General features: G+C 40.5%; 11 protein-coding genes across 16 annotated transcripts in view; 4 read left to right on the top strand and 7 right to left on the bottom strand.

Annotated features, from left to right (window-relative positions):
* Positions 1–5,161, top strand: part of RB195_015013 (uncharacterized protein) — a gene marked incomplete at both ends in the record, with an annotated part of 12,311 nt that extends 7,150 nt beyond the window's left edge. For 2 of the 3 annotated variants that reach the window (XM_064205525.1, XM_064205526.1), the window contains 12 exons: positions 138–216; positions 463–551; positions 662–801; positions 904–1,015; positions 1,088–1,233; positions 1,288–1,386; positions 2,181–2,295; positions 3,893–3,998; positions 4,086–4,223; positions 4,730–4,795; positions 4,969–5,050; positions 5,119–5,161. In XM_064205525.1, coding sequence (XP_064061406.1) covers positions 138–216; positions 463–551; positions 662–801; positions 904–1,015; positions 1,088–1,233; positions 1,288–1,386; positions 2,181–2,295; positions 3,893–3,998; positions 4,086–4,223; positions 4,730–4,795; positions 4,969–5,050; positions 5,119–5,161 — 1,215 coding nt within the window. Of the gene's footprint in view, positions 1–137; positions 217–462; positions 552–661; positions 802–903; positions 1,016–1,087; positions 1,234–1,287; positions 1,387–2,180; positions 2,296–3,892; positions 3,999–4,085; positions 4,224–4,729; positions 4,804–4,968; positions 5,051–5,118 lie in introns of those variants that run through there. The other variant, XM_064205524.1, reaches the window with a different exon arrangement.
* A 6,186-nt stretch (positions 5,162–11,347) lies between these two features.
* RB195_015014 (uncharacterized protein) lies at positions 11,348–12,064 on the bottom strand (the record flags this gene model as incomplete). The annotated part of the gene is made up of 1 exon (XM_064205527.1): positions 11,348–12,064. One exon carries the CDS (start codon positions 12,062–12,064, stop codon positions 11,348–11,350), a length of 717 nt encoding a protein of 238 aa, XP_064061408.1.
* A 6,574-nt stretch (positions 12,065–18,638) lies between these two features.
* On the bottom strand, positions 18,639–19,093 carry RB195_015015 (uncharacterized protein; the record flags this gene model as incomplete). Its single annotated transcript, XM_064205528.1, has 2 exons — positions 18,639–18,931; positions 19,030–19,093. The coding sequence occupies 2 exons, from the start codon at positions 19,091–19,093 to the stop codon at positions 18,639–18,641; spliced, it is 357 nt and encodes a 118-aa protein (XP_064061409.1).
* A 3,699-nt stretch (positions 19,094–22,792) lies between these two features.
* On the top strand, positions 22,793–34,395 carry RB195_015016 (uncharacterized protein; the record flags this gene model as incomplete). Of its 2 annotated transcripts, XM_064205530.1 has the most annotated exons (10): positions 22,793–22,825; positions 24,372–24,527; positions 24,580–24,691; positions 27,199–27,272; positions 30,345–30,485; positions 30,559–30,692; positions 33,269–33,372; positions 33,643–33,686; positions 33,744–33,755; positions 34,252–34,395. In XM_064205530.1, the coding sequence occupies 10 exons, from the start codon at positions 22,793–22,795 to the stop codon at positions 34,393–34,395; spliced, it is 954 nt and encodes a 317-aa protein (XP_064061411.1). The 2 variants fall into 2 exon arrangements, with proteins under 2 accessions (XP_064061411.1, XP_064061410.1); XM_064205529.1 differs by having other exon boundaries at positions 33,643–33,755.
* Positions 34,396–35,614: 1,219 nt separating this feature from the next.
* On the bottom strand, positions 35,615–35,979 carry RB195_015017 (uncharacterized protein; the record flags this gene model as incomplete). Its single annotated transcript, XM_013446990.2, has 2 exons — positions 35,615–35,767; positions 35,824–35,979. 2 exons carry the CDS (start codon positions 35,977–35,979, stop codon positions 35,615–35,617), a joined length of 309 nt encoding a protein of 102 aa, XP_013302444.2.
* Positions 35,980–37,985: 2,006 nt separating this feature from the next.
* On the bottom strand, positions 37,986–38,447 carry RB195_015018 (uncharacterized protein; the record flags this gene model as incomplete). Its single annotated transcript, XM_064205531.1, has 2 exons — positions 37,986–38,141; positions 38,292–38,447. 2 exons carry the CDS (start codon positions 38,445–38,447, stop codon positions 37,986–37,988), a joined length of 312 nt encoding a protein of 103 aa, XP_064061412.1.
* A 1,704-nt stretch (positions 38,448–40,151) lies between these two features.
* On the bottom strand, positions 40,152–52,869 carry RB195_015019 (uncharacterized protein; the record flags this gene model as incomplete). Of its 2 annotated transcripts, XM_013446991.2 has the most annotated exons (15): positions 42,390–42,459; positions 42,524–42,646; positions 43,973–44,131; positions 44,190–44,392; positions 44,448–44,614; positions 46,067–46,139; positions 46,471–46,557; positions 47,004–47,110; positions 47,471–47,517; positions 47,580–47,694; positions 48,379–48,523; positions 48,576–48,677; positions 48,830–48,892; positions 48,986–49,123; positions 52,810–52,869. In XM_013446991.2, 15 exons carry the CDS (start codon positions 52,867–52,869, stop codon positions 42,390–42,392), a joined length of 1,659 nt encoding a protein of 552 aa, XP_013302445.2. The 2 variants fall into 2 exon arrangements, with proteins under 2 accessions (XP_064061413.1, XP_013302445.2); XM_064205532.1 differs by lacking the exons at positions 42,390–42,459; positions 42,524–42,646; positions 43,973–44,131; ... (7 more) ...; positions 48,830–48,892; positions 52,810–52,869 and adding an exon at positions 40,152–40,265 and having other exon boundaries at positions 49,007–49,114.
* Positions 52,870–55,267: 2,398 nt separating this feature from the next.
* Positions 55,268–55,855, top strand: RB195_015020 (uncharacterized protein; the record flags this gene model as incomplete). Its single annotated transcript, XM_064205533.1, has 1 exon — positions 55,268–55,855. The coding sequence occupies one exon, from the start codon at positions 55,268–55,270 to the stop codon at positions 55,853–55,855; it is 588 nt and encodes a 195-aa protein (XP_064061414.1).
* A 159-nt stretch (positions 55,856–56,014) lies between these two features.
* On the top strand, positions 56,015–58,057 carry RB195_015021 (uncharacterized protein; the record flags this gene model as incomplete). Of its 2 annotated transcripts, XM_064205535.1 has the most annotated exons (6): positions 56,015–56,151; positions 56,678–56,810; positions 56,898–57,072; positions 57,132–57,343; positions 57,476–57,631; positions 57,692–57,787. In XM_064205535.1, the coding sequence occupies 6 exons, from the start codon at positions 56,015–56,017 to the stop codon at positions 57,785–57,787; spliced, it is 909 nt and encodes a 302-aa protein (XP_064061415.1). The 2 variants fall into 2 exon arrangements, with proteins under 2 accessions (XP_064061415.1, XP_064061416.1); XM_064205534.1 differs by lacking the exons at positions 56,015–56,151; positions 56,678–56,810; positions 56,898–57,072 and adding an exon at positions 57,964–58,057 and having other exon boundaries at positions 57,236–57,343; positions 57,692–57,780.
* Positions 58,058–63,421: 5,364 nt separating this feature from the next.
* RB195_015022 (uncharacterized protein) lies at positions 63,422–85,513 on the bottom strand (the record flags this gene model as incomplete). The annotated part of the gene is made up of 5 exons (XM_064205536.1): positions 63,422–63,496; positions 66,270–66,422; positions 72,681–72,786; positions 72,843–72,927; positions 76,894–76,912. The coding sequence occupies 5 exons, from the start codon at positions 76,910–76,912 to the stop codon at positions 63,422–63,424; spliced, it is 438 nt and encodes a 145-aa protein (XP_064061417.1).
* Positions 85,514–90,594: 5,081 nt separating this feature from the next.
* On the bottom strand, positions 90,595–95,666 carry RB195_015023 (uncharacterized protein; the record flags this gene model as incomplete). The annotated part of the gene is made up of 9 exons (XM_064205537.1): positions 90,595–90,741; positions 90,800–90,877; positions 90,940–91,011; positions 91,192–91,251; positions 91,327–91,496; positions 92,460–92,533; positions 93,349–93,425; positions 94,262–94,405; positions 95,586–95,666. 9 exons carry the CDS (start codon positions 95,664–95,666, stop codon positions 90,595–90,597), a joined length of 903 nt encoding a protein of 300 aa, XP_064061418.1.
* Between the last annotated feature and the right edge of the window lie 32,239 nt (positions 95,667–127,905).

Here is a 127,905-nt window from a genome sequence, read left to right on the forward strand (position 1 = left end):
CGGCTTTCAGTGCTCATCTGTGAGAATAACTGCTTTCACGTGAATACGGCGAACAGAGCATCTCAAAGGCTTTACCACATATATTTGCAAAATTTATGTGTGAAAAGTTTCCTGATCGAAGCTGGATAAAATTTCAGGCACGCCTTATGTCTATAGCATGTCAGGAGAAGGTGAAGATTTCGAAGGAAGAACTTGACCAAATGATTGAATTGTCAGGTGCGCACTTCTGCTATCACATTAAGTACCAATAAATTCCTCAGAAGTTATGGAAGTGAGCTGCCACCTATTCATTTCGTCTTCTGCACATTTCGATGTCAATTCAGTTTGTGTCTTAATATTACTATATGTGGAGCATGTAGGGATCTAAAACCTTGTTAATCTACTGCTGCACCTTTCTGATTCTGATAGTTATTACTTTTATGTCGGTGATGTGATAGTTCCTGTCTTGGAGTTCAATTTTAGGGCATGACGTGAGACAGTCAATCTACAATCTGCAAATGTACGCTTCCGCAGGTGGACAAACTAAGGTGCAGAAGAAGGACATAGCAGTTGTAAGCAATTGTGTATGAAGAAGTGGATGTAGTGACATTGCGAATGCACAAAAAACGAGAAAAATACATAAATTTTGCGCATTTGTTCGCATAACCTGTGGAATTTATAGGGTCCGTTTGAAGCCGCCCGGAAGCTTCTCGACTCAAGGTCCACTTTGCAAGAGAAACAGGACATGTTCTTTGTGGATTATGGAATAATGCCTTTATTCGTTCAAGAGAACTATCCGAACATGCGAAACGACAAACATACGTAAGTTTAAAAATCGGTACCTTTACTAATATGGAAGATTCTTGGTGTGAACGTGGAGGTTTTACTTTTAGTTCTAAAATAGTAAATATAATATTGCTACAGACCTAAACAAGCCATAGCCGGTCTTCGAAAAGCTGCTGATTTGATCTCTCTTGGAGATACAATTGAACGATGTATAAGGTCGACCGGAACATGGAAGTTGTTAAATGAGCAGGTCAGCAGAAGAAGCTTAGCCTCGTGTGCCTGGTTTAGTGGAAGTCGAGAAAGTGATCTTTCCCTGTTCCAGGCAATGATTGGATGTGCATTACCGTCTATTGCCGTTGATGGTCATCTTAGAGCAATGATTCAATTCCCTGCTTGGCTGGGCAAGAATTCAACAGCGAACAAAAGGCAACGGCTAATGCGTCAACTAGCGATTCACGCCCACCTTAAGTACGAATTCATTTGTGTTTCTTCTCGGATTAGTACTTATTCTTCAGTTTTCAGAATATCTGCTGACATGCACTCGTTAGTTGCCGACTACGTGCCAGTTTTAAGGGACTGTCTCACAAAGCCGCTCCTCGAGCGAGAAACCGACGGAGTTTAGTAAGTTCTTTTTAGATGAACTATGCAATGCTAGATTCCCCATTAACTGCAAATGTACAAAAATATTTTCGCTATCAGTTTTTAGAAGGATCTTCCGAACATAAAAATATCCATCCTCCGTTTATTTTAACCATGACTATTTGGGGCATTTGCATAATGGTTGAGAAGACATTTTTGAAGTATCTGCCTTGTTTGTTTTACTGAGAATTACTCGGTCATAGTGTATCACTCCTCCCTTGGATTTTTCTTACCAGCACGACATTTTAGGTCTGAACGATGCTCTGAACCATATAAAGTATTGTGCTAGTGTATTGAAATCTATCTAATTGTACTAAACCTCGTTCTCTCAAGTCTCCTAAGGAAGTAGTGAGCAGCAGCTATCAGCCGTAATGATTTTATTGCCTTCAGAATCATTCTTCATGTTCTCGAATTGAGCATGATAAAGGTTTGGTGACATGGGTTTCGCATAAGCTGATTACGAATACAATAACCGTTTTTAGGGAAGTGTAGAGTTTCGCTCACTTACCGGTTTTCACTTGGCATATGCATAGTCCAGCGGAACCCTCTCAGTGTTGGAATTCGCATAGGCTGTTTGTTAGAAGGAGAACAACAAGAAGAAAAATTCTGACTAAGGTTATGACAAAGCAAGATGATTTGTCAGGAGATTTTGTGGCACAATTTCCAACATTGCCCAACACAGTTGAAGGCCACTAAGAGGAGGGATTGTCCACTAAATGTTGTAGTTTTTTTCCAGATGACGTGAAACTTCCTCTATAGTTACTGTGCTGGTTTAGTGAAGTTGTATGCACCATGAATGACTACGACTTAATACGAGAGGATAGTGAAGCTGTGTCAGAGCTAGCTGTATGGCCTGGAAAGGTTGATCCTGCCAGCAAGATTTTGCCCAAGGTTTGAGCATTTTTCTTTTTCCACTAGCTCCATGTTCTTATTTGATGTCACAATGTTGTTTCGGAGTCCATTGTCTGCAACAGTAGGTCATATGCCCATATATCGTCAAAGGCAGCGTATCACGAAAGTGATGTTGGGATGACTACATTGGAGATAGGGGTGTAGTTCACGAGTATGACCATGATAATCCCCTGTAATTTAAAAAGGTATGTGAAACAGTCTTGTGTGATTTGGGCAGCTTCTGCAGCTTGTTTGAGTTGCATGTATTATATTAGTCAGATTGTGGTATTGGACGACGTCGTAGTTGAGCGCTTTTCACCACGTGAAAAGGTATGCTGTTTCGCACCCTTTTTATCTCGACCACTAAGGAATTACGTTGCGTACGTGATTACGCTGATACTGAACCACACCCCAATCTAGTCGTGGAGAGGCCTGAACATAATCGCTTTCGTGGTTTGATGCGTTTAACAGCGAGTCATCCTTGCACGGGTGTCACCTTCGAATTTTTCCGCTCCCATCTCAGTCACTGCGCAAGGAATCTTCGGTCTGTGGCGGTTACGGTTCTATGGCAACTTGTGCCCTCTAATGGGCGTTAGGTTTGACCATGATAACATAAGCAGTGCCTGGTGCAAGTAGTTGCCACGGTTGTTATTGCTGAGCAACTAAGTGTTGGGAAGTGAAAGATATACGTACGATATTTGTTGATGCGTCATTTTATAAAACGTTTTGACAATGGTCTTAAACATAGGTGCGATAGGGAGGAGCCGGACCCTCCTCAGATGAAAGGGTCTAGCTTATGGGGCACAGCTCAAGTGATGAGGATCCCTCCGCCAACCGTCCAAAAGTGAAGGGGTCCTCTCGCCAACCCTTTAAAAGTGAATGGGGTCGGAGCACGGGCTTCGTCTATCGCATCTGTGGCCTTAAACAAGTTCTCCAGCCTTGGAATTTGACTCTTGTGTTAGGTATTGAGAACGTTTGGAGCTGATAACATAAAATTCGCTCATTTTGGAACGAAAGGTGCTGGCGACTATGTTTTTGCGCTCACCAGCAGTATGCACTAGTGCTCGTGTTTTCAACTGCTGGCTATTTAAAGAAAAGCTTTCAGAAAAGTTCGATGCTTGCAGATTAAAGGCATCACCCCACGAATCTGGCGTGGTATGGATTTTTGCAGGAGTATATCTATATCGGGTCGTAGATAATCTATACAGAGGTGGTTCCGCTCATCCCTCCCTGCATCACTGTAAACAGACGGCTCCGGAACGCTGTTTCTTACCACGTCCTCTATTGCAACCTGCCACCCTTGCGCCCCGCCTCCGCCTACGATTGGTCGAAAATCCATTCGGACGCCCTGAATGGCAATGGCGCAAGGGTGGCACGTTGCAGTAGAGGACGTCATAAGAAACAGCGTTCTGGAGCCGTCTATTTACAGTGATGCAGGGAGAGATGAGCGGAACCACCTCAGTAAACATAAACTACGACTCGATACCGATATAGGTATACTTCAACGAAAATCCATACCACGCCAGATTCCTGGGGTGATGTCTTTAATTATAAATAGGTTTTTTTTCGAGCTGTTTGCACTTGTCGGCTGTTGCAGGTAAAAGCTGCGCTAACACGTGCCCTGAACAAAGAACACCGTATGCTTCCATACGCAACAGATGAAATGTCGAAAAGTCGCAGAAGAACCGCACAGTTGGATTATGGTCAGCTCTCAGTCATGAAATTTTACCGTCAATTTGATTTTCATCGTATTCCTGCGTTGCAGTTAATTTTTATATTTACAACTTCAGAAGTGGAAGTTGATGAAGACGGAAATCTCATTGAAAGGTTGGAGGAGGATGAAAGTGGTTATGAAGACGACAGCGGTGATGAGGATTACAAACCAAGTGGAAAGTCTAAAGCGAAAGCAAAACCAGCTGCGAGTGCTCGTAAGTAGATTATAGTCGTAAAGAAGGACATCAGAGTATGTTAAACGGATATGTACGTTTCACGAGCGCAAGCTGAGTAGGAGAAATCTGCATGCCTACTTCCACTTTTTCACGTGGAGTTTCGTAGAAGTGGTTGATTGCCTATTAGGCAAAGCAAATTTGGTGACGTATCGTTTCGCGACAGTTCCGTCACTGTAACTGTGTATAGCTTGCGCAGAAGTCACTCTGCTCAGAAATAAAGAGAAGACCCATCTTCAATGGCATATATCATTTCTCGCGCTTTCATTTCCGTTCTAGAGTATATATATATATATATATATATATATATATATATATATATATATATACATATGTATATATATATATATATATATATATATATATATATATATATATATATATATATAACGGCAAATTTTGCCTTTCTCTTATATGTCTATATCTGATCTTATCCCACTGATTTTAAAATTTATCGTAGTTGTTGTATTTGAGCACTTTCACTTCAGCAAGAGGCCGTGGTCGAGGTGCTAGCACTGGCGCTACGTCTCGAGGAGGTGCTAAAAGAGGTCGAGGCAAGTGACTCCGGTCAATGATTGCTTTTTATATAAATATTTGTTAAACAAATATTAATTGTAGTTCTCATATCCTTTCTACCTCATTATGCAGATTTGCTGTCTCGATTTTTAACAGATACTTACAGCATTAGGTTGTCTCGCTTAAACAGTTTGAATGTTTTCTTTCTAAGCATTTGAAAAGTTCCCACTGGACCCAATACGAGGAGTTTCTTTGGCACGCGAGGTCTTATATAAGAAGGAAAACAGCAAGAGGTTAGCGAAGATAGGGTTGTTGAGTGTAGCTTTCAATGATGATGATAGGGAAAATTACTTTTTTGAAGAACCTTAGAGACCATCCTTGAGAGGAAGGATGAGACAGACTGACTACAACGATGTACAGGATATATTGCAAGTGTTTCTTTAAGAACATTTTCGCGATTCTGTGGTGACTAGGCGCTTAGAGTCTATGAGGAAAAAGCGATATTCAGATCCCAACGTATGTTGTAAGAAAACCTCGAACTTCACGTGGAGTCCGTCCTCTTTTGTTGCTCCGCCTCCTTCATTACTCAATTTCTTCGGGAACGATGTTTTCAAAGTTTCTTTTGAAGGAAGCTCTTCTTTCCTGCTTTTTACCTTTCTTCTTTTTTCTTGCTGTGGCTAGTGATGAAGTTGAAGTGAAACACTTCAAATGCTTAAAAGAATCACCGCACAAATCTGGGGTGGTATGGATTTCAGGTGGAGTATTCGTATACGGGATGGGAGACTACGGAGAGGGAGGTGATTCCGTCCATTTCTTTCCAATTGCCGTAAAAAATGGTCTGGAAGATACAGCTTCAGGCGTCCTGGCGGAACTTCCTACAGGGAGTTCGACTGGAGCGCGCCGGCCTTGTGCGGTGCCGCATCTTCCGGGCCGTTTTTTTTACGGCAATTGGGAAGAAATGGACGGAATTACTCTCCTCTCCATAATCTACTATCCCTTATAAGAATACTCCACCTGAAATCTGCACCACCTCAGATTCGTGGGGTGATGCCTTTAATAAGATCTCCGCAAAGTTTTACTTCCTCACAAGTGACCTCAGCGTGATTCAGAGCAAAGAAAAACCTCGTACTTATGCATATTCCCCACTTTCTGGAATCTATTTACACATTCAGTTTGTTCACCTGATGGTCTGCTGTTCTTTTGATTTGATCTTGATCGTTATTTTCGGGTGTTGCTTTGAAAAATAAAGTTTTATTTGGTCTGTGGTCTATCATCTCTATCAGGGAGGAAAGCATTATCGAAAATCGCTTGATCTGTATAAGATATGGAGACTATAAAATCAGCTAGTTTTAGTGGTAGTTATTTGTCTATTTATAGGTATCTCTAATCTTTCATGGGAGAATTATCTGTTTGCCGAGATCCTTCCAAAAAAAAGTTTAGTCCATTCTTCATTCAGTACTTATGTTAAGATTACAAGAAGATTTGAAAAAACAGTAGTAAGATGGAATATACTGCTTACACTGCTCTTTCTGTTCCCCTCAACTGTTCTAAGAAGGTAAATAATGCAGATATCTCTATTTTTACCCTTGCAGTCCTTTGTCTTCTTTTTTGGATAGAGTGAATCCGATTATATACCCCGTTCCCTTATGATGATGTTAAAAATTTTACCAATTTTTGACGAAAATCAATCCTATGAGTATCCAAAGTATTTTTTTTTTTCAAATCAGAGTGCACGAAAGGAACGCGTCGGCTGTGACATAAAAAATTCGTACGGAATACCGAAGGGTTGTGTTCTCAAAAGTGATGTTTGACTACTGCGCAGTGCTAGACTTCCGTGCACAATTTTTTGATTTATGTAGATGGTTCACGTTTAAGTTTGTTAAAGAGATTAGGTTTAGAAACTGGGTTTCAGAGTTTTAGAGGAAGAAGCGAGGAATACGACGAAATGGCAGACGGGGTCCAATCCGGCAGAAGAAAAAAAGAGGTGAGTGCATTACATAAAAACACAGTAGTATAGGAACACGCTAGAATGTTTTCACTTTGTCTGCAAAAAAAGTGGCTGTGGGCATTCATTTGTATGTTTATTTTTTTAAAATGTATTATCTATTAATATATACGACGTTGCTGCAGCTCATATTAACGAGTTCATTTCTGAACGTTTTCTTTGCGGTGAAAAAAGTGGTAAATTTAGTTGAATGTGTTGGTGAATTGAGCATTCTTTAGAATCGAAATTTGAATTCTAGATATTGAGAATTCCCGTAACATATTACCAGTCGTTCTAAATATAGTGCTTTTGAAACCTTTTAACTTTGATCTAGCTTTTTTTTTGCTTTCGTTCTTAAACAATGCATTGCCATTGCTGTTTCTGTTCCAAGCCCTTGAACATGCTCGCGTTAACCATTACTTTAAATTTCACACTTTTAGTGCATGTACATTTATCTCATTTTTTTTGCTCTGCAAATTCTTATGGCCGCTCAAACTATGAAGACAGAATGACGAGAGTTGCTGAGCTTTGTTGGAGATCCCAGAACGCTTCATTCATCAGATACTAGGGGCAAAGCTTTTTATTACTAACGGGCGTTTATGCACAGTGTAAACTCGGTCTCTAGCTGTGCATCTTGCACACCAGGAAAGTTATAAGATTCACGAAGTTTTTCTTCGTAGTGAGTCTGCATCGCAGTTCTTCGTTTCGTTCACTGCGTCATTTCTTCTGCAACGTCTGCAATAAACGAATGCAAAGGACGTGGTCATTACTTCAGCTGGAAACAGCTGTTCATTCAAAATGCAGAAGCAAGTTTGCATCTGGTTTGAATAGAATTGATAGGGAATTACTTCGAGTTACACTGAGCCTTAAGTAAATCCAACCGCACAATCCATCCATCCATTTGGTTTGCAACAGATCTTTTACTTATGTCAAATGTTTATTTGATTAATTTTGATTGGACAGTATAACATTCTTAGAGGATAAATTCTCGAATTGTCCTTTTTATGTTTTTTACTCTTCCACCAATGGCACAAAAGTGTGGCATTGATATAAAATAAGTAATAGTAAATTCTACAAAGTCGCGTAGGCACATTTTAAAGGGGTTTACGAATATCGTGCACTTCTTCTGCTTTAATTGCAGTAGATGTGAAGTTCATTCGAATCATTATAGCGAATTTCGATCAATCGGATGCAAATGAATGACTTCTGTAATTGGTGAAATGCGTACGATAACCCAACGATGTTCTTTGTTTCATATTCTATGCAGTTCGTGTTCGAAGGTACAATATAATTATCTAAATAGAAGATTCAGATTAATAGCGTGAACGTATCGCAGTAGGCTCAAATGAAACCCTTCTTTTTTTTGGGAGGGGGATTTAAGTGGTCACTGAAGCCTTGCCGCATCGCGATCAAGGATAGCAACATAAGTTCACTCCCCATGTAGTCTCTCTTTTTTCGGGATATTGAGCACAAAATAATAAGACTAGAATAGGAATTGAGCAAACTTTCAAGCAAATCAGCGAGGAACGCATGCTGTTTTCGTTGTCCCTATCACTCTCAAAAAAAATTTTAACACTACCTTAATGCTGTGTGGATAGCGTTGTAGTCAGCCCTGAATGTGTTCAACCGGGTGACTGCGAAGTGCCTTCTGCCTGGAAGTAGATTCATAATAATTGCCCGATTGCGCGGTATCGACGTCGTCTGTAATATTTCAGTGGAGTGCTATTCAGCGTCTGGAACACTATAAAGGAGTTGCTGTTTATTGCTGTTTTCCTTGGAATAACGAGGAATTGTAAGCTTATCAAATGTAACAACATATCTAGGGAAGTCACTTTTTAAATAATTTTTTCCTTCGAAAATGACTCCATTTCCTTAGCTCTTGCTCATTTCTCGTAGCTGCCCTTTCACTTTATTGTCAATCCGTCTAGTCCCGTTTGTCTTACGACTGCAAGCATTGCTGCAGTGGATCTTTGTGAGTGCAGAGAATGACAACTAACGTCAACAAATAAAGCACAATAGAGAAGAAACCGACGTGCATAGTACTTTTTAGGTGATTTTTTTTCTCTTGAAAACGAGGAACATTTCGGAGGCTTTTTTAGTTCCAAAATACGAAAGAGATCAATTTTGTGGAGTTTTCACTCATTATTGATTATTGGTATTTATTATGGTCCGCAATTCGGTTTGCAAATGGAAATAGATAGTGCCGCTGTCAGAGTCAAAGAACATAGCAGGTTTTTATGCTCACGTCAAAACGCCGCTCTACCGGTGATCTCCATCGGCCGTCTCTTTCTATTTATCTTCCACTGTTTAACCTATTCCTCAGCCAGATATTGGATTCGAGCTAATTCCACATTATCATTAGATCTCTTGTTCCAGCTTTTCTCATGAATTTGATTTCTAGAAGTATCATTGTTGAACGTACTTTGTTGGTGTGGATTGTAGGAGAAGTGTGATGGTATATGTGACTTTAAAAGCTATCTTTTTTAAGGATTAGAAATTGCCTAAACATGCGGTGGTAAAGACCATGCCTTTTCGCCGTTTTTCACAGCTCATATCTAGCCAGGTATGCATTAATAAGTAGCAAGTCTAATTACCCGACTTGCTGCGCTTTTCCTTCTCCTTTGACTTCGACTCTATGGCAGAACAATGATGACTTCGTTCATAACGTACTGATTGCTTTATTTCTACTATACTGCATTAACGTCTTGTTTTAAGCGAACAGGTTGCCTCAAGTACTGTAAAAGTTCTCACAGTGAGCCCATCAAGTATCGTTGATCTGAAAAATAACGAAAACTTAAAGCCGAAACAGCGTGGTGGTAAATACTTTGGATCTGAGGCAAGGATAAGAACTTTTTTTCGTGACTGCGCCAAACTTCTCTTTCAGAGACAATGAACATAGTTGAATAATTATTAGCTAGCTATGCGAGAATGCGCGACCAAAATCACTCTGCACAAATATTACAGTATTACTGAGCTAAGATCCCATCTCCATCTTCTCGTCCATACAGATAAACTTAACGTAGAATGATATGATCATTATCGGGTTGAGGAAAAGATTTACAATCACATTGTGCTCCCTGCTAATTACCATTTAAACAGCTGTATGGATGTATATCTCGTTTCTGAAAGCGGGTTCCAAAGCGAGGTATAAAGGTATAGCGAGGTGAGGTGTGGATACAACACTACGGTTCCACGGTTGCATCGAACCCATAGGAGGAGTTTCCACCACTTCTTATCTTTGACACTTCGCACTACCAGTGCATCACTAACCCAACTGGTCTCACTTTCTAGCACAGGCCATACTCTGACGACGTTGGACCTCATTTGTTTCACTGCATCAGGATAGTGTGCTGATTAAACGTCTCAATTTTCTGGAACCGGCACACTTATCCGATATCGCGAGTCTCTTCTTACTGTTTTCTGAAGCCAAAGGTGATTATTGTATTCATTGCATTGGTGTCATATGTGAAAACCCCCAAGTGGCAAGGTTTTACTGTACCTAGAGTAAAAACACGCTCAAAAAAAAAAAAAACTCGGTGATGGTAGCAATATTTCGAAGTAAAAAGTGCATATGACCATAGTCAGGTTAAAACGACATGAAGCACGGTGCAGTTGCGTAAGCGGTTGCGGTCGAAGCGATGCGGTGGAGATAGCAGTTGGAATCGAGGTGGGATCACTGCGAACTGCAGCAGCGAACGGTGGTAGCGAGGGTCCTCACTCGATTCTAACCGCTACTCCCCACCGCACCGCTTCGAGCGTAACCGGTTACGCAGCTGCACCTCCCTTCATGCTGTTTTGACTGTACTATACATGTAACATGCAAACTACCCTAAAATCCCATAGATAAGAGCGGTTTAATTTACCGGTGAAAAATGAATTGGAATGAAATTGAAATTGAATGCAGTCACCTCTCTGACTTGATGGATGGATAAATAAAAATCGGTGAAGAAGTTTAGAAGAAGCTCCGCCCCTCAACTCTAAACCCCGCCCACTTAATAAACGATTCATATAGAAAAATAGCGATTTTAACGGAATTTCTGCCGGAATCTCTCTAGAAATGCCGGAATTTGATCTCTGGATAGAACTTGAAGAGCCCATTCGATCAGTAAAATTCCATAGATAAGAGCGGCTTAATTTACCGGTAAAAAATGATTTTGAAAAAATATTTTTAAAATTTTATTTGTATATTAAACAACAAGGACTCCAACATACCTAAACATAACACTAAACTTTTCCAATTTCTACTTCGTCATCATCGTTTATATTCATCATGGCAAAATCGTTTTTGAGATTTTCCAAATCACACAATGCTTTTTCAAAGCTATGTTGAATAACATCAGATGAAATGGATTGGAAACTTTCGCTAACTAAAAATGCAGCTTCTTCGTAGCTCATCCTTCTCCTTATTCCACTTTTTGTGTAAGTTGCTTTAGCTTCATCTCTCATCCATTTTTCCCAGCCAGCTTTCAAGTGGTCTTTAAACGGTTTGTTGATGCCGACGTCTAAGGGTTGCAATATTTTAGTCAATCCTCCTGGTATTACGGCAATTTTGCTATATTGTTGACAAAATAGTTTCACTTCATCAGTTACGTGGCAACGAGCAGAATCAAATATCAGCAAAGATCAGGGTCGGAATTGTGATTTTCTCTTTTGTCCCATACTTCACAATCCATTCTTTCATCAATTCCTGATTCATCCAACCTTTTCCATTTGTTTTCACAATAAAATTAGATTTCTCATGGCCGGTAGAATCAATTTTAATGTTCTCTCGTCCCTTCACATTAACTGTCCGTTCATAGATGATATCAAAGGGAACTGGTACTTCATCAATATTTCCCAAATTGAAAGGGGATACGTTTAAGGCTTCAGCTGCAATGAACTTTTGAAAATCCGAGCATTTTTGTAGATGGTCAGAGGGTAATGGTTGACCGACACTTGTTCTTCTTCGTACAGAGAGCTTTTTTCGTGTCATAAACAGGATGCACCAATGCGCAGATGCTTTAAAATTTTGGTGACCATGCTCTTCTGCTAATTCCTTTGCTTTGGTCCTTATTTCTTTCACCGTGACAGCTCTATTTTCTTCTCGTTTTTTGACAACCCAGTTGTAGATGGCATCTTCAACTTCTTCAACGCTTTGTTTTTTGTATCGTCGGGCTCTCTTCGTTGCTGGCATCTCTTGAAGATTTTGTCGATCAACAACCCACTTTCTTATCATTGCTTCAGTGACTTCAAAATGACTAGCCGCTGCCAAGGTTAAATGCAAATCACGATAATTGACGGCGTCTAGCTTGAAAGCTGCTGTATACGATTTACGACGTTTCATAGCAGGTGATACAGGATAGAAAGAGTATAGAAAACAGTAAGAATAAAGGTAGAGTTGTAGGCTATTATTGCGATAATCATGAGCACACAACGCCAAAAAAAACGTATACAAACGTCAATTTTCATTTTCTAGCACAAACCGCTCTTATCTATGGACCGCTCTTATCTATGGGATTTTAGGGTATCTGTAAGTGGCTGTTTGCAAAGTTTTATCGAAACTTGTGCGCCCTCTGAGATTCGTGTGCGGAACATTTGTATGCATGTTTACATAAACATATACATATACATATACATATACGTACATAATTCTACACATACAAACATACATATATATTCTGTTTTATTATGCTAACTATTGGTATAATGCGAGGAAAAACAGTTGCTGCAATTTTAAATATGCGACTATTAAAATGGTTTTCTTTGTTCCATTAGAATCCAGAGAAACTTTCGAAACGCTTTGAATTCAGAAGTAAAACAGAAATTTGATATGTTTTTAAGAGCTTCTGAGTCTAGAATCCAGTAAGACATGTGCACTAATCTCGAACTAAGCACTCTGTGTTGCGCATATGTTCGTCCGCAGATCCTTGCCGAATTCCAAGATCGTTAATCGACAATTAGGCTCGCGATAGGTAAATGCTTGCAGTCTACTGGGTGAAGTGTTTTTAAAGCGTCCGTTATTTACATTCTCTACAATCTGTCAGGTGGCACGTCAAGTTTTATGTCATCACATCTCATTCTCGCTTTTCATTGAGAATTCTCGTTCAGCATCAGAACATTTTCAGCAAAATTTGGCATCTTGTAATTGCAAATGCCCATTTGACTCTCAAAATGCTGCTTTCAAAAAGGTGGAAATTGTAGCACTTTTGTATGCCTAAAAGATCCAATCATATCATGCAAGGGGTTTCCGGTAAGATTCTCAATTTCTTGGCTTCACGGTCCGTATCAAACAAGAGCTATCTCTCAGTCATTGCTCCGTCAAAAAGGTAAGTAAACATGATCCGGGTAGATCATTTTTGTTCTTTGCTTTTCATTATCGGATGATATCTCGAGGCTCTTCAAATGCGTGGCTTAAATGACTACTCTATGCTCAAATTTTTATTATTTATGCTCTTCTCGGGAAATTTCGGAAGTTCCGAAAGAGAGATGTCTTCTGCATATTTCTTGCTTCCTTGCTTTTTTTTTGTTCGTTAGGATGTTTTTGTAAAAAAACAATACTGCGAGCTTCAACGTTTATTTCTCATGGGAGGACCACGAGATATAAACATAGAAGCATTTCGTACGCATAGTGTGCACTAAAGCCCATTGATATATTGACTGAAGAAATAACAAAGGTAGAATTAGAATAGTAGGATAATATCCTTAAAGGTTGCATACCACAAATCTGACGTGGTGAGAGAATCCGCGGGAGAACCTAGAGATGGGGTTGTAGACTGCGATACCCGGGGTGGTTCATCTCTTCCTAATCGTAGTAAAAAAACGGCGTGGGAAACGCTTCAGTTCCTACGACGTACGTTAGAACGCGCCACCGCCACATGTACATGTTCCAGTCCCCCCAGCAACTTATTTGTTGGTTTTACTTGAATGGTCTACTGAGAAGACATAACCGATCTCCGGCTGCTCGATCATGGACGCCTGCACAACCGTGGCGCGTTACAACTGTAATCGTCGTAAAAAGGCGTCTTCCACGCCGTTTTTTTTTTTTTGAACGAAGATTAGGGAGAGATGAGCGGTACCACACCGGACCTCGCGATCTTCTCTTCTTCGATAACTTAAAACTGAGGGTTTGCGACTCAAATAGTTTGGGCATAGTTATGAGTTTTAACGTTCTTTGCACAGTTTCTTAGCGAAATTGAGAATTTCTTGGTGCCAGTACTGGGCAAGATGGCACTTATTATCCTCAAGAATGTAAATATTCTATGTAAGATTTCTGACGTAACGATTTTTTTTGGAAACTTAAAGGTATCTGGTTTCTTGCAGAAAATTGTTGAACAGAAAAAAATGTTGCCCATACTAGTGTCTTTTTTGAACCAAATAGAGCTGAATTGCGAGTAGTCTCAGGTTTACCCAAAGGAAACTGTTCTTATAGGTTCTTTCCCTCCAGGAAAGAACCTATAAGAACTTATCTGCTACTAATGACTTCCGTTCGTAACGTTCTTTGATGTATAAAATTGTCCCACAGGTAGTTCCTTAGCGCTATCCGGACACCATTACCTAAGGATACTGCATAATGTGTAGACCTTAGTCGCCTGTGGCAATGCGGTGGTTCATCAGCTCCACTAGTCGATAAGACTGATCAGTTTGTGCTCCTGTTTAGAATTCTTGCGTGGTTTCTTCAAGGATTTTGAGGCTTGGCGAGGATTTAGGAGGAATTTTAATGGGATACTTACTGAATACTGATACTTACTTTACTGAACATACGAAGCCTTGAACCATTTTCGGATCATTGGTGAAGATCAGGTTGTTGAAACGTCAGGCCGCTAACAAAGCTTCACCAGAAGAAGAAAACTTAAGAGACACAACATAATAAGAAGTTGTTTCTGTGAACAATAAGGACATGCCCTCACATTATTCCACGCTCTTTCTCTGCAGTCGAAAGATTCTTTTTCGGAAAATTTTCGGAATTAATGAAGTCAAAAGCAAGCTACGGTGGTGATGCCTATGTGCCGATAGTTTGTAGATATTTTTTCCTGCTTCATGCAAAATCGATAGAATGGGGCATTGCTAACTATCGCGACGTAGTATTTGCACAGACAATGTACTATTCATGTAGAAATCAACGGGTTTTCTTAGCTCAATGAAAAAGAAAAACAGGCCGCTTTCGCTTTCAAGAATTTCTTGAACTACCAAGCAACGAGGGTACCACTGACCTACAGTTTTCACATTCTCAGGAATTGGGACTCGTCTTCCAGGATTTGCGTCGGTTTTACGCCGCTACGGCGGATTTGTTGCAAAACACCAACTGTCTTATTTGCGTGTGACACGAGGGAAAAGATGAAGAGGATCAGAGAAGTAATGAGAGTTTGACAATCCGCACTATCATTTCTCTAGGATCTGCGCCTAGTCGACCCTTACTCAACTGATCACATTCAGCACCTTTGCGAAATTCGAAAGTTGAATGGACCTTTGATGAGTGCAAACTCTTTTGGAGCCAGTTGTGCGAGGTGCAAGCGCAAGGCTCCCGAAAAAGACGGTTTTTTCCATAAAGTGCATTTCATCTGATAGATGATCCGGAGCATTTGAGTTTTCTCTCATCGCAGATGAATGACATCGTTGTTTTCGTGGTTCTCCTCTCGCTCCCACTCACAATGTGAACTCCACCAGTTGTTCGCTGCAAGATAGTCTGAACTCATCCAGCTTCTATCCAACTCTTGTGTTCTTCAAGTCTCATGTTCTAACGACTTCGTCATGTTGGTCGTAGCAGAAAAGGTTGAATTCATTAGCCTCCTTTTTTTGATGATAGGTTCTATGTTCTCAACCTCGTTCAATATGTGTGCGTTTTCCTTCGCTTATGCTTAAAAGTTCATAACAGTCTTTTATTTGGAAATTACATTCCCGATAATCAAGCTCCCTAACTTCTGTGATGTACCTGTCTACAAAGTAAAGTTGGATTTTTGTGTCAAGGGACTTTTTCTGCACCTCTAGTGCTTCTGATCTATCGTCACTTTGAGGCGATTAAAAATATCAGTGATTCAAGCTCTACTTTCTCTAAATCAACAGTTGCATGTAATCTAGCACTGAAATCATCCAGAGAAAAGCGACTTTTGTCTCAATATGCACCAGGTGTTTTATATCCTGTATTTAAAAACAGTTTTTTGAGCTGATATTTGTTGGAAAGCATCCGTTGAGAACACTACCCTCAATGACTCACATGCAAAAACCCCGTGAAATCCAGTTTATCCGATTCAAGATCCCCACAGGATCAGCTGGAAAGTGCTGCTGTTCGCGGTCTCGTCACTCATGTTTCAACAATGATGCAACGTTTCCGCAAAAAAAAAACATCCAAAAACGTTGATCTGTAAGAAAAAAAAAATCAAGAGGCAGCTAAAGGAACATCAGGAGTAGTAGCAGATATGTGCACTAAAAAGAGGAAAACATGCGAAGTATGAAAAAAGGCTTTGGTAGAATAAAGTTTAGAAGAAGAATTGGAAGCAGTATGCATTATGCATTATGCAAAATAGCTTTTCTAGTTTAAAATTTAGACTTTTATCGTGTGCACCTTCTTAGAAGAACTTCAACGCTAAATGGTGCTTTTTTTCTGTTTTAGCCCTGTGTACATATATTTTTTTTAAAACGACACGGCTCGGCTTGGAATTAAATAATAAATAATTGATAAATAGTAATTAAATAAATAATCATATCGATAGATGGGTAAGTGAATAAATAATAAAGCTGACTATTCACCAGTTGGTTGCAGTAGTAGCTACCTCACTCCGGCCCCGAAAGTGCTTGTTTATGCAGAATACTCCGTCGTAGCATCTTCTCTGTCATATTGCCTGAGTGACTGCGAATAATTCGCCATTCCTTTGTGGTTTTCAATTTTTTTCATGGTGTATTCAACTCTGCTTAGGAGCCTGCTTTTTCTCGTGGTACGTACTGTCACGAACTGCCTTTCGCTCCTTTACATCTTGACCGCATGTTTTTTTTTTCTTGGAAGCGGCGAAAATGCTTACAATATATTTCACTTCTCCCCAGATTGTCAAGGGTTTAAAATCCGTGGAAGTTGCTTCCTGCAACGGGCCCTTCGACTTCTGCTTGATAGATTGGCAGTCATTGCTTCGCTTGTGGACTATATAACGAATTAGTGGAGGTCAGATATTTACGAGTCTGATTACTTCCTGCCCGTGGAGGCCCTGCTTCTTAAACGAAATTAAACGATTTGGCCACATACGTGCTATACGTAATATTGCAGAAGGCGCTGTCGTTCAGCACACTGCCAAAGATCATAAACGGATATACCTAAAGGGAGCATGGGATCTCTAGCAACTACTTTCCACTTCCTCACTTTTAAGTACTGAGCATTATAGCATGAGAGATCTGAGAACGAGAGGCCAGGTTTCTCAGGATGTGGATGAACGGATGAACTCTGTGCGAGCTGCTGCTTTAGATCGAGAGGTAGGGCAGAGTTACGTTCAATGAGGGCACACCTCTCGCGAAAGATGCGAGTAGTGGAGACAAACAATAACATCAGTCCCCTGATTAAGAGCGCCTGACAAGAAGACGACGTAAAGGCGTAACACCGGAGAAGGCATAAGTTTGGGTTGCGGATTGGAGAAGAGCGCGGTCACGCCCAATTACCTTTCACATGTTCCGGTTTCCTCAGCATCCTAATAATTGGTTTTATTTGAGTAGGTTACTTAAGTATGCACGAGGGTGATTTCGTTGGAATAAGCACCTCTTCCCTTTTTTTAACTTTCAAGGGGGGTAAGAAGTTTCCCCAAAAAAAACCCCAAAACCCCTTTTTTTTTTTTTTTCCCCCCCCCCCCCCTTTCCCTCCCCCCCCCCCCCAAAAAAAAAAAAAAAAAAAATTTTTAAAATAGAAAAAAAAAACGGGGGGAAAAGAAGAAAAAAATAAAAAAAAGGGGAGGGGGGGTTCCCCCCCCCAAAAATTAAAATAAAAAGGGCAACCGCCCCACTACCACCACCTAGACCCCCCCCCCCCCCTTCACCCCCCCCCCCAAAATTTTTTAAAAAAAAAAAAAAAAAAAAAAAAAAATTTTTTAAAAAAAAAAAAAAAAAAAAAAAAAAAAAAAAAAAAAAAATTTTTTAAAAAAAAATAAAATTAAAAAAAAAAAACCCCCAAAAAACAAAAAAAAAAAACCCCCCCACCTTCTTCTTTTTTTTCTATATTTTTTATTAAAAAAAAAAAAAAAAAAAAAAAAAAATTTTTAAAAAAAATTATTTTAAAAATATAAAAAAATTAAAAAATTTAAAAATTAAAAAAAAAAAAAAAAAAAAAAAAAAAAAAAAAAAAAAAAATCACCTATACAAAAAACAGAGTCTGCGGCTATGCGGCTTTTTGCTTACGGGTTTATCACCAGAAAAAGTTATTTACTGATTGAAATTTCTAGTAGTTTGTAACTTTATTGTTACCACCTGTACACCAGAACTGGTGATTCGTTCCGCTTAGTCTTTGGGGAATTTTATAGTCTATTAATCTCAATTTTTTCCTTTAAAGGACTTTGTTAAGAAGTCTGACCATCCGGTCGGCGATCTTCCTTTAGTGGGTTTAATATCAAGTGAAACCCAGTCGCTCACGGCTTTGGTCCGGCGGTTGTGCTTGAAACTCATCACGTGTCCGGCCTGCCTAATTTTACTTCCTTTCACATGAGTAGCAGCGTCTCTGATCCGAAGCGTAAGTCAAAGCAGCAAGAAAGGTTGTGTTAAGAGGTGATCACGGAGCCGAACGTTTTTGGTCTCCTTCACTACATCCTCGATTCCCCTATATGCTTCCGCTCGCTTTTTCCTGTCTAGATCGAAGGTAAGGTCGCTTATCATATTAATATGTTATCATGTTAATTTCCCGACTCATAGCAGGCACATTTGGATATTCCGTTCCGTTGAGCGTGAATGAGGCATCAAAAATCCATGTTTCTCATAAACATAGTCTTTCGTAGATTCAGCTGAACACCTATGGTTTCATATGTTTCTTCGAACTCGGCCAGCAATTGTTCCGCTTGGCTGCCGTTAAACATTACCTGGACGATATCATCAGCAAAGCGCATAGGGCGTAGCTGCAGGCCATCAACCTTCACTCCCATCTTGTTCCATTCAAGCTTTTGCATTGCATTCTCGAGAGTAACCGTTAATAATTTTGTGAGCTTGTACCATCCTGACGTAATAATCCCTTGATGTCGATGATAACATTCTCCTAGAATAGTGAAATTTCAGTCGCAAAGTTGCTTTTGTCAACTGAGTCAAAGGCATATATAACTGGAAGGACATCTTCCACTTTCGTGACATCTCTACGGGCTTCGAAACTGTGATTGTGATCAAAGGTGGTGACCCTTTTCGAAACGTTGCTTCCTCGCATGACTGTCTTTCGTCTAGCACTTTTTCAACCCCATTAAGAATCACTCTTGTGAAGAGCTTGTAGGTGACTGATAGTAACTAGACTGAGCGTTAGTTATCGATGTCATGTGGACCTCCATTCTAATACAACAACACGGTCTCGTTTGTCTTCCACTGTCTAGGGACCTCGCATTTCGGCAGGTGACGTGTAAAAAGTCTCGCCAGAGCGTTGATGAGATGTGGCGGAAAATTTCTTCAGATGATCTCAGATCTTTTCTTGTCGGAACAGAGTGCCCTACAATTTGTTACCGACGTGACAGCATGTGGTACATAGGACTAGAAAACATTTGGAATGACATTTTCGTCAACCCTCAGACGCTGTAGAGACAATGAATGAAGTTGTCTAAGAGATCAGAGTAGGAGTCATAGATGATTTTCTTCATTCTCTTTCTTGGCGCAAAGGTTCCATCTGAGCCTGGTAGACCATTTTTGTTTTACGATTGGTAAAGTTCCAACGGACGTAGCGAGTGCTCTTTCTTTCTCTGCTGCTTTTCTCTCTTTAAGGGCTTTTTTTTTATCACTCCTCTATCAAGTCTTGTGAGCTGAAAGGTCTTAGAAACGTTTGGCTTTGGAGTCATCAACAATAGCTTTGTAGAAGGTGCAGTCTTCTCTGTAGAACTTTTCTAGATCCATACAGAAAGCTTCGACTTTTTCTTCGTAGCTTCGTGTTGAAGCGTAAACGTACCCACCACCTGGAGATCTGCCACGTAACCTCTGTTGGAAGAGATCAGTTGACCTTTCTAGTACCACAGAAATAAATAAATAAATAAATAAATAGAATAATTAACTATATTCACATCTACATTCTACCATCTGTAGGGCGTGAAGTGTTGCTTCGTTTGGAAAACTGATCAGTCTGGTGTCTCCTATACATATTACTTATGGGTTCATAATGGACGTTTCGTGTTTTCAGTTCGATGGTTCCGAATTGCTCGTCCCGAATACCATTGTCACTGGTGATGGAATTAAGATTTGCCTGTGACTGTAAGATAGACTGTTCCGTAACCGCTGTGTTGTCAACCAAACCCTTCCTTCCACAGCGGTCGATATATTGGTACTGGAGAAAAAAAAACAGCATTGACACAACGGCTGGCCCCAGAATGTGATTCTATACACAGCATAATCTTCATAAACCTCAAGTGAATCTGAAAATTGAAATGGAACGCGTGGACGCATCCGATGGGGATAGATCAATGCTGTGCAATTTGTGCGTCATCCTTGATGTTGTGTATGAGAGTTGCAACAAGCGTGGAACGGCTGCAGCTTCTTTATTGTTGTTTTTCTTGTTTATCTATAATTTAATGAGATTATGTAGATTTACTATCGGTATGAGCTAGAGTTTCCAGAGTATCATTTTCAGTGTCTCTAAAAAATAATTTATGCCCTCATATCGTTATCGTTATAGTATTTATCGTTGTAGTCTAATTACTTGAACAGGTTGGTATTACTTGAAGTTCTGCGCATGAGAAAGGCAAAGCGTTCGATTAGTTCCTTTCAAAAAATTAGTTTAAAAACCCCTGTTTTCACAAGCCAAATACAAATATCTACATTGATAACATAAATATTTCCTAGTATTTTAAATTGGAGAAAAGTACTCGTTCTCGAACGTGATTTTCTGGAACATCTGTACTCTTAGGAACCTTTCAATTTCAAGGTGATAATTCGATGGTAAAACCGAGAAAACATATGAATTTTAACAATTTTGTAGCAGATAGTTTCTTGGATGAAATAAAAAAAGCGAAGGCTACTCGTTCGACTCACATTATGCGTCATTGTACAACACCGGTACACACCGGTACTAACTTGTGTCCCAAAATCCGTCGCCGACGGATTAATCCGTCGCAAACCGTCGGAATTCTTGGAAGTGGTCAAAATTAAATTTTGAAAGTACCATTCGAAAGTAAATGAGCTGCTGATTTCAAATATACTTCGAGAATTTACTTTTGACAAATGTGTGGTCTGAAAACGAGCAAAGTTTCCTCAAGCCCCGTTAATTACTTTCACACCTCCGCAATCCTTCCATTGGCATATCCCGCGGATACATAAGGAAGGGGTGTTCATAGGATTTCCGCTTATTTCTCGAAATTGGACAAAATGTTCATTGCATCCGTAATCAGGAGGTTATTTAGAGCATTTTGGTACCCCACATCATACGTTGGTCCGAAATTTCCATTCTCTTCAGAAATTCTCTCATCCGATGTTAGCGCCTAATTCAATTCTCGTAAAGGAAGGAAAGTTCTAGGCAAGTACCGAATCGCGAGACTTAAGCGTTCATTGTAAGCTGTTGACAGCTGTTCAAAAATTGGACCAAATAACGAAATAGAGTAATGTTGTAAGTTTGACACTGGAAAAACTAGACATTTTCAAAGCTAGAAGCTTACAGTATGAACTATTTTCAAGTACAGGTATGTTTGCTGAAGAGTTTCCGAGAGGATTTTTTCAGTCTTTGAAAGTGTAACTTTTATGCCTCAATCTATCGATGGAGCACTTTCGTTGTGTTAATTACTTGAACAGGTTGGTATTACTTGAAGTTTGGCTGGGGCCAAGCGTATCGATTAGTTCCTTTCAAAAAATTGGTCTAAATAACCTCCTGTTTTCGGATGCCAATGAACATTTTGTCCAATTTGGATAACACAAATATTTCCTAGTCTTCCTTCAATTGGAGAAGTACGCGTTCATCGAACGTGATTTTCTGGAACATCTGTAACGGTCTTGAGGAACCTTTCAATTTCAAGGTGATAATTCGATGGTAAAACCGAGAAAACATATGAATTTTAACAATTTTGTAGTAGATAGTTTCTTGGATGGAATAAAAAAAGCGATGGCTACTCGTTTGACTCACATTATGCGTCATTGTATGTGAAGATGAGAAATTATTTACATTGGAAACATATATACTTTAGAATATACCATGTACCCAATGTTCTTTGAGTTTTTTTTGCGGGAATTTTCCAAATTTTTTTCAGCCTTTTTTTTTAGAAAAAATTCCCCCATTATTCGAAATTGGGACTCACTCATGTTGTTCCATTCCGAGATGCACATAATTTGCTTCATTGTGCGATCCTTACTTTTTCTCTTTTAAAAGAGAGCTGTTTTGGTGTAGTGTTCATGAGGCCAACTGGGAGTTTGAACTTTTCCTTCGGAAGTGAGGAAGAAGCTTCTGCTGGGCATCGTGAAAAGGTCGGACGTGACAACAGAGAAGTGCATGAGACGTTGTTTTTGCTGCTCGTTGCAGAGGAAAACAAAGCGGACAGATTTTCCGCCTAGCATACATCGGAGATGGGCAGCAGAGCGATAGTGTTGGGAAAACGATGAAATACATACGGAAGAATCAGAACATATTGTGACAGCTTTAATGCTGCTGTTAATTTTGCTCACTACTCCTTCGAGCCACTCCTTCTGCTTCCGGCTGTCACTGAACGAAAAATGTCTCACAGTGCCAATATTCTGGGACAAATTGTGACCCAGCAAAGCAACGCAATTGAAGATGAATCGAAAGCCTGGCTCAAAAGCTGCTATACGTGGTTTCTGTCTGCAGAGTTTACTGCGGATCAGAGGACGCGCCTCTTTTTGCGTTTCTTTTCGATACTTGCGCCTCAGTTCAGTTCGCTCTGAGGAAATCTTCGCCCTATCTCTGCTTCAAAAGCTCATTTCTAAACAAATGACTTCGCATGGAGCAAATTTGACTGTCCCGGTATGTTGAATTCTTATACTAGATAGAAATTCTCATATAGAACAAAGAACGTTCTTATTTCAAAGAAAAAAGAGAGGAGGTGAGCACTAACTTCCAACTTCCACTTTGTACACCACAAAATTGCTTAGAACATTCTTTGTCTTTCGGAACGCAGGCTTTAAACCTTCTAACTTGCAAACAACTTATTTGTTTTTCATAAGTTGTCATTAAGGCAACTGATTTCAAACTTGAACGTTTTGTTCTTCGAAATTTGAAAGTGTTGTCTTTGCCGTTGTTACGCCGAATAGCATTACATAATTGTGACGCTTTATAATTTAGTGATACATTCGAAAAATTTGATAGAACAGAGCAAAAATAAGATAAGGTGCATTAAACACGTCTATTTTATTTCCTAGGAGGCTACCTTGAGCTGACAAATTCCTCAAAATGACACCATCCGGTCAGAAATGTCTATTCATTAATCAGTGCAGGGTGGTTGTAATGTGAAAGGTTGAGATAATTTCCTTTACGTTCCGTCGTTTGTTTTCTGCTGATGTCACAAGCTGTTGCTAGAACAACTGTAAATCTTTCTGCAAAACAATTTCTTAGCGACTTTGATAACTCTACAACTTTTGATACCTAACTTTCCTTCCTCATTCTGGGTGGTTTTGAGTACTAACTATAGGTTGGCCGAAATCGTTCACGGAACTGATCCTTACTTGTTCTCTTTTCTGTTTTTCCACTATGTATTCACTGTATTTGTTTTATATTTATCCCTAAGTAAGTAAAACGAGTCCAGAGTGGTTTGGGTTCCAAGAAACGAGGAGGACATTCAAACCGCAGAATCCTCCGATCTGTGTAATATCACATGACTTATTCACTATCACTTATGGCCGAACAAACATTCAACCTTTAAAATCACCTTTGGTACCGAATCGTTGTAAACAGTCATAAAGTATGTGGAAATAAATTCTTTATGGGATACTAGTCCTGAATTTTGGCACTGGAGAAGAAAAAAAATCCCTAGAAGTACACCAAATGATGATCATTGTGTTGTTCTTCTGGATTCTTCTGGAGAAACTGGCTGAACTCTGGAATCTTTTACTCAAATATGCTATTTCGCCTTCGAAATTCGAACATAGAACTTTTTTCTTGCTAATGAGGTCAGCTGTTGTTGTTGTGAGCTTTCACGTCCTTTTTGCTTTTTCTTAAGGTATTTCGCATATTTCACATCGAAAACAGAGCAGTCGAAAAATTCCAGATGCTTCTTATGTTTTGATATTGTTCCAACAATGATCTTTCCGCTTTCCAAAATGTGTCTGATGAAAGTGGAAAATGAAGAAACAGCGAGTGTTTCTGTTTTTTTTTTTTTCGGAATTGCTCGTCTAACTTCACGTCTCAAATAAAATTTCTTGAAACATCAGAATGGGTTAGACTGCTTTCCTCCTACTGTATCAAAGAATTCCAAATTGATATCGATGTTTTGTCAAATCCGTTTATTGTTGTCTTTACTGTAGGTATAAATATTGTTCAAGTGTTACACGCAGTGTAAAATGGAAAATTATAGAAAATGTCCTTCGATCTGGAAAGTTGTGAGCGATCCTCTTCGTCGTGTTCTATCGACGATAAATTACCATCAACTAACAACTTAATTCGTGGTAAAGACGGACAGTATGCAGTTGGCCATAAACTCGCACAAGGGAGATATGGAGCTGTATTTGAGGTTTGATTCATGGGTTCTTTAGGTTTCATTTCGTTAAACGAGTTTCGTTAAGGTTTTGCGAAAGTCCGACGGGAAGGCATTTGCTTGTAAGCTCGAGATTTGTAGCGCAAACTCTCACGGTCTCGACATGGACTACATCGTAATGAATCAGGCAGTCAAAAAAGGTGCATCGTTTTTTCTTTTGTAGTAGGTTTCGGTGTACTCAAGTAATATTACTGGGAATTTTCTGTGTTCATAGAAATGTAGAGAAATCCAAGTGGTAACGTCCCACAAATGGCTCGAGCTTCCTCTCATAATTAAAGGTCGCATGCCACGAATCTTATGTGTCGATGGATTCCCGGAAAAAACTAAAGATGGGGTTGTAGATTGCAGGATCCGTGGTGGCTGCGCGCATCTCTCCATAGTCCTCCTTAAAAAGCGAGAGCCGCTTTAGTTCCTACGAGGTACGTAGAGTGCTCCTCTATCTACAAATTCCTGTCACTTCAGTAGCCTTTCCGTTAGTTTCACTTGAGTAGGCTGCTGAGTAGACATCGCTGATCTTCGACCGCTCGCTCGTGGATGCGATGCGTGCACGAGAGTGGCGGATTTTAGCTGAAATCGTCTCAAAAATAGGCATCTTTCACGCATTTTTTAAACGACGATTAGGAAAAAATGAGCGGAGCTGTGCTGGGTTTCGTCATTTATTATGCGGACTCTACGCTTTCGCTGTGTGTTCCGCTCCGCTTCAGCTTCGTGGTATGCTGCCTTTAAGCCGATGCATTTTCTGATCCTATGCGGAACATTCGGCTTCTTATAGTCGCGCGGCTACAACGACAATACAGAGAACAGTCTAAGTTATGCTTCAATTACGCAACGACCGATACAAATATGATCACGTTTTTTTATTTATTTGTTTGAGCTGTGAACAAAAGTGGTATCGAACTTTCTTTTTTTAACAGCTAACGTTTCTGCATCATCGCCTTCGTCAGTACCTGAAAAATCGAAGGCATCAGTGAATCAATAAAAAAAGCTGCATATCCGTCATGCCGAGATTTGAGGACAGTCTAACGTAGACACTGTGATTAGACTGTTGTTAAAACGATAATGGTCCTTAAAAGCCACGTTCAGAGAGATTTTTCTCATTTTTTGAAGGCGCGTAAATCATGGTGTCAGAAGTGTTCGACAATATGGCTTTTAATATCTTATTCGGACTGACAGCTTTCGGTGCTCCTGCTGTCTCTGATTTCTGGATTCATGAAGAAAGCTGCTTGTTTTCACCGCGATACTCTGAATTACAACTGGAATCCTTCAAACTGTGTGGAAGATAAAAGTTCCGAAAATTTCCTCGATCTTTACTTTCAAGCGCAAAAGCGTCAGAGAAATTTCTTTTATTGTTTACCTCATCCATTGTTTTCTTCGATTTCATTTTTCATTTCAACATTTTTTACAAGAAGCACAGAATATACGTCAAAATGCTCTGGAGCAGCTGATACGAGGTGATAGACACATTTATGATGCCTCGAGGAACGAAAAAAAAAAACCCATCTTCATGCAACGGCTGTCTTCCGCAGATCTTTTTTTTCCTAAATCAAATGACCGCGATTTGTTCCTTTAGCAGCAAATCTACTTTATTTTCATAGACAGTCACCCTTTACAGTCTTGTACCTTACGGTCTTATTGAGTTTTACATCGTGTGTATTACTTTCACATCTATAATGGAATCATCATAGATTCGGGAGTCTTTCGATTTCTTTTTTCGGTGAAACAGTCCAGTGACACAGATCACATTGAATTTTCCGCAAGAAACTTCTTAAAAATTTGTAGTTTAAGAATTCAACGTGACCAGTCGTCTAATTCCTGCACGGAAGTCTGTCTGGTCAGTGTGGGGTTCAGAAACGAGACAATGACCATGTCAAAGCTTATGTTCGATGTATACGCAGAGCGTAGTAAGTAGGTGCCAAAATAAGCTTTCAATAAGGGAAAAGCCGTTCGGAGTGAGTGAAACGAAATAAGCTTCGGGAATGTCGTTTGCGATCAGAAAGTTTGTTTAACGTTCTTCGGCGCGGTCCCTCCGTTACGTCTGTTTTTTACACTTCTTCAATATAAGATAGTTATACGATGGAGTCAATATGATCGTACGTTTTGCTGATCCTTTCCATCGTAGAAGGTGATAAATCGAAAAGATTTGCATGGAATTTACGTATCGCTGTGAAAAAAGAGGTGTGCTCTCTTTTACACCTTTTGTGGAGAAGCTCTAAGGATATTGTTCGTCTACCGCATGCTAAGTCACGCGAATTGACCACAATCAAAAAGTTGTTGGTGTGCTTCGATATTTTCTTTTATTTTCTTCTCGTTTCCTTCCAAAACGTTTTCTCCAAAGTGTAACTTTTATAGTTGAGCGCACCTCATCCTGCATTACACTGCGATTTGCTCTGGTTTTTACTTGTCATTTACTTACATTTCTTTGAAGAACCATAATTTTTTATTTTATTTAATTTACTCTATCTTTTACCACAATGTGTGCCCGAGAGAAAATACCATACAGTGTGCCCAAGAAAAAATTAGTTGGTCTTAAATTCTGGGACGAAGACTCGATACAGTATGTTTGCTATGCAACGCTTGGTGTACAGTTTGGAGGTTCAGTCATAGGAAAACGGGAAGAACATATTGTTACAACATCATTTCTTTTCAGGCTGCAACCATCTGGTGCGAATGATTGATCGTGGCAAAATAGAAGACCATTTCAAATTCCTCATAATGCCACTGGTAAAGAATTATTTGTTTCTTTTTCTAGTCATGGGACAAGCCGTGGTCATCTCAGTTTCTCTCTAAAAAAAAGAAAAAAATAACTTACGCAAATAAACTTTGGGAACCAAATGTGGCTGAGATAAAAATTGAGTTTATGTTTACATTTACTGGTCTGAGATTGCCTACGCAGCATTTGTTGTGTACTGCTGATCAAAATATCGTCACTGCGTGAGTTTAAGTACCACATTTCTTTACACTTCACCTCGTCGCATTTTCAGTCTCGTTGTAGTGAAGTCGTATCTCTTTATAGCTGAAAAAAAAATCCCCTAGAATGTCCCATGAATTCCTCAAACATCTTTTTTTTCCCACCTGGACAGGGAAAATTATGTATACATTAATATTGGTGCTATGAGTCATCCGAACAGCTTAACATACGGATACATATGCTATGCTGAGGACATTTAATACCTTGTTGATAGTCGAATTTAAGCAACAGCCAAGATTGTTAACAAAATTTATTACGGCTAACGTTTCGGCGTTGTCGCCTTCGTCAGAGCCTGGAAAGTAAGAACATTTGCAATATATCCTCTCAAATGCCTCATCCAAAACAAGTCATCATCCCCTAGGATATTACACCCGGAAACTAAAACCAAAAAAGCCCAAATCGTTGTGCCTACCTTAGTAGCCGCGTTGCCGTGATGTTAGCAGATATCCGCGTGGTGCTATCGCTCCGCTGATACTAATTAGGATGCGACCCGCATATGACCCCGTAGATCAAACCCGCAAAGGTCTTGATACAGGGCCAGCTCGTTGGTCACGGCTAAGCACTCTTCCTTTCTATTCATTTTTGGACCTTTTGCATTTATCCAAAACGCTTCTAAAGTTCTGCGAGCTATAATTTCGGGTTCGTACGATAGAATTGTGACAGCTACGCAGAAAGGAACGTTTTCATGACATTGTCTGCGGTGAACTCCGAGGGGAGTTGCTGCATTCGATTGTTTCATCCCCCTTAGATGTTCTTTAATGCGAATACAAAGGGGGCGCCCTGTTTCGCCAATGTATTGGTCCCCACATGTTTTGTACGAAATTAGATAGACTACACCAGAGACCATGCAGTCCCCTTCCTTCCCGAATGGGCATATTACACAGTCTGGAGTGAGGCGGAAGCGGTCGTACATTCTGTTTCGAACTAGTTGTTTTTTGAGATTTGTTGGAGGTATTTCCACAACTCTCACTTGGTCCTCGAGACCGCATTTCACCAGACTAGCCCGTATAGCTTTACTCAGGTCGTCGGTTATGAAGGGCAGGCAGAAATTGATCTTATTCGACTCAACCAGTGTGGCATATTCTTGCTGCGCACCAAGATCTGGCCTACGTGCTATATTACCAATGTAACCGTTAGAATTCGCGATGCGTTGCGCTAGGTTGATCGCATCGATCCGCTCCTGGACATCTGATGTGACATTTTTATGATTCTTCGACTATCAACAAGTTGCAATCTCTATGCCAAGATTCAAGGAAAGTCGAACTTTCGCACATTTAATACCTGTTTATGATTCTTTCTCTGACTCACAATCTTCCCAACATTGTAATTTACTTAATGAAGTTTTCCGCGAAAGTTATACTTCTTGTTGATGAGTGAAAAATACATTGGAATATGCATCAAATTTGTAAGTTGTTCCTGGACAGCGTGGTCCCTATTAATGATTCCCTGAGCTGTTGGCGTTATGGCAATAGAAAACAGCTATATTGGGTTGAAGAATAACCTTGTGCGATTTTTGTTAATTCATTCATTAATTATTTCGTTTTTTTTTTGTATATGTTGGGTGTTAAGTATTACTGAACGTCATTCATCATTCCGTAGCATGAATCTTGCTCTCCAGCATTTAGTTTTGAGATCTTTATTCTCATGTATTTTGTAGCAAAAGACCCTAGCAAAAGACGAACCTTTGTTTTCTGCTTTAAGTTGACCACTGAACCAAGACGGCTAACTCCACTTTATTTCGGCTGACACTCCGGCGCGGTCAGCCCTCTTCAGAACCTGGAAAGTCAAAGACTATATGCAATGTATCCTCTGAAACGCCACATCACAGCACATCACAGCCACTCAATAATAGAGTAAAGTGTCGGGTTAGAGAACTACAGAACCGTTTTTACCTCAATAGCGGACTGTGTTGCAGTAGAATCTGACTCCCTAGGTCAGACTTCACGAAGTTCGTGGTACAAGAGCAGCTTGTTGGGCACGGAGATGCCCTCAAGGCGAAGCCTCAGGTTGACAGAAATGAGCATCTTTCAAACATCTTCTTCTTTTCGACTTCAGTAGTGGCACGCGTGTCGCTGAGGCTGCTACCTAGAAGGCTTTGCTGGCGAAAGAACAACTCCAAAATGGTATGTCCCTCTTAGGGAAGGCAACTTCGACCTCAGTGACTCCTCTCGCTCTGGACGTCCGTTTGAGTTCAAACAAGAACTGACAAGGACTCTTCAAAAAGACATCTACTAGATGTCACGATGTTCGTTGCTGATGTCAATTTCAAACAACTTCGGTGTTTGACAGAAGCTGTTCGTGATAAAGGTCCAAGCGCTTGATATTCGGTGATTTTCGCAGTGACAACGCCCAACCGTATACCGCAAATCTTACTAATATGGTCATACTAATATCCAGATGCTCGGTTGGGATAATGGGAAATCCTTCCACAATTACAGTGTTCTCTAGACCTGGCTTCGTTGGATCATCACCTTTTCCGCTCACCTTCACATACGCTTAGTGGTATTTTATCCCCGTCGAATTCTGAAACTCACCGATCGCTGTCAAAAAGTAATCAGTAAGGAATGAAAATATATAAACGATTGATCGCAATTGATTTTGGCTGTAAATTAAGTGATTTCGAATCTATGGATAACCTTTAAAAAGCCAAAAAAAACCTCTACATAACTTATTCTTTAACCCTATAGTTTAAAGTTTCAGATTTCTAGAATCATAAGAGATGGGAAGCGTTATATGGTAAGAAAAACATATGCTTTCAGAATGAGTACTCCTCTTGTTTATGAAAGAAGCTATTTAACACCGAGTAACGCAAACAAGAAATTTAGCTTGGAGATAATCTAACAAAAATTCGACATCAGTTCGTGGACGGCCGTCTATCGCTCTCTTCCGGTTTACGTCTCTCTTTTCTGGCTCTCTCACCGATCCAGGAACTACACAACATTGGTTTCGTTCACAGGGATATAAAGGCAAACTATTTTCAGCATTATTTCCTTTACAGTATATTTATTGCGATGCGTATAATTGACTTAATTTACTCAGTGCTCCAATTTCTGCCTCGCTCCTCATACAAGCCGAGGGAACCTGCAGCTGGTGCTTATCGATTACGGAGTTTGTCGCTCTTACAAAGACAAAAGCGGAAATCTGAAGGCCCCCAGAGAGCAGGTTCGGTTCCGGTGAGGTCTTCTGCATGGTTAATAGCAATTTTTAAAAAGACGTAATGGTGAGACGTTCGGAGAATGATCATGTTTTTGGTTCAATTCGCTACGGTTTGAAAATTAGTGGAATCTCAGTGTGAAATGTTATTTCCACGTGTACTAGAGAAATAGTCTTTGTCACTGATTATGAGTCGCAGTAGCATAAAATAATGAACAATAGAAAATAGCAGATATGGTCCAGTGTTTTTCAGTGAAGTCTTGTATTTCAACAAAATTCGCTTGCTTAGACATAAAAAAATCAAAAAAATTCAACTGACTATATTTTACACTTACGTTTACTTTTTTTTTAGTTTATACTTAACGTTATTTTATATTTTACGTGGGATGAAACGAGTTTCATGCTTAAAAAAAGTAGGTGTAGCGCAGCCGGTAAGATGTTTCATTGTGACTGCAGCATGATCGCTCAGAGGTTCGATCCCGCACTAGTGACTACCAAGCGTTTCATTCCTCGGGGTCGAGAAATTGGTATCAGATTTCTCTGGGAGGATGAAAACACTGAATTGATACGTCGGGTACGTCCTACGCAAGTCATTGTATAGGCTACTGGTCCGTAAACCCCAAGCAATTCTGACTTGAAGTGAAGGCGCTGGTGCATTGCAAGCAGATTCACTAATGGCAGACACTTTATCCTTCACCAGCGAAGCAAACAGCACAGAAAGTCTTCACTCGCCTTCACTGACCAGCGAAAATTAATATTAGTGCCGTTTTCTATGAAATTGGACTTGTGTATCTCCAACAATCTTTCTTCCTTTTTTATATTATAACTAAAAGCGAAAGATTTCACAGTTTTCTTGCTAAACTCGTCAGTTATACATTTGGAGAACATTCGAACTTCAGCTTGAAACACTCCTTACCAATACATTATAGACAAAATTTAAAAATATCACTTGAAATATGGGTTTTCCTACTCTTTTCCAGACTGTTATCAAAAAATGATGTTTTGGCATAAAATGACGTGAAAGACATCATCCTACTGATAAAGATAACGTTCCACGTTAGATCACATAAACATCCTGCTAATATTTAAGCACCCGTTTGCATGCGTGTTTCCACTTTCTGAGAACGGCATGCAACAAACTTGAGGCGAACGAAGAAGGAAATAGGCACGCGGAGGAGTCATAAAGATGAAAAGCAAAGCATCCAGTGACCACTGCTATCAAACGGCTTTGACCATTTATCTTTTGCATCCTGCACACGAAGTTATTGCGCACCAATCTGACGCTGGTGGACCCGTCGCACCCCCTTTTTCGAATTTCGTGACACACACACACACACACACACACACACACACACACACACACACACACACACACACACACACACACACACACACACACACACACACACACACACACACACACACACACACACACACACACACACACACACACACACACACACACACACACACACACACACACACACACACACACACACACACACACACACACACACACACACACACACACACACGGACTGAGCTCGTTATTATATATCATGATGATTCCTTAATGCTAAATAAACATGGTTAATGGAAGGATCCAGGCCGTGCGTGCAATCCGTGCGAACCCCTAATATTGATCTGAAATAAAAGAAGATAAAAGAAGTTGGTAGTTGCTAGGCAGGTTGTTAAAGTATTGCAAGGCTTTGCAGTATTGTAAAGCAGCTGTTGTAAAAGTAAACAGCTGGAAATCTTTGAATTAAAAAAGCATGGAGTTTCTGAAAAAAAAAAGATGATGGACGCATTTTTGTACACTTCCCTAGGAAGTACATAGTTAATGCTATGAAAAACGGGATATTCTTGGTTATTAAAAAAACCTGGATCAAAATTCAAGTTAGAAAAATGAGGACAGGTCCAGAAATGATCCAGAATGGTCAAAAAGGATGACAGAAAGCCTTGGAGTCAGTTCTTTCAAATTCTCGCATAAGTTATGAAGTTTTTTTTTTCAAATCTTGATTTGTGACAATCAATCTTTCCTCTGTTCACATCGGATACGATAAGGCAGCATACCATGAATCTGAGGTGGTGCGGATTTCAGGTGGAGTATTTGTATACGGGATAGTAGATTATGGAGAGGGATGTGGTTCCGTCCACTTCTTCCTAATTGCCGTATAAAACGGCCCGGAAGATGCGGCGCCGCACAGGGCTGGCGCGCTGGAATCGAACTTGTAGAAAATAGTGCGCCAAAACGCTCGAAGCTATATCTTCTGGATCCCTATCTTGAGCTGGATTTTATTTACCTCACGTTGCTGCAGCAGCAATCAGAGGTTATCCGTGATGCGCGCTTTCAGAAAACATCCAGAAAATATGCGAGCTACTGATTGGAAACATTTACATTTCAAAACGATTAAACACCAGCGAAGGATCTATCCAGAGGAAAGAAAGTCGGTTAAGTTAAGATAAAGAGTCAACGAAATCAAATTAATACTTGGACCGAGCTTATAGTCTCATCGTTCCACGAGTCAAACGTGGAGTTTTGTTGAATGAAGTGAGAGTTGTGATCTCTGTGCACCCTGAGCGATTTTTTTTTCAGAGGGACAGTTCGATATGCATCGCTAAGTGCTCACAATGGGGAGGAACAATCACCTCGTGATGACCTCGAATCTTGGTTTTACATGATGGTAGAACTGTTATCTGGTAGGAGATCCGAATTTTTGTTTAATTTATTTAAATTGAACCTCTCCTGCTATTAAATAATTAATGAAATCTTCCAAGAATAAGTTCAAGCTTTGTACACAAGTTTGAGATTTTGTAGCTCACCCAACTTTCCGTATATCCAAACACAGTAAGGGTAGATGTGACTAACGCAGTAAGGTAATTTTTTCCTTAGATAGGACATTCAGTGAATAAAATCAGATTTCCGCTTTGTGGACGCTTGATTACTCAGAAAATATTTATTTGATTCAGGATTTCTTCCGTGGTCCGACTTTCATCACGATTCCATCAATGAGGTAAGAGCAATGAAAGAACACAGCAGAACGCTCGAGGGTTCTAATCTTTTGTTCCAGTTCTGTCCGAGGGCAAGTTCTATTATTTTATTTTATTTTTGTTTTCAGTCTCGTCTGCTGGAGATAGGCGTTTTTATATTACCTAAGACATTTCTTCCCTGAATAAAAGGGGTATTACTCTCAAGATTTAAAAATTATCTTTCATACTACCGTTGACTCATCCAACACCTTTTGTCTTTTTCATATTCTGATGAAGTTGTTTGTTGATTCGGTGCTGCCCCATTCATTACTTCATTACTTTAGTTTTGTGCCCCACCTAATTTAAATGTAAATGTTAATTTCAATGTAAAGCTGATGTGGAAGTAGATTCCCAATGCTTTACGGTGATCACGAACTGTCTCTTTGAATGAGCTGAAACAATGGCAACCAGAGCATTATTAGTTTCATTATGCGACTTCGTGGCGGTTCTCCTCGTTGTCGAATAAACGACGCAGTATTTCCAGCTCTAATTACCGATCCTAAACAAGAAAATAGAAGGGATTGCAGAAAATTATAGGCGAATTTTAAGGTCGAGTTCCGCCGTCTCCAGAAATACCTGGATGGATTGAAATTTAACAGCCAGCCGGACTACACCTTCATCGCGGAAATGGTTCAATTGGCAATGAAGAATAACGGAGTGAAAAAGGACGAGCCCTTTGACTGGGAAGAGTGAAAATGTTGAACAGTACACATACTCATAAGCTATTTAATTGCGGTGTACACAATTGGCGACTTTTACTTATTGTGAGATCTTGAGGTCAACTTTATCTACTGTATAAAATCAACGGCCTCAAGGTGGTGCTTCGTTTATAACCAGAAACAGTAATACGATTGTGATGATGAGATTACCGTAATGTTTGTAGCTATACTTTAATAGCTGAGATAACTATTTGGGTTGAAATGTATCTGCTTATAAAATATTGTGAACATCTCATCAGTGTTCGTCACCACTTTTAATTTATCTTTTTTTCTATGCTTTTTCACCAGAGTACTATTGCGAAAATCCTGCGAACATGTTACAGGTGGAACAACTTCCACAGATACAACTCTGAGTAATCTATTTTAACCGACCGACTAATTCTCCACGAATTAGAAAATTTTGGCTGAAAACTTTGATTGCAAGTTGGTGATTCATCTTGAATGTTTAGCTATTGGAATGTCCACCTCTCTTTCTTTGTAAACCTAGTTTCTGAGGCGCAACGATAAACGTTCGAAGAATCTGGCACGGATTACTTAAAGGCACCACCCCGTGGTGTAAAAACTTGGTGAGAAACATGGATTTCGGGAATTCCGGATTACTGATATGAGAGTTCCCCTGATTGATCTAAAAAAAACAGCATTTGCTCCTACAAGGAAGGTTGAACCGCCCCACCTTTGTGCACCCCTCGTCTAGGAGCCGTCGGTCAAAGATCAGGTGTGTCTTCTCACCACCCTTTCCAAGTAGAATCAGGGAATAGGGCGCTGAAAAGACGAAGTGTGTACAAGGGAACGTGTCTTAACGTTCCTCGTGGGGAAAAACGTTCTCAGGACGATTAGAGGGAATTATTGACCGGAGCCTTGTTCGTATTATTCGTAATCTATAGCCCGAACTGTATGTTTTCCATCAGATTTCTATTCTACGTTAATTTCATAGAACATTCCCTTTGAATACTTCTTTGTGTGTAGTTCGCTTTTTTTTAGTATTTTTAAAATTTTGTTTTGTTCATCTGAAAACGTGTGCCCAATAAGATCCTATCTCCTCTATCAAAACTGCAAGTGATACGAAAAAAAAAATCGACAGATTCACAAAATTTCATTGGATTACATCCACGACTTTTCAGATAGACTTATTAGAAAGATATTGAGGCGCAAACAAGCTTTACTCCAAGCTTTCAGCGGTCATCCTGATCTTCTCAGCATTTGTGCAATACAGTGCAGACATCTTTTGGTGCAGTACCCGATTCTAGCTCCTGAATGATTTTGTCGAGATGTTCGTCCACGTATTTTTCGCACTGTTTGTCTGCGAATGGAATTTTCAACTCCTTCTTGCACTCTTTGTCAAATTCCTGAAAAAAAGAAACACATATACAGCTTCTTCCCGCATCATCATTGTATATCCTACCTTTTCAATGATTTCCGTGTCTTTTTCCAGTTTTGGAGCAGCCGTACGTACAGCCATCTCACACATCAGGCATTCGGCAATATTGTCTTGAGATCGTGGAATTATGACAGCCACGCATGCCGTGACAGCGAGAGCAACCAACAATAGTGACCGCATACTGAAATATTGGAAGAAATTAGTTTTTTTTTCGCAGAAATACAAGACCAGTCTCGAACGGACGATTCTTAACGGCAAACTTTCTAGGGTGGAGACTTGTGGGGTGAACAATGAGCAGTTGCAAGGAGATAACACAAATCAGGCAAATGCTGGAAAAATTCCTTCGATGTTTTATTGCGTGGCTGATAAGAGGAAGGTATGCTCCGAGCATCCGGGAAGTACATGCACAGTAGAAGTTCTTAAAATCAACGGAATTGATGGTTACCGTACCTGCTCCAATGACATTGATTCTATCTTTACATTTCTATAACATATTATTTTACGTTTTACATTACCTTTGAACAGCTGTTATTACATGTGACAGTGAGCCGAGTTGGCAGTCCTTTCGATTTTGACAGAAAAGTATCTAATTCTCGGAATAGTTTAATTCTTGACTAGTTTCAAGGACAGTTTTTTTTTAATCTAGTTTAGGAAACTAAAAATTTTCTAATTCGCAGAGAATTAGTCGGTCGGTTAAAATAGATTACTCAGAGTTGTATCTGTGGAAGTTGTTCCACCTGTAACATGTTCGCAGGATTTTCGCAATAGTACTCTGGTGAAAAAGCATAGAAAAAAAGATAAATTAAAAGTGGTGACGAACACTGTTCACATGTTCACAATAGAGATGTTCACAATATTTTATAAGGAACAAGCAGTTAAGTGATATGGCTATTCATCACATTGAACTTTTAAAGTATTTCCTTGTTATTCTCTTCCTGCAAATATGTACAGTAGCCCCTACCAAAAATCTTATAAATTTTTTTGACATCCTTTTTACTCGATGAGGTTTGTTTTTGTGAGAACGTTTTGTTGTGAAAACCACGAAAGTTTTCGTGTTGTGTTTGTTTTACATTAACTTCCAAGTTAACTTCTGGAAAATGGTAATCGTTAAATATTAAGAGATTTTACTGTATAGTGTATACAACGTGTTGTAGTAATTTAAAGTGTTAAAGATGTGAAAATAAAGAGCTAAGGGTAGAAACTGATTGCGAGTTCCTCAAATGCTGCTGTCTATATCTGTCAAAGTTTGGACTATAGAAATCTTCTATGGAAAAGAAGAAAACCGTGTTGGCGGAGAAGAATTCCAGAAAGGTTATCATCGAAGTGCACTTCTCTCTTCTAAAAATCAAGTCAATCATAACAGCACCGTTTTCCCGTAATCGAAAGTAAGGCTAGCTATACAGCTATCACAGGCAGCGTATCACGAATCTGACGTGGTGAGGGAATCCACGGGAAAAAATAGAGGTTACAGTATGCGGGGTGACTACAGTATTCGCTCATCTCTCCCTGATCGTCGTAAGAAACAGAATGGAAGACGATGTTTTTTCAACACGAGTTCAGTTGCAACGCGCTGCATCCAAATGAGTAGCGATCGAAAGCAGTAAGTTTTCCCCGTTTGCTTATTCAAGTGAAATCTAGGCTGCAGATAGGACCGGAACTTAAGTCACTTAATCAAACTCTCCTCTTTACCGAAATTGATGAACTCTGTCAGTTGCTCACCTCCTTCTGAATACCTTTGAAAAAATAAATTGTTTAGCTTGAACCAATCCACTTTCGATGCGGCAACGCACTCCATTTTGGAATCATTTGAGGTTTGTGCATGCGCGCGCAGCCAGAAAATGACTTGCGAGGGCTAACCGAAGTTTCAGGTCTGTTCTTATTCTCCCATACAATTAAGGTCCCCATTTATCGAATCAGGAGGGATGAAAGCTTTGATTAGCACTAGGACGATCTGGAACCACCGATCGATCGTGCAGTTACAGAAGCTCGTGCCATACTGCGCCACATCCGCCCTCGAAACACCTTTACCGTTTATTTTTCATAGTGCTCTGAATTTCTGGATATCGGTCATTGCTCCGTGTTCCGTCTTAACAAAATTCAACATAAGCGAGTAATGCAAGTTGGTCAATCTCATTGGGATAATACGTCCAATAAAGCGAAAACATTCAGAAATATTCATTTAAAAATTATTTACAACCATGTAGCTTAGTACAAACATCTTTTGGAGCTGTTCCTGATTCGAGCTCATGGATGATAGGATCGAGGTGCTTGTCAATGTACTTCTCGCATTCCTTGTACTCGATGGGAAGCTTTAGCTCTTTTTTACATTCGTTGTTGAATACCTATAACGAACTCCTTAAGTTGTTCTAGCAGATCCCTTGAATGAAAAACAAAAAAGCAAACTGCAAGAATTAAAAATAATATTATTTATAATATGAAATCAAATGAGATATAGTTCAAATATATGTAAATATCTGGATTCCATAATTCACCTCTTCAATTTCAACCGTATCCTTTCCAAGTCTTGGAGCAGTGATACGTACAGCAAGTTCGCACATCACACATTCCGCTACGTTATTTCGTGCAGGAGGAACGACAACAGCCATGCAGGACACGCCAACTAACGCGACTAGGATCAGACAACGCATTCTAAAATATATATCTATATTTATAATAGAAAATAATGTAATGGAAGGATATACAGGTATTACACATAGTATAAAATGATATAATAGCATGGTGGCTACGGTATATTCTGCGGTGTGCGATGAAAGCCGGGAGCTCTGCTACTGATGCACGCGACTCTAAAATATGGAGCGATAACATTATCACAGGTTGAAGAACAGAGCTTACGAAAAAGGCGTGCGATATGTTATCACAAAAAGAAGCGCCCTCAAACAAGGGGTAGTTTGGTGAACGAGAAAACCATACCAGTTTAGTGAAGGTCTAGATAACACATTTTCTTCATTACCAAAAACATTTAAACGTCCACCTTTGATTCGTTTGGGCTACTAACACAAATATTTGCTGACCTAAACATAAATATGCTACTAGCTTAAGCCAAGCTCGAGCCCTCAGACAAGCCCACAATGAAAAAAAAAGAAAATGAGCTAGCATAAAATGTGAGTTCTTTCATGGTAACTGCACTACTGTGTTAAACAATAACTCACGAGAATTATTTTCTCAAATTTGTTTCAGACAAAAAAATGCATAAAATTGGTCGATAGTTTACTTTCTATGCCCATTTTCGATTTCTTTCAATCGTTCAGTATAATATTACATATTTTTCGATGCCGCATGCTGAGCTTTTTCCTGCTTTCTGAAGGTTTTTTTTAGTTTTTGAAAGTTCTTCGTACGTCATTCGATGCTGTCTATAAGCCGAAGAGATCACGAAGTGATCAACACTCCGATTAAATGCAGGAAGCAAATAGTGTCGAAAATTTGTCGCTCCGTTTCGTTCCTTTAAAGGCAGTATCGCACGAATATGACGAGGTGAAGTAATCCCCGGAAAAAGCTAGAGAGGGGTTGTGTGTTGCGGGATCTTTGGATGGTTCTGCGGGTGCGTGTAAAGAGGGTCCCGGCGGAATTTCCAGCATGCCCCGGTCATGCCGCTTCAGAGCAATTAGCGATGGTGTTTATAGTGAAGAGATTCACTTTCATTGGCACCTGAATAGCTGACTCTGCTTACCTACCGCTAACCATACGCTGCATCACCGGCTAGGATATAATTCACTATCTACTAAATTGTTTCGGAGAATCAGACACATCCACTGCAATTTTGCGATGTGAGGTGAATTTGTAATCATACCAGAAGCAAGAGAAATGCTCACGTGAGATATGAGATAAGGATGTATCTAATAGCTTCAAATTACGTACAAAAAAAATTTCGTTAAAACGGAACATTCCAGCTTCCAAAAGTAACGATAATGAGAAATGTCGTTATCCTGCAACCCTGTATGCTTCTTTAGCCTAATATATTTCCGGATGCAGGGACCTTCTGTATCTCCGACTTCTTGGTACTTACAGAAAGAAAAGGAGTTCAAATTTGATAAGATTTCTAGACTTTCTGAAGGTGATATAAAGACAAACTCACTCCCTTTCTTTATTAGAAAATCATACAAAATCTCATGTACTCGTATCTAACACTATTATTTATCGACTTATTCGGTAATTTCGACAGCTCACACCACTCTTCTTTCATATTTCCTTCATATTTCCTTGTAAGTGCGCAGTTTTCTGCGTCTCTGTGGCTAGAAGAAGGCCTAAGACGGTTGTTTGCGTCTTCATGAACGCTTGGAGCGTGACCTCGTCGAGGTATGTTCGCGTTTCCTCCGACATATCCACTGGGCACGTTATGTCTCGGAGGCATTGGCGGAGAATCCATCGGGACTCTCTTTACCGTTCCCCTGGTTCTGCTGACCTGTTCCTAATCGTTTTAAAAAAAGGAGTGGGAACAGCTCTAGTTCCTACGAGGTACGCTAGAAAGCTCCTCTATGTCTACGTTCTGGACCCAGCAGCGCACTCACTATTGGTTTCACTTGAGTAAGCTGGTGAGAAGGGATCATTGATTTCTTGCCTCTTGCCCTTCGATGCGTACTAAACGTGGCTCGTTGCAGCCGAAATCATCATGAAGAAAAGCGTGTCCTACACGCTGTATATTTACGACGATTCGGAGGAGATGATAGGAACCACACAGCATCCGCAATCTACTACCCCAGCTCTAGCTTTTCCTTATATTCCCTCACCACGTCAGATTCGTGGTGTGCTGGCTTTAACGCCTACTTTTAATACAGAAATACAATTCAAAGAATCGATACAAGTTATCCTAGGAAAGGAGAGGGTGTAAGAAAAGTCTCATTTCTCGTAGAACATTTTCGCAGTGTTTTTTTTTTAATTTCCGTCTGCACTCCTTTATTGGAAAGAGGGTCATGATTTGGTTCTGAACGCAATATTTGGAAGATTTTAAATCAGAAGGCAGGACGTACTTTGCTTTGCCTTTTCGACTGCCCTTTAATAACTGATCATTCACATCCATCTATGATTTCGAAGACTTCTTGAAATATAGTGTTCAAGACGATATATCCATTCCTTAGAGAATTCCGACTCCAGATCTCTTTGTTAGCCAGAAAACGAGTAGGTAATCAACTGTTTTCAACGTACTTCCGTGAAAATATCTATGTACCATATAATAACTCGCTTATTCTTCACTTGTACTCTATGTATGTGGAAGAAAGTTCGAAGAAGGCGTCCGCGTCGTTACCGGTTTAGATCGAACTTTGTCTACAAACATCCGGGGCGATGCAGACCATAGACTATTTTTCCCAGAGTTGCTTCGATTATTTCGAGTTTATTGGAACTAATTTGGTTGCAAACACCGATAAACGATAGAGGATAGCGTGCACGGAGTTGAGGAATCCCTTTGAAGATCCCTACGCGTTCGACTTCAATGCGAAATTTTTTGGGGTTTATCCGCGTGCGACCTTAGAATGACGAGCAGGAGCTGGACGATGTATCAGATCAGTGTTTTCATCATCCCAAACAAGTTTGGAGGCACTTAGTCTCCGAAAGGATCAAGGGCTTGGTTGCCACGAGGGCGGTTTAAAACCATCGTTGGATCGTGGAGTCACATCAGAGCTGTTTACCGACTGTGCTACACTCGAACCTATCTATTTGAAAACATTCATTGATCAATCGACGCAGAGCCGACAAGGGGGGCGACTTCAAATTTACAGCAGTGACGCTGAGCCATCAAGAAGCCCTCAGATGATATCTTGAGAATATCGATGAACAGGAATATTTCTGTGTACATCCGACGTTTCCATAGAAAAAAAACTATGGTTGTGCCACCTGCGCAAGCACATTGGAAATTTTGAGAATCTGGTGCCGGCCGAATGAAAAGACTGATTCTAGTTATTATACTGCGCTTCTACGGCAGCATTTCCTGTGATTCCTGGAGTGAAACAACCATTAATTACACATGCTCAAGTTCTATTTTTAGCTGTGAGCGAAGCAAGTGTTATGGTGATTCCGTGAGGATTTTCCACTAAGATTTATTTGCCACTTTGTTTTCTTTTCTAAGACAACTGGTCTTGGACTTCGGAAATGGTGATTTCCGTGTGTTCACAAGCAAGCTATGTGGATTTATTTGGCATATAATTGAAGTATATCAAATAGAATATGAGTAACTCAACTTTTCCATTTAGTTGAAACATCAGAAAATACATACATGTGTACAGTCGGATCGGATGGATCTGACATGTGGTGCATTTGCGTAAGCGGTTACGTTTACCATCTAAGCCCTCTTAATCCGGCAGCAGTACTTAACAAACTTTCCGTGCTTCTTTTTAAACGCTTACATATCTGCACTACAAATCAGTCCGTTCTGGTTCGACTGCGATGCAGACATTAGGAAATCTGAAAAAAGAAAACCCGGATATGAAAATACGAGAGGATAACCAAAAATCGATACAAGGCACCGAAGAATTTGGAGAACCGGCATATAGAGCGCTTCAACCATTTTCTAACGAATTTAGAACGGTTTCTCGGGACAAGAAGACAAGTATATACATAATACTTTTGTGGAATACCAACTAATTGAATAATAATTGGTTGTAAAACCGAGAGCAATGTAAAAGACCAGTACGACACATCTCGGTGGTCCTGAAAATAATAAAAAATTGTGTTCAATCGAGTCAAACAAAAAAAAAAAACAACAGTTACTGACCTGACAACACTCATGCGATCAGCTCTTTCAAAATTTGATCGGACGAGTTCATAGTACTGTCCATCACTGAGCACTATCGAATGAAGCATAAGACATTTCATTCGTAGAACATCGATGAACTTGCTGCAAGGTGAACTCATTCATTGTGAATTATCATTTTTTTAGCGTTTTTTTTTGCTATTTCTTAATGTAAGACTCTAGATGGTGACTGACCTCCTCAGACTAAAACAACCAACTAAATCTCACGAAAGTCTTTGAATGTGGTCATAAGCGCCAGCAGCGTGAATCTGTATCTCACCCTTTCACACACTTTCTTACTTTGCATAAAAAAATCTAATTATGTTGGTTAGCAGATAGAGTGCTTTTTGCACGTGTGACGCCAATTGACTTTTATGCTATATTGTAACAAGGAAATAACAATAACAAACAATAGTATTACCAATTAAGTGCAAACTTTAAAAAAAATCAGGAAATTGTGAAAAATAACCGTTGAAAAGTGTTCAGTATACCGAAAAGTCTTCCGCGACCAAAAAAGCGCGCAACCATTGAGCTCCGCTGTCGCCAAAAAGTTAATAGAACAGGTCACCATTGTGTGTCACAATATCTTTATTTTTTTAACGGAGAATTAAGATAGCTGTTCTCAAAAATATGGGAGAGTTCAGTTTTCAAGGATGTAACCTCGACTGCTAAGGATGACAAATTCTACGAAGCTATACAAAACTATTTATCAGAGAGGCAGTTGTTGTCTCCAAATCAAGGTTTTCCGTGGCATTTCTTTTCAAACTGCATTTATCCAAAACATAACTTCTGAATGGAGAAGAAATAGGGTTATTAACACAAAGATGGATTCAAGAAAATTTGTATTGAAAACAACAAGTCACGTCATCCATTTGCTGTTAAAGGTCTAAGACGCTAATTAGAACGAATTCTGGTGAAGAAATCTTTCAATGAGTTGTACGATAACCTCATGTGAATTTTTGGTGAAAATTTCTCAAAAGCGGTGTCCCGTCACCCGATTCGATCATCAGAGACACTACGCTTTTGTGTTGCTTTTCTATTGAAGTTCGCGTAAATTTGCTTGAATGAGCGAATTTGCAGCGAGCTTAGATTTTGTTCAGTTCGTTATGAAGTGGATAAGTTGCACGGCGTTGGTCATTTATCCGACGCGGATGCGGCTAAGCGCTCGACTTCAATTCGGAACCGTTTGAGATTTATGAACGCGCGAGCATTACAAGAACTTGCAGGGGTAAAGCGATGAGTCAATTCAGTGTCTTCATCCTTGCAGACAAGTCTGACACTAATTTATTGACCTGGCGAAAGGCCTGGTCGGTACAACGATCCGAACTAACAATCGATCGCGAAGTCACAACGGGACCTCCTACAGACTGCGCCACACGAACCCCCTCAATTTTTATTACTCTCTCTAATTCATTACGATCAAACACCAACCTCGATTTGTCAGAAAATCTAAGCGTATCGTCATCCCAACGGATTTCTAGCCGAGTTAGTCGAGGACAATTTTGAGCAAGGCAATCAATAAATTGATCGACGTGTATTTTTGCAGCCACCTTCGCACAACAGTCTTCAGCAATGCCCATTACTATCACTCTGAAATTCATCATTGACCACTGTGAAGGGTGTAAAAAAGCGTCAAGCAACAAGTCACCTTATATTTTTAAGTTGCGGTATCATATTCATCCAGAAGTACTCGAGTAATTTGTGTTGACCGCCTAAGCACAGGCCATGCAATTGTGGTCCGTGACGAACGATCATCTCCGTCAGTGATCCTTCATTCAAAGAGTCGCAAGTATCCAAGTTGATATACTGGAGGTTTGCTAGTGCTCCTGACTGCAGCCACGCCTCCAGAACCTGAGCAAAATACTTCCTTGATTAAGTAATGAGAGAAGAGCAGGACGGTGCTCACCTGATCCGTCATGTTCTCCAACCAACTCGCATCCAACCAGCGTAGGTAGGGAAGTCGTGTAAGCAGCGAAATAAGAGTGTCCGATAAGAGTTCTGTCCCCTTCACATCAAGCTCTTCAATTCTTGTTTTCTCCCATTCGATGGCTTTAATCGTCGTGTTGTCGAGAGCTGAAAAAATTCCCTGTGGATTTATTTTCTTGAAAAAAGCATCTTTCTTTAAATTAAAGAATTGCGAAATTTTAGAAATACTCCGCTGCAAAATCACACCAGAACCCCCCTTCCCGAGAAAGAAGAATTAACATTTCAAATAATTCTTGATTGCAATCGATTTACAATTAGCTAACCTCTGTTTTTGGGGTCACGTTGCTCAAGTAGTAACAGATAGACAGTTCAGCAACGCATAGAATGCGCAGTCATACTATCGCACATTCTGCTGATAATAGCACTATTCTTGCAGGTAATGCTCAGGCAAAAATTTGCCATCGTATCCATGACGAGTGTTCCTTCCGTTCTATATTCCATATTTTTGGCACGGAGCATCTTACTCCATCCTTTGCCTCAAACTTGCCAGCCATCGGTATACCCCATAAGGATAATATTTCTAACTTGGTGAAGCCACGAAAAAAATGAAAGTGGCGAAAACATGCCGGTTCGAACCAGTTTACTACTAAACTCATACATTTGGGAGAACTATGGCAGAATGAGCTAGAGTTCGGTGCGTAGATTGTGAATATGGAACGCGCCACACTTCTTCGTTCAGCAGTCCATTCAATGCTTTCATGGATAGGCTGGGTGATTTGTTGATTAAAGACCGCTTGCACGTTGATGCAGCGTGTGCACGACGATAGTGGCAAGTTGCAACTTACCTCGTAGGAACAAACGTCGTTCCCACGCCGTTTTTTAGGACGAGTAGTGGAAATTGACAGGGTTACTTCCACATACTTCACCCTGAACTCTACATTTTCCACATGTTTCCTAACTACGTCGGTTTTGTGATACGCTGCTTTTAGTTTCTTCGCAGCTTTTCACTTCATATCATATAATGAATCAGAACTTCCTGACTGAACTGCGCTCGCTGCCAACAAATAAATGTCTTAAAGGCAGCTTACCACGAATCTGAGGTGGTCCGGATTTCAGGTGGAGTATCCGTGTACGAGGTCGTAGATTATGGAGACAGGGTAGTTCCGCTTATCTCTCCCTGCATCACTGCAAACAGCCGCCTCCAGAATGCTGTTTTGTACGACGCCATCTATTGCAGCGTTGCACTCCTTGCGCCACCTCCGCCCTGCGATTCGTCGAAGATCAATTCGGACTGCCCCGATTCGGTCAAATCAATTTGGACTGGCAGAAAGGGACGTTACGCGTGCAAGGGTGGTGTGCTGCAGTAGAAGGCATCGTACAAAACCCCATTCAGGGGTCGGCTGCTTGCAGTGATTCAGGGAGAGATGGGCGTAACCTCGGTCTCAATAATCTACGACCCCGTATACGGATACTCCACCTGGAATCTGTACCATCCCAGATTCGTAGTATGCTGCCTTTAATCTGAGGAAGCGACTCGGGTATAAAGTAGAAGACATTGCAACATCCGAGGGATTTCGGGAAAAGGGAAGAGAAACCAACTCGTATGAGCCAAAAAAAGGCTTTTCAGTTTGCGACATCGTTGCAGTACAAGCTTCAGGCAGGAGCCGGTCACCTAAAAACTCAAGTGAAGTTTATCGTATCAGATTTAGTAGTAGTTACCATTCATTATAACATGATTGTTTTTATTACTACTACTATCACTGTTATTATTATGGTTTAATAAACATACTTACTTTCCACATACTTCACCCTGACTTAGTTCTTTTTCTAGTATTAGATTTGCTGCTTTCAAAATTTTCAAGAAGAGCTGATTTATTTAATGTAAGGAGCAATTTCCTATCGAGAAAACACGTTGCCTTCTCTTTAACATGCATTCTACGAACGAACGAAGGTCAGATATACTTAATCTTAGTTCTAAACCATTTGTTCATGTAAGTGCTTACCTTTGTACAGTAATTAACGCATAGACACTCTAAGTGGGCACAGTTGGATGATATCGCATCGACATGCTCATCCGTGATGAAAGGCACCTAAAACAAAGCAGTAAACCTACCTATACCCAGAAATCCATAGATAAAAACAAAAATAAGTAAATCAATTGAGCTTTTTATTTCATGTTTCTCCCAATCTAACCAAATTCTGCATCTGAAGCCACCAATCAGGAAATTAACAGCGTACGAGATTTTCGCGGTTTGCTGCAGGGCAAAAATGTCACTTGGTGTTCTGTCTCTCTGACGCTTGACTGCAGCTCTGGACTTCACTGCCAACTGTCAATCGGAGGACGCATCTGAGAAGCAGAACACCCGTTCGCGTCACCCCCGTGATGCGATTGAACGCCTTCGACGGAGGCAACGTATGTCCACCCAACAGTTTCGAACTGGTTACAATCCTGTTATCATTTCTGTTGTATGTGCCGCTTCTGGGGAAATGTCAGCAGAGCATGGTCCTATACTCTTTGAAATATCTATTTACGTACACCCCACAGGTTGACGACGCGGAGATTCGGCAGGAACTGTTTTAGTTTGAAGACGTTGACTGTCTCGTAGACCTCCTCCTCTTCATCTTCGACCTTCTCATAGGTGCCTGAAAAAGAAACAAAAAAACTGCTTGGTATCACGACCTTTTACATTGCTTCAAGCAAGGGGAATTTCATGCTTCGTAAATTTAATTAAGACGAATTAGAAGACTGAGAGAAAGTTTGCTAATTGAAAGAAAAATTCGTAGGTGGGCTGTATGAATTTCTGGAGGTCTGCGTGAGGACCGAACCTTGGTCCACAGAATGAACAAATATGAATGAAAATAAGCGGAAATAATTGTCGTGCATTAACGAATCACGGAACAACGGCACAACTTATCTAGGTAAATTCCTCTGTCCTTCATATAAAAGTTTTCCTGAATTTCGTGCATGTAACTTGAAAATGGTAAGAATGAGATTTTGCTCACCAATTATATGAAGGAGTTCGACTGATGAGATGAATGTGTAAACCTTCCTAAACATAGAACCTGAGTCTCCCACGAAAACACGACAATAAAGGATTTGTAGTGAAAAAACCTCAGAAATCCTTCCAGAAAAATGTTTTCTGAAAGGCATAGGGTCAGGCTGCGTAGACGGGAGGGGAATGACTGTAAGTCGGTGAAGTCGTGCAGTTGCATTGCTGTTGAGAAGTCTAAACGTGATTTTTCTTTATTTTATGGAATTAGGACATGTTTCGCTCCAACGCTTTGTATTCAGTGACCGCTGCATAATGTAGGTAAATCACAGTGGCAAAGGCCTACACCCTCGAAATTTAGGAAAATTTGCCTCGAGAATTTTTTAAGCGAAAGTGATGAGATGCTAAGGATATTGTTGCAAGGAAGGATTAGCCAGCAATGCTGTGCCTATAGCTAAGTGAAAGCAAAATAGAGATTGATATAGTGCCAAATACAAGAGACATAAGAAGGATTTCAAAAAATATTACATAAGTTAACAGGAGAAAATGTGATGTTAAAAATTTCAAAACTATTCTGTGTACCTAGAAAGTTTCTTATTTTTGTAAAAAGAAAGTGATGTATTGAGAGAAAGAGGGTGGTGACAACAAGGACCAGGATTATTTGAGATGAAATACTGATGCAGACAAGCAAGCTTAGATGAGTAGCAGATATTTGTGGTTACAGTAATTTTCCACTCAAATATGTTTTAGAGCTAGTTTCACATCTTTCATTGCAAATGTGAGAAATCCCCACAAACGTTAGATTCTGCTTTATTAGAACACCTGAAACCCGACGAGGCGTGACCCGCTTACATACCCAGCGTGCGGTTCCCACTTCATTATTTTTGCATGAATTTAAACTAAATGTTTTAAAACGCAAACCAAGCGTAAGATGTTGAAGTCGTGGACATTTGTTGGCCATTTCATATAGGACATTCGGGGTTATTAAGTCAGTAGTGAGCTCAACGATTCGAAGTTCGGAGAATTGTGTTCCGATCAGATGTAAAAAATATTCGTGGTTCGTCACCTAAATTAAAGTAAGTTTGGTGTTGTCAGGAAGAAGCCAGTGAGTGTCTCACCTGTATGCCTCCATAGTTAGGTCTGAAGGAGACAAACTTCCACAACATAGGACTACATGCTACTGCTCGCCATCTTTTACAAACCTGGCCTGACTGTAGAATCTGAAAATGTGCATCTGCACCTACTTTTTTTTTAGAAATAATTTAATTGCTGGTTAGTATGGCCCAGCTATCAGATCTTGGAATGATCACTGAGTGCCAACTGTTGTCTCATCAAAAAAGAAATCAAAGAAGTACTAATTGAAATAGATTACCTGGTAAGGCGAAAGGTAGGAGAATATTTGCTGGAGTACTTTGTCTGGCAACTTCTCGATAGTCTAAACAGAAGCGTATTAATTTCCAGAGTGGTTATCACGAAAATTCTCATTCAACAGCCATGAAGGTCAAAAGAGGAGCCGCGATTGGTTTACTTTGCTGCTGGGAGCCTTCACTTCTTCGTCGTCGGCTTCAATTTGGTCCAGTTTTGCCTTTAGATCGCCCCCAGCATCGTGCATAGTCACGCGCCGCGTCATGTCGTACATGTTCGTCACTGCCTCCATTTTAGGCAACTAAGGGATGCTCCGCAATCGCGAACCAAGTAGATCAGCAAACAGAATTGGAATCGAGCAGACCAGCCGTAATATGATGATCAGCGAGGAAATTGTGGAAATCAATGCATGCACGCACTGAGTGCTGCCGTGCTATTACACTAAACCAAGCAAACCGTCGCTGACTTGCCTCGTACTTGAGAGTTTACTTTTTTTTTCTTCTTAAAAACAGCCTATCACCGATTGTCTTCAATTTTCCAAACGGTCCAATAATACTGTCAATTTCGTGTACTAACACACGTGCACAATGTTTTGAAGATCCACATGGATGATTGAGACGGATTCCATTGAGAAATGAAAACATGCTGTTGCCTCAAAACAGATCCACTTTATCGCCTAACAACAATTTATGAGGAGTAGAGTTTTCGTCTCAGAATGAGTTGATTGATGATTTTAGCAGTTGTTCTTGCTTTGCTACACTCGTTTTGCAGGGTGTGCAGGAGAAAATCGGGGTCGCAAGCAAATATTTTAACTATTTTTGAGCAGTCTATAAAATATAATGTATGGAGTTCAGGAACATAACTCAATGCTGACGAATAGTAGACAAGAGAAACGAAAAAAAAAACCGAAAATTTGAAGGCGTTGAGTTATTGTAGGAAAAAGTACGAAAATTTCATTTTAATTTTACGATACAAATATACAACAGAACACAAGTGTAAATAGTGGCATGTAAATGAGAATAAATATAACTAAATAGTAATATTAATAGGAATGAATAACAGTGTTGAAGGCATAGAAAATGCTGTATTAATAGCAAACTGAAGCTGTGAAAGCAGATTAAAATTGTTCCTACGATGACGATCTAACTCTTCTGTCCCTTTCAAATTTTTAAAAAATAACAGTTAATTCACGGAAAAACCGAAAAAAAAAAGAAAGAACTAGTTTCATCTGTGGATCTTTTTTCGTTATATTCTGTACAACTCTGCGCCAACATTTTTTGCATTAAAGAAAATTCTCTATACAGATCCACCACAAAACCAACAAAGACGGATCAGACAGCAATGGACTGGCATCGATTCTTTGACGTGACATGGCAAAGAGATTTGCTTGATTCAAAGTGAAATTTCACAGATGAGAGTTATCATATTTTTACGGAAAGAAACGGTGAAAAGTAATGGACACTTCGAGTCTAAAGCAAAAAGGCTCCCATACTTCATTCTAGCTCTCTTGATTCCGTTGAAGAAAATGATAGATATCTTCAAAAAAATCTTCTTAAAAATCAAAAATAGATATCTTCTTTTTGAAAACTCTTGTCTCGTAAAAGGTTCTGGTAAAAGTCGATCAAGTTCCGGGTTTGAAAAAAATGAGGATGTGAAATCTTGTGATCTAACAAAAAAGAACACTAAACTTGAGTTTAACAGCTTAATTTCTCATTTACTTGGGAGCGATATGGATTTCGTTGGATGGATGTGAAAACAGAAGCTCTACTGGCTTAGTTGACAAAACCGTGAGTGTTGCTGTTTCCTACTAATTCTTCACGTTTCCAACCTAGGTGTGCCCAAATCTGACGACTGGAGTTGGATGAAGAGGGGTTCTAATGTAACAATCCAGAACAGCTGCAACGAAAAACGCTAGCAAGAAGAGAGTTAGTTCCCTTCGGCTTCGTCGCCTTTTACTTACAGTTAGCAGTGCTAAAAGCGTCACAGTTTCATCACTCTCTTATTTTTTAAGATACACTAAAAAGGATGTGAAATCGCTTAGTAGAACTACCAAAATAAGCAGCGCATTTTGCTTAAAATTGAGCGGAAAGAAACACTGCTAACTCATAAAAACGTCTTCGATTGGTGTAACGATCTCGTGGGAGGATCCTCCCTCATCTGCGAAAGCAGAAGAGGCTTTATTGACTGATCACGAAAGAGATCAGTCAGTACCGCTTTTTTCTCTAAAAATTCAAATTGCAAGTCATGCTCTGATTTTCACTTTTTTCTCATTTTTTTCGGAACATTGTCATTTTTTTCTCGTCCTGCATTTGTTGCATGTCTATCAATAGAATTCCTGCTTAAAGGCATCACCCCACGAATCTGAGGTGGTACGGAATTCAGGCGAAGTATTCATATACGGTATAGGAGATTATGGAGAGGGGGGAGGGTGATTCCGTCCATTTCTTCCTATTTGCCGTAAAAAAACGACCTGGAAGGTGCTGCGCGTGTACAAAGCTGGCGCGCTCCAATCGAACTCGTTGTAGAAAATAGCGCACCGGAGCGGTCGAAGCCATATCTTCCAGGCCGTTTTTTACGGCAATTAGTAAGAAATGGGCGGAATCACTCTTCTCTCCGCAATCTACGATCCCGTATACGAATACTCGACCTGAAATCCGTACCACCTCAGATTCTTGGGGTGATGTCTCTAACGAGATTTCTCTAATTGTCGCTCTGACAACTCCTTCACACATAAATATTAATTTTAGACGTTACATCACAGTACGATGAGTCTCCCGCAACCAACAGCTTTTGAAATTTAGGCGAACAGAATGTGGGCATAGGATTGTGCCTTGAAGTTTATAGGTAGCAATATAGCATCCGAAACTGTGTCGATTTATTGATTTCCGATACCATGCTGTGTGTCAATCGAAAATAGCTGATCAACTATCGTGCTACGTGTTCAACGTGATCCTTTTGCAGGTTTTCTATTTCTGGACGTCTTTGGCTGTTTTGTGTTTAGGCGCTCGATTCGGCGATTTTTTGCGATTCCTTATTGGATAATGGTTTAAAAGAGCCGATCGAAGCTTTCCAGTAGGAGGAAAACTTTTCAAGAGAAAAATCCCATCAATCCCATATTTCCCCATTACATTATTTATTACACTCATTACTCGCCTTAGTACACAGAACTGAAGCGCAACCATTAGATGCACCGCACCATATGTCTAAAAGCACGCGCATAAATCTATAGAGGATTTTTGGTTTCGGCAGAAAATCGATCAAAACAACATGAAAAGACGGGTTTTTTGATTTTGTTTTACAGTTACTGTCATTGTGGTGCTAAGAAATTACTGTCATGAAGAAAATGGAGTAGCTGACATACGATTGGTAAAAGTGTATTGGGATAACTGACCATGTAGTCGATCTTGGATACCTTCAACCACGTGAAAGCAACTCTTTTCCCTAACGCACGCATTTTTTCTGCTTATCGCAAACAGTCTTTTGTTTCCTTCCTCAAGTAATGGAAAGCGCGATGAGTTCACCACATTGTGAACATTAGATGACCACCGTAGATGAACCGGCTAGCAAAATTCTTTTATTTTCATCGTATTACGTATCGTATTATTATTAGTTGCGGCTTCGCAATGCAGTTATTTTCATTCTACCAGCTTTTTTTCCTAGGGGGACTGTTTTTATGAAGTCAGTAAATTAAAGGAACTTTTAGAGAGGTTTCGAGGAAAATTGATATCGAATGATCACACCATTAGCTTGAAATGTCATTTCTACGTCAAAGTCAAGACTTCTGTTTGCTGAAACGTCTTGACACGCTCACCAGCCAGACAGGATAAACGGTAGATGACGATGAAAGTGTGGAAATAAATCAACAGGATCTGATCTGAACTGCTGATGTATGGATTCAGAGGGAGGGTAAGGTTCGAGAGAGTAGGTGCGAAGAAGTAGGTGTGCAGGATGAAACTTAGTATGACGCCAGTGTCAAAACCAACTTACTTGCTCATTTTTTCGCTGCTTTGGTGGTGTTTCTTCGCGAACATCAGCACCCTCAACCATATCAGGAATCGAATACGAACGATTTGTGGTTGAATAACTCTTGTGAACCAACAGTATCAGCAGTCACTTGATGGAAAGTGTATAGAAGGAAAAAAGGACGAGTAGGAACAGGCAATCGTAAATCTTAGTGCGGCGATGCCTGCTAGACGAATGCAAGGAACGATACTCGAGAGATTGTGGGCAGCCACTGTGTGCGCTGAGCTGCAGGAGAGAAACACAAACACCACCACTGAGAGGATCACTACGTCTGCCCACGCGTCGTGAAAAATTACTCGAAATCGCAAGAGAAATAGACAGTATAGCTGTGAATGTCAGTCAGTCTGGACTCTAGGAGTCAGATTGCCCTCGACAAAAAGTTAAGAGCTGTTTTTCTTAAAGTTTTCACCTCAAACTGAAATGCGAAAAAAGACAACGGTGGTCCTAAAAGCGCTGAACGATCGCAATGTGCCACAAAGTGTTGGTTGATAATGACCAATGGTGATTAATAATTGAAAGAAAAGTGAGGATAAAGTCACTGGCGTATCAATCCATGCGCCAACGTGTTTTACCGGAACTCCTAATCGTTGGGGTTTTGCAACTTGTGTTGTGGCTTTATCATGATATGCGAGGGCCAGCCGATGATCAAGTCAGTGTTTTTATCCTCCCAGACAAGTCTGGCACCAATTTACCGAAGAGATCAAAGGCTTAGTTTGCGCTGAGGGGGTTTCAAACCATCGATCGTGTGGCTAAAGTGGACCTCTAACCGTCTGCGCCACACCCGCTTCAATTTTTTATTTCATAGAAGTAATTACTGCGATTTTTCCTTCAATTCCACTTGAATAGTAGTTCTCATCACAGACAAATTATCTTCGGAAGAGTTGAAAGTCTTCCAGAAGGATGGCAGAAGCATGAAGAAAGGAGAGTGTATTTTGAACTGAAGAAGTCTCGGTATCGCTTAATTTTGAAAAATAAAACTAGTGTAGGATACTGTATTTCTTGTGGGATAGTCCAGCAGTAGCCAGAAAACATTAAAACCCTTCATTTTGGCCTCCTGCAGACATCTAACACATAGAATGATTTCAAATATTGACGTAAACTGAAAGGTAACAGCAACAGAATAGACTTCTCGAAGATACAGAAACAGTTTAACACTATTTGCAATCTGTTGAGCTACAGTAAATAGGATAAGCGCAGGATGAGCCGTTTCCTATACGTGATCGAACTGAAACAGCCACATTCCCTATCGTTTCGTTGTCGACACGCGTGCGCCGCTGTCGAGTGGTAGGAGTCCCGTAATCCAAAAAAAAAAACCAGCCAAACGATCAAAATCCGCAAAGCACTCGCAAAGAAGTGCTCAACGCTACAGTGTCGGGATTTTTTCTGTCAAAGCCAGCTGAGCTACAACATCAGTCCGCTGGATTTTCGCTTACTCCATGAACTGTTTCGCAAAATTTCTCATTTAAAAGCCTAAAAAGTCCCAGAAGTTATATTTCAGTCGCAGAGTGCTTCTGAGTCTTATCGGTAATGCAGCTCACTTCCGAGATATTAATCCCGTTTCTTTTTTGTCTTTCGACCTCTATCCTCCTTTTATGTGTAGTTTTTAGAGATCTAATTGCAATTACTTCTTTTTTTTTGAACCTTGAACCCTCTTAACTCCATAATACAAAATTAGGCACGGCGAGATGAATACGATTTCTTTTCGTTTGATTCTACGGGAAAGATCATTAAAGCTGACGTTAAAAACTATCTCTCTGATATTGATCCAGAAGAAGCTCAACGTCTGGAAAGCAAACATATTTACATGTTATAGGTAGCGAACCAAGACTTACACGACACAAGCGCAACTAAACAGCTGGTCTGAAAACATACTCGTAGGAATAAAACATCTGCTCACAAGCTTACGAGCGAGCTCAATCAAAACCATAAAATAACGTGAGGATTTCTCACCTTCTGCAGCAGGAAAATGACCTGCGAGCACACCACTCCTCATGCTTTGAAGGGCCAGTCTTGTTGTGTAAAATTCAGGCGAAATTCTAGTGAGCTCTGTTCCATCTTGTTTTTGTTTGTTTTATAGGAAATCTGCAGGGGTTTTCAATAAATAAATAAATAAATAAATAAATAAAATATTCCGAAATTAATATTATCGCAAAGTAGTCGGACCACATGATTGCATGATTGGAATGACCATTCCACCAACGAGGTCGAACGGTGAATCTTTTCCTAACAATTTTTTATAGCGTCCATTAGTGGGGTCAAAGAAAAAGGTAGTTGCTGGAAAAATAAAAAAGATATGATATGAGGGGGCCGCGTATGCGAGTCTGATTGCTACCTGCACGAGGTGGACCTGCTTTAACTAAACGCAATCTGGCGTTCGAGTGTACGCATCGGAACGTACGAGCTATATAACTTGCACTGTTATATGGCGAAAGATTCCCATACATTGCAAAAAGGTGCTGTCGTCCAGCACATCGCCAAAACCAATAACCTGAAAAGTCAACTGCCTGAAGGGATCATAGAATCTTTGGCAACAACCATTCGTTTCGTCACGCTGAACTGCCGAACACTATCGAATGAACTCCAACAAGCCGCTCTATCCAGACTTCTGCGATATCTCTGTGTGCCTTTTGCTGCATTGCAGAAAATACGCGTGACAGACCGGCCCATCAACATCGAAAATTACACCATATACTGTGGCGATGCTGATGAGAACAAAGTAGGTGGCTCCGCGATAGCTGTGAGAAACGACTACAAGAACCTGGTGGAGGAATTTGGCTCAACGTCGTCTAGATGCGCCTTTCTACGACTGTCGGATCGCAGAGCACGTAAACTCTGGATCGTAAGTGCTCACGCACCTACGGAAACCGCAGAAGACAACAGTAAGGACGCCTTCTATGATGAACTCAATACGTTGATGTCTAAAATACCAAGTCAGCAGGTGGTCATTGTCGGAATCGACGCAAATGCGAAGATGGGACTCGAACAGCGATCCGATGTGCTAGGAAAATAGTATTATCCAGCGGAGCACACGTCGGAGGACGGTCTGGTCGACTTGTGCGAACAGACGGGCCTCATCATCGCTTCCAAGTTTAAGAAGAATCATCGACGCCATCAGCTCACGTGGCAGGGGTAAACCCTTTTAACGCCTGAAGAGAAGCGAAAGCGGAAGATGAGGACTCTTAAGCTTCAGCTCGACTACGTTCTGGCGAGGAACATTCCTCAGTCAGATATCCGAAATTCTGGAGCTGTTTGGGACGTCGCGTTCGACTCTGAACACCGTCCAGTTCTTTTCAGCTTCAAGACACGGTTCCACAAGAAAAAGGGAGGACTTCCTCTTTAACCGAAAATCGACATGGCAGGTCTGAAAGAGAAGATTACAGAACGAAATTCCGCCAATGTGTGTTTATTCATGTTGGAGTACGGACCAGGAAGAAGCTTAGCGGTGCGGATTCCTTCACAATTTGAAGGGAACACTACAAGACCTAGCTGAACCGGCTAGCACCGTCAGCTCCTGAACTTGACCGCAGACCATAGAGCGACATATGCGGTTAACGAGAAGCCACCGACCGAGTCGGATGTTCTAGTCTGTATTCAAAGAATGAAGAATGGGAAATCTGGTGGAGACGACGGGATTAGCGCAGAAATGCTAAAATATCTTCCTCCTTCTGGGATTTGTGAGATGACAAAGATCATCCGTTGAATATGGCTAGATGGAAAGATACCTGATTTGTGGAGACAAGCTATCATATTTCCCCCCTCCCCCCACAAGAAGTTATCCGTCACGGACCCTAGAAATTATCGAGGAATCCCTTTGCTGCGTGTTATGTACAAGGTATTGGAGCACATTATCCTGGACCGAATCACTAAACATCGCGAAGAAACAACGCGCGACGACCAAGCTGGCTTTCGTCCTGGCTCTACGACCAGGTGTTCGTCGTCAGGAGAGTGATCGAAATCTGGCAGTGGTATTCGAAGCCAATGCAACTAGCGTTTCTGGACTTTGACCCCCCTTGACTGATCTCGAGTACGCCGACGATGTTGTTATATTCCAGGAAAGCAGTACGAAACTTCAACATGTTGTCAGCCTTGTATCGAAGCTAGCTGCACTCTATGGACTACGTCTACGCCCTGATAAATGCGAGCAGATGTGGATCTCTTCGAGACCTCGAACGGGAATCAGGGTCGACGGACAACCGATAGAACTCGTCGATGAATACCGTTACCTGGGTTGTACGCTGAAGAACAACGGCAGCTACGAGAGAGATGTTCAGCAAAAATGCGCTAAGGCCGTTTCACTTCTGCACTTAACTCCATAACGAAATGCCTGTGGTCGACCCCCATCACCAACGAAGTCAAGCTGCGAGTCTACCTATCCGCAATTCGCCCGATCATGATGTACGGATCGGAGACTTGGGCGGCACCATCTACGGTGATGGATAGGCTTGATTGCGCGGAACGAAAGCTGCTTAGATGGCTACTTGGCTACTTTTGCCGTAAGGTATGCCACAATGAAGATCTTTAGGCAGAAATTGATGTGGTATACCGGCGAATGACACGTGGATGATTCCACCTCCATTGCATTGAAAATGGCTAAAGTAAATTGTCTTCGCTTCTTTGGTCATAAATTAAGGAGACCGGCAGATTCTTTAACGAGTTCTGCGGAGTTTGCTCGAGCTGGAACAAGCCACCTGGCCGAAAACTGACGAAAACGAACTGGAAGTTCTGGACTGACGTGGTGAAAGAGGACCTAAGGACACTCGGCGTGAATAGGCAGTTCAGGCGAGACGTAAGTTTCGCAGAATATGGAATATCGACGAATGGATTGATTCTGTGCAAGCTCTTACAGAAGATCGAGAAGGTTGGGATGAGCTGTGTTCAAGGAAGGTACACCTCGGCGAAGATCACGTCAGGCGATGACATCAGCCCGCCGATTAGGTCATAAGTCATGATATGATAGATATGAAGTGGAATGAGGAGTGGAAAAAAGAAATCCTATATGAAAACCGATCGTTTACTGCTCGGGAGAAAACTCTTGGTTAAAGTTGAAACCTTTTGGAAAAACGTCGGCACGTCGCTGCAACGAATTCAATTCTACTCGTGATTTGCATGTGCATTCAGCAGATCATTGGTAGCATTATGGGGATATCAGTTAATCTATACGGATATTCAGTTGCCCATGATCCGTGTGCCCACCTCGGAAAGGCCTGAGTGACTCTGGGATTGACTTGTGCGAGGGCTCCCACCCAATCTGCTTCTACGTTTTTCAGTACCAACGCACGATACTGGAAATCAATATACAGTATTCAGAGCAAGCGTCTCAGGTTTTGGTTCGTGATGCAAAGTTGCGTGAGCGGTTACATACATACCGTTTCTAAGCGCCTGCAAGTGACCCGGAGCTTCTGATATTACCGCAGCCAGTGGCTAGCTTCGACTGAAACCGTTGTTGAGCGAGGGCACAAACGTCCATTGAAGATCCTCCCAAAGCACAGTGGAAAGCAGCCCGAAAATTGCTAATCCCTGAGCGAGATGTGTTTTGAGCAAATGGCAATGATAATTTTCGCAAGCATCTATTTATCTAAATTCTTACATTCAAAACAATGTGAAACTCGGCATAGTTACGTAAGCGGTGGCGCTGGAAGCAGCGCACTGATAGTGGCTGGGATTGAGGTTAGACTGTCAGGGATCCCCTCGATCCTAACCGCTTCGAGCAGAACAGCAGCGCTTACGAAACTGCAACCAGATTCATGTCGGCCTGATTAAAACTAAATGTGAAAAGCCACTATCCTTGAAGACTCTCAAGTTCAGCAGGAGAACAAATCAGAAAGCACGGATTCGAGTCGTCAGACCAGTTTTTATGCAAAGTACGGTCCACTTAGTACAGTACTTATAACAGATGGCTATTGTTGTCTGATTAGAGGAAAACAGAAGTTATCTATTTGCAGTCGTGGTGTTTGCACTGGCGAAGGATTTTGCAGTCATCTTGCTAAAGATATAACTTTTGACAACTTAGAAACACTGTTGGATTTTGGTTTGACGTCAGTTTCCTCTTGATATTGCAAGAATTCAGAAACAAGCATCATTGGAAGTGGAAAGAAGTTTCCTTCTTCTTTTTTTGCAACCTGTGAAAACATAGAACTAAGCAGAAATAAAATGCATATTTTTACTGAAAGCGATGTGATATTCAAAATCAAACCTAGCAATCGTCAAATTGCGGTGAAAATCCAGAGGTCAAACTTTTCTTGAACTGATAAACAAACAAACAAATCATAAAGTAGAATAGGAGAATAGGTAAGAAAATATAATAAAATTATAAAAAGAATAAATAGAATAGAAGACAATGTAGAGGAGTCATATTTGTAATAATCGCACGCTAAAACCTCAGTTGGCAAATCTTCTTCATGTACTCCCCTTTTATTTCTTATTATTTTTGCTCTGTTCTTATTTTTTAAAACAAAAGAAAATCAAAACAATTGATATTATCGACAAACGGATCAACATTCTCAAGGAGTACAAAGAACAACGTTTGCGACTCATTCATTGTCGGTATGGCAAATATTTTCTCAAAATGCTCTAGAAAGGACCCTAGCTATGACGGGAACAGATGAATAGAGACAAGGCTAGGAACACAATTACCGTATAAAGTATTGATGCTGTAGACAAGGCTTGAAATCAAATGTACAATTTGAACAGCAGGTTTGTCAGGTTTTGTAATAAGTACTATATTATTATGCATTATTTTATTGTATTATTATACTATATATATTCACAGTTTTTGCAGCAACCTTACCCATATCAGCTAAGAGAAACCTTAAACATACAGTCATTTACGAAGAAATTGATATCAGAGTTACACTCTGGTCAAGCGTTGTTCAAGCTTTTCTCTTGTTGTTGGATGTATGTTTGTCTTAGACGAATTTATTTCAAACTTCTGCAAGGTGGAGCTGCATGTAGACGTGCACACATGTACATTCGGGCACGTTTAAGGACAGTGTCGCTCAGGAGAAACACGTGAATTCGACAAGAAATTCGGGTTTTTTGACGGCGTTATGCGTTCATATTTTACAAACAGTACAATATGATGTGTGAGCCGAATCTCACATGTGCACAGCAACTGATGCTGCTTCTCGAATGCTTTGGAGGAGCTTAATGGCATCACGTAGGATGTTGTTGTTCAGTGCTTTTGAATCTGAGTCTGATCAAAGTCCGCAACAACATCACTTTTTGTCCATTGTCTTATAAAGGAAGAAAACAGGGAGGAGAATAGCGAATAAAGCGAAAGAAGATACAGCTCATGAAGAACGCCTACTGCGAAGAGGGAAGACAACAATATCAAGGCTCCGAAATCGTGGGAACTTCGTCATATGTATACCTAGGACGTCCTATGAATATGTAGATCGACTTAAAGAAAGAAAGAAAGAAAGAAAGAAAGAAAGAAAGAAAGAAAGAAAGAGGGATGAGAACAGCGTGGACAGCATACGCACCGGCCAGGGAAGCTACGAACCAGCCAACGAACCAAGATCTCAGTGCTCACCCATTCAACTCCACAGTTTTTCCGGCGCGCTGTTACGCAGAGACGTGGACAGACACTGCTGCCTCGTGTAAGAAACTACTCATTATGTACCGAGCTGTTGAGAGATGTCTTCTGAAATTTAACCGGCGACACCCAGGGGCCTTCGCAGCTCTGATTTAAGACCATTGCTCGTCTTTACGACCCTGCGAAATATATAGAAAAAAGCAGAGAGTATAGGTGAGTTGATCACTTTATGAGAAAAATCGATGATATATAGACCAAAAGAACGCTAGAGTGGAACCCAAGTGATGCTAAACGCCCTCGAGGAAGCCACCTCTTCTCCCCTACAAGATAGGGTGATGTGTTGCAGTACGAACGGACCAGTTGAGAGCTCTGCTGCATAGGGCTCAAGGAAATCGTCAATAAGGTAGACGAAAACTAACGAAACTTAAGGACATGAAATCTTGGATAACAATGGCGAGGGAACGGAACAAGTAGAAACGATGATGGGGCCCGCACGCCGGGCAAAGATGGGGCATCTAAGTATTTAAGTAAGTGATTCTAAATTTAGTAATTAATTAATTTAATTTAAAATTAATTTTAATTAACACTAATTAAAGAGAGTAATTCTCACTTTAATTAGTGAGAATTACTAAAGAATTAGGCGACGCGAATTTGTAGCCAATGAACCCCTATTTTATATGTATCATATCACGGTTCCAGATAGATCCAGTGCGTATTTGTCTAGTCTCTGATTTTTATCCTACTTCGACTTGTACTATGAAGGAGACCCCGCCCTCTTCTAAAACAGACAATTTCAAGGAAAATTCAAGATTTTCAGGTCTCCATACTATCTATCTTGACGCAGGGTCTCAATAGCAGCTCTCAGGCTTTAAAGAATCAACACTCTTGATTCTAGAATTTGTGCGCTTCATGGGGGAACGGTCAAGAGGTACCTGTATGATATGCAGCCGCGTATCCAGGAGGATAACGAGCGTCGTTAATTGCACCGAGCGACTCCTGATACCGTCATAACCGCTACAGTAGCCTGATTGCTCCCCCTCTGCTACGTCTCCCTGACGTCCCGCCCACGCCACCCTCTCCACCCATTTCGCCACGTCTGCTGCTCTTACGACGAGTTTTTTCTGCCGCACCTGCACCTCATATGATGCGCTTTTAGAATCGAACGAAAAGGAAAATACTTGGTATTAGATGTTGTTTGAAACTCTACGTAAACGTACGTATGCTTGTAAGTTAATATAAAAAAGAAAAGAATGAGAGAGTTTTGTATAAGTGATACGCAATTTAGAAATGCGAGTGAAAATGACATTACCCTGTTTTGACTTGTTAGGTGCAAACCACTCATCCATCTCTGGAAATGCAGGAGATTTTTCAAAGAATGTCCCGCTGATCGGTGTAGTGCTATATTTTTTAAAACTTTTTTTCGCTTTCTGGGAATTTTCTTTTGTTTATCTAGCTGGGTAAAACTGGCATCCAACGACTAATGAGGCGCGAATGCCTCGCAGACATACATTGTACCTAAAGACATATCTCGAAGATACAAAGGTCTCTGTTCGCCACTCATAATACACCTAGCTTGTCATATTGATTTGGTGCAGAGAATAGGTAGAAATGAAGCGATAAAACGGTATTGAAAGAAGTTTGAAGTACCATACAAAGTTTTATTGTATAAAAGCAAGTATTGAAATATTTGACATGCACTCATTATAAACATTGTATCTATGGAAAATTTTGAAAAGCTAAAGTGTAGAAAGGAGTTTAAAGAGTGCTTCTTTAAACTCCTTTCTACATTTTATGTGCTTATTAAAAAGGATATATGCTTATTACTTACAAAGTTGCTGTACGTATAGCTGCTGCAGTTGAAAGTTGAACACGAATTCGTTGAATGGCATCGTGACAAACACATACTTACGCACTGGGGGCTTATATAAAAAGAGTTAAGGGGTCAAATATGTGAAATTATGAAAGGTGTGAAAATATACACTTTTCTTATCTTCTTCTATTATTCTCTTCCCTGCAGCATCTTTTTAAGGTAATCTTTACTTATGTGAAGTTACATTGGATAGAACGATCTACTTTTTCTCTTTTATTTCCAATAATATGCGGTTAGTTTACGTTAGTTTAGTTTTGCGTGGAGGTGCGCGGTGCTGAAGGGAGGACAGGAGCGGTCAGCTGGTTTTCATGGGTACCTCTTGTCCCCCACCCCGCTTCATGTAGTTTGCTAATTTATGATTACAACCGGAATGCTTTGTTCAATTTGGTTTTGTTGACGGTTGAGTTCTACTGAATGCTGATAATGGGTAACACGATCATTTTTAGTTAATCTTTTCGTGTCAGTACTGGAGTAAGGAACTGTATCCGTCTTAAAATGTCAAAAAAGTCAGAGAGCCGGAAACAACTCTTATTCGTTGCAAATTTCAGAGGAGAGTCCTCAGAAAACCATTTCATAGAAAGTCATTCTATTTCTTTCAGACGTTTTCGAAAAAAGCCACATTCCAAAACGTTTTCAGTGAGAATGTTCCAGAATCCCAAAAAAATAAAAAATAAAAATCCCAAAAAATAAAACCAATTCAGGAACGAGAACAGAGTAAAAACACAAGCAGACTTAGTAATAATACCTCATGTGATATATGACGTTTAGGATGTGGATGTTCCGTGTGAGAGGCATCGGGTTCCATGACGGACACCAAGTCAATAAACGTGTGCAATTGGGCGGACGAACGAAAGGTTCACATCCGCACTTTGAAAAAAGAGCAGCATATGCGAGGAAAAGTGGTTTTTTTTTTGCAATGCATCTTGGTTTGCTGCGAAGGCTGTCTGTTCCATGCCAGCTTGGTTGGCTTGATTGCTCGTTGAGCGCAACGTCACATGTGAGAAATGAATGGAATGAGGAAAGAAGAGAAGTGTAATCTGCTCACACATTTATTAAGCTTATCAAATGTGCATAAGATTCTAATGAAGAAAATGAAGAACTAGTATTCCGCACTTCTCCTCCACGCTTCGCACCAACATATTGTGTGAAGACTGACTTGATTGATTAGTGATTTACAATCCACAACGGGATACTGACTCCTCCATCCGACAGTTGCTTATTTTGGTCATTATTCTGTTGATTGATATCTAAGAACAATAAAGTTATGAGTGTTTGGAAAGAGTGTGAAATTTGGTGCAAAACGCTCAGACCGATCTTATAATTTAAATGTTTGAACTAGTGGAAGCCCCTCGAAGTGGTCAAAGTTATTATAAGAGCTGAAATCAACCACGTAAATGTCATAAAACATAGACGTGTCGGCGTCAAGTCTGAGAAAACTGTAGAATGTTCCAGTACACCCAAGCTTTTTCTTACATTATCCTGTTGTTGAAGAGTACTTCTGGCTGTGTTGGGAAGTTTTTCTTTATTTTTTCTGATGTTTTCTCGTTCATCAAACTATGCTACAGTCGAATAATCCTAACTCGTTGGTGCGGTGGCAGTTCCCTAAGGCCAATATCCAGAAATTTCATGAAGGCAAAGCAAGATTGATGGCTTGTTTTAAAATTCAGCGCAGCCATAAGCCCCAGACAGCCTAACTGTTCGGGCCTGCACCGCTTAACCTCCAGGTGACAGACTTGTTGGCTATGGGGAATTATTTTTTAAAATAAGAAACCGAGTGAAGGGCTAAGGGTAGTTGGAGTTGACCAGTTGTTTTTTTTTCTTGTTGCAAAAATTTTCGACTTCAATTTAAAATCGCAGAGGTTCAAGAAAGCGTATGCAATGATTTGCGGGAGCTACCCAGTAAATTAAGTCAGTGACCTCAACTTCGCAAACTATTCTTGCACCAATTGATCGACTAAGAAAGAACGAAAAACTTCGTTGGTCTGGATGGGTATTGAACCACCGATTGTGCAGACAGAGTGAATTTCTTAACCTCCAGAAAACAGATGCTACGGGATGACTTCGCCATCCTTCACAGCTTTTCAGTGACAACCAACTGGTCTTACTCATATATTCCCGCTCATCTGTACCATGGGATTAAAGTAAAAACAACAAGTGCATTTACGCGAAGCTAGTCCCTATCTATATCGGTTGATCACCAGCATTGTTTAAAGGCATCACTCCACGAATCTGAGGTGGTACTAATTTCAGGTGGAGCATTCGTATACAGGATCGTATATTATGGAGGGAAGGGTGATTCCGTCCATTTCTTCCTAATTACCGTAAAAACGGCCAGGAAGATACGGGTTCAGGCGTTTTGGCGCACTATTTTCTACAGGGAGTTCGACTGGAGCGCGCCAGACTTGTGCGGCGTCGCATATTCCGGGCCGTTTTTACGGCAATTAGGAAGAAATGGACGGAATCACCCCCCTCCCCCTCACCCTCTCCATAGTCTCCCATCCCGTATACGAATACTCCACCTGAAATCTGCACCACCTCAGATTCGTGGGGCGATGCCTTTAAGAAAATGTGCCAATATTTCACAATTGTCGGTGTGCAGTATGCTGATACGGGCGGCGCTTACATTAGGCACCTCTTCATTTCTGGTACGACTTGCTTCTTTCTCCTAAACTTGCTTTCTTGAGGACACATTCGTTGCTGGTTCTCTCAAAAAGACACACTGACTTTGGAATCCATCAGGATTAGCAGTATGAATACTTCACACAAAACAAATACGTGGTCACCTGTGACTCACAAGAACTGGATGAACTACTAACGAAAAAACGATTCTAAAAAACGCTAAAAGATATGTGAGATTGCAGTTAAGTTAATGTACTTACTTAATTTTTGTACTTACTTCCGAATCTAGGTTACTTGTTCGACGTTCATCTTCCTGATACCTTTGAAAAAGGGGAGAGGGAAAAATTAGCACCCAGTCACCGCCATTATTCACAAAACGAAAAAATTCACTACAGATATTGTCCGTATACATATAATTATGTGTTAGATGCACTTTTGTCATGGGTAAATAAAATAATCTACTAAGTAATGGTACCGTCTTCGCCGCAACCGTTCCGCTGCGGCTGTTGACAGTTCTAGGAAGGTGACGCTGCTATGTATGCGTCGTGTAGGATGGATATCACGAAGAACTATCTCCGATAGAAAATCAGTGACCTAGTTCCGTCAAAATTCCTTTTAATTAATTAATTGAAATCAATACACTTCTCCTATCAATTCGAAGCTGTTCAAGTGTTCGATTGCTTGTCGTAGTTTAAGCACTCCGCGTCAGTACCCTGCATTCTGATGCAGCTGAAATCCTTTCTTCGACTTGAATTCCATAAAATCCAGTTAAAATTTCGGTTTATCCAGTGTACGTAATTAAAACTTTCACTTCTTCATATAATTGTGTAATTTGCCCGGTAGGTCTCGTATTATGAATTAAATAATGATTAACATAGGTTTTTGCTTTGGATTTCCTACATCCCAGCGTCTCCAGCAAAGGTATCAAGTGGCACCAATGAAACTGCTCATCGTTTATAGCAACTTATTAATAATAACGATTGAGGAAGACGTGAGAACGCAAGAAAGAAGAATATAAATATAAAAATGATAACCGAATAAAAATAAGCAGAATAGTAAAGTAAATAAGCAGAACATAAAAGTTCTGTTTTAGATGGGATGTTCACATCCCCGCCACCACTTGAAGTCCATTTTTCTCTGCTTTGAATTCTATACTGCGCCTTCTTGATAAAACGTAGAGAGGAGACGTTGTGGAGGGAGATTTCTTGGATAGAAGTGACCTCTAGTAATGATGGATAAATACTGACAGACGGGAATGAAACCACCCTCACAAAGAACGATTGCACGGCATGGTGTTTAACCTCTCGCACACCCACTAATGAGATCAACACCTTCAAGGTCGATTTCGTGGATTTGCCTTAGGCGAAGAATTATTGTATTGGGCCGAAATAGCGAACGTACCGACATCTTCGAGAGTACTAGGAGCAAGTTGATTTTCGTCAAGGCTCGCATCTTGGTGAGGACGCGTTTCTTCTTTATCCGCCATTCTTCCGTTTCTCGGAAGTGGCGCTTCTTCGGTAGAAATACATTGCTGATATCCATTATATCCTCTTTCTGAAACGATGGCGAAGTAGTTGGTTTTTTTCGAAGGTAAAACGAAAGGAAATGACCATAAGTCATTGCATAATATTCGTAAGACAAAACAACTGTCAGTTCTCACATTACCGTGTTGTAAAAGCTCTTGCGGACAGACAAAGGGAGAACATGGCACGAAAGGTGGCTTGCAATTTTTGTCGCCTTCATCGTTGTCGAGGAAATTTTCAAGGGTTCCAGGCAGGTATTCCAGGGATGTGATGAAGAATTGAGCAAGATTTGCGAGAGGGCTCATCAAAAAATTCCCTAAGACATGCAAGGTAGGGAAACTTAACAGGCCTCTTAGTTGCAAAGAACGGGGTTAAAAAAGGTTCAACACGTTTACGTGAATGCAAAAATGGATGTGAACTTTTCAGGGAATAATATTAGACATTTTTAAGTTGTTACCTTACCTACTTGTTGAATTACCTTTCTATATGGTTATCTTCATGTTTTCCAAATATTAAACAAGTTAACAAGCGTAGGTGCTTCAGAGCTCCTAAATCAAAACGGAAGTGAAACGTGGTGTAGTGTTTTACCTCTCTGATGCTCTCAAAACAAAATTATTGCTTTAGGGATTAAACATGTTGGTTTCTCATCACTAACTTGAAATGCGCTAAGAAAAAAGGATAATTGTCCAACTGATTTACTCTCTCATTCGTTTTGTATATGTTGGATTTCATTGAAATTAAATTTTTGAAGGAGATCTCATGATTTTTGGTGCTTCGAAGTGGGAGAAGGAAATGCCGTTGGTGGCCGATGATTTTCGACTGCTACCTCGTGTAGTGAACAAAGTGAAAGGTTTTTCGGCATAATAGAAGACAAAACGAATCTTGTCTCACGCAGAAATGAAAGCCCCTCAGAGGACTTTTCTGGTGCTTATTTGGTGGAATATTCATATTATTACAGAATAGTAAACAGAAAGAGATTCGCTCAATCTGACCTATTTTTGTAAGAGAGAGACGAAATCGAAAAATAACGAATTGCAGGTGGGCGAGGAAAAACAAAACAGAAAAAATCTGCCTACAGCGCGAACATTGCTCAAAGCACAAGACAGTGAGTTCAAAAGCCGCATCTCTTTCGTTGTTTTTTTTATTCCGCTTGATGTTTACTAGATGCGGATTGGTTTGTATATACTGTCTACTGTAAGCGAGTGCATAGGCGCCATTTTTTGTTTCTCGTTGTTGTCATTTATTATTACTTTTTGTTATGTACACTCCATCACGTCGGATCTACAACAGAAATGTTTCGAGAGCATCATTTTCAGTAATTTGTCACATATAAAGGAATACTGTTTTCAGCGAACTTCAATCTCGCTAGATATTACAGTAACATCCTGTAGCTATTTTTGGAACAACTATTCGTAAATAATTACATCCATAAAAATTATTTTAGGATCACTGCAAGAACCACTTCATATGTAAACAGTTAGTTATAGCAATATCTAGATGTTAGCAGAAATGTAAAAATATTTAACATACGTAAACAGGTTCTTAATTTCAAAAGAAACCGCGTAGAATGCGTATATTCGCTGCAACGATTTTTAGTTTCAATAGAACTTCTCGACGTAAATGGAACCTCAAAATATTCCTATAGTTCTAGTAACGTCTAGTTATTGTCAGAACTATCCATTTTTTCTCGTTCCTATCAGTTGGTACAGTTCACGAAAAAAAAAATAGGACACTGTCACTTCGGAATTAGATTTTTAATAATTGCACTATTGCGAATGTTACTTACTCTCTTTATAATTTGCTCTTTATATATGTAATTCATCTTTTATACCTTCGATTCTATTGATAAGAGGAATAATAGTTCTGTGTCGATAATTCTAGTAGTAATATCAAAGAATGTCCACCACGTTAAAGGCATCATCCCACGAATCAGAGGTGGTGCAGATTTCAGCTGGAGTATATTATAAGGGATAGTAGATTATCGAGAGGCGAGTGATTCCGTCCATTTCTTTCTAATTCCCGTAAAAAATGGCTTCAGGTGTTTTGGCGCACTATTTTCTACAGGAGTTCGTTCTACTGGAGCGCGCCAGCCTTGTCCGGAGCCGCATCTTTCGGGCCGTTTTTTACGGCAATTAGGAGGAAATGGACGGAATCACCCTCCTCTTCATAATCTACTATCCCTTATAAGAATACTCCACCTGAAATCTGCACCACCTCAGATTCGTAGGGTGATGCCTTTAAGTCTCTCAGAGACACTTTTTTTTTTGAAATGCTTTTCATTTGAATACTGGATAGAACAAAAGAAATTCGCTCATGCCAATTTACAAACGTCTCACAACAGAAATGTCTGTAGCTTAGGAGAACATTATGAAGAATAAGTTTTAGACAGGTGCATTCTCCTACTTTTGGTGTGCTCAGATTTCTAGCAAAGGAATTTTTTGGCAATAGAAAAGGAGCTTAAAGATGAAGCCTTTGCTTATTACTCATTACTCAAAAATTACTCATTTCTTATTACTCAAAAACGGAAAAACAAGCTGTGAGGCAAACTGAAATCAGCAGAAGAAAGAGAAAGTACGCTCATGCCACAATTTCGCTTAATATTTGAATTCATTACGGTAAATCTTCTTCATGCTCGCTTAGGTATCTGAGTGTCCAATTTTCTTCATGCAAGAGTACAAAGGTTTTGGACGCCTATCTCTCTCCGTAATTTATTAATTACCACTAAAAGTACAAACAAGGACAAGGACAATGATTAATAGAGGATGCAAAAATCACATTAGACGTTCGTTTCACGTTTTCAATAAATGTTTTTGTGAAAACAGTGAAAAATATTCTCCAATTTAGTGGCTCGAAAACCACGACCGGCTGTTCTCCTAGTAAGCGTGTAAGCGCGTAAGAATGTCTCGCAGGGAGAATGGAAAGTCCAACGCAAGTACAGAGAAAAAAAAAAGAAAAAAAGAAAAAAGAAAAAAAAAGAAACCTAAGCATTCATTGGAGGCCGGAGACAGATGATCAAAGCTTGGAACAGATAACGAACTAGAGCAAAGCTTGGAAAATCCAAACACTTCCCGAAGTAGGAACCTCCAATTTGAACTGTTGTCGAGAACGAATGGAAAATTTCCAAACAATTTTTCTAAAGCTAGGAACGTTTTATACCTACTTAATAACTTTCAATGGTGCACATTCGTCAATTTCCGAATGCAATGGAAATTTCGATTCCAAATTTCATGTGGGGTACAAAGTAATCTGGATTACCTCCTGGTTATAGATATGTTAAATATTTTGTTTAAGAAAACGACACGAATCTTATGAACATCTCTTTCAGCCGCGGGATACGCAGGGTTGTCGAGGTGTGAGAGTAATTAACGAGGGTTGGAGAATCGTTTTCAGGTAATATTTGTCAAAAGTAAAGTATATTTGAAAACAGCGATTTGCTCTCTTTCGAATGATACGTTCAAAATTCGATACGATTCGATTCGATTGGGATTACTAGATCGGAAACGGATATTGGGACACAAGTAGGTAGCCGTGCATCATGCAGAGAATGTATTTCTTCTCATTCCTCAGCTAAGATCATTGCACAGATAGAAATTATGTTTTGCAAAATGCTAGCAAATGTTGTGTGGCGAAGAGAAAATAGAAATACGGCGTAACTCCGGAGCTGTTCGCAAGAAAACTAACGGGAAGTGTAAGTGCACTGAATGTTCCGGCAAACAACTGTTTCACGGGTTCGTGATTGAAGAAAAGTTGTATGATTTTCTCCAAGATATATTATACATTTTGCATTCTTTCCTGGATTTAGATAACTTTATTCCCTGAACAACACTTCAAGATAAACAATTAAAAAATTAAAATCAAAATTTGAAGTCAAATATAAATTGAATTTAAATTTTAAAAAATGTGGAAGGACAGAGGTCAAGAGAATGCGAAGACTTCGGAGTAATAGTTTGAGCAGTTGCAACAACTGACATAAGATCAGACAGTTAATAAAAATTCGCCATATATGTGGGACTGACTTATTTTAGGCGTCTTCGTAGGCCCAATCACTTCTACTATATCCAGGGAAGTCCTGAATACTGACCTTTTCGCTCTAGCAAATTAATTCGACTCGTCCGCTCAGGCAGAAGTCACAACATATACAAAAACGACCTTCTTCAGATGAAATTGTAGCCACTTAAAATTTGAAAAAAGATGTGTATTCGCCCGCTGACGAGTTGTTTTTTTTACCCAGTGAGCGAGCAAAAGTATTGAAGAAGAGCTGCTTTTTTCTTGACTGCTGTAAATAAACCGAAACAAAGACTTTTTCAAAACCTCTTATGATTTTCGAATAGGCAACAAAACAAGCAAGTAGTTTCATCGACGTTACGCCTTTCTACTATTCTATATGTGGCTGTGATGTATAAAAACCTTTCTTTTCAGCGTTAAAACTTCGCTCATCTACGAATAGAAACAAAGGTAAAAAAGAAAAAAAACTTTGTGAGAAGAGACAAGGAAGATAAAAAAATGATGTGATTCGTACTTTTATTTATAGCAAAATTTAAGATGTTTCGGCAACCCCAACAATTTGATCCTATATTTTATTACATCCATTTGATAAGCCGTCTGAAGAATTTTATGTGGAACCTTTTATTTAACTAGCAGGGACCTAATAATTACTCACTCTATTTCTCAACCGACTAAAGTTTAAGATTAAAAGAAGTTTCACCTTTACTAAACGTCTTCTGTTGAATACGTTTTTCTTTTAAAAAACAGGATAAGGTAGCACAGATTGCTAATCTGATCGCTAACAAAGAGTTTTTCTTTCACAAGGAAGATTCTTGTTTAGAAATGCTCAACTTTGTTGCTTGACACTAAACTACACATTCTTGAGCTCTTATGCTGACACTTTCATTTGATCTATACTTATTATAGTTTAACACAGATTCAAATACTTAGTGCTGGTACGGTAAGTAACCGTACTGACTATTTAAATCTGTGTTAAGCTACTGAAAATGCTTTTGGAAAAGTAAATTTGAGTCATTTTCCTACTTGAACATTAAAATCACATCTGGTTTGGCTAACAAACGTGCTAGAAATTTGAGAAGAGACTAGAATATGAGAACAACGATTATCGTGCATCGGACAGTGATAAAGATGACGTTAAACAAATTTCGAAGCTAATTCTCCTAAAAGTGTTTCAAACGTCGTTGAAAACAATCCATGGATCGATTGAAGATCGTTCAGTAATGGAAGCAATTTGTAGATGGCAAACTAAAGATAAATAGGTGCTTAGCTGACTGAAACCCAAGGGGTGGTTGCTTGAAAGTGTCGTCCTCATCCTCACCCTTTATGACAACAGTAAATCATTTCCCTCCAGCTTGCACGAAAAAGAAGCTTCAGGAGACTTTCCAAGGCCAAAAGTTCACAAAGAAACTGTTATGGTTAGTCCTTAGTGGTGTGCTCTCTGTTTGATACGTTTTTTGAATCCATGTGAAACTATAAGGGTTGGGGACAATCCATACATGGTTAACAGATAGATGGGATGCATCGAGATCTACAACGTTTACAGTCCACAGTGACCAACAAAAAAGTGCAGCCTTTTTCAGGATATATTTTTTCTTATTCCACATTCATGAGACCTATTTCCACCAGGCTATCATTAATTCACGCACTCCGAAAACTGTTTTTAGTTGTTTAAACAACAAGGTTAGGAAAACACATTCTAGAGGTTCAGCAGTTTCTGGAAGAAGCACTTTCTAGAAATCCCTTAGTCCAATACCCATGAGCGAAAATGTGCTGATTGTAACGGCTCTTATTTCTACAAACAGAAAACCTCGGTTGAGTTATAGCGATCTGATGACTCTGGTTCAGAAAAGAAATTTATTCCTCACACGTCTAAGAGTGCACGTTGAAAAGATAACAGAAGACGTATGCAAGCTCCAGTGGTTATTTTTAGGCGCAGAAGGACCCTAGATCCGATGAGGGAAAAAGCGAGCAGTAACATCCAAAACGGTAAAAATGAACTTTCAAAATGAGTTGTAGCAAATTTTTTTCGTAAATTCTGACGTGTTTGGTTCTACGACAACGAAGAAAAACTATGAAAAACCTATCACAGCTAGTGATAATAAAAATAAAAAATACAAAAAAAATGCAAAAATGTTATACAAGAATAAAAAAGAATAAAAATGTAACAATAAGAAGTGGCAAATATCAAAACACATCTAAGGGTCCGGTAGAAATAAGTAAGAAAGGGAAATCTTTTGATGGGATAATTCTTCTGAAAAGAACAAAAAACGCGGATAAAACGTACTTCTGCAGACCTGTTTTCAATAACAGTGATCTTTCGTTGAGCGCGAATATCCTTGATACGCTTCGGATCCAACGATGTGTTTGGGCCGTTCGTTGGAAAATTTTGTCTGAAGTTATTGAATAATTGTGTTGTGCAAATAATAATTTAAACAAAAACAGTCACTTAAGAAATTGGTGAGTTACTGTGTTATCACTGAGGAGACCACCTTGTATCATACGTTTGCGAAGCAGAGGAGATTTTGGTGTTTCTGAAATATTGTAGAAAATAATTCAGGAATAAAGCAAATATACTAAGGGGAGAAAGGGGTTGTTGGGAATGCTTGGCATGGTTCGTACCATAGTTTCTTTCTATATAATAATATATTAGTAGAACAAAATCTTGTAGGTGAGATAATATGTGCACCTATAAAGATCATCTAGAGCTACTAAATTGTTCAGAAATTTCTATCTCTGATTTAAATTCTGAAGTCCAGCAACCAAACGCGGAAGATTTGTCCTTGTTTGTTCGTTAAATCACAGACTTTGAGTTAGGAATGAAGGAAATTGGAGGAGAGAGCGAAACAATAATAATAAATAGGAAACTGCTTTCTAGCAGCGGGCAGAGCTCAACGTGCCACGACAGCAACCGGTGTGAAAAACCGTCGTCGTTCTTTCCGAGGTGTCCGACTGCCGGTAGAACATTTGCGAAAAGTGTTGATAAAAGGGCTAGCTACAGCAAATACCCACATTGTGATGTTTTCAAAAATATGTTGTCATTTCATTACAGTAGGAAATTCCACTTCAAGTTAGTCACTCTTCCTCAACTATTGACACAACAAATCTCTGCTTTAGCAGACTTGAAAAACATTGACTTAGAGAGGTTTCGGTTTTGATGTAGTCGAGAGCATCCCTGAGAGCGAAAGGAAATCTCGCTGAAACGAGAACGGTGCGTGGGTGCGTGGGTGATCTGTTCATTGTTTCAACAACTCTGTCGTTGCAGAAAAACCTTTCAGCTGTTGACTGATGCTATCGGAATCTATGGGAGCGGTGTGTGGGTGGTTTGCTGAGCGACACCTCTTAGGATTACAACTTAGGGAAAAGACTGAAACTCCAAAGAGTTGTAAGTTTTTTCCAGAATATCAAGGAGAGCAATAGAGTGCCCTTTTCACACCTCACCCATTCACCCCTGGTGTCATGTTATTAATAAAAAGTCGAAGAGAGTGCCTAATTGGGAGCTGGGGTCAAGCAGAGAGAGAGTTTGTAAAGGGAAACAAGAAGCGACGCCGACCATAAAGGAGAAGTTCTGTTTGTTACCCCCTTCGACAAGTTGAGGCACATCACCAGCCGAAAAAATATCAAAACATCGCCAGCGGATCAAAAAAGCATGTTTCCTCCTGTGCGATTGTTTTCCTTCTTGATTCTCTTGAAGTACTTACTGCCATTCTTTCATGGAGTAAGAGCAGTGAATTTTTTTACTGCTGGTTACCTCTCGAATGAATGCGTCATTCAAAATTTCTTTGAAGTCAAATTCAAACAATACATGCCGTTTACTCCGATCCATGCTATTTCACTTGTTCTGCTTTTAGTACTTGACTAATTCTTATATAAAAGAATTAGCGATCTACTAAAAGACAAGTGGGGTTGTCAATCTAGGAATTAAATTATTAATTAAATTAACTAATAATAAATTTGAAGAATTTAAAATAAATAATAAATTGAATTAATTAATAATAAATTTAAATCTTGACAAGTGACATCCTTAAGCTGCAGTGCTCAGTAAAAATAGCTCAAAATGATGGAGGGACGCGAAACTTCGTATCCACTCGTACTATGTATTAAATACATCTTTTTCAAATAAAAGAACAAGAAATGATAAGAGCAGCTGGTGTTCTCGCTAGAAGAGGAAAAGTTTGTGATAAAAAAGAATATGATTTTCGGAAAAGCTTGGAAATCGATCATCAATGAATGCAAAAATGAAAGGATGAGGTTACGATGATAATTTCCAGCGTAGTAAAGCAGTTGTTGAGGGGAATCCTCAAGAAGTCACGCCACGATGAATGTGAAGAGTAAAATGAGCGACAGTAAGAGAAGAAGACTCGTTAACATCACTAACTACCAATGTTCAAGATGTACAAACGCTGGTCGCTACGTCACAGTGCATATCACACGGCGCACATGTATACTGAATATAAAATACCTCAGACAATTGATAAATGATCAATAGAAATTTTTCTAGAAATATTCAGTTGAAATTTTTAAAACAATCTCATGCGAGCATTTTGTTCTCCAATGTTCTCATACTCTCTCGACAGCAATATTTCTTCTGCTGTTAAAATAAACAGCAGCGGAGATTATTTTAATAGCGGAAGGTGTGATGCTGATCCGCTCTTTTGATGGAAATTACAAATGAATGGTGAACTGATAACGTAAAGAACAACTGTAGATGCCCTGTGAGAATGACGGACTCTTTCCTCCTCTTCTAGCGGATTGTTCCCAGTTATTATCTGTACACTAAGTATATGTATGTTGGTCGAGTATTTCGTTTGGAATTGTCGTAGTTCCTGAGAGAAGCGACACCTAATGGCGGAGATGTCATTATTTTAAAGTGTGACATCTTTTCATTGAAATTTAGCGATTTTCACTGCCGAAAAATCCATAACAGCATCTCTAAGTGATTATTTTATGTGTATAAAAGGAGAAAGGAAATGGTGGAACCTTTTCTTCGAACTTTCAAAAGCAAATTTCTCTCGAATTGTAAAATAATTGCAATAAAATGCAGTTATTTGCAATAATTTGAAAGAAGATTTCTAATTGGCGTAAAAAAACAGCCCAGAAGATGCGGTGTATGCACACGGCTGCGGCGCTCCAGTCGAACTTCTTGCGGAAAATAGCGCGCCTGAACCCCCGAAGCCGTATCATCCGGGCCGTTTTTTACCGCAGTTATGAAGGAATGGACGGAATCACCCTCCTCTCCATAATCTACTATCCCGTATACGAATACTTCACCTAAAATCGGTACCACCTCAGATTCGTGGGGTGATGCCTTTAATGTCAGATCCATGCATGTTAGAGACACACATATCGTTGCAAAAGAGCAGAAATTGAATTGTTTCTTGCAACTACACTTTTTTATGCGTTTCATTCGCTTTTTTGGTTGGTTCTTTGGTTTTTTTTTCTACGTTTTGATCATTAATGCTACGCGTCCACTGAACTGCACATATTTATTCGGAACTTTGAGCCGGTTATACGGTTCTGAAGAAATGTTGCTCCACGTGGTCAGAAACTACGAATCCGCGCATGTCCAGTGTCACTTTATGTAAACTGCTCATCTACAATTAGTAATAAGAAAAAAAAAACAGTAATTTACAAGGAAGCAAAAGATGAGTGATTCTTGAACAGATCTTCATTCAAGATGATGTTGTGATGCTATCCATATGTGTTTTTCCGCAAATTTTTCAAATACATACATAAAAAATTAAAAAATGATACAAAAATTTTTTCGCATGTCGAAGAAATCTTTTTCCATTTTTTCTCTCACAGCTTTTAACCCGGAGAAAAAACGACAATTATGTTGCAGAAATCTACAAAACGACTGCACTGCAGTCAATACAATTTTACAGTCTGATCGAAAACAATTCCAACTTTGTGGATATTTTCCAAGGATTGTCGGCAATTCTCCTCTCTATTCAGAGAGCGGAACGTTTTTACGACAAGGAGCGCAAGCAAACTGCACTGTTGAGAGGTGGAATGAGCGTTTGCTATGCGCTGATAAGCAACCGACGTCACACACTCTCGAGTTGAGCATTCAGTACTGGAAAGCTGTGGATGGTATTGTTGAGCATTTTCGTGAAAAAGAAATCAAGGAGATAAGAAATAGTTTAAAACTATTGTGGAACCGAACGAAAAATGTCGATAAAACAAACAAATTAAAAAGCAAAAAAATCCGAGCAGATCAATATAAAGAGGGACATAAGGACAAGTTTCGAAGAAATCGTTGAATATTCGGGTCTTTTTCAAACAGCTGTGACAGCTGTTAGTAACTTGATTATGAGATGCCGGGTTGTAAAATGCGTCAAACCGTGCAGCTTGGCACAAAAAGGTAAAACCAATAAAACTAGCTCTTCTAGGGGACGAAGAACTAGATTTCAATTGTCCAGACTAATTGTCGAAGTGAGAAGAGCAAGGAGAAAAAAACCACTGAGATCATGGAGTATGATTTGAAAAAAATGACATACCAAAACTGGATTTGTACATTTTTTGAGGAACAGTAGAATCTGTCGATGCTAGCGGGACGGACTAATCAAATGATCGTCATAGATCTAAGCAAATAGGATCTGTCTACCACCCGCCTTCAAAAACGCAGCCAAAATAAATACTAGCAGGGAAGAAAAGCAGCGCTATCATTTCTTCAGTTCGGTCATGTTTTCTTCACAGATAGGGAATTTAAGGAAAAAAGGTGTTTGAGAAAAATTTGCGTTTGTTGGAAGAATCACCAACTATTTGCAGCTTCGAAAAGGTAAGCGCACAACATAATTCCAGTCAACTTTACAGTTCCATTTCCGAAAGCGCCAAAGAGGGTACAATGTCGGTCCTTGGCTCATTTACCTCTGTTACCTCAATGCTGACCATCGCAGCTGGATTATTTCAGAAAATAGCTATAACAAAGAATTTCTGGGAAATATGACTCATATTCGCGTTTTGTTTACATATTGGAGGGGCGAAACGGTGCATATCCTAATCCATTGGACAAAGTTAAGTATTTATTGTGGGTAGAAGATGGCAGTCAAATGCAACGCACCTTCTCTATGTCCACCCTAGAAATTATTAAATTTAGTGCAGTAAAGGCAATTCTAGTAATTTTGAGGAGACTTTCAATATTTGATTTCGCTAACTCGGACACTGGCACTTCTGATTGCTCGAGCGTTCAAATTGAGTGAATCGTCGCGGAAATGGGCTGATGTCAGTGCTTATTATTGATAATGTCCGTGAAACAAGGACCAACACTCTTTATTACGGCTGATGCTTCAGCGCCGTCGCCTTCTACAGGGCCTGCAAAGTGAGAACAGCTGCAGCGTATCCTCATAAATGCCTGAAAAAAGTGAGAGAAAAAGTTGGCATCGGATGAGAAATTATCCCCGAAACGAAGGGCAGAGTTGTCCAAATCGCTATGTTTACCTCAGCAGCAGAATCGCCGCATTGTCGGCGGACCACCTGCTTTGCCTATACCGTTCAACTGAGATTCGATCTTCAAATGATCCCATAGATCAAGATCTGCAGAGATTTTGATGCAGGGGTAACTTGGTTAGGTCTATACACTCTCCATTTCTATTCATATTTTGCTTTTTAGTACACACTTTGCCAAAATTCCACCAAAGGTTATTGACCCGCAATTTCTGGCTCTTTACGATAGACGAGTGAGCTGAAGCTATGCTTTCAGACGATGTCTGCGATGAGCTCAGAGAAAGAACGCAGCGATAAAGTTTTTCATGAAACGAATTCGCTTTTTTATTCGATCATAAAGTAGTCGCTTAGTTTCATTGGTGTGCAGTTCTCGCGGAAGACCACGTGGTCGATTTTCTTGGGTACGTTTGGAGTAAACCAGATGCGGTCGTACGATCCATTGTCAATTAGCTTTTTTGAGGTTTTAGGATTTTAGAGAGGGATGCTACTACAACTCTCAACTATCGGGGTTTTGTGTTGCCCATGTTCGACTGTCTTTGAATCTTGGCATGTTGAAGTGTAGTTTTATATCGGATGTTTCCCTTTCCTCGTCAACTGGCATGCAATCACGCACAAATTGAAAAAATTTATCTATTTAGTACTACCCACTGAAGTTCATGCGTAGTATCACCCACGGCACATCATTAGCAGTGTAATCGTCTGGTATTCGCAATCAGTTGCTTCGCTAAATTTACCCTGTTGATCTCCTGAACGTCAGATGCCCCCCTTAACATGCAATAATGGCCTCAGTAACATCACTAATCACCATAGGTTCGATGGGGAGAAGCCGAACCCTCCGAAGGGGGTTTAGCTCATGGGGTGCAACTCAAGTGAAGGGGGTCCTTTCGCCAACCGTCCAAAAGTGAAGGGGGTAATTTCGCCAACCGTTTAAAAGTGAAGGAGGTCCCTTCCCCAACCGTTCAAAAGTGAAGGAGGTCAGAGCACCGGCTCCGACTATCGCATCTATGCTCATCACTCTCAATGTCAGACAAAAACAAAAGAATAGCATGTTTGAGACTGATGGAAAGAGATGCAGGTAGAAATAGAGCCTTCCAGAAAAAAAAAAACAAAATAAAATGAAAAAGTGATGGGTGACGATTGATGAGATTGTTGGCAGCCGTTGCTTATGTGTTATTCATATTTTCGTATTAAAAATAAGCTGTCTATCGAAAGACGCATTTCTCGGAAGGCAGAAAAATAAGCAATATCCGTAAAGGTGGAATACAACGAAATCCAGAGTGATGGGATCTTCCACCGAAAAGATAGGGGAAGAGGTGTAGCTCACAAATGTGAAAGTAGTCACACTCAATTTTCCAGAAAAGTAATAGGAAATATTTGAGTCAAACACGGCATTTTCACACTACGAGTCACCTACTGACGAGGCACGTCTATAGGAGAAGAGACACACGCTCGCATCAGCAGTCTACAGATTGCTCACTGGCTCACAGACACGGCGCATATGCTTGCATCTCCTGCACGTTGTTATTTGTCTCGTACGGGGATTCAGTGCAACGAGTCCGTTTCTAACGCGGCTATTTCTGGGATGACCAAGAAAAAAAACCTAAACCTAACTGTATCTATCCATAGATAGATCTTAACACCCTCAATCTCGTAGTATGCGCCATTCATCTACATATTCGCTATATCACCACTGTAGATGCTGAGCAGTTACCATTAAGAAAACAGTGCAATGAGTACAACTAACTGTACATCCTTTAGGAGCGATATAGGTTAGTTAGGTAATAGATTCATTGGTTGTGTTAATGCATGATTTATAAATGTTTACATTCTGTGCGTTGAAAAACTTTGACTGTAAAAAACATGGAGGAAAACAACTGATCGATGATGAGGACAACAGTTGCAGATACATTTTGGAGAACGGCTGCGGATTCATTTTAACGGACAGATCCACATTTCGACCTTGTATTAAAAATGAATTGTCCGTGGTAACACTCAGATGACACTCAGGCGAGACCCATCTGTCACACTTCATTCCTATGGTTTCGAATTTTTTGTATCTGACTTTCTGAAATGTTCACATTCGCAGAGTAAAGTGATTGTGATATTTGGTTGGAATGACTTCTCAGCTTAAAGGCATCACACCACGAATCTTGGGTGGTGCGGGTTTCAGCTGGGTTATGGTCGGTTTGGGCAAACGCCGTTGGTGTTTACGGCCCCGGTTTGGATGGATGCGACCTCCTAGCCAGCCCGAAACTATGCAATATCTTCATCCAAAATATACTCAGGGTATGTAGAGTGGTGTGCGATTACTGATTTTATATATTTGTTTTTTGTGGTGTACTTGGGTTGAATGAGGATCTCTTTAGGGTGAGTAAATGTTTTGTTGATAGCATTTGATTTAAAAGTGGAATAACTATGGCTGCCGAGTCTGTAACGATGCATAGCCGAACACTCGGTCTTCCGTTTTTAAGGGTTTTTTTAAGCGGTAAAATGGAATGAGACGGGTTACACGACGATGGTCGTATGCCGAAGTGAGGAATTCTAATCAACGATTTTATTGGTGAAACCAACACTGTGGACTCATTGCCTTGCCAAAAAGTGAGGGAGTGGTTGTGCACTTTTTCATGACCGCGAAAACACTATTCGTTTCATTCTATCTTAAAGACCATACCCCACGAATCTGATGTGGTGCTGGTTTCAGCTGGATTATGCCTATACGGGGTCGTACCTTATGGGGAGCAAGGTGATTCCGTCCATTTCTTATTGATTGCCGTAAAGAAGCGGCCCGGAAGATGTTGCGCGTGCACAAGGCTGGCGCGCTCCAATCGAACTCGAAAATAGCGGAAACAAGAATAGAGTAGTTAAGACGTGCCTACACTATTTTATTCTTGTTTCCCATAGTTTTTCTTCTTCTTTTCTTTTCTACCGATGGCCCAGTTTCGCTGCAATAATGGGGTCATAGGAGCACCAGTGCTTCGCGCACGCATCGCGGCAGGGGTTGTCGACTCGGATTATATAAATGTAGATCGCGGTATTATACCAGGCAATAATTTATTAGCTCGTGTTCCATTTCCATTCAATTTCTACTTGCATCACAGAGGATTATGTGAAGCAGAAAAAGAGCTTGCGTTGGAGCCGTGCACGGCAATCAGGGAACATTTAACAATGACTGAGAGATACTTCGTGTTTAGCTTTAATGGTAGACCGCACTGAACTTGGTGGAGCCACCTTGAAGTGGGGTAAGAGGTGTGCGAAGTTGTAAAGGGTCCATAGGGAAATTGTATCACCTTTTCACCAATTCGGATGTTGCTGCCTTGTACATCTTGTATCACAGTTCCACCATACTCTAAGGATCAGTGATGAGGAAGTTACTTAGTGTATTCCTTTTTACAGATGCGCGTGAAACTAGAACTGATCCCCTTGCATGAACAATAGGAGAGGAACTGCAGGCGTAGAAATAAATTATCCGTACGCGGATAATTTCCGCCAAGTGCAGTGCGGTCTACCATCAAAACTAAAGTCACTTGTCCGCGTTCGTCACTTAGCAAAGCACTTATCGGGCTTTGGAGGACAAGAAAAACACGAACATTACCACTTTCGAATGAGAGGGCTGTAAAGTCGTAATATATTAGACGCCTGTGAGGTTGGGAAACTTGCTACCTGCGAAGGGAGGGAAAACATCGATGAACAAAGCACGGATGAATGTTGATTACATACAGTACTTCCTTAAAGGATTACCCCTTGCAAATTTACTACGAATGGAATCCTTCTGAGCTCCGAATTTCTTCGAATTTGCTTCAACGAAGAGCGGAAAATATTGCTATATCATATCATTGTACTTTGTTAGAGGCGACTCTCATTGATGGCCATATGGTGCCCACTTTTTTACTTTTTAGATTGTTAGTTACCGACATAACGCTTTCAGTGAATGTGATGCCGAGAAGTTATTTGCAGGCTCCAAACTGAGTTTAATTTGAAGGCATCACCCTACAAATCTGGGATGGTGCGGATTTCAGGTGGAGTATTTTTATAAGGGATCGAAGATTATTGAGAAGTGGGTGATTCCGTCCATTTCTTTCTAAATGCCGTAAAAAACGGCCCGGAAGATGCGGCGCGTGCAGAAGGCTGGCGCACTCCAATCGAACTTGTTGTAGAAAATAGCGCGCCGGAACGCTCGAAGCCGTATCTTCCGGGCTGTTTTTTACGGTAATTAGGAAGAAATAGACGGAATCACCCTTCTCTCCATAATCTACGACTCCGTATAGGCATAACCCACCTGAAACCCGCACCATCTCAGATTCGTGGGGTGATGCCTTTAAATCGGGTGCAGTGACGGGTTTAGTATCAATAGCTCCAGATTTTATGCACCTGAAGTTCACCAGAAAGAAGGAGAAAGGAGCCAAATGGACTGAAATCTATTTCAAAAGCGGAGCAGGAAAGGAAATAAAAGCGAAAGAAATGTTCATCCCTTCATCATTATTCTAAGAAGCAGAGTTAGTATTCATGAGGCCAATGAAGCCAGAGTGCAAGATCGAGATTCGAATTTTTGTAATATATATAATACATAAAAAAATGAAACAATTTGAATGGAAGCAATCAATAAATGTTATAAAATCATAGTAGGACAAAGAAGAGAAAAGCCACTTCAAAGAAGAGAAAACTACTTTAATGTCACTACAACAGCAGGCACTTTCAGGCCGTTGTCGTAGCCGTCAGCTATTGAATAGCTTAATAATAAGAAACTATAAAATGGAGTCAAGTATATGTAGCAATATAATTTCTACCCCATTATCAGGGGTTATTATTAGACAAATACGCTCAAATATCCTTAAGATTTTTATTATTGTAATCCTTCCTTAAAAAATGAGCGGAGTGAGCCGGTATAAACGTTTACTGAACTGGGGGAGTTGCACCTATGATTTCGATGGAAGAGCTGGTTCGAATGGATGCTAATAATATCCTGACATTCCCACTCTACGGTAGCTCCACAGCTCTCAGATACCTAACTTTCCTCCTTAAGCTTTGGTCGGTCTTGAGTGGTTGACTACCTAGGCCGGGATCGCACACAGAATTCATTCCTGCTCGCTGTATAATTTGCTCCTTCTGTTTTTTCATTATGTATCTGGAGTATTTGTTTACGTTTGTTCTTCTCACATATTTTTTGGCACGCAGTAAGTAAATAAATAAATATGTGCCCGATACAAGACTGTCCAACTCACGTATGGAAAAGCGAGCTAACTCCCCCCGCCCATTACATCCTAAAAATACTAGCGTGACTGTGCATCCGAGGTTTATTTTTGGAGCTTTTGCTCATTGTGCTCATTTATTTACTAAACGGTACTACGGTACCGCAGTGCAACGAAGAGATTGGATGTACTTGCAGCGAATATGATGGAAGTCTAAAATTGTCGAGACAACTGTGGGCGAACAATCGGTATACTAAAGAATTTGCTCACTTAAAATCTACGGAATCGCCCAGAAGCATGGGCTTGCACTGCAGCCAAGAGGCTCGATAGCATCTTAAAGACAAAAGTCTTTCTACTGTGGATATTCTCACGACATAAAGGATAAAGGATAAAGTTTCTGGCGTTAATCAATCCGCTTGGGATGCGGCCCCACGTTCACTTCTATTCAGAATCGTTTGAGGTTTACGAACGTGTATCTAGCCTATACAATGACTTGCGGTAGCTAGCCGATGTGTCAAATCAGTGTTTATATCCTCCCAAACAAGTCTGGTAATCGGTCACGAAGGGATGAAAGGCTTGGTAAGCACTAGAACCTCCGATCGATAGTGCAGGAAGCTTAACCTCTAACCGATACACCACACCCGCCTTGCTCACGATTACCCAAAATGGAAAAAATTCTACTTTTATCCTCTTGATTTCTTGATCTCTTGATGTTTAGCACGTAAATCAATTTGCAAGTATCAACTTTCGTGACAATTTATGGGAGCCAAAGCTTTGAATGTACGCTCTGGGCACGTACGAGTCACATACCCAGCACAGTTATACGGCGGAAGTTAGCCAGATGTTGCCAAAGGCTGCTGTTTTTCGACACACCACCAGAGTTCAACCCTAATTGGTCGAATACGGAAAAGTGACGAATGGATGGATCCTGTGCGAGCTCCTGTTGAAGATTGAGAAAGTTAGGTAGGGCTATGTTTAGGGACGACAGTCCTCGGAGAAGATTCGTGCAACCGCGTCATGATAGGACGATGGCACTAGATCGGCGAGTAAGTCACGTAAGTCGAGTGACACCAAAGACAAGGTCAAAATGCAGAACAGCTAGGAGTAGGAGATATGAAAAAGGATGAAATCAACCTCCCAACTTGTTGTTCTAAGATTTCTGTGGTTCATGGTTGCTCGCTTATTTGACTCCTTCAAAAGCGTAATTATTTACCTATTCTTTCAACCGCTAGCTTAGTTACTGCCTGCTCCAACAAACGAGAAGTAAACTTGGCCAATACAATTTCTAAGTAGTCCTTGATTCAACCAAATTACGAGGAAGATTTTGTGGTAGGAAAGACACATTATTAATCGAATTATATATTTTTTGTGTAAAAACGAAGGATGAGGCAAAGAGTATGTGAGCTGCCCGGAAGTAAGCTGTCATAGCCAAGTGCTATGAAAAGATATGTTTTGTATGTCTTTGAAGCAAGAGCTCAAGAAAAAGTGCCCTAACAATTGGTGAGAAGTTTCGGTCTTCTAGATTCATTCTCTAGAAGGAAAATAAGATCCATCTAAGTTCCTACATATTTCCAAGCGTTAGGCCTAAAAATACAGTAGTAAACCAGTAATGTAGTAAACTTTGCGGGTTGCAAACAAACAAAGTGAAGGCTGAGGTAGTCACATATGTGCCAGATGTGAAGAGGGCAGGATTTCACATCAATAAGATATGGTGTCATATTATTTGGCATTGGAGCAATAAACGATCTTAATCGTTTTGGTTTTCCTTCAGAGAGAAAGAAGTAAAAGCCAACTGTGTAAAAGCTACAAAAACATCCTGGGGAACAACGCCAACTGCTCTTCCCATCTCTAGAAAAGAAAACAGAAATAATATTTTGATATTCACATACTCATTTTCCTTTTTTTCTTAGCACCCCTCTATTTTGTGTGAACATAGAAATAAATACATCATAAAAGTTTTAAAAAATTAGGCTAAATTTGAAAAATTGGAAATTAAACCACTAAAGGTAAAAAATTATAAAAATGGTCTACTTTGATTTATATTAAAATTACTTTAATTTCATTAATTCAAATTCACGAGAAGTGTGACGCTCTCAGAAAACCACAGATGGTGAAGTACTGACTCGAGAAATGTCTTTTCATTTTGAAAATAAAAAAATAAATAGATAAAACAGAAACGATGGTAAAAGTGATAAACATCTGTTCACATCAATTTCTCCCACAGATACATATGCTATCCATGTTTAACGTGGAAGAAATAATCGATCGAATGCAATAGAGAAGTGCACGGTTTAAAATGGTAGATAAAAAAGGGAAAAATGTCCGAATTACAACAAATCTGTAGCTGCATACGTAGACGGAGATAAGTGAAAAACTCACAAGACTTAAACAGTTCCAGCCAGAACGTAGTGCCGTTATCCGTGATGCCCAGCGAACATTGCCGCACAGGAAGTGTGGATGTGAAAACTAAAATTTCGCCGACGAACATCGTGCAGAGAGACAGCTGATGCGCTGCTAGAAAGGCATTTGCAACGCGAGCGCAATGCGATTAAACTACTCACTGGCAACCTCACAGCAAGTGAAATCTGATATTTCCTATGATATTTCCCCCATAGTCACCAGATACGGTTGATTAGGAAACGGTACTGTTCGTATGTTCGGTCAGACCGGAACTAAACCCGAGTCTGATCGTATAATTAATGGTTTTCATTTGCTTTCTAGCAGTACTAGACGATTCATCATTAAAATCATTCATCATTACACCCGCCACACGAGTGTTTCATATGATTTATGGGACGCACGCAATCAAAATGGAGTAGTCAAGAGAACGAAGACTTCGACTGTGGCGACTTTTCGTTTTCTTGGCTTTTCTACCCCCAGTTGTCGCTAGCGGTGAGGTTGCCAGCGAGTAGCATTTGTCAAACAACCATCAGTGCACTCTGTTCGCTTAGTTGTAATCTGGATGCTACCCTGGACCTGGATGATGGAAATCGGTGTTTCTGTTTCGAATGCTCCGGCTTCATTTCATATTTATTTTTTCAGCTACACGCAACGGTACGTCATGAACCCGACAGTGCAGACATAAAGGATAAAGTGTCTGGCGTTAATCAATCCGCTTGTGATGCGCACATACGTTCACTTCAATTCAGAATCGTTTGAGGTTTACGAACGTGTAACTGGCCTATACAATGACTTGCGATGGTCAAGTCAGTGTTTTTATCCTCTCAGACAAGTCTGGTACCAATTTATCGACCCGGAGGGATGAAAGGCTTGGTGAGCACCAGGGCGGATGCGAACTTCCGGTCGATCGTGCAGGAAGCGGAACCTCTAACTGTTACACTACACCCGCCCCTACAGTACAGACATAAGCATAAAAAAAGAGTAATTACAAAAGAATGTGAACCGAACTGTTCTCGATCTTTACACATTGTTCTCTTCGTCATAGTTATCCATGAACCGTTTGCAAAACTGTTTACAGAACCCCTTTGGTGTTTGGGCTCGAACCCGTGAAAATGCCGAGATAATATTACGCATATAATATTCATATAATATTTTTGCGAACAACATTCTAGACATTTCTCAACATTTTAATCATCTCTCTTACATCATAAAAGACGTAATCTAGAATTTCAGATACCATATACGTTGCAGTTTGCATATCCAACTTTTAAAATCTCAAAAAAATCTCCATCTCGCTGAAAAAGCGTACAGGTCCTATTGAGACAAGTGTATTTTGTAGTGAGAAACCGCAAACACCAAGTGATTGCTGATAGCAAATTCACTTCATTTGAGTTCCACAGTTGACTTTTATTTTGGGGTGAAAAAAGTTGAGAATTTGCTATGGAAGGAACTTTCCGTTCAAGACTCCATTTTCTTTTTTGATGATGTTGTTGTTTTGAAGTAAGCGATTCTGTTTTTCCTTCAGTTAAGTACAGGTGAAAGGTGCAGTGATTGTGCAGACACTGGTTCCTCTTCCAGATCCAGATCCCGTCACTACAGATTGGATCTGGAGGAAGTTGCGCCGGACTGGCCCGCTTTGATTGCGCAGGCCCTGGGAACCTATTATATGATGCGGTGTATAAAATGGCTAACAGCGTTTACTGTAATGGAACAAATTGACGCTACCATGATCGGTTGTTAGCTGTGAGATAATACAAAAACGAAGCTAATGACAGTAATAACAGTACGGGAAAAATTGCTATAGTTGAATGCGACGGATAATACCTAACAACAATGGCAATCGTAAAAACAATATTATGTGGTAGTACTATACACATAGTACACATGTGTACACATAGGAAATTTCAATTTCGCTGAAAACCTAAGAAGGTCTAAATAACGAACTACGATGATTTCAGATGGTGTTGGTTTCAGACCCACATTTCAGGCCTTTCATTTTTTTTCAGGCCCACAATTCGAGTACTGGGATCGGCTCTTAATGTAACGTAGTGAGAACTACGGTAGAAAAGGTGCGCAGTATAACGTATCGTCGCAACGGCTGAAACCATGCGTGGAGAAGATAAGTCCACGTGTAGCAATCCTATTCTTCAGCTAGAGCTAGCTTAAAAATTATAAGATATGCAATGATGGTAACCAACATCTATATAATCAACTAATTTATTGATATAAATCTTCCGGCCATTTTCCCTCTGATAAAATCAAGTTTGAAACTACATTAAAGGCAGCATACCACGAATCTGAGGTGGTGCGGATTTCAAGTGGAGTATTCGTATACGGGATAGTAGATTATGGAGAGGGTGTGGTTCCGTCCACTTCTTCCTAATTGCCGTAAAAAACGGCCCAGAAGATGCTGCGCCGCACAGGGCTGGCGCGCTCCAGTCGAACTCCCTCTTGAAAATAGTGCGCCGGAACACTCGAAGCCGTATCTTCCGGCTCGTTTTCTACGGCAATTAGGAAGAAATGGATGGAATCACTCTCCTCCCCATAATCTACGACCCCGTATACGAATACTCCATCGAAAATCCGTACCATGACAGATTCGTGGGGTGATGCCTTTACAGGATGGGAGACTACGGAGAGGGGGGTGATTCCGTCCATTTCTTCCTAATTGCCGTAAAAAACGGCCCGGAAGATACGGGTTCATTCGTTTTGGCGCACCATTTTGTACAAGAGGTTTGACTAGAGCGCGCCAATCTTGTGCGGCGCCGCATCTTCCAGGCCGTTTTTTACGGCAATTAGCAAGAAATGGACGGAATCACCTCCCTCTCCGTAGTCTCCCATCCCGTATACGAATACTCCACCTGAAATCTGCACCACCTCAGATTCGTGGGGTGATGCCTTTAACGCGGCAGAGATGTGCTGTGAAAATGATCCGTGAAATACCAGAATTTGGACAAAAGTTCAAATTTTCGTTCAGAGTAACCCCGCAATTTATGGTATGATATGATGATGTCAACAGGTGTCTGACGGGCATTGTCACCGATATGCCGACCTCGATAGTGAATTTGCAGCGGAAATGCTGGGAAATTGAGAATCGTTGTTAAAAGACATCATTTGCAGGCTAAGCAATCAGCGTCGTCGATTACCCTGAGGAGCTGAATCAGCTGGTTAAAACGACATCAGATTACTTCGTTCCCAGCTGGTTAAAACGGTGGTTAAAACGTCATCAGATTACTTCGTTCCCCTCTTCAAACGTTGTCCCTGAAATTTAGTAGCACGATTATCGCACAAGTGAAATATCAATGCACCAAGTTATTCGGCATGTGTGATGGACGTTACGGACATATGGGGAGCGAACAGCTAATTTTTGTTGGGAATTCGCGTCGGATGGGCGGACGAGTTAGCGCTTTATGTTTTAGTGGATTTAGACGAGGATGTTTGCTTCTGGTATGTTTGTTATCTGTTCGTATCAGTTTGTCTTAGTTTATTTTCTTCCAAACCGAATTGGACCTGACTCAGTACATGGACGGCTTGGAATCGGGCATAACAAACCAAACAGCACTTTTCGCTTGGAAGCATGCACTTGTCGACTCCGTCACGTTTTTTGATTTTGACTTGCCTCTCGCCTTCTCGTCGCAGTAGAAACCAGCTATCCCGGCTTTTGGGCGATCACTGATGACTACAGGTGTGACAGACTTGGGCTAAATCATCGATCCTATCAATTTGCCGGTTTTTACGTTTTCGTAGAAAGTTTCGTGGAAAAAATAGCCAACCGAATAGAAAATTTTTACTGATATGCTTTAGCTGTGGCCGAGATTGGTATAGATATTTATTAACAATTAGCGCTAACGTTTCGGCGTTTTCGCCTTCGTCAGAGGCTGAAAAAATCAAAGCTACGTATTCAACATGCCAAAATTCAAGGACAGTCGAACATGGGCGAATATAAATTATTTATTCTCTATATCGTTAAAAGGAAGTAATAGAATATTCTCTATTGCCTCCTTTTGTGTGCTTAGATGGTTTAGATGTTCGAAAACTGAGTACCATTAACAAAGGTTGTCTGACTACTTTTTCGTAGTCAAACAGTGGAGAACTTCAGTAACTGCAATAGGTCACTTCTGAGTTACTGGTCATGCTGAACGCGATGCACTGGCGTCGCCAAAACTTCTTTTAATCTGTCATAGCTTCAGAATATTTAAGCATTCAATGTTTTTCTACACCTTTTTCGATTCCCCTTTAAAAACGTACACAGTATGCAATACATAACACGTAATACCCTCAATTTTTACGTTTGACATTTCATTACAACAGTTCTAGGAAACTAAAATTGGAAATGCAACCTTATTCTCTTATTCCTGTCGTATATCTGCCGTTAGCAGAAAATTTGTGTTGTGTTTAAAACTGCTGCTTGTACAAATAATTCATTGTAGAAATGCAGACGATCAGAAAAAACTGCAACATTTCTGGCACTTTTAGTAAATAGACTGAACAGCTTTTGTATTAAAAGCATCACCCCACGAATCTGAGGTGGTGCAGATTTCAGGTAGAGTATTCTTATGAGGGATAGTAGATTATGGAGAGAAGAGTGATTCCGTCCATTTCTTCTTGCCGTAGAAAACGGCCTGGAAGGTGCGACGCCGCATAAGGCTGGCGCGCTCCAGTCGAACTTGTCGAAAAAAGTGAAAAGAAAAAAAAAGAAAAAAGAAAGAAAAAAAAAGAAAAAGAAAAATAGAAAAACAATGCAAAAGCCATATCTTCCGGGCGGTTTTTACGGCAATTAGGAAGAAGTGGACGGAATCACCCTCCTCTCAATAATCTACTATCCCTTATAAGAATACTCCACCTGAAATCCGTACCACCTCAGACTCGTGGAGTGATGCCTTTGAATCAGATAGAGTTGAAGCATAGAGCAATTCTGGATGGCTGGCGAATGGACTAGGGGTGCCTGAGGTGTGCTTGACGTCATTGACCATACACAACATCTTGGCTGTTGGTTGCAAATGCCTCACGTAATGAATTCTTGACTCGATTGTATATACATCTAGGCATTTCGGCATTTTCGCATCAGAAATTGAAACTTAACGCAAGATAGTTATCATTTGAATCATAAACGAACATTTAATATGAAAAGGAAGAGGAATGTTAAATAAAAACTTCAAAAACATCACATTAGCATCTGAGAAATCTCGGAACTGGTACTCCATCGCCAACGACCGATTTGTCGGCCGAATTGTAACTGAACACCAGATTCTTTGTGTAAACGTTCGCGTGACCATGCTCCCATTTCGATATTCCTCGGACATTGTCAGGAAGTCCCTTCAAGAAAAAAGTGCTTAACAAAATAATGACAGTATTAAATTATTATTATTATTACCTTGAAGTAATCTTCGGTTCGTCCACTCATTAACGATTTGTTCCAGTTCTGATCGTAGAGAGCGAACTTTCCGCCATTCTAAATCGAGCATACTAGTGGTGCACTACATGGGAGGCTCCTCAAATTTGGGAGAATGTTACCGAAAGAAGCATTTGACGCTTATCCTCCCATCTTATCGCTGCGTTGGGAGTGAAAACTGCGGACGGCAATTCCTATGATGCAAAACGATATTTTTGTATTATTTATTTGAATTTATTATTATTCTATTCACTTTTTCATATGGTTTATTTCTATTTAAAATGATGACTGCGAAGTTCACATCCATCAGTCAGGTCACCGAATTCGAAATGTCGAAGTTTCATAAGGCTCATAAAAATCTCAGTAACGCTTACCTTCGGATAAGACGAATCGAGAACCATCGAGGCTGTTCCCATATATTTGTAACCGTAGACCTATAAGAGATAATAAATCAGTAAAGTAAAGCTGCCATGGAAACCTACGAACTGTATATTTAGAATAAAACTCACTGAGCGCTCATGAATAAGAACAAAAATTCCGTTATCTTCGTCGAAAACGGCAGCATTTACAGAATTGGGTCCAGAAGGGAACAAATCGGCAATCTTATGCGATGAAACCACTCTGTCGTCTAGTATTGAGTAAACTTTGTCACCATAAAAAAGATACGAGTATTTTGGACCTGGAAAAGTAATAAAGTTTGGGTTGTAAGCGTCATTTGAAAGCATCATTTGTTCCCATGGTCTTCTGGGCACATGGATAAACAATGTATCGGTTCAAACTATACAAAACGCGTTCAAAAGTAACGCACCACAATTTTTTCTTCAACATGAACAGTATCGCTGCCGAAATTCTACGGAGTCCCCGTTTTAATGGTCTGCTTCTGCTGGGTGAATTTGCACGGTCATCTAACCACTGGTAGTGTCAGCGTTAACGGTGTTAGCACGAAACTGATAATGTTGGGATCTTTCACGAACAAAAGGAGGTACGCGGAGTTCATGAGTGTGAGCGTGATGACCCCAAATTCCCTACCAGAAATTCAGTCTTGTGAATCAGTCTTTACGATCCCATTCCCCGATGCTGCTCATTACAGGTAACAATACCAGGACTACCGCAATGAACCTGCGATTGAGGGGGGAGGAGCATCTGCTGCTTATTTGATTTACATTAGTTGATTTGTAGACGCTGGACGATGATGGAGTTTTTACATTCTGCTCCACATTTCTCGTTTTCTCTGGATTAGTATTAGTATTCGTGGGCAGATCCCAATATCTATGTTTTGCGATATAATGCCTTCAAAAACGAATGTCACATAGTTGCAGACAGCGTGTTGTGGTTCGTTTTTTTGTTTTCGAAAGGGTGAAGAGGAGAGTGACAGATGATTCTGAAGCGGGCGTGTGATCTGTACAGTATTGCCGCCTTCTACCGTAGTAACGTTAGTTACCATAAGTTCGATGATGTGCAAAGTGTGCAAAAATGGTAAGGACAATCGATCAAGACCAAAAGTGGTGGCAGAAGGGTATCTGTTAATGTGGATGGTTGGCGCTAGAACCAAAGAAAAATAGGAGGACCTTTTTTGGGAAAGGAGTGTATTCTCTGATTAATCGGCGAGGATGTGCTAGTTTCATATATATCGTTGACGAACCTGAACAGAATGCATCCACGCGAGTTGGGCAGTCTGTAGCGGCACCACTGAATCGATTTGTAGAGGGAAGAGTCCTAAATCACAGCTGATCATTGAAAAGTCTTACTTTCACATACGTTCATCTTTATTGACACTTCCTGTATCGGATTGTTTTGAAATGATCTCTAACTACTAATTTGAATATAAACATGAGTTTATGAGTGAAGAAAAAAAGTTGCATTATTCGAGGAGAAGTAATAAGGATTCAATTGCGAAGGTGGGATTGTTTTTCTGATTGGGGGAAGCAGCAAAAATTTGACTTTCACTATTATTTCGAGAAGAAATTTAGAAAAAAAATTTAGTATAGCAAATATGAAGAATGTGTGCAGTCTGGGCAGCTATAATAATTGGATTTGGGAAATAATATAAGCAAAAATTTCCCGCAGTGCCTGCTTTCTATTTTTTTTTTTCGTGTTCTGTGTGGAAAAACAATTATATTAAATCTAAAGCATGTGTATTACTAAAATTGGTAGATTCAAATTGAAAAGCAGAAAAAAGTTGGAATCAAGCTACTACAAAACTATATTTGAAAAATCTGTGATATCAGCGGAAAAAAGAACGTAAAAAGAGAAAATAGTTGCGAAAAAAGGAGATACTGCTGAAACTCACAAAAGTAATTTGAAGTGGAACTGGAGGACAATAGATACAATTGAATTCTAAACTTATCTAAATAACAACGTTTTCGGAGAGAACAAAGGTTTTGTGCGATTTTCTACCGTATATTTCCTTGTCGCCTCAATTCTTTCATATTCACATTTTTTGAGTATGAGTTGTCTTACATCTCTTCCTAGTAGTTTTGAATTTATAATTTCTCAGACAATACAATTTTATTCTGTTACAACAAGGATACCTCTTCTCAGTCGCTGTTGACCATTCCCTGGGGGTTGTAACTGGTGATTCTGTTACTTTCCGATCGAAAGGTTTCACCTAGAACTATTTGCTGCTGAATCTTGGATACTTTACAGTTCCTTTATCTCTACAAATAAGAGAGATATTAGATTGCGTGCAACTATTTTAAAGCATTTTTTAAATCTTTTAGAAATTTAGATGTCTGATTCTTTGGGGTTCATTTGCGAAACGTTGCGGAAACCGATAGCAAACAACCACGTTTACGGTTGCAGGCATTTCTGAGCTTATCTTTACGCTGATTGCTTTAGCTTCGCTCTTTTGAATAAACATTAAAAATAGAAAAAGATCTTTTCTGAATTTACTTCTTTTTTTGTGCAATTCTTTTTCTCTGAACTGACTGCAGAAACACACAGATAGAGTGTTTTATTCATACTTTTCGGGAGAACAGCAGTATAATCAAGAGAACATAGGTCTATTTCTTTATTTCCAAAAAAGATAAAAGAGGCCGTCAGAGTGGAATTTGCAGGTTCCATTGTTTCACGTAGTTAAAAAAGATCCATGGTGGAGTGAATGTTCGATGGATACAAAAAATAACAGTTTCAAATTGTTGTAATGAATCTATTCAAGCAATAAATAATATTTTATAATGAAAAAGATCATATGGGGTGAAGGACAGAGAGAAAAGACGGTTTACTGGAGGGATATTTGATTGCAGCCATATGGAGCGTAGAAAATCGTTAACAAACAGCGAAATTTCCCATCATTTCCGGCAGTTTAAAATGAGAGCAACTCATGAGTTACTTTCGAAAAAAAAAAGTCCTGCATTCTATAGATGTAGTTTGTAAGAATAACGCATTATCACAAAAGATAGTTTATACTTTCGTATTCTCTGGGCATCAACGTCTTCGATTTACCGGAGCATGATTCCTGGGTATGAAAATTTCATCTCCGGCGTTTGCGTTCTCCGAACCGGCTGGGCGAATCTTGACCTCTTCACCAAGATTTGGATTTCCCCGGCTACCACCTGGATCGCCTGGATCAGGGTCAGTGTCATGAACCTGAACAAGGAAATAAAACTATAACTATAGGTTGTAACATCACATTGGAAAACTGGATATTGTTTAAAGGCATCACCCACGAATCTGTGGAGGTACGGATTTCAGGTGGAGCATTCTTATACGGCATAATAGATTATGGAGAGGAGGGTTATTCCGTCCGTTCCTTCTCAATTGCCGTAAAAAACACGACACACGTAACGAAGATACGGTGCGTGCGCAAGGCTGGAGCGCTCCAATCGATCTCCTTACAGAAAATGGCGCGCAGGAACGCTCAAAGCCGTATCTTCACGGCCGTTTTTTACGGCAATTAGGAAAAAATGGACGGAATCACCGTTCTCTCTATAATCTACGATCCCGTATACGAACACTCCACCTGAAATCCTTATCACCTCAGCTTCGTGGGATGATGCCTTTAATGACTATTTAACCATTAACTAATTTGTTGCACACCTCGCTTAAAGGTGACGTATCACGATTCTGACGTGGTGCGGAACCCAGAGTGAAAGCGTAGAGTTCGGGTTGTAGAGAAGAGCGCAGTTCCGCTTATCCTTCCCTAATCGCCTTAAAAAAACAGCGTCCGTTACAATGACTTCAGCTGAAACGCGCCACCCTTGTGCACGCGTCGCCTCCAAATGCGAGCGATCGAGGATTAGTGATGTCTTACCCTCAGCCTATTCAAGAGAAACCTATGAAAACGTTGCTAAGTGGGCCGAATGGTGTCCTAAGATATCTCGTATTAAGCGAAGGAATTAAGCGGCTCCCACCCTGTTTCACTCTACTGTTTTCCTGGTTTCCGTACTACGTCAATTCGTGATCCGCTATAGCCCACCTTTAATGCCCTAGATTTTCACCAAAATTCCAAAATGCCTGAGCGAACGAAGTATTCTCGTCATGAATCTACGTCCACTATAAAACGATCAAAGAAACCTCTAAGTGTTTGCGTGCAACAAAAGTCTGAGAAGCTGACGAGAGAAAAGCAGAAAAATATTCAGATATAGAAGTGTTTTAATGAAGCACAAGAGGCTACTACACTAGAAGTCACAAGAAAAATGTACTATGAGCGGTCAAATATTGAACGTTACATTCAAGGAGTGGAGTATCGGTACGAATGCGATTCCTCATGAAAAATATTGACTTTTGGCTACGTACAAAAATATATGTATAACATTAAAAGACTCACGTTTTCTCTCCGACCGGTAAAGATGTCGAATAGCCCGGCTTCCGCTATGGCAATGACGCAAATGAGAAGAAAAGGCCGCATGCTAAAACTTAAAATGTAAAATATAGAAAACTGTTCAGAGGTAGAGGATTTGGGACAAGAGCGCCTCATTCGCAGTCCTACAGTTTCACCATGGCGAAGTTGCACCATAGCTGAGGTTGAGTTCATATATATGGCAATGCTACTCAATCAAATCATATTTTCACAGTACATTACTCAAACACAATAACAAACGTTAAGGAAGAATGAAACATTTATTTGAAGAATTGATGAGGAAAACGCGTGGTATGATCGATAACACGTCCTTTTTAATGTTAAGAGATTGTCGAACGCAAACCTGTTCCATTTCACGGTGGGTAGTTTTCTAGCGACGTCCTTATTTACCGAACTTCGCAGTCATCCCGCCTATGACTCAGCGTTCCAGAAGCTGTATCTACATCATATTCTGTTCATTTCACTTCCTTTATTCCTGCCCGCTGCATCGGTCCTCATTAAGATCAAATCTGCTGAAGCAAAACAGGAACTATTACCTTCAAATGATTCAAATCTAATTAATAATGCGATTGAAGGCAAATGGAAGAAACGGCATGGATATGCTACTGCTGAGCTGAATACAACCATTTTCAAACAGAGTAAAATTTTTGATTTGATGAAAATTTTCCCGTGGAGAACGAAAGAGAAATCAACCAAATCATCTTTCATGACAGTAGGAATCTATCGAAAAATCCGGAAAACTGAAACACAATTTTCCACTGGCTCGCACCTGTAGCACTGAACTTTTAACAGATTAAAAGTGGGACCTTTTGTAAAAATTAGAAGCAGAAAGTCGTCGAGAACACAGTGAAAACTCGCATGGTCAGTGTAGCAATGTTACTGATTGGTATATTCTCATAGCTCATGGAACTTGGGAAAAATAATGGAGTTTTTAGCGTTTTTATAGTAAACTGTTGTGCAGGTTGATTGAGGTCACACGAAATATGAAACAGCTATGCGCTACCACGACACCCAGTGGTATGTAAGAAAAAAGATGTTTTTAGCGGCATGAACTAGGGGTGTGTAAACATGTCATACCTACTAAACAACTTCATCAAAATATTATGAAAAGATTATTCTCCATGGACCATTTCCAAGGATCAATGAATCAAGTTAAGGGAAACACGATTAATATTACATAGCTACTTGGAAAACTACAGAAGGGTGGTAGATGGTTAAATAGAGCCGTATCAAAAAAGGCACAGGGAAGGTGTAAGATTTGCGAACGAAATCATATTGAAGGATAAAAGTGGATAAAGTGAACGGCGTGGATCAGTCCATATGGGGATGCGCCTACGAGTTCGACTTCAACTCAGACTTGAGGTTTTATGAACGCGCGTCCAGGCCTACAATGACTTGTTTGTGCTAGCCGATGCTAGTCGCGTCTGTGTTTCTATCTTCCCAGACAAATTTAGTACCATCTCTTTATCGACCCCGGAGGAAAGGGTTGGTCTGCACTCCGGCGGATTCGAACCTCCGATTGATTGTAGCCACAGCAGAACTTCTTACCGACTGCGCCACGTCCGCCCCTGAAAAGATAGAATGAGAATAATATGAATAGCAATAGTACGCATAATAATAATAGTAATAGAAAGGTGGCAAGTTAGAATTTATTGTGACATGCTATGAATAGGTTATAACTACAGGTGTTTTTAAGCCAAATAAATAAATTTATGTGTGGACGCGATAGAAATCAGGGTTATATGTGTAGACCGGTGGAAAAGACGATTGTTGCAGTTGCGTCAGCGTCTGCGCACGAAGTACCGCGGTACAGTTTATCTCAGCACTCCAGCTGAAACAAGCGAGGGTCCCGCCTCGATCACAACTGCTGCACCGGGTTGAATGGCTTTTCGACCCAACAATAGCGTGAACTGCATCATAGATGAGAAAATAACAACAGCCACTCGTCTATTTTCCATACCTGCATTTTTGGTCTCATTTTTGCTTTTCTTTCAAAATCGCTGGGCAAGAGCGATGGCCAACTGGGTCCCGCGAAATAAAGATGGTCACCGCAAGACGATTGAGATTTCTTTACAGTCTTTTGAGAGAAAAAAATTTGATGGTTTCTATACTTTGGGCAAAAAGAATGGCCAGTGGCTAGGTCTGGCACATGATCGGCACAGGTGAAGGTGAAGGTGTTAGTGAGACCTTTCAAGCTAAGCAATCAAGAACAGCGGACCAACAGGTAATACAAATTGTGGAGATTGTCATGGCATACATGTCTTCGTTCCTCTGGCTGTTCATTTTTCGTTTTACAGAGCGCTAAAATTCTATGTTTCATCCTTTATTTTGTAATCCACCTCCTATTATCAATTTTTGTTATTTCCTTATTATATATTTATTCCTTGTTGTTATCTATCTTCTATGCATTTTGCCGAAGAATCGAAGAGGCTGGCTTCAGAAGAACATGTATGTTCTGCCTTCGTTGCAATGTGAAGTCCAAAAGAGATTGTAAATTTAGCTTAACCCATCTACATTTAGCCGAGGTGATGGTTCTTCTCCATAGCCACGCAGGCAGATGGTCGTGCTGCACTCTTAGAAAAAGGCCGGAGGCTCAGGTTGCACTGTCTACTTGTATTTTAAACCTGGTATTGTATCTGTGTTTAGTTGTAGGCAGCGCGTAACGAATTGAATTATTCAGGAAAACCGTAAAAGTTTGGGATGTAGATCATGGAAACAACCGTGGCTCTGTTCATCTTCCCTAATCGCCGTAGAGAAAGCAGCGAAGAAACGGCGAGGAACACGTTCTACAAGCAGAACATTACGGTGTTCCTGGGGTTTCTGTACTACGTCACTTTCGTGATATGCTGCCTTCGAAGGCTGTTTTGAAAGACGCTGACAGGCTGTTTGTGCTTAGTGAAAAGAAATGAAGAGATATCGTAACCCACTGTCGTCCACACAAAAACGTCAAACCCCATACCTTTAGGTTGGCACATTTATAGCATTTATTAATTCTTGTCCTGTGACAAACCACAAAAAGTCAATTTGTTTTGTAGTTACGCTTGGAAGAAAGAACAAGTTCTTTCTTCGTTACGTACAATTGTGTTGTGCAGTTGTGCACCTTATGCCTGCAGGCAAATACCTTGAAATATCCGTGTGTGTGATACAGAAAACATAGTATGAGCTCCTTAAGTTTCCTTTCGCTTTATATGTTCATCGGATGGAGACGGAGTTATTGTACAGATCAACTATTCCAAAACCTTATGAACTGGACTGATTCCACCTCCACATTGTCATCTATCTGGAAGCTCTCATTCTAGTCAGTGCCGTCAAGCAAAACAGCTAAACTAATGTGCCAAAATGGAACAAAAAAAAACAGAACACAACTCACAAGACGAGCACACAATCAACAGACAGGAGATCGTAGCTCATCGATAAAGGATAAAGTGTCTGGCGTTAATCAATAGGCCTAATCAATAAGCTTGGCATGCACCACCCCCTTCACTTCAATTCACAATCGTTTAAGGTTTACGAAAGCGTAGTAGCCTATACAGTAGCTTGCTGGACTTCCCGATGTGTCAACTCAGTGTTTTCATCCTGACAGACAAGGGTGGTACCAATTTATTGTATCCCTATAGGGATGAAAGACTTTTTCGGCACTACCGCGATTTCGAACCATCGATCGATGGCACAGACACCGCGGAACTTCTTACCGACTGCGCTACACCAGCCCCCGCTATATCAGGAGATTGTAGTCAAGAGAAAAAACCGGAATAACTGGAATCAACAATTGGAAGCAACAATCATTTAAAAGAAGGGCTCCACCTATTCACTGACATGAAGGGAACAATACTTACCAAATCGTCCGAAAGCAGAAATCTGTGTCCAATAAATTAGCCCCATATATAAGCGTTCGAGCAGCAAATAAAGGTATTAAAATAATGGGGAATATCTCGCTGCGACTGAGACTCTACAGTAACCATGCATGTTCACTCGAAGGAAGGACAAAAGTCCACTTCTACAAGTCCTAATCTTGTATGAGACGATCGGCAACGAAAGAAATGAGCATTTAATAAGCGGACCTGATAATTTTATTCATTCACATTCGTTCGCGCACCACCCTTGCACGCGTAGCTCCCTTACTGCCTATCGGGGCAGTCCGAATTGATTTTGAACGAATCGCAGGGCGGAGGCGGCGCAAGGGGTGGAGCGCTGCGTGGATGGCGTCGTATAAAATAGCATTCAGGGACCGGCTGTTTGCAGTGACGCAGGGAGAGATGAGCGGAACCACCCCGGTCTCCATAATCTACGACCCCGTAGACGGATACTCCACCCGATATCCGCACCACCTCAGATTCGTGGCATGTTGCCTTTGGTCGATTAGAAACTTCATTAATTGCGTATTGTGGCAATTCTTTACAGGATCTCTTAAGTAAGAACGGATCAGCGTTCTTATTCGTAATAGTGCACCAATATATTTTCAACTATGTAAACTATTTGTGGGGACAAGTAAAATTGAGGCATAACAGAAGTGTGCATTTATACAGGCGAACTAATTTGTTCAGGCACCGTGGCAGTGCATCTCTGATGCTCTGCATATGTTGATGAGCAAACTATAGTTGGGTCAAAACGACATGAAGCACGGACGCTCGCGTAGGCGTTCGAAGCGGTACGGTGAAGACAGCGGTAGGAGTCCATGTTGGACTATGGTGAACTGCAGAGAAGGGTGGCAGTAGCAAGGATCCCTATACGCTCCCAACCGCTACACTGCACCGTGTCGCTTCGAGCGCAGCTGCTTACGCAACTGTCCGTGCTCTATGTCGTTTTGAGCCCACCATAAGTAAGTATCCTCGTCTGCGCAAAATCAAAACTGCACCGCAAAACTGTTTAAGTCAGATGCGCGCCTTGAACATGTTACAGCTTTCGTTGTCCATCATGATTACTTTCTACTGTAGATAACAGTAGTGGAAAGATGAGGAACTATGATTTCCATCTCTTTGCAGAGAAACTTCAAGGAATTAGATCCGGTATCTACGCATTTACCTTGTACCGGCATTTTTTCTTCTGTTAGCAGTGGCTGAACTTTACTTCCGGCTATAGATCTATGACTTATGTGTTCTAACTGAACCCTTCAAGGTGAGTTCTACACATCATGCTACTTAAACCTAGCGCATCATCGATTTTGGTGAGGAAATCGCAGCGAAAGCCTGCAGTTCGGGTTGCAGATTATGGAAACCAGAATGGCTCCGCCCATTCTCTCTTAGTCGCAGTAAAAATGGCTTGGAAGACAGTGTTCTTTTCCCACGGAATCAGCTCGAACGCACCACCGTTGTGGATGCGCCGCGTAGACGAGCGAGCGGTCGAAGGATGATGATACTCAAGTAGAACGATTGAATAGGCTGCTGAGTGGACCGGAGCGTGTACAGAGGTGGGACTGACGTACCTCTTAAGATCTGAAGCGTTTCCACGTCGTTAGTTTACGACGACTAGAAGAAGCGAGCGAAGTCTTGCTGATCGCGTTATCCACAAAACGAACTCCATGGCTCCGTTGCTGTTTCCGCATCACATCAAAATCGTGATACGCTACCTTCAACGGTCATAGCAAAGATATCGCATTACACCTGTCACTAGAGGCTGTTGAAACAGCGGCAACGGGCCGAATGGAGGGTAATTCAATCCATATTTCAAAGCAGGCACTTGTTAGTTCTCGTTAGGCGGATTATCGCAATTGCGTTTCATTTCAGCAATATTTCTCTTAGCGAATGGATACTCCAATCCCTTAACAAAATCCGACCTAATCATGTATTTTGAGAAAAAAAGATACAAAAAGATATCCTTTCCTAACTCTACGTGAATACATTGTTTCTCCGGATTGAGAAAGGCTGCAATCACAAATCCTTCTTTGATCAAATCATTCTTCGGTTTTTTTTTTTTGCTTCCAAGTGTTTCATTTATATGTACATATATACATCTGAGCATGATGTGAACCCCAACCATCACTAAACAAATTTTTTGTTCCATGCATGGTTTTTTTCTTATTTTTTTCGGCTCTCTAAAATAACCTGGAAATATGTCGCAAAAATTTGTTAGGGAGGCTTCTTTTTCATCGTATATATGTGCATTGTGAGCCGATACATTTTGACTAACTTCATTAGAGCAAAATTTTGCGTCACGAATATGTGGAGGCTAAAGAAAATATGACAGTTCATCTCATGTCATGTGCTCCTACTGCCTACAGTAGTGAAAATTCTAGAAGATCACTTCACGTGCTATATGGGTACACTGAACCGACTCACTTAAAGGCATCACGCCACGAATCTGGAGTGGTACATATTTCCGGTGGAGTATTCGTATACGGGATGGGAGACTACGGAGACGAGGGTGATTCCGTCCATTTCTTCCTAATTGTCGTAGAAAACGGCCCAGAAGATACGGCTTCGAGCGTTCCGGCGCACTATTTTGCACAAGGAGTTCGATTGGAGCGCGCCAGCTTTGTGCACGAGCGTATCGTCCGGGCCGTTTTTTTACGGCAATTAGGAAGAAATGTGCGGAATCACACCCCTCTCTATAATCTACTATCCCATGTACAAATACACCTAAAATCCGCACCACCTCAGATTCGTGGTATGCTGCCTTTAGATGTTGGAGACCTTTCTGCACCCCAAGCAAGCCGATTCGGGCTTCATTTTATTATTCTATGTATGTGTAGCTTCAACAAGAGGATGCCACAGCTGAAATAGCACAACATTCGCCATGGGTGTGAAGGGGAATTCTCTCCTTTTTCCTAAAGTGTTTTCACGTCGCCAACGTCCTCAATCCCTTAAAGTTCTCCTATTTCAAGAGATTGGGGATTAGAAGGAGAGGATCTGGCAGGAAATCGATGTCATTCCGCCTGAGCTAGCCCGAAATGTGATGTGAACTTCCGGGAACGTCTTCAGCAATGTATTGACAGCGACGACCACCATCTGACAGATGTTGTTTTTATAACTCAGTAAATTACATCTCATACACATTCAGTTTCTTCTATGTAGATTTTTTTCCAATTTTTTTATACCGATTTAAAACGTGGGGACCCCTTATTTTTCAATGCCCCATCGTATATTAGAACCCGCAATTGTTTCGTTGATCACCATCATATTGAAATTCCCCTGTTCCTGAAAGAATTGCACAATCGCGAAAACCGTTCTGTTTCCATGGAACAGCCTCTTTTTAAGGACAATTAAAACCTAGGTCGCAATTATCGATTTACTCCGCTTTTTTTCTTGTTTTTCGAAGTTTTCACATCAATCGACGTCGTTGAATGCCGAGAATAACATGCTCTACTGCCAAAAAAAAATTCGAAAAAACGCTTGGTGAAGGGCTACCTCATTTTTCTGATGACGGACGATGAATGGCATTCTCTCGAGGTTCCCTCGTGTCAGCCTGCCATCCCGGAAACAATGTTGCGTTAATTGCGCCGCGTACAACACGCAGCCGACTGATCCTCTTCCAAACTGGAGCGAATTCATGTAGTACAAGACTAATGAGACCATAGAACTTATTTAAAAAATTGATCGACAAAAAATCGGTCAGTAACAAGTCGATTGAAAAATCAGCAAAAGATTAAGGGCCACCAATGAATCAACAAATGTTCGTATGTAAACACGTCAAAGAATAGTTTTGAATGAGCTCACATCGGTCGAACAGAGACCACATGCTGCACAAATTCCGTTTTGGAAAGAGTTGGTTAAGGAAGCTAGTGTTCTGATGCTTTTTTAAAATATGAATTCAAGCCTTCGACTAGCTTCGACCGCTGCTACTCGTTACATCGGTTACTTTAGAGCAATATTTAATGAATACTTATGCAGTGCTTCTTTGAATCCGTTAAAGATACGCGTCGACTACGGAAACAGGCACAACTTCACATTGACATTCATGTGAAAGGGACAAATTTAATAAATAAAATCACGCTCATCACTGCTAAAGGATAAAAAGGATTAAGTTTCTGGCGTTAATCAATCCGCTCGGGATGGGCCCCCACGTTCACTTCAATTCAGAATGGTTTGAGGTTTACGAACGTGTAGCGCACCTATGCAATGACTTGCGATGGCTAGCCAATGTGTCAAGTCAGTGCTTTTATCCTCCCAGACAAGTCTGGTACCAATTTATCGACCCCTGAGGGATGAAGGGCTTCGGGGGCACCCGGGTGGATGCGAACCTCCGATCGATCGTGCAGGAAGCAGAACCTCTAACCGCTACACCACACGCTCCACAATTTACTATTATTTCCTATGTACATGTTACACCACCAAACATTATTATTGGCTGTTTCATTGTCGTTGGAAATATAGCAGAAATATGCAAGTACTCAGAAAATAGCTGGACAATGGTCACATTCTATCCAAGTACTGGTTGGAACTCGAATTAAACTTCTGTCCTTCAGTGTATCATGAAACTGTCGATGTTGGGGTCTCTGCGGGCGAACATAGAGCACGGAGTATAGATCACGAATAAGTGAGTGCCCCAACCGTTGTCCTGAAAAACGACGTGAGAAACTGGGTTTGTTCCTACCTGGTACACAGAAACGTACCACCCCGGCAGTGCACGTTGCATCCACGACCGAGGAGCCAAAGATTGGTGAGGTCTCCTCGGCCGCCTCCTCAACTAAAACTAATGAATAGGCTGTTAAGGAACCCGCATGTGTACAAAGGTGGCGCCTTCCACCATACCTTTTAGTAGCAAGCACAGTTTTTCAGGACGATTAGGAAGATTGAGCAGAGCCACGGTCACACTCGTAATCTAACCGTATATTTGCTCATAGGGACCCAAACATCGTTGATTTTGTGATACGCTGCCTTTAAATTCTTCTCCACAAACCGTGGCGGTTTATTCGTGAGTACAGCGGTTATTGAAAATCTAATTAGAACACGAACTATACGATCCTGACCATGTCGGTTCTCTCCGACAAGTAGATGCGCACGTAATAATTCGCCTAGTATCGTAGCGAAAACGCACTGCACCCCTAGAAGTCTCTAGAACAGATGGATAAGGAACATCAATCGTCTGAGGACGAGAATGAGAAGTGCGGACCCCAAGGATAAAGGTGTCATTTAAAATCCAGTAAATAATGTGGATCCATGGGATTCCACGAAACTCCATCTTTGTGGTCACGGCAATCACTGCTTTGCTTGAAGGCATCACCCCACGAATCTGGAGTGGTGCGGATGTCCGGTGGAGTATTCGTATACGGGGAAGTAGATTATGGGAAGGAGGGTGATTCCGTCCATTTCTTCCCAATTGCCGTAGAAAACGACCCGAAAGGTATGGCTTCGAGCGTTCCGGCGCACTATTTTCTACAGGGAGTTCGATTGGAGCGCGCCAGCCTTCTGTCGCGCAGCATCTTCGGCCAGTTTTTTTACGGCAACCAGGAAGAAATGGACAGAACCACACCCCTCTCCGTAATCTACTATCCCGTATACGAATACTCCACCGGAAATCCGCACCACCTCAGATTCGTGGTATGCTGTCTTTGAGGAAAGCGACACAAGTACCATCGATTATACTTTTTTCGTTGTGACCAGAAAGTCCTTCCGAGGCCAAGCGTGTTTTTTACCGAACTCCTCAGTACAGCGAAACATACGCAAATGCACCGCTCAAACAAATGTAAAATGTACAGTTTTGTAGAGAAGAAGTAGCCTGTGTTTAATATTCGGAAACCTCAAAGCTCCGTCACTCACAGTCTCCATGGTTGTGACACTTCGAAGAACGTAATTGAACGGGTGTTACAAAAAGCCCCATACATGAATACTTACAGGATTACTGTAAGTGCGGGACATTTGCGGTCAGGCTAGAGCACTGTTGTCATCCGCTGTTGATCAGTCCACCCTACAAGGCAACTCCTTACGTCCCTAGAAGTGATAGGATTCATTACATCACTTTATTTGGCTGTATTTCGTCACTCGTACAAGCTGGAGGAATTGATTATGTCTACAACGATTATGATTGCTGACTGTTGTTGATTACGTCTTCTCCCCTCCAAGCACGCAGCAGCAGTTCGCAGCGAAGCAGCTTATAGCCATCAGAAGTTTACCAGGATTCTTTTAAACCACATCCTATTTGTTGAAAACTAAAATTTGGGCTAGATAGGATGAATGTTGCATGTAAGGTCCTGGGTATTATTTCAGATGATGCTTGAACTCGCTATCTTCTTTATGACCGTTCTATGGGACACTCCTCCCACCTAAATTTAAAAAAGGAACTGAAATCTAAGTAATTAAAGGGATTTCAGTCACCCATGTAATTTTGAGAAACTCAATCAATTTAACGTATTTCTTTTGACTTCAGTGGTTACCTATAAGCTGATGTTCGGCCCTTAAAAACACGAAAAATATTCATGAAACTTTCCCTTGTTGGTGCCTAGCATGCAATTTCTTCCTCAAAATTTCAATTACAATAATACCAATACAGTACAATGTTAGGACATATTACATATACGAAAAGTGAGTTCGCAGCTAAATTCGTTGTATGTTATGGTCTTTCCCTCATTTATGACCTCCCACTAACAACGGGCAGAGTTCGTCTTTTTGCAGAAACGCTATGTACAACGTAACATCGGCTTCGTCTTCTGGTTAGATTTTGAAAAAATTCTCTATTTACGAGTTTAAAAACTGTCACGGTTTGTGGAAAATAAGTTTAAAAAGACAAAATAAAAGAAAGTAGAAATAAATAGAAACCCAGTTCAAATTTGAAGCCATACTTGGGGAGAGTGTGACCATTATTCAGCGATTGGGCGAAGTGTGGTAGGGATCAGAGGCGGCTCTGCGATCTGTGAAAGTGAATAACTGAGGTGAGTCGGCGTCCTTAAACCTAAACATAAATCCTAGAGGATCTTTGACATATAAGCCAGTAAGAGAAAAAAGAAAGACAGAGGGTCCAAAAACAAGAGCGCAGTTGGGAGTCCTCCTCCCCTACATTTCTCCCCAGCTATTTTCATTGTGCTGTACATTTTCTTATATTCTCAACGTGGAACAGTTAATAGTAATTTAACAGTAGCGAAATATGTGCATACGAAATAATAATCGACCGAGTGGAGGTCAAAGTCCTCATGTCACGTGGGTCGTCGAAGCGACATCGTTTCCTGTCGCCAGCTGGGCGGGCGCCCCGCCGATCCACCAAACCCCTCCGCTTTCGCAATCACGATGACTCATCCGTCCGACGTTTGTTCGCGACGCAGCGCGATCGCACCTCGTTGCCGTCCGGTTCTCAATCCATCAGAACGCGGTAATTCCGTATAATTGTAGCGTTTCGTTAACCTGAGTGTCTGGTGGTTCGGTTTCGGTTTCTTGGTTGTTAGCTGTTCTCTTCTTACCCTTGAAGTACCTAACGCTTATTCTCTTCGCTCGCATCCTGTGTGCTTGTGGAGGTCAGTGCGATCGTGGAGTTGTGAATGCAGCCTTTTTCGGGGATTTCCCACCAATTTCTCGTTCCTTTCTCTGCGTGCATTCGTCTATTTTCTTTACTATCCTACTTGAAAGGAATTCTAATATCTTTCCGATCATGTTACAGTTCAATGCTAATTTATTCTTTTCCATAATTTGATTTCGGTATTAATTTGAGTTAATTTTGACCTCCAACTGAGGAGATTTTGAATCTGCTAGGAACCCCCTCTATTTTATCTAATCCAATTTAGGAGAAGGTGCTATCAATCACAGAACGTGAGATTACGGACAACCTATTCTCTCGAACACTGTCCTTGATTAAGGGGACGAACTGGAGAGAGTCCCATCGTGAACCTCTTCACCATTTGACGTGTGACTGCAATTTGAAGTGCGCTTCTTATACACACAATACATACTTGATGAGGCCATACTTCATTGCACAAAAATTCTAGGATATTGTGGGACAATCAAACTTGAGTCATTTTTCCTCCATCGCAACGCGCAGTCGTGGCGACCTTCCGCTCAGTACTTTTCCTTCTCGTGAAACTCTCGTGTTGAATGTATCCATTTCTCCGGCGCACTTGTTCCCCGACGTTTCTCGTTTTGCGTCCGTCCCCCAAAAATACAGCTCCCCGCAGCTGTTTCCCACGTTCGATATATGCACATAAAGTGATCCTTCACTGCCCTTTTGCATATCGCTCTCGTTCTTTATTGCCATTCATAAGAACTGCACTGCTTGCGTCTGAATCCGACGACATTCCGGATTCCGTCCCGAGTGAACGTCGGTGAGCGTTGTTTTTCGATTCATCCTCTTCTCCGCATTCCGTTGCATTTACCGTATTCACAATGGGTCCCTCCTTGTCAACCCTCGAGTTCTCGATGCACTTCCTCGTTCACCGAACCTCGATCCGGTTTTCGTCGCTCGTTCAACACTTACGAAGTTTTGAATAATTTCCCTTTGGTCTCCTATCACCTTGCTGTTTCTACTGTTCGTTCAAACTCTCTGTGATGCTCTTGAAGTGAACCCATTCCTTCGTTATTGCACTGTAATATAGCCCTGTTTTTCTTCTTAGAAAAGATCTCTCAGGACACCAACCTTGCAACATTGGGTGCGGTTTCTCTGAGTGGCATGAAGTTTCCGTCAAAAAAAAACAGGGATATTGTAATTTGCGTGGACAGTGTTGTTGCCTTTATTTTTTGAAAAAAGAGACTCAATATGTTTTTTTTCTTCTTCATAAAAAGGGAGAAGAAAGATAAAGACCAGTAAATAAGTAATAGTGAGTAAAGATGAATATGACGAGGAAGTTGCGAGTTATCTGAACTTCTCAGCCTAAAATTAAATTTTGCAATACGGCTGCGCATGGAGTAACGAATCAACCGGCTAGTTAAATTCTGATTTTTGAGGGCTTGTCGAATTATCTACCATGGCTTGCATTCGGCCAGTTTGCTTGATGTTCCTGTTTATCCTTTTACTGACCCTAGCCTCGAGCATACAGTCGGATACAGATAGTCGGGGCCGGTGTTCACACCACCTTCACTTTCCGACCGTTGACGAAGGGATTCTCACCCTTTGAGCTGAACCCCCTTCACCTAAGGAGACTCCCATCGCACCTTTGGGCTCGAGGTGCATTCTTTTTCCGTGTTTATTTTTCGTTCTCGTTCCGATTTTGTTCTCTGCGATTTTCTTGCGAGAAATCAAAGGTTCGATTCCCTCGTAAAGCATGAAATAGATGTAGCACTATAGTTGTGATTTTTAGAACAAATTTTAAAATTTGAACGGAGATTTTTCGTTGATGTCTCCTTCGGCATATGTGCATTCGCTCTTCTCCTACAGTGAAATTCATAGCTGATACAGCCATGTGACCACGAGGTAGCCGAATCAACTTGTTTTTCTCACAAAAACAAGCAGCAGGCCTACGTTTTCATAGTTCAGTGGTATTTTGCATCAGGAACATTTTTTCCGGTGAATTCTTCTCAAAACTTGAAAAATAGATTTTCTTCAGCGAGAAAAAGAAACAGTTACTCGACTTCTCATTTGTTGTATTTTTCCAAACAACTTTTTTTTTCATGTATTCATTCGTTGAAGTTCTTAAAGAGTTGTACTTGTGTTTTAAAAAATGATCATCGCTTGGAAATTTGAACAAACAGTTGTCCGGCTTTTTTTCGAACTCGCTCAAAATTTAACATCAGCACATTGACGTATCCATTTGCATTTGTACCAACCTTCAGTACTTCGTTCTGCATTTATTTCAGTGTGTAGTGCTCCTTTTTTGTTCTTGTGTGCTTGAACCTCGATTAACTGGAAAGTGAACTGATGTCAATTGTCTCTCAGGAAAGATAGGGAGAGTTCTGAACACGAAGTTTCCACGAAGTAGGCGTTTAAGCCTCGTTGTTCATTTAAATAACATTTTAATAGTGAGCTCTCATTGTTGTTAAATCTTCCCGTTTCTTCGGCATTTCGCCGCGTGTTCGAATACGACTCGCACGATTCACAATCGGCCATAAAGTGTGTGTGTAACGACGTCCCCTGTTTTTAATCGTTCTTCTTTCGTTGAATACATCGTGAATAACTGAATGGATTTCTGCCTTCTGCCGATTTTAGAATCTTTGTGAAACTGACAGATCTTATTTTGTGTCAACATATACCGATGCTCAAGGGCAACATCACTAAATCGACGATATTGAGATGTTTAAAGGCAGCGTATCATGAAATTGAAGCAGTGTGGAAACTTGATGGGAAATGGAGAGCTCGGAATGTAATTGATGAATATGAGCGTGGCCTCGTTCAATTTCCACTAGTCCTCCTAAAAAAAACAGCGTGGGATTGGCTTTTGTTCCTACGAGATGCCTTAGAACGCGGCATCTTTGTAGAACACGCTCCGGTTCTCTCAGGAGCCTATTCGTTGGTTTTACTTGAATAGGTTGGTAGGGAGACATAATTGATTTTTGTCTTGTCGCACGTGGATGCGGCGCGTGCACAATTGTGTCTCGTTCCAAGTTACCACTTACCCTACGTAGGAAGGAATTTTCCGTTTTCATTTTCAACGCCGTTTTTTTAGGGGGATTAAGGGAAATTCAGCGCGACCACGCTCATGTTCAACATTTTCGCTTCGAACTCTCTATTTTCATCAGGTTTCCACACTATTCACACACGTCAATTTCTTGGCACGTTGCCTCCAAGGTAGGGGTAGGAGTTGTCAGTTCCTCCTCGTAATCTAGGGTGAAACCTGTGAAGCAACCTTGCACCCAACCTATTACGAGCTACGAAACGGGAGAACGGGAGCAATGCGCAATGCGTCTGCCCTTGTGTGGTTGAGACACATTCTACTGATTACTTGAGTTACAGTAGTTGTACTGTGGACGTTGAACGAAGGTTCCCGCGTTTTGTTGCGGAAAAAATGCATCGTAGGAGAGACGAAATCACACAAGACTGTTTCACACGCTCATTCCTGGATTACTAGGGTGAATTGAGCGTGATTCAGTCCTCTACCCCTATCTATTCGCGAAGAGTTCTCAATTTTCTGATACTTTGCTTCAAAGCTGACTGCTATTGTTTGGGTAACTTCACTTCACTGTGGTAGTACTGTGCAGTGATTAACTTATTCCGTCGCGAATTCTTCACATTTACTTTTCTTTGTTTCCTTTCTTTATTTTCATATCTTCCAAAACATTTTTCCTCCAATGAGTTTTGTTACCGTGTCATGTACTTGTAGTACCCCAGGAGAGTTTCCTGTCATAATTTCATGAGAGAATAATTCAACTTGGAAAAAAAAAAAACTAAATATGTACAACTCTACATGGAAACTTCCGCAAACCCTCCGGAATTCCGCAAAAATATTGCCATCTCTTATACTTAACTTTTTCAACAACTAAAGTATTGATTCATAAAGTTTGCGCACTTGGAGTGATAATGATGTCAGTGACATATGGACAATATTCGAGGCTGAGCCCCTCAACTTTGCAGCAACGGTTTGTTCTTCGCTAAGGTAAACACTCGATAATCGATTCGAATGATGTCACTCGAATGTTTATTCTTCACGTTATCGGCAAAGCCATCAGTTCTGATAACACATCGAATTTCACGTGGCCTGGTCTGGCAGCATATTCGTTCCCCAAATGCTCTACAACTTGAAACATCAGTTGCGACACAAAATCTTTGCTTGATGACAAGTACGTCAGGAAACCCCTGTCAGTGGAGTTGTCTTGTCACTCCTGTGGTCTGGAATTTGTAAAGCATTTGCGTCATATTTTTTCCTGCTGCCCAAAGCGTCGCTGCAATTGAGAAAAAAGAATAGCTGGAACGTTAGTTTACCGAAGAAGGTGCACTTTCAGAGACTTTCGGAGGCGTTCATGTTTTTAGTGTCGTTAATGGACTTACTAGTAAGATTAGAACTGGCGCACAAAGCCAACGTCAGAAAGTGACGAGTGTCACTGCTAATTGCTGAAATTGGCCTAGCTTGCATTGGTTTTGATCTTTTGTTCAATTCCTCAAAAGGAAAGAGTTAGTAAGAACTGAAAACGACATGACTGGATTCTGCGGTGTAATTCTTCTCCAGACGATGGACTCGTCTGAAAATTGTGATACGGTCGACGCTGGACGTCGCTAGCCAGGTGACCGCGACGCGTACGCCGGAGAACACGCTGTTTGTCCCGTCGTAATTTGCATAACTGAAAGGCTCATCGCGGTCAACCGGCTCAAGATATTTGGTGCCGAGTATACGTGCTTCAAATGCGTAATGTTACTTTGAATTATGTTTTTTCTGTGATCTTAATCGTAATGGGCTAATGTTATCACCTGGCGCAGCTACCCGCATCTTCGCCAAGGCGTGTCGTCGTCGAATATATAGTAGGGTCAAAACGACATCAAGCATGGTGCAATAGCGTACGCGGCTTCTTTCGAGGCGGTGCGGTGGAGCACAGCGGTTAGGAGCGTACTGGAACCTTTGCTGCCATCACCCAGGATTTTCTTCTAAAATTGACCATGGAGCTGGAGTTTGCGATGATCCCACCTCGGTTCGAACTGTTGCCTCCACCGCGCCGTTTCGAGCGCGTACGCAAATGCACCGTGCTCCATGTCGTTTTGACCCGACCATAGCCCTTTTCAGCATCCTCGATCCACAGCAAGAATCCATCCGGAACCTACAGAGTACGTTATTTGCTCATTAGTTCAACAGTTTGCGAGGGTTCGAGTCTCGCGAGAAGTGACTATCGACACCAAGCGACCTGAATGCCATCAACTCGACGATGTCGGACAGTTCGGCGCAACCAAATGGTGTTGTTACCAATGATTCGATGCCCCCTCTAGGTCATTGACCAATACGATCTCGGCGTGCTGGACAACACCTTTTGGAACATCTGTGCAACTTCCACCATACAACTGTGCAAGGTATATAGCGTACTCAAAACGTGCACCCAAACGTCTGGTTTCATTTGGTACAACCAGGGGGCAAGCAAGTAGCAATCAAAATGGTTTATGCGGCCCCGTTACTTTGAGTATCTGTGATTAAATCAAGGATTTTCTTTTAAAATTGACCATGCCATGGTAACTGTGGTGTGTTTGAGATCTAGATCATTCCAAACATGGTTTAGTTTTGTTCGTTGTCATTTTTCTTCCTAAAACAGGCAACACTCTTATTTAATTATGGAGATATAGCTACAGAACTGGCTTACGATAGTCACATTTGTATAAAAAGTTCTCAGGGAGGATAACACTTTATTTCTTATTGAATCTTCACTATTCACCGTAGTTATTCTTTTTTTTGGGTGAGGTTATCTCTCCTTCTCGTTCATTTTACTGTAAATCTCGTAATTTTTAATTTTCTCAGTTCTGTCCCGGAATGTAAGTGTCGGAAGATGTTTTTTCACGCGTATGTAGAAACGGAACATCATAGCCGCTTTGATTTTCGTACTGCTGGTAAATTGACTCGCCTATCAAAGCAGTACTTTAGATGACATCCACGACCTTACGGAACCAGTTCCCGAAACGAGTTCTTAACCTAAACTTTGTCGTTTACGATCGACCAAATACACGCTAACTCTCTTCATTGTGCGTGTCGCTGAACTGTTTGTTTCAGTTAACGGAACTCCTATTCAGACTAATAATTTGGAATCTATTGTTTCAGCTGGTAACGCTAGTGCTTACAATGGCAAAACTCTATGTGTTTAATTGCATTACACAACGTTTCAACTTTTTAAGCATGCAGCCGCTTTTCTAGTGGCTGGGTGGAATCATATGATCGGGAAAGAACGCTTTTCCATTATCCATCACCTTTATTTCTTTGCCAATGTATCGGTATTGTTAGTACTGGTTTGCGCTCTGCTCGTTCTATGTTTGTTTAAGATTTTTGAGCTTTAGAATTGTATTGATCATTAGGAATACATCAGTATGATTCCTCGCTAGAATAGACTAGAAGATTAGTAGAAGAAGGAATCTTGATCAGTTCTTTTGGTAGTTTTTAATTTGATTTTTTATAATTTTTAGAACTTTTGTAGCCTCCTAGAAGATTCTCTGTGATTTGTTCGTTTAGTACTAGTTCTTTAATGATCATTCATATCCCAGTGGAGAAAAGAATTTTCTCAAATTCCGTGGTTACTTTTGTAACGCTTTGGCAAATATGTGACCTGGTTTTTTTTTAGCAGATTAGTTGCTGCGATGCTCCCCGGACCCCCATTATTTTCGGATCATCAGATTTTCAGTGGTCATTTTAGGAGAAGACATTGAAAATTCTATCAGTTACACACAAAATCAATTCTGGGGAAGAGCGTCCGTGTCAGCACTGGTGTACTACGCTGTTTTGTCCTCTGCCCTGCTTTGGCCTTTCTCATCGTTGTGGTCGGTGGCATTAGAAACGTGCGAAGCTTTTTTCGTTCAGGGCAGCTATCGCTTAATCTCCCCGTTTTCCATTCGTATTCATTCATATGTCATGCAAATCTCACTGATTGATCGAAATTCGTCCCGCACAGCAACCACCAACGGCTGTGGTGGTAGTGCTTTTTGCGAGTTCATCTATTGTCGTGCCTATATTGCATATCGGCCCAGAAACCGGTTTCCGGCAGGCAACACCCGCACCGTGAAAAAGCGCGTACTCGTTGAAGGATCAGTCCACGTTATGTTTCTGTGCTTTCATCAACGAGGTCACCTCAGTTTCCATTATCCAGAGTTTAGTGTGGTGCTGGTGTCCGAAGTGCAGGACCACTTCAGGAAAGAATGTCCTCTTCCGGCTGTGGCTTTATTTGTAATATGCTTACGTATTATTATTGCTCTATTTTTAATTATTTACAGTGATCTTACTCATTTTCGTGTAATTTATTCCCTTGCATATGTCAAGACCCTTACCTTCCACGATTGAGAGATTGACCTACCGTTGTAACGTGCATTCGAGGCTTGATTCTTGATTAACATTCTATTGTTCATCGTTGTTCTCGCTTCATCTTGCCTCGTTTCGGAGCTGTGAATTGATTCGACGCGGATTCCAGCCGTGGATGTTTGGAATGGAATTCCACATTCCTCCAAACGTTGTGTTTTGGGCAATTATCTACCTATTCATTTACGTATTTATTTATTCTGCCATCTATCTATTACGGTCAAGGTCGCGCTATAATAGTTGCACCCATAGGTGCGATGGGGAGGAGCCGAGCCCTCCTCAAGTGAAGGGGGTCTAGCTCATGGGGTACTACTCAGGTGATGAGGATCTGTTCGTCAACCGTCTAAAAATGAAGAGGGTCTTTCCGCTAACCGTCCAGAAGTGAAGGGATCCCTTCGCCAACCCTCTAAAAGTGAATTGGTTTGGAGCACTGGTTCCGACTTTAGCATCTATGGTTGCATTGGTAAACTCATAATTAATAGTTTTAAGCATAGATCAAAACTAGATGGAACTAGGCTCGTAGAGAGCATACATGCAGGAGTCAGAACCGGTGTCCGACCCTTTTGGATTGTTGGCGAAAGTACCCTCATCACTTGAGCTGCACCTCATGTGCTGGACCCGCTTCACCTGAGGAGGTTCCGGACTCTTCCTTATCGCAAATATGATCTAGTATATAGTCTGTTGCGATCAAGTCGGGGATTAGTTTTCGCATTTCAAGTGAACACTTCATTTTCAGCAGTTTTCATTTATTCGTGTATTTATAAAATGCAGTCGTAGTGTTTTATTTACGAAGAAACTCAACACTACACATTTGTGTCAACCAGAAAATGGAAGTTGAATAAAAAAAAATAAAACAGATTAATAAAAGTTTTGTTGAATTCTCATACTAACATTACATAAACATTCCGAGACACCTATTCACACCTACGTAAAAGTGTCGGAAGTGGTGTCATGAATGCAGAGCACGTAGACAGTCCAACGAACGGGAATTCTGGCTCACGCTAGCGCTCGCAGTAGAATTTAATAGGTTAAACGTGGAACATAAAATTCAGATGAAAAGTGCTTCTGCCCGATTCTTTCTTTTTTGCTGCTGTTCGATTTTGCGTGCAATGATTTCCTGTATACTAGATAATGACTAGATGTTATATCTCCCTTCCGTTCTACATTATGGGATTTAAGTTCGATTAAATAACGAGAAGGGTTTGATATGGGGAGAAAAAGGTGTTTTTCCGTTCGCAAAGGTATCTAATTAGGTTTCTTTAAAACATGTATTGGGTCCCAAAAATCGCCGTGAATCGTAATTCATGACTTGTTTTTCCGAACCACGTTGAGTTGATATATACGTTCTTCTTTGCCTCGCTTTACATCCATCCTCACTCCACATTGAATACTGTAAGTTTGGTCGCGCGCGCTTGAACATCTGCAGTGCTTTTTTGGTTCTTTGTACCATTCGCTCGATTGCACTCCACACAGACTGCTGCGATGTTTCTCATTTCCTCTGCCAACAAACCACCTTGCTCTAATAATCTAAAGCTTTTCTCGAGTGATTGTTTTAAAGTGATCTTCCTTATGTCCCATTCCACCTACCTTACGGCTGTCCCATTCCACCTACCTTACGTGATAGGAAAGAACTTAATCCATTGCTCACTCAAAGGAAGCAGAATCGTTTGAAATGTTCTTTCCGTTAGCGAAAGCGAGAAACAACGTCTACAAATTCAGAAAGAGGAGCCCGCAGTTCCTCCTTACGTTACGCTTCCTTTCACCCTAGGGTGGTGAGAAGAAAACGCCAAAACGGATCTCTTCACTTGTATGAGTGTAAAGAGTAGCTTCGTCGTGAGATTTCATCATTAATCCGAAAAAAAAACGAAATTAATCCAAGTATAGCCCTGAATAATATCCAAAGCAACGCTGCAAAACGACCCAATGTTCATTTACGTAGCAATTTCCTGTGACAGATGTTGCCTGGGCAGAAAAGGTGTCTTTCCCAAATGACGTATTGCGTTCATAAGTCATTGCTGACGCTCAGCATTGTGTAATCACGAAAAATATCTGTTTTGTAAAGTTTGATCTATGAGGACTAAAAATATAATTATCAGTACGTTTCAGTGCCCATTCAGTACATTTTCTGATAAATAGTACTAGCAGTAAGAAAGCATAATCGTCTCGAATGGATCCATAGCGGGGGAATTTATTCACACTCATTGACGACAGCGCACTTTTTCGCGTTTCTGGTGCTGTCTGTGTTTCCATTTTCCTGGTCCATGTTGTGTGCAATATAGTTCAAAGATGGTAAATCCACTAGGTATTAAAAAAACCGAAAAAATCATAAAATCATGAAAAACTAAAAAATAAATAATGAGGAGGGAAAATTGGAATGTGTACGGCTCACTGATGTCGTCAAAAGATTAATGATAAGAGGAATTTTAGTAGATGTTTCGAAAAGCTGAGTTGAATCATGAACATGTTTTTTGGTATTTTTTCAATGTTTTTGGTAGTTCAGAGCGAACGTTCACTCTGCCACACTCACTTTTCCCTTTTTCTCCCTTGTTCTCGTTCTTTCTCTCTCGCTCCCTCTCGCACTTTGGAACTGTTTCCGTGTGATAAAATGCACGAATTTGCCATGAATTGAGCCGAGCCCTGAGCGTGACAGTTTCTTCAGAGAAATTTGTCTTGGTGCTGTTTAAGCTTGAATGCTTTTTTCCATGGTTCAATCAAATCCTTGAAATAACAACATGCACCTCATCGTACCGAACCATCTTTTTTGCACTTCTCTGTTGCAAACCATCTGTTCGCCGCTCAAATGTCAGATGTGCCCCTTATCTCTTCAGTGACATAAGCTTAAACATCACGTGGCTAGTCATCGTGTAGATACAGTAACTACATGATATCTATGACATTTCCATTTTGTTCCTCCTTTTTTTTCGTAGCAAATCCCTCAATTCCTCTTTGTTCATTGTTTCCTCTTTGCCACTTATCATATATTGTTTTCGAATACCCCATCGTTCTTAGTTAATCCCAACTTTTTTTCCCTTATCTGGCCTGCATGTTGAGAATTTCCGCCCTCCATCAATCAATGCGGCTGTTTTCCTTCCCAAATGGCCCGATCGTTTTGGATTTAATGACGCTTCACTGCGCTCATCGGCACGTTTTGTACTGCCGTATTGATCGATGTTACCATCCAGTAATTCCCTCAAATGTGACCACATTCTATCCGAATACTTTTGTTGGGGGATTGTCTTCGTTCGATGTGATCAGGGAATGGATTTAGAAGGACGGGGGATAGCAGTGTTGGCGTACGAACTGATTTTTCTCTAAAATTTCTGCCGAGGGAGTCTTCGGCACTTCAGTTCCGCTTACGCACTTGCCACCAATTGCTCACCTTTATTTCCTCACATCCATTTTTTTTCTGAAGAAGAGTTTAGAAACAAAAACTCTGTGCCAATCTCACTTCCATATCTCTTCCGCTGAGTTTTTCTATTTTTGCACCACAACTGATCAAACGCGTGGAAGCTGGTGCTTTTCTGTTTTTTTCCCTCAGACATCCAGAGTTTGTTTGATTCTTCTATCCTCGTTCCGTTATCGAGAAAGTTTATGGAAATTCACATGCAGATTCTGTGAAATCCTTTAGATTTGGGAAAAAAATTTCGAGTTCATTGCGTACCTGTTTATGCAGGGAAGTCGCTATCACTTCAGAGGAAAAAGTATGACGCACAAAATCATTGTTTTCCTTTTATGTTTTGATTGACTGACAACGCCTGATCGAACCGATGCACTTCGTTGGGCAAAAAAATCACTATAAATTCTTTTGTTGTATTTTGTATTGCGAAGTTTCGAATGCTGTATTTTTAACCGTACTGTGATAAATAGCAGCTTCTAATATAGCTTTCTAAAAATGTCAACAGACTATAGATGAACCATACAATAATTATCGAAGACCTCTGTACTGTGATAAGTAAATTCCTGTTCTTTTCCATTTTATTTCTACAATATGCAAGACGCTTCATTGTCCTCTTTTCTAATAATCCACGGTTTTTGAGACCACGAATTTTTCAATGAGCTATTAGCTAATATAAATATTCATGCATTTATCATCAACATGCCTGTCCTCTTCCTTGGACGTTTTATGAGAAATAATTATGATCTTCTTGTACATGTACCTGAACTCGCAATTTTTCAAAAATTTATTTTCTTGAGGTCAAATCTAGTGTATTTAAGAAGGTTCCGCTATGTCGGCCCAAACGATCTGACTTGTGTTGCAGTTGCGTAAGGAATTAACCCGGAATTAACCGGAAAGTGGCGCGGTGAAGCCATTGATGAGCACCGCAGCCTGATTGGAGCTAGCGAGGGTCCCACTGCGAAGCGCTACCGTTCACACATCTGCACCACGAGTCAGGTCGTTTTAACCAAACTGTAAGTAGAAAAGCCCAGTTAAAAACAATTGCAGCTACACAACTTTATGGACTCTGCTCATATGTTCAGCTGTTTTGAGTCTTTTTGTGATTCGTTCGTTTTCCAGTGAAATTCCCATTTTCTCCAAAAAGACCAAAACCTTCGGGATTGTGTGGTATGGTAGTAAAAGATGCTTTAAACTAATAAATCCTGACTATGACTTATTTACATGAGAAAGAGTAAAAGCGCCTCTTAATGGAGATTGAGCTAAACGACCGAATCCCGCTGGGAGCAGAACAATTTAGGTAGTTCTTCAATCTTGTATGTCCTTGGCTTAATTTTGTAGCTCTGGCTTTACTATTCACTTCGTTTTTGGCATACCTGTGATAGTATTTATAATTAATTCAAAAGTCTTCATGTCTGCATAAACGATCGGCTACCTCCCGAGGTACGATCATTTTTAATCGATACCAAGGCATTCCAACAATGGCAACCGCTCAAATTCTCGACTATTTTCAAACTTCCTCATTTGCATACCAATAAAAATAGAAGAATTATTCAGCTACATCGAAGATGCTCGGAATGGAGTTCTATTAGCTCTCTCCCTCATAGAAACATTTTATATTGAAAACTGCGACATAACCTCCTGCAAGTTTCTCGTTAAAGGTTTTCTGAACCGTTGTGAGAGGTATGGTTGTTGAGTAATATTTATTTATGTTGTTGACAGAAACGCCTTTTTCTCACGAGAGCTGATTTCACTTGCTGAGCCTGTTCGGTCTTCTTTAGTTGCAGAAAATGTTTGGCTCGCAAAGGCTTCAATTCTTGAGCAAATCCTAATTTATGTCTTCTCATTTCAACGTCGAGACATCGTTCTGGATCTGTGCATGGATTAAACGATGCTTGCACGACTTCTCCAATATTATAGGGCTTGGGCCTGATTCCGCTGACACTTGCAAAATTTTCAAATGCCTCATTAGCATTGCTAATGGTTCGCTTCTCAACATTTTACAATACTGGATCGCTTCACTCATCTGATGCCTGCTTCTAGTTTTTTTTCTTTTCAAAAACCTCAAAATCGAGTTCGAATTCTGTTCAGGGGACATTTTCCCTTCTTCTCGCCTTACTTAGTTTCTTGTTTCAACAGAGTTTCGTGCCTATTTTTCTTGTGATTTAATTTAACACTTGAATGCATCAAAAAGCGGGCAAACATGAGAAGAAGGAAATGCAGGATCGAGTGCAGTCGTGTTTGTGCGTCCTAAAGTAAGGTTGTTTTCATAAATTGTGTGATATTTCTGTTCATATCATCGTGGGAATGATTTTTAAGTATATCGACCTAACTTGAAGTAATTAGTTCATTAATACAACCATCTATCAATGAATAATTAGTTTTTCCTAGTCCTTCAATGATTTCGTCTCCTTCAAGGATTTTCCCCACAGTTCTTGGAAGGAGGGCGCCGAGCACAACGGTGGCTCTGGTCTCCTCTTTCGACCGGAGTAAATACTAAAGTGTTCAAATTAGTTGTTGACCCTGAGAATAGCGTCACCCGTCTGGTAGCAGCGTTTTGAACAATGACGGGGTGGCGGGTGAACCTGGACACGGGGTGAAGTACGTCTTTATTGTGTGTGTGTGTCGGGGGAGACGGGATGTCGATCGATTTTCCCGCCGAGACAGGGTTACGCAACAAAACCACTCTTTTCCTGCCGATTATTTCTCGTTTGAGTGGAATTTCCCGCTTTTTTCCCGTGAACATCTTGTTTACGTATTTATCCGTTCCTAGTCTTTGTTGGGGGATTCTGAATCACGTGCTCAATTTTCTTTTTTTCCAAACGAATTTGCGTTTTCTTCGCAATTTCCGCCGTTTAATTTCGGACAGAGAAGCCAGTTCTTATTCGGTTACATACTATTTCTTCTGGAGAGACTTTCTGCTTTAAATTCCCAAATTTCGGTTTTATTCTCGCTTTCATCAGATTTCGTTACCCTTTGTCGTTTTTGTTTTCGAAATGGTGGTCATATTTTTGTGAACTTTTCCATGTGAAATCCGTCCGTAGACAATTAACACAATTAATTTTCTCTGTGTTTCTTTCTCGAAACACCTCAATGTCGTTTTGATTTATGCAGGTATGTGTTGCGGTCGGTTTGATAGCGACTGGCATTACATAGTTTGCATTTTTTTTCTTCTACTGCACTCTTATCATATTCCTCGAAGCACGGCAAAGTTTTTATTGTGTTATCGAATTTTCTGAAACATTCTGTTTTCGTTTTTCTCGAGTGTTCATCCCAGATGTTCATCCTTGCGCGCGTTGCGAAATTCGTGACGAAATGAACTTTTGCCGATGGCGTGTGTTGTGTTTGTGAAAATAGCAGAAATAGGTCCAAAATGATGAAATGCAATTTTCTGCTTCCTTTTAGATCATTCAAAATGGTGTCGTGTACTGTTCTTCTTGCGTTTTCTGGTTCCAATGAAGCTTTCTTCAATTAGGCCCAATTTCTTATTTGTATATCTATATACAAAAGATTTTCTCTTATATGTTCATCAAACATTCAGCCTGAGATTTTCATGAAAATATGTAAACAATGGAACCAGCAACCATTCATATAATACCTCTTATTTCCCTGTCTGTATTAGTAGTTTTGGGTTCAGGTCGATGTTTCAAAATTTTATTTTTTGCCTTGGTAGGTCTGGTATGCAGAGAACTTCCAATTTACTTCTTTTTTTTTGTGGAATTTTATTTTCCCCTGCAGAGTTCTTTTACTTTGAAGATAACTCTGGAAAAAGTTCGTACTTATTTGATCAATTACGCTGCTTATCCATCACCAAGTCATTGCTGTTTTTTTTCTGAAAAGTCCAAGATAGAGCTCATCGCCTTGTATAATTCTAATGTAAAGGTTCACACGAAATAGAAGTTATACGGATCTGTTTGGTAACATATAAGGATTGATTTTTCCTTCCAGAAAATTCTCCTACTGCTTCGATTTAACATTTTGACATTCGATCTACCTATAACTCACTGGGTCCGTATTTTTCTGTGTTTTGTGTGCAAATGGCCGCAGTGCGGCAAATGCCCGTTGCGTTCGATCGTTGATTGCCCGGCGCGCGATCAACTGACAGTTTGTAAATGACGGCCGGCGAGGAGCACGTGCAGCAGCGTTCATCCCCCTGATGCCCTTGTTGTTTGCGAAAAATCAGGAGACACTGCCCTCAATGCGCTGAAATTTCCCACACGCTTTTAACACTTCTCGAATTCATCGTTTCGAGGATTCGCCGGATTCCATCCGACCGTTCACACATTCCTACCACAACGTAATTCTCATCGTTCTCCAACGAACTCGTGCGCTCCTTGATGTCGTGTTTGAAAACGAATCGCTATCGATCCGTGCATTAATCGATGAATGGGGCTGCAGTTTGGTTAAAATCACTTGCGCGACTCGTTTTGAGGTTCGGAACGTGAGGTTGTACTTTTCGCTCGGCGCGCATCGTATTACGTAGAACAGCCGATCCACGTTTTCGAAATTTTTCTGCAGGAAATCCTCTGTCCCTGTGACATCGATCCTGTTCCGTGTTCCACCTCCACAAATTCATTCAATCGGTCGTAAATTCCTTCGTTTATTTCTACTGTTCATTTTATGTTCTAGATTTGGCTGCGCCTTTTTCTGCTCATTTCGTTTTTTTTTTCTCACTCACGAAACTAACGCTTCGAGGAGCTGTTCAATCTTAATACGCAGGAATTTCTATGAGATCAAAAATCAACTGGAAGAAAGTTGCGAGGAGCAAGTTGTGAAAAAAGTGGAGGAGGAAATTTCTCGGAATTTTTCTGCGGAATTCTCAACGGAAGTTTGATCAGTGCTCATCAACGCATCCGTCTGTTACGCTCTGTTCGCTTCTAGGATCTCCTATTTTAAAGGGCTACACTAATGGATCCCTTTCATTTTTTTCTCGAGTGGCGACCGCTTTTATTTATAGGTCCAATTATACGACAAGAAGCGCTTGTCAAGTTTTTCAATCTGCTTTTCTTTTATTTAGTGCATAAGCCATACTTAACTATGGGTAGGAGAGTCTAGATGTTTAGATGCTAATATCTAGAGGTTTAGATGCTAATAACAAGAGTAACAACAATATCAGTCAGGAAAATTCTTGAAATTTGAAACAGTGAGGGAAATTGTCCGATAAACGGTCGTATGACAAGATTTCTGGGACTCCTCAGAGTTCCTGATGTACATCTGAGAATGAAACAGTATTAGCTCTAGAATAATGCTACGATTTTTCGAAAATACCACGGAAAACTAACATAACAGCGGGACAGTAACACATCGTGAATAGTCATGAGCTATTCGTTCATTCGAACGGTCCCATTTTTAGTTCTGTTATTATTTTATTCCTTCGTGACATTTTTTAAAAGCACCATCTGTTGTTTTCGTAGCATTTTTCCATTTTTTTAATTTGTGAGGCGCTAAAGTTAAAGCACTACACGCATGTATTATCTTATCTAATGGAGAAATGCCGTTTTTTTTCAGTTGCGTTGGAGGAGCATTTTTCGTCCTGAGCAAGCGAATTTTTTTAGAAGGGTGCTGGAAATTTAGCAGAAAAATGGGAAAAGACTGTAGGGAATAAGCTGAGTGTACTTTAAGTTGAAAAATTCTGTTCATCATAATTTTGAAAGATAAAATTGTTAGCAGAGTACCGCCACTATTTATAGGATATTGAAGTATTCGTAGTTATGAAAAGTGTTGGAAATTGTTTGCTCATTTCAAGACGCCGTTCTGAAACACATTTGTTTGGATACGGATTGTACCATAGTAAAATATAAATAAATAAATTAATATAATATAATATAATATAATATAATATAATATAATATAATATAGATTTGCAGAATCGATTGACGCGTAGGGTCTTCTGCTTTTAAATACACTTTATCGATTGAAAACGACCCCATCTCAAGGTTAAACTCAGTCTCTCTATTAATTATGATTTCTTACGAAAGAACATTTTATTTAAATTACTCGTTTTGTACGAAAAGATTTTTTTCGTACAAAAAAAAATTCGTAAAAAAAAAATTTCGTAAAAAAATTTTTCCACTATTGAACAAGGCTGCAAAATATTATTTAGATGAGCTTTGCATTTATCCGGTACATTGTTTTATTTTTCATTTAGTATGTATAAATGTAACACAATTGTTGCATTGGCATACGTTTCATATGGATAATTTGCCTGTCGCCTAATTTAACACTGCTACTTTGCTTCTTCGAAAATATAGTAAATGCAAAGGTTCTGCAGATCTATATAATCCTCAGGACCTCTACAGTATCTTTCCACTGAGCAAGCTATTTGTTAGCAAGTAACATTGCAGTTTTGCAGCATTTACTAAATATTAGTACAGAAAATTGACCATATTTGTTCGTTTTTTTCGTTTTTCGCTAAGAAAGCGTTGATGGACTTCAGAATTTTAAAAATTTGAGTGCTTGTCCGGAGAAAACGGTGGAGAGTTCGAATTGCGCCGCGTGCAAAAAATGTCTTCGCACATCATTATCGCTGTTTTCGCGAACAGTTGTTGTTAATTTGTTGTCCTTCGCCTGTTTCTACGCCCACCTTCATCTTCCGCAGCCTCTTACCTCCCTCGGCTTGTGGACGCTTCTGCACTACAGCCGGACGGACGTTCCTTATCAGCCGACCGTACACATTCCATGTGTCGTTCTAGGCGAAGCTTGTTGCCACCAACCTACGTATCTCACGCTATGTCTGCGTCTCTCGGATTCGCACGTTCTTCGCCCACTGTCCGGCCGCTGTTTGCATTTCGCCTCGTTTCGTATTCAAAAGGGAGGATTGATTGATTCCTTTGCTGACTTTTCGATGTCTGTACTGTTCGAGGTCGCTCCTCCACAACACAACCACAAACTCACTGCTTCCCCACAGCGGATCGTCGATCGTCCTTCGATTTTCCTCGCTTTTACATATGTATCTGTGCTGTGTGATAAACTGGTCAGTCCGAGAAAGGCGTGAGAATGGGGCGTTGCCTCTGTGCTTTTCCGGGTCATTGTTGTGTCTTTGAGAGAGAGAGATTGAGAGAATCGTAAGTTTCACTTCACATCGCAGTTTGTTTCGGCCTATATTTATTTTGCCCTGTAAGAAACGAAAATTATTCACGTACTACCACGTTAAGTAGATTTACTATTAGTTTGTTATCATTTTCTGCATGTTTACTGCTTTTGCTTCTGATCTAATTTCTCGAAGTAGTTGAAGTCGAAGTTCTCTGTTTTCAAACCTGTTTCCTGCGCTAATAAATCGAGTCCGTTTTTTATTTCAGCCTTCCAAGGCATTGTAGAAGAAGAACATTCGATAAGTGAGAGGAATTTCTTGAACTTTTTTGCCTTCTGGAATGGTCAGAAAACCAAGTAATCTTCTGTTATTTCTCGAAAGTTCCACCTCTACCGTATCTCCTGGGATTGTCCCTTGTGTCGTTTTTTAGCTAGTCAAGGTTTCAGGAGTCAAGTATTAAGGTGAGATGAGATGAAATGAAATAATTCATCTGTTTCCATGATTCCCCCAGTTCCCTAGTGCATGTGCGCATTCTCGAATTTACAACTTTAAAATTCTTTTCTTTTTTTCGTGGCATTTTCGGTGGTATGAGTGTTGCTGTTCAACGTTATGTCGTGTTCCACGTGTTTTTTGATGTTCTCTACTTCTTATTAGCTGTTTCTTCAACCCTACTTTTTCGAGACCAACGACTTCTATTCTATGATTTTTTTTTTCGAACATGAGTCCGTTCATTTCTATACTAACTCTCTCAGATTTTTTTGACCTTTTTGTCCTTTATTTTTGTGGTCACATTTTTTTCACTTTTTAGTTTCCTTCTCTATATTAGCAACTCAGAAGGTCAAAAACACTTTTTCTCGCCGTAAAATCCAGCTTTTTTTAAAACTAGGATTCTAAGTGGCATTCATCTGTATGCAGCGATTATGCAGTGCTTAGCAGTTTTTCTCACCTTATCATTCGAATTGGCAGAGTTGAGTGTTCGAAGGCAACTTTACTTTCGTTTCCCCAAAAAGTACATACGTTCAAAATTTTGTGCGATTGTTTCGGATTCACATATTCCTCCTCTTCCAAGTGTTTCGGAAGAATCCCAATGCAGGATGTATTGCATATTGTATTTTAATTATCGATATCATGCATTCGCAGTTTCGGCGGAATTCCTCCGTCAACTTTCCATTGTCGTGTTTCGCTGACTTTTGAGGGAGCAATGCTCGAATTGTTTGTGCTTTTGTGGGTCCATATTTGTACAGGACTACGGACAGGCCGCAAAACCCCGTGCAATTTTACAATTTTGGCAAACGTTGTGCCACGTATGTATTCAGCCGCGTCTTCGTAGTACTAAATTGGAATTGTGCTGGTTAAAGAATTTTTAGAAGTTATAGAATTAGTAGAATTCCGTGAGATCGCATGCGGAAATAGCGGTTACTGCACTGGTTGCAGCCGATTCATCCGTATCTAAAAGCTTTGTTCAGGAAATTTCCCGGTGTTGGGTTTTTTACACGTGTAGATATGGTTTCAAGAATGGCAGTGAAAGCACTGTGGAAATCTAAGGATCAGAGTCCTCCGTTATCTCACAAGACGACTTTTTACACGCGTGGGAGTGACGAAATGAAAAATCACCAAGCGAATTTCTGTGGGTGTAGAGAGTTGTCTCATTGCGTAAACTTAAACCTGTGGTAGTTCCTTAAGTCTCTTATACCTGAATTTTTTGGTATTTCCCATTTTCTCACTTTCAGTGAAAACCAGGTCTCAATTCGGACCGAATAGTAAAAGAATGCAAGAACCCAGTTCGAAAATATCTGCGAACGCTGCATTTAACCCTGGAGCAGTGATATCCACAGCGCTTGGTTTACCAAGCCTTTATAAGGAGAACACAATAAAATGGAATCCTGAAGGAGGTATTAGGAGGTATTGCAGTAGAAGTACTCTAATTCACTGAATATAAACTCGGGTTTATAACTAAGACGGGGTTACACGCGGAAAAATGACGCCCGTTTTATAGTACTGCGTTTCATTATAAATTTTTAATTAAAAAAAGAATTACAAATATAGTTCGTTTTGTGACTTAAAAGGAACGTGGGAAATCGTCTTCCAAGAGCAAGGAAAAAGAAAGACAAGTACAAGTTACCAGTCGGAAAGGTTCGCTGAATTCAGAAAATATTTTCCTTAGGTTAATTTCTAAATTCTTCAATACTTTTTTGCTGAGACCAAACGATAATATAATAGCAAAATTAGGGTGCTTCTATTAAAGGTATCACCCCACGAATCTGGAGTGGTACGCATTTCAGGTGGAGTATTCGTATACGGGATCGTAGATTATGGAGAGAGAGGTGATCCCGTCCATTTCTTCCCAATTGCCGTAAAAAAACGGCCCGGAAGATACGGCTTCGAGCGTTCCGGCGCACTATTTTCTACAAGGAGTTCGACTGGAGCGCTCCAGTTTTGTGTACGCGCCGCATCTTCCGGGCCATTTTTTACGGCAATTAGGAAGAAATGGATTCCCCCCTCCATAATCTACTATCCCGAATACGAATACCCCACCTGAAATCCGTACCACCTCAAATTCGTGGGGTGATGCTTTTAAAGCTGCTGTGTTCTGCCCAGTTAAACACCTTTTGTTCGTTACACTGTTGTTGTTTGGTCACCAACATCGACTCTCTCTGGTAGATGCCAAAAAATGGGCAAAAAATCGAACTGGTTTAACGAGACACGATTGGATTTGCCTGTTAGCCCTTTTATTTTTCGAAAAATATCTGCGTATAGTACTGTTACGTTCTGTAATCCTTACATTTTCCGTTTTTCATCGTTTTTACGTCATCTATTCCCACGGTATTAATTTTCTGTTAAATTTCTTCTTTCGATTTTTCCTCCCTTGTTTTCCATATAGCAACGAATTTACGCGGAACATTTCAAAGAGGGGTTTGAATGGATCATTTTACAATCTTTCGATTGTGCCAATCCGACTGTCCTAGCCTAGTCACTTCGCGAAATTAATATTTCAGAAATTCTCCTGTCTCTGATTTAGTACTCGCAGTTGATTCTCACAGCTTTTATTTCGTACTTTCCACGCTTCTTCTTCCAGGTTTTTGCGTGATTGAATCATCCTGAA

The sequence above is a fragment of the Necator americanus genome, chromosome V, assembly GCF_031761385.1.
Source record: "Necator americanus strain Aroian chromosome V, whole genome shotgun sequence".
Lineage (NCBI taxonomy): Eukaryota > Metazoa > Nematoda > Chromadorea > Rhabditida > Ancylostomatidae > Necator > Necator americanus.